Source organism: Crocodylus siamensis, chromosome 2, assembly GCF_052110815.1.
Source record: "Crocodylus siamensis isolate JL-2025a chromosome 2, ASM5211081v1, whole genome shotgun sequence".
NCBI classification, from domain to species: Eukaryota; Metazoa; Chordata; order Crocodylia; family Crocodylidae; genus Crocodylus; species Crocodylus siamensis.
The window spans coordinates 182,663,762-182,765,377 of NC_143396.1; the positions used below are offsets into that span (position 1 = coordinate 182,663,762).

Sequence of the window (101,616 nt, forward strand, 5' to 3'; positions counted from 1 at the left end):
AGCTGGCGATCACATGTAGACCCATGTGATCGCTGCATTGCTGTAGTATGCCATATAGTGATGTAATACATCACTACATTGTTATAGGGCAGGATGGACAAAATACGGCCTGTGGGCAGTGGGTCCCTCAGTTTTGCCTGGCCCAGCACTATCCAGCTGCAGTGTGTCCTGCCACCTGCTGAGCATGCAGGGGGCTGGGGTGGCTCTGCAGCTGGACTGCCTTTCTAGGCAGACCAGGTAGGGGCAGCTTCTTCCATTTGCCACAGCTGCTGGCCTCACCCCCGTGGTACCAGTAGGGACCTGGACCACAGCCCCAACCTGGCACATCCCACATGTGTTCTGGAATTGCCTGCTCATGCTAAATAGCAGCAGCAGCAGCTGGGAAGAAACTTTTGCTCAGTGTGGTGGGAAAAGTGGCTCCTCCCCCTTGCCACTGCCTGGCACTTCCTGCTACAGCTGTCTGGGCCGTGGAGCCCACACTGGGCTGCAACTCCTCTGCACTGCCATCGCTGTCCCATGGGCCAGTCTGGATGCGGCAGTGATGGCAGCAGAGACAAGGGGTAGCCCAGACACAGGCGCCAGGCACCTGTAGCAGGAAAGACTGGACAGCGGTGAGAGTGAGGGGTCACTTTTCCCCCACTCTGAGCAACAGTTCTTGCCTGGCTGGTGCTGCTGCTACTCTTTAGCATTAGCAGGCAAGTCCAGAGCAGGTGTGAGGCATGCTGGGTTGGGGCTGTGGTGCAGGTCTCCACTGGTACTGCAGGGCTGAGGCCAGCGGTGGTGGCAGATAGAAGAAGCTGCCACCTGGTCTGCCTAGAAAGACAGTCCCGCCACAGAACTGCCCCAGCCCTGCTGTGTGCCCAGGGGGTGGCAGGATGCATCACAGGCGGGTGGCACAGAGCAGGCCCAGGACTGGCTGGGTCAGGACTGTGGCTCAGTCTGCTCCTGCTGAAGTCAGTCTGGAGTGGGTACGGGGTAGGGAAAGGTCTGTGTGCTGTTGGCAGTGACAGGGAGGTGCCACAGGCTGTATGGGCTCTAGGCTTTTGCAGGGTGTGGGCAGGTACTGACAGACTGAGGGGGGCCTGTGTGGGGGGCTCCCATGCACACCCCACCATACTTACAAACCCTCCCCCACAAACCCCACAACCCCACCCTCCCCTACACCCAATCATACACCCCACAAACATCACACTCACCCACACCCCTCCCTACATGCATTGCCCCACATACACATCTGCATGCCTCCGGGCAGGGGGTGAAGCCCTGCTCACTCTTGTGGACACACACCCCAACACATGTTCAGCCACCCACCCCCTCCACACAACCCACAAACCCCATATCCACTCCCCCACAAACACCCCCTCCAAACTGCCTATTCCCAGCCACCAAGATCCACATACACCCCCACACCCTCCCCCATTCTCTTCCACACCCCACATACACACACATTTACCCACAGCCCACCACAAACCCCATACCCATCCACCCACACCCCCACAATGTACAAGAGTAAGACTTCATTTTGAACTATTATGCAATCACCTCTATATACATGATACAAATACACACAAATCAGGATTAAATATTTTTTTAAATACAATTAAAATATATTATTGTGGATGTTTGATTTTTAGTGTATAATTTGGGGTTTTTTTCCAGTTTCAAGAAGGCAACCCCCCTTCCCAAATGGAGTACCTCCAGGGTGAGGAAAGGGACTTCTGGTGGCAAAGGTCAGGGGTTAGAGGGTGGGACTTCCAGTCCCAAGATGGTGACCAGGGTATGGGGAACCTGTCATGGGGCAGGGCTACCCTTGCAGCCCTCGACAGCTCAGCCAAATTCATTAAGAGGCCCTCCAGCTGAAATAATCACCCACCCCTGATGCAGGGTGACATGTAGACACGCCATTAGAAACTGCTATCAAAGAGAAAAGGTTGCAATGGGTCAGCCATATCAGGAGAATTGAAGGATACCCTATCCCCTAAGTATTTGGTACAGTGAGATTTGAGATGGCTTTAGAAAGCAGGATCACCCTCTATGGCAGTACTACAGTGTGTGCAAAAAATATATGAAGTCATTCAATATCAACATAAAGAGCTGGGGGAAGCACATAGAATCCTGTCCAATTTGGAGGAAACATCTGGCACAGGGTGCAGCTCAACATGAAGCAGGTTTGATTCAGAGGATGGAAGCAAAGCGGAAAAAAAGAAAGCAGCATGCTGTAAATTTGGGCCCCAACTTAGACAACATAAGGATCTGTGAAACTTACAACAAGCTGTGTCACTCTCGAATTAGTGTTGGCAGCCACAAATGGATTCATCAAGCATCTGATTAGACCTCTTAAGTGTACACCATGGCCTAGAGGATCAATGGTTGACTACTACTATATCTCTGTGTGTATCTAACCATATGGTTACTGATTTCTTATGCTAGTTCTTGTTCTTTATAATAAATCTTTGTTATCTTTTTACAAACAAGGATACTTGTTTCCAGACTATCTGACTATATAGGCTAGCCCATTCCAAGGAAAGGGAGATCCATCTTTTCTGAGCATACAACTGTCAGTGGTCAAGTAGCTGGCAGCAGAGAGGGGAATGGGACAGAAGGACACCCCACTATGGGGAATCACTCCAGGAGTATGTCTGAAGAGGGTAACCAGGCTGCATCTGGGGCCAGGGTGTGTTACACAGGGAAAGTTTTGCTCAGCTTCCTTGGAGCTGTTCTGCCTTTTAGGGAATGCCAGAACACAGAGCTTATATCATATCCCTTTTCACCTTAGCCAGACAGAGTGAGGGACGCATAATGGTTAACATGGAACTGTTATGTTGACAATGTTTCCTAAAAAAATTTTCTTTGCTGGGGAAAATCAGGTAAATTGTTTTTATGGCCTCTTTGCCCCTCCAGAGCAACACAAAAGTGTGATTCAAAGATCTTGTTCCCTTTGATCAGGAGAAAATACAATATTTATCCCTTTGATTAGGAGAAAATACAATATTTAGGATCAGATTCTTCTCTCACTTAAAACAGCATCAGCCCAGAGAAATTCCACTGAAATGAACTGCTCTACTGCTGATGTAAATGAGAGGAAACTTGGGGACCCTTTAGGTATAAGCGCAACAACATTTTACAGTTTTGTGGAGTATAAGTATTAACTCTTTACACAGGTCAGAGGGCACACCAGCTTGCCTGGCCAGCAGCACAAAAGGGAGGTTATCATAGTGAGGTTATCATCTTAAAGTCCACACTAGGGCCGTGCAAAATTTCACTGGGTGTTTCATGTCGAAGCCATTTGGACACGTTTCAAGCTTGAAACAGTGAAATCAAAATGAAACAAAAGGCTTCGAAACAGCTTTGAAATGAAATGAGGGCACTTGAAATGTTTTGAAAAAGTTTCAAAATGTTTTGAGTTTCAAAGCCAGGCTTACTTGGCTTTAGCGCTGGTCCCAGGAGGCAGTGGTAGCCTCCTGTCATCCAGCGCACAGATCCAGGGGCTCGCACCCCCGGGAGGGCTGCAGGGCTGTGCCAGACTCCTCCCATGGGCGTGAGCCACCGTATCTGTGTGCCAGATGAGAGGAGGTTGCTGCTGCCGCCTGGGGCCAGCAGCAGCAGCAGCAATCTTTCCCGGCACTGGGCGTGGGCTGTGCCCAGCGCCAGTTCCAGGCAGCAGTGGCAGCCGCCTCTCATCCGGCAGGCAGACAAAGTTTTAGACATTTTCATGATTCCCCATTATAGCCTATGGGCGAAAAGTCAAAACGCATCAAAACAGCTTCAATGAAACAAAATGGAACGGTGCTTTGAAACAAAATGAAACAGAGAAACAAAACACTGTCCCTTCAAAATGGTGAAATGGACATCAAAATGAAATGATGGTGTTTCGTACAGCCCTAGTCCACACCTGTCATCTTTTGGGACATCTTTGCAAGAAGAAGAGGATCCTTCAGTCTACGTTGATATGTTGCTGAAAACAGTAACAGCCAGTCTTGGAAACCAGTCTTCCAAGTAACATCAACAGTCAACACAGTTTAAGTACTTCATAGCAGAAATCAGCTTTTGCCTATTCATGGTCTTCAAATATGTGGATTTCACGAAAACCTTTACTTGTGCAAAGTCAAAATGTTTGGCTTGATTGGAACTGAATGCTTATTGTTCCCTGGAAAAAAAATGGTAGTAGGTCAACAAACCTTGCAGAATCAGTTGTGCAGGTTTCAATTTTGCTACTGTACTGTACTGTATTTTCTTCACTTCCAGAATCCTATTGTTTGGCTATAAGTGTTTTTCCAGCTGGCAAGGTCAATGCACACTACTTATTCAGATGGGTTGCACTAACCTATCCTTGATGGTATCTGAAGCTCCAGGCTGAAGAGTCAGGGGCAAAAGATACTTGCCAGTGGTAGTGCCACATGGATTTCAATGACTGAGCTCTGCTCAGGTGGTGGAATTTAGAACTGATTTGGCTAATTTGCCCTGAGACATTAAATTAAAGAAAAAAAAGTGTGGGCACATGGGAACATGGGTGCGTAGTGTGATTCTGTATCAGGAATGAGAATGTTATAACTATAAAGGTGTGTTCTGGATTGTCAAGAGAACCACAGTGGTCACAGGACAGGTTGGTAGAGGTATAGATATATGTATATATACCCACATAGAAATAAATATTTTTTGGGAAAAAAAAAAAATCAGTATTTTTGGCACCAAGGGAGGGTGTCAGAGTTTGCTGCAGCCTCTCCAAGCACTGGCCTGGTATTGCATTACCTCTAGGTGAAGTGCTCATTTCCTCCTTGGAGAGCAATTGCAGTTTTTTGGGGGTTTTTTTAAGGGTTACACACACACAAAAGAGAAAAGGTTCCCATCAGTATGTTTGCTCAATGTGGGCTATGTGTTTTACAGTCATGTGTAGTGTTGATTGCATTTAACCAGCTTCATAGTTGGTTTCTCTTACTGAGCACATACTGCTTTTGACAGCAGTTTAATGATAGATAATGTATTTAATGAAGTTTCCTTGTATGCAAATGTAAGATGAGGAGTAAATACAGTATAACATATTGTCTATGGCAAAAGCAAGCTTTTTGTCAAAATTAATCCCATATTTCTGAACTGTTCTTACTATTGCCTGACTCACTGCTTTAAATTTCACAGTTTCTAAACAAATGCAGTCTATCAGAAAATACTTTAGATCCAACTCCCCCTCCCCTAGTCACACTGAAGTGTTTATGAAAGAATAACAGGAGATTGTTATAATGCTGAGCATAGAGGCCTTCTGTTGTCTCATCTGCAATGAGACTAAGCCCAGGACAGTCTGTCAACAGTTCTTTCAGGTCATTTACATGACATTCTAAAAGCCTTGGTAAGTGCATTTTGTCCAATTGATCCGAACAAGGTGCAACACCAATGTTTTTTTCAAAGAGCTTTTGAAATAGCTTCTCAGAGTCAGGTAGTCTAAGACATCAGTGGAACATTAGCAGTGCAAAAAAGCCTCTGTAAGTCATTCAGCTGCTGTTCTACGATGCATTTGCTCTGTTTTTACAGAAGATTGCTCACTAGCTAGCTTTTGATTTGATCTGCCCTTTCTATTACAACTGCAACTGTTTGGACCTGCCCTTTTATACAAGCGCACTCAAGATGTCTGTAACAGCTTGCTTGTCACTTGAAATCCACCAAAGTATTCATCCTGTACATAACAGAAGTGTTAAACGTATAGCTGGAAGCCTGGATCCATTCTGTAGGGATCCCAGAGGGAATTCAAGGGTAAGGTGGGCAGCAGTAAAACCTGCCACCAAATTCCCAGCTAGGGAGCCTCATTAAGGGCCTCTGTCAGCAGTGGAAGGGAGCAAAGTGATGTCTGTGTTAAGTTCTACATCTGCATTTGCCCTGCTGCTGTTGCCAAGTCCAGATCCAGCCTGCGAGGAACCCCGCAGTCTGACTTCAGCCAGAGGCACAGTTGAGTTTGACTCCCTGGTATAAAACATCAAGCTGCGAAACAAACCTGTGGATACATTTTACTCTTTCTGCTTAACAGTTGTATTTCCTAATTTGTTTGCACTTGCAATAGCCACTTTGTGCCTCATTTTCACCTCACTGGCATTTATGTGCATCCTTGTTTAGCTACAAATCTCATGGCTATCCATTTATGTTGTCAACAACAAAACAATAACTTTATTGAGCGAGAGACTAGGTGATTTGATCTCACATCAGCACGTGACATGTCCTGTGTGGTGCCTTCAGTTCGGGCTGTATCTCCCCACTCCCTGGGCCAGACTCTGACTCACTTGCCAGGACTCAATGGAACTTTCATTGAAAGGAGGAGTTCAGTGGTGTACTTGCCCCAGGCCCGGAGATGGTAATACTTGCTGGCTTATTGTGGTTAATCCTGGGGCTTCACTTTCCCTACAACCAGTCCACTTGCCAACCATGAGGGCCATCGTGCCACTGCCAACTCCTGGCTCTGGCCTCTTATATCCTCCCTCTGGGTCTCAGCCTAATTGGCCTCTACTTGAAGTGCAGGCTTGTGGTTGCAGCCTGCCCCTCACTCCTAATCCTTGGCTATGCCTGCTCTGGGCCCTAGGAGTAGTGACCAACCCCAAGCAGCTTCCCATAGAGTTATGGATTGGGAAGCCTTGTTTGGTTCCTTGCTACTGCTCTTGCTTGTCTCTAGCGGGGCAGTGTCAAGTGTGGGGGGGTGGGGTTTTTAAATTTCCCATAGCGGTGGTCACAGCTGATGTCATCAGCTGGCCACTGCCCAGCTTGACAGCCACTTAAAAAACCCAGCACAGCACCAGCTCGGGAAGCTACCTCCCAGGTAAGTTTCCTGTGGCTCTGGGGGCATCGGGATCTGTCCCCAATGCTTCTGGCCCCTGAGAGCGGCCCCAGCTGCCACATCCTGCATTTTATATAAAATAAAGCAGCCACCTAGGAACTTGTAGTTTTTCAACCATTTGCAAGATTTTACTGAGTTTTTTTTTTTTTAATGGGTTCTGTGGTGGCCATGACAAAATTGTGGCCTAGAGGATGGCCTGTGAATTTATATCACAGTGGGCACATCTACACAAGATGTTTACTGTGCAGTAAACATCTCAGTGTCTACACGTGCCTGTACTAGGGCATACAAAACTAATAAACTCTATAGCCAGGTAAGACTTGTAAACACAAGCTCTTCCATGTGTAGCAGCACATGTGTAGATGCTGTGCCAGCTGGCTGGGACACTGGGTGCATTAGTGCAAGGCTAGCAGGCAGGCAGCCCCTGCACTGAAGCACCCTCATGCTTCAGCCAGCGCCTGCACAGCACATGGAGCCTGGTCAGAGCAGCCTTGGGTTGGCAGGCTGATTCCTGGGTCCCCTGCTAGCCTGAGCTGCTCTGACCAGGCTCCGGGTATTGCACATGAATAAACTCCAGAGCAATGAGCCCCAGAGTTTATTCATGTGTATTAATTGCATGTGTAGATGCATCCAGTTAAAGGAAAGCAATGCAAAATAGGCAACATAGGTTGAGGATAATGTCTAAGAGTTAATTCCTGGAGTCTGATCACAGCTCTTCAACTGGCTCTATCCAAGTTGTGGGCAAACCACTTAAGCTTTAATTTTCAGAAGTGACTACTGACTGTGGGATACTTCAGTTTGCGGGTGTTCAACTTCAATCATGCTAAAAGGGCTTGGTTTTCAGGAATATCCATTCTCTGAAAAAGAAGGCTCATTTCAAATGTTTTGAGTTGGACACCCCAAATCACTAGTAGCCTTGAGGCATGTAGGACATAATCTTTCTGTGCGTCTCTGTTTCCCAGTCTGAAATGGAAAGAATTCCTTTTTGTTGTGAAGATTAATTAGCTTGTGTGTGCTTTGCAAGCATAAAATGCTACATAGTAGCCACATTATTAAGAAACAATGCAGTTTTGGCTTTATGGGAATCATTCATAGTTTATTAGTGGTAATCCCTCATTGGGTAGCAAAAATATTTAACCCTTAAGAGTGCACAAACTTCTGACTGAGCACTGTTGTTCTAGAAAAGGCTAATTAAATCACTAGGTTGCCACAGAGCTCCCAATTTAGCCTGAAGGTTTAGTAATTAATCTCCAGGGTTAGTTACCACATAATTACTGAATTAGATAGATATTTTGGATAAATTCCATTACATTAGGGATTTAAAGACAGAAATAATTGATGAAACTATAGTTACATTATTACTAATACTGTAGCTAAAGAATGAAGCTAATGAGGAAATTAAATTGAAAGAGCTGAAAAAAACTGCAAAATCTGGGTGCACAAGCAGATTTAATGGGGGAGAAGAAAGATAATTCAGTTTGCTATGGACAAATGTGGTTGAATACATTGCATTTGCTTACCTGTTTTTTTCCTCTTGTGCCACTAAACTGACCCCTTTCCAGTTGCCAACACGTTTGTGGACCTGATACTTTTCTCTCACTAGCTTTAGCCCCCAGGGAAATTCTATTCACATTAATTGAATTACTTTTAATTCTCATTGGCATAAATAATCTTAGTGAGGTCATATGTTTGTCTAACCCTCTGCAAATTTCTAAATACTGTAGAGAAAGGACAATCCAGAGGCATTCCTGAATGATTTTCTATTTTAACTGTTTATTTGGTTTGGTGGCTGAGGGCTTGTTAGAATTTTCCCCCAAGATTCCTACTTTATCTCTATGCAGGTAAAAGTATTTTTCAGCATAAATTATTGTGTGTCAGACCTTGTTCCTAGTGTAGTTAAATGTAAATTTTATCACCTAGGTAGTAGAGAAGATAGGATCAACTTGCTTATTTCCACTTTCTCAGTGATATATCTAAGTATGGTTATTATCCAGGTGATTTGTTGTATAATTGCCTCTTCCATGGAAAGAATAAATTTGAAAGTTATGCATCGATGTCCTATAAATACAACAGCCTTTCATTTAAATTACCTTTAGATAGTCTGAAGCAAACAGATCTGTCTACAGCTTGAGTAAGAACTAAGGACTTGAAAAAGCAGAAACAGTAGAGTACTTATTTAGTCTTCTGCAGAGGATATGTTTACTAAATTTAAATTACTTTATAGCTTGTGGGGTTTAATGCTTCCCTGTGTTGAGAGCACATGACGTCTGAGCTATTGTACTGGCAGCTGCCTAACCTCTTGTAACTTGGCAGCGAATTATAGAAGCCTGTGTGGAGATGCATAGCTCTTCTGTTGAATCATCTTGCCAGCAGGTGCTTGCAGTCTGCAGAGAGGCGAGGACATATTTTTGCTGAATCACCCTGTGCCTAGATCAGATGTATCCAGTTTGGTTACATTAGAGGATTTGAAGCACCCTAGCCTGATGCAAACAGGACTAGAGGGAAGCATTTCTGCTGGGAAATACTATAAACAACTAAGCTTAGAGAGAAGACTCTGGCTTTATGTTTTATTATTTGAGTTACAAATAAAGCCAGGCTACAAGAAAGGGTAACACTGAATTTTACAGAAAATGTAGGTATACTTTGTTCTGAGAAGGACAGTAATACTTCCAACTTTTCACCAATCAATGACATTAGGAAACATTTGGAACAGTTTTGCTAGGTCATGAACAAGACCTAGGACTTACCTTACCAGTACCTTTTAAGATTTTACTTGAATTCCAGTGTGTGCTTGGATCATCATGAGGTCAAGTGTCACAGTAATGAAGCAATTTAAATAATCTACTGTATTTCCCCGAATCCAAGATGACGTAGAATTTAAAGACAAACTCCCAGTAATTACATACTTGACATGGAAAATGTATACATTTGTTATGGCTTTCCATGTAGAGAATCTCATTATTGCAAGGTTATCTTAAATTAATCCCTGCCACTACTGCAGAAGAGAAAGCAACAGCAGGGAGGCAGGCAGTGGGGAGTCAAATGGCTTGACCCCCTCCTCTTGCCACCCATGCCTGCATTCCCTGGTGCTGCCTCCCCCACACCCTTGCTTCCCCTGGCGCCTGATCCCCATGGCTACACCTCCTCCCCATTGCTGTTTACCCTCAGCCCCGACTCCAGATCTGGCCCCTGGCTCCAGCCTAAGAGCACATGGTAGCTCCAGCCCTGTGGTTGCAGTAGCAGCAGCTGGGGCTGGGGGATCAAGACCACCATGTGCTCCATGCCCTGGACCAGAGGTGGACCCGGAGCTGCAGCTGAGGGTAAGCAGCAGCAGGGAGGTAGCAGTTGTGGCTCCAACTCCAATCCTGAGCCCAAATCAAGGCCAGAGTTACAATTGCAACAGCTACCTGCCCTCTTACTGCCTCCCCTCACTTTGTATTCAAATCCAAGATGAGGGGCTCCTCCCTGTTGAAGGGAAAAAACCTTATCTTGGATATGGTAGTTCTGCTTCTAGCCACATTTATATCCATATCACAGCTATCTCATAGGTAGGAATCAACACAATATCAATTGTAGCGTGTTTTTTTTAAGGTATGCCTTATATTACCACACACACATAGCAAAATGCTCATGGCCCAGTGCAGCACGCCAAAGCATTCCAATGCTTAATTAAAACAAATTACACTGACTGAAACCACCCCATCAAACTACCAAGTAGCTCAAGGTTTGAACACAAGAAAAGCATAGACAGAGAAAAAGATAATAAGAAACCAGTAGTGGTCTTCTGAAAATTAAAAGAGCTTTGAGCCTAATGTTTTAAGTATGATTAAGAATTGAGGCAGCTGAGGCTGAGTGAAAGGAACACCTTGACAAAGGCTCAATTATCTGGTAATTCCAGATGCAACAGTGAGCCCTCAAAAACATGAGTTTAACCATGTATCAGTACAAGGTTCACGGAAGAAGTCTTCCATGTAACCAGGGCTTCATTTGACCTACTTAAACTCAGCCTAAAGAACGCAGGCTCAGGTTCATCAAACCATGGGCAAATTTACTGCTACATTCTGAACAAGCAACAAGTCAAGAAAGTACCCCAATATTTGATCCTTCTGGTGCCAAGGGTCTTGGGATGTTGGCAGTGGTAAAAGGTGCAGCCTGAGCACCCTGCTTAAGTGAAATATGGCTATCATGCCTGGCACCCAGTTCTCCATGGAAAGAATGTTATCAGAAATCAAATTATGTTATTTTAAACTACTCCACAGCTTAATGAAGTCCCTTAGAGTAGTGGAAAAGAGCTGCCTAAGGAGCGTCTTTTCATGCAACAACTTTTATCTGGTAATAAGATTTCCATCTTCAAGAGCTACAGATGCAAACTTTGACAAAGCCAGTTGGCAATATAAACCAAGCACTTTCCCTATGACTGAAACCAAACTGGCACAATCCACGTAGAGTAGGGGATTAATTAACTAATGCACAGAGAGACTATTCAAAGATTTGTAGATTGTGAGGCTGGAAGGGACCTCAGAAGATCATCAGGTCCAGCCCCTGGCACCAAGCAGGAAAGACAACTGGGGTCAGGTGACCCCAGCAAGGTGATTGTCCAGTCTCCTCTTGAAGATTTCCAGGGTAGGTGATTGCATCACCTCTGGAGGGACCTTATTCCACAGTTTGGACACCCTAGCTCTGAAGATGTTTTTCCTAATGTTGAGCCAGAAATGGTCTTTCAGGAATTTGTGACCATTACTCCTGGTTTTCCGCAAGGGTGCCCTGGTGAACAGTTGTTCACTGAGCCCTTGATGTGCACCCCTGATGTGGCAGTAAGTTGCTACCAAGTCCCCTCTCAGCTTTCTCTTTTTCAGGCTGAAGTCTCAGATCCCTCAGCCTTTCCTTGTATGGCTTGCCTTGCAAGTCTCTGATCATATGGGTGGCCCTTCTCTGGACTATCTCAAGTTTACCACATCCTTGTTAAAGTGTGGCATCCAGAATTGGATTCAGAACTCCAGCTGTGGTTTCACCAATGCCGAGTAGAGTGGAAGAATCATTTCCTTGGTTTTCCTGGGGATGTATCGATTGATGTATGCCAGAGTATTAATTGCCCTGTCGGCAACAAGCATCACACTGCCAGCTTACGTTCATACTGTGGTCTATTATTACCCCCAGGTGCTGTTCATTCATACTGTTGGTCAGATTAGTATTGCCAAGCCTGTAGGTGCATAGGAGATTGTTTGTCCCCAGGTGAAGCACTTTGTATTTCTTGATGTTGAACTTTATCTGGTTCTGATCCACCCAACTTGCCAGCCTATGTCTGCCTGTATCTGCAGCCTATCCTCAGACGTGACCACGCTCGCCTATAACTTGGTGTCGCCTGTGAACTTGGTCAGCGAGCTCTTCACCCCCACACCCAAATCATTGATGGAGATGTTGAATAGCACTGGACCAAGCACTGACCCGAGGAACTCACTGGCTACTTCTTGCCAATACTATATGGATCCATTCATTAGGTTTTTCTGGGTCATACCCTGCAGCCAGCTTTGTACTCGCCTATCTTGCAATTAAGCCCACAGTCCTCCAATTTTGTCACAAGAATATCGTAGGACACCAAATCAAAAGCTTTTTGGAAGTCAACATATACAATGTCAACCTCCTCTCTCTTATCCAGGTGGTGAGTTACCTGATCATAAAAGGAGATGAGGTCGGTAAGACAAGACCTGCCTATGATGAAGCTATGCTGGCTATCGTTCAGAATCCTACCTTCTGCAAGCTTATCGCACACAGACTCTTTAATGATTTTTTCCAGGATTTACCCTGGGATAGAAGTTAGGCTATTTGGTCTATAGTATCCGGGTCCTCCCTTCTCGAAGATGGGCACAACATTGGCCCTCTTCCAGTCCTCAGGGATGTCTCTGGAGTGCCACAAGTTTTGGAAGAGTTTTGCCAGGGGTTCCACGATGACTTTGGCCAGCTCCTTCAGCACTCTCAGATGAAATTCATCCAGTCCTGCTGACTTAATATTTCTAATTTTTTTTTACTTAATCACACACCAGTTCTGCAGCAATAGCAGGAAGGTGGTCATTCTTACCCTGCTCTTTCGGTCTGATTTTCCCTTTGGCCCAGTGAAAGACTGAAGCAAAGTAGTCATTCAGGAGTTCAGTTTTCTCCCAAGTGCTGGTAACCAGCTATACTGAGTTGGTGAGCAGTGGCCACACACTCTCATTTGTTTTCCTCCTGTTCCCTATGTAACTAAAGAAGGACTTCTTGTTGTCCTTGATTCCCATTGCTAATTTTAGTTGTTTCCAACTTGGCCTTTTTAATCTGTTCCCTACAAGTGTGGGCCATTGTTGTATAGTCCTTTTTAAGGCATGTCCCAAGCTTCCATTGTCTGTATACCTCTTTCTTGTTTCTCAAGAGGACCATGATTTCTCTATTTAGCCAAGAGGGCTTCCCAGCCCTTTTGCTACCTTTCCTCCGTGTAGGAATGGACTTCCTTTGTGCTTCAAGGATCGTGTCCTTAAGGAATAACCACTCTTCATGTACTCCTTTCACCTCCGGTCCCTGGTCTTGCAGTATTTTTCTTATTAGTGGCCTGAGTTTGTTGAAATTCACATTTTTGAAGTCTAAAACTTCAATCCTGCTATCTAACTTGTCTGCCTTGTGACAGACAGTGAAGGTGATGATTTCATGGTCAATATCACCGAGGCTGTCCTCTATGTTTAAGTCAGTCACCACGTCATCTCCTTTGGCCAGGACCAAGTCAAGACAAGCACTACCTCTGGTTGTTGGCCCATGCACCTCCTGAGTCAGAAAAAGCTCTTTGACTCAGGTCAGGAAGGAACGCGACCGATTGGAGTTGACTGAGTGTTCCTCCCAAGAGATGTCTGGGTAACTGAAGTCGCTCACAACTTCAATTATTCTCTCCCTTCTGTAGAGGTTTCATTGTTAAAAGACTTTATGTGTTGAGTTACATGGAATGTAGGACAGATCCAAGGGGGAAGGCCATATTTCAAATTCTTTTGTGTTCTTTTATGATACAGTTGTCCACTCCTATTGACTTTGTCTTTTAGGTGTCCCTTGTACTTTTGTAGGTTTCTGCAAGACTTGCCAAAAATGTCTTTTAGTTACTGCAAGTATAAATTATGCATGGTCCACCATATTAAAATCTGCTGTGAGGTTTATTGTGATCAAGATATTCAGCTAGGTTAATTTGATGACAGTGTTAATAATCGGAGCTCTCTCACAAAGGAGTGATGCCTCTAGGCTTCTTTTGGTCACCACATCCTGGAAAAGGGACTTTTTAAAAATAGGTTTCCACTGGCATCAGTAAAAGCCCAGCAAGAACATTTCTTATAATGGTATCCTAGATGAATCTAGACAGGTGTCTTGTTTGGCTTGAGATACTGAAAACTTACGTTGACAGGAGCATTGGGTTACCTTTTGTTTATTCCTTTGTATGTAGATAAGTATGACAGTTCAACACATTGAGTGGAACACTAGCAAACATATCTGGCTGAGAAAGCTATTATCCTTATCACAACGTGTACTGTTAGAAACTGCCTTCTAATAATGTAACCTTTTCAAATTATTTATTAAAAAACATTTATTTTTTCTGTTTTCCATTAATAAAAATGGCAGTCTAAGTGGCTTTAGGTCCTACAGGGTCTGCAGTGATTTAGTAAAACAATGTTAAATGGCCTTTTCTTTTGTTAAGTGTGCTTCAAATATTAGGCACCCAGATAGATGGTTAGGAGTTTTCCTGTTTGGACATTATTTATCAATGTTTTATTTGAGACTTCAATTCAGCATCTTCCCTTTAATTAAAATCACATACCTGGCTATCACAGTGCAGATCATCTATCTAGGAAAGTCAAGTTTATTAAGTGACCAGCTACATTGGCGTTCCTATTTTGAGGCCATCAACTTGAAATCTATTTCCTCTGAAAACCAGGCCCACTTAAGGACTCTCAAGTTAAGTACCAAAAAACCATGGTGTCTGGGATCACTGCTAAATATGATTACTGAACGATACAGACCTATGTGCATTCTAAAGATTTCAGGACTAAAATGATATTAAGCACAATCATTAAAGACTCCATCTGCTCAGAACTGGCAACGTTCATCAGTATTCAAGTGAAAAAAAAAACACATTAACCACAAGAAAATCCCCTCTCTTTCCTACCAAGCTATACATGCATCACCTAAAAACTGAAGATAAAGAGCAGTGATAGCATAGAATGGGAGGCAAAACTTTTCCTTTAAAAAAACCCAAGTGCATCTCAAGTATAAAATTTTAACTTTTGTGATATCTGGAAGAGTATTCTCTTCAAATAGAAGATAAAACTCAACTATTGATCCTTCCAGTGTATTTTTTATACTGTTACATCAAAAACCAAGAAGTTACTATGGAGTTGGCCTAAGTCTGCTCTTTGACAGAAGACATTTGTGCATTCTTTTATTCTGGTTGCCAAGTCACTCTCCCCTTAACAAGTGCAACAGAATTCACTTAAATGACACCTTGATGGATCGCCAGGGAACAGATTCTGTGCTGTGCATTTCAATGACTACAAAGATCAATGACACACCTCATTTGGCAGTCTGTTTAAATGCCACATTTGTAATCCTACTTGCAGCATTGATGTCTGCTAACAAATCGCTCTTTTGCCTGCTCATTGGGTCATGTTGCTTTCTTGCAATATGGTGGTGGCCAAAAGAATCATTATAACAATTGTTTCTAAATAATTTGATAGTTTGCTTCCTAGTTAAATGACATGGAGACGGCTAGCAGCATAACCCAGCAACATATTCCCATGGGCGTTTGGTAATCAAGACGATTGTTTTATTGACACATCTTGTCCTTTGGGAAAAAGGGTCCAATTCCACAGTTCTAACTTGGGCAAAAGTCCCATTTACTTAATATTGTTAAAGATTTTCCTGTTTGTTATGGCTCATGCATCAAGATGAACACATTTAACGGATGTTACTTTGCACAAGTAGCTGCCAGCTAACTCAATTTGCTTCTTTAAGTATTATTTTTAAATTAAAAAATACAGAATTGTCAATTTATTTACGCTTTAGGGAGTCAGGCACATTCCTTGCTCTTAAGTGTTAGCTACTTAGGAGAAACAGGGGAGAGAATTATTGTGGAAGAACAGTTCAAGTGTGGGAGTTACCAGGTGCAGTGAATAGAGTATTCCTAAAAGAAGTGGGTCTGGAGAGGTTTAGAGTGCAAGGAACTAAGCAAAGGAGTGAAACTGTAAGAGTGACAACGGAGACTAAGGGGAGGTAGACTATGCACAGAGAGGAGGGGATGGGGATGAGAATGGGAGAGTACAAGAAAATGAGCAGAGGCACATGGGGCTAAGATTACCCAGAGCAACGAATGTGATGCGGTCAAATGGCTTCCTGACCCCACTAGCTTTGGATCAGACCCTCAGGAAATTCAGGGTTGGAAGAACCAGCAGCATTTGGAAAAACGTTAAGCTTACAGAGAAGAAAAGGCAGTGCTGTCCCCTTCCTTGGAGGTATTTAAGAGGAGATTGGACAAACACCTGGCTGGGGTCATCTTTTTAAAGGTAAGAATGTTAGTCTTCATACTTAATAAGATACAGATTACAATAAGCCATTAGAAGAGGAGTGGCTATTAAAGAGGGACAGAAACATGGTCTACTGGTTAAAGCACAAGACCAGTTTTTGAGTAAATCCAAGTTTAATTTTTCATTCTGCTGACCTTCTCTGTGATTTTTAACACAGAGACAGAGGGAGAGGGAGAGAGAAAAGTGTTTTCCTGTGTGTAAAATGGGTTAACAGGTACCATGCACTGTAAGCAAAACAGTAGCACAGGACTCTCATGGCAGATTTTTTTTTTTTTTATGTAGCCACATTGCAAACAAATTTGTTTCTTAACCCTTTGCTGGCCTGTGACTTTTAAGCCCGACCTGAGCAAGAGCAAGTGCATAGCCAAATTGCTTCCAAGAGTGGATCAAGCAACAAATATCCCAACTCAGTCACACAATTCTACTCTTACCGCCCCTTTGAACTAGCTAGTTAGTTCATCCCTTTTTTGTAGAGGACCCTTCTTCCCTTTTCCAGTGCCAGGGACAAGGATTACTTCTCTTGTCTTGTTCACAGTTGGTGAGTAGTCCCTGCATTTAACTCTGTGATTGAAATCACAACCTAAGCAGGGGAAGAAGTAAGTGGAATGGGGCTTCTTCCTGTGCACAGGTGAGTAAGGGCTGTGACAGTTTAACCCCATGAAAGTGACTGTTGGCATATACAACAGATTTTTCTGTGTGTATATTTGGAGTTTCTAGTAAGGACAACAGAAGCATCAGGGTTGAACTATTTACAGCTCTTCCTGCTTAAATAACATTAAAATCATTTGAGAAATATTTATGGGGGGACACAGTGATCAGCTTTCCTTTAGTAAACTGTACTCCTGGATATTAGGTGGATAAGGACTGGCATACATGACAAATTACCAGCGGCCCAAATTGTCTATAATGACAAAGAAACCTTATATGGATTAGCTAAACATGCAGCATTTTTGCAAAAAGAACCAGCAAACATTCACTCTAACAACTGACATACAAACATCTATACAGGTTATTTTTTATAACAATAATTTTTATTGACTCCCTAAACCAGCTGATATATTAATCCATTTCAACTAGGATTTTTTTTTAGCTTGCACACGGTAGAAAGTGTAAACACAATCTGAGCACTGATTATGCTCATTCCTGTTCCACCGGTGACCCAACACTCGCCTTTATCTAAAAAGAGACTGTCCAGGTTTTCTTCTCATTGTGCACTTCCATTCTGAACCATTTGTAGATACTCTTCATATAGTTTTTCTTGTGCTTCATAAAGTTTTTTCAGTTTTTTCATTTGTCCTTTGCTGAGCTCTTTGCCTTCAGTGTCGTGTGTAGGAAATCCCTGCAATATTAAGAACAGAAAGATCTTAGAAAATTCCATCCAGAGACCTTGTTTGCCTATAGACAATCTGATGAATTTGTGATGGGACTCTGTTCTCTCTTTTCATCAGAATCATGTGCTCTGGATGGGAGAAAGGATTAAAAGTAAAACTGATACAAAAATATCTAAGTGACTCAATTTATCATTGTATTTGCTGGCTTGTATGCAAGTGTTTCAGGTCACTGTTCAGGACAGATCAACTTACTACCTCTCAGATTTTAAGAGAAAAGCAATAAACTGTACTGTGAAACTGCTGTTAAAATTTTCAGCTCAGATTTTTTTTCTCTCCATGACCTGCATCCAAAGGACTTACTTCTGCATGACACAGCAGTTGCCCACAGTGTGACCTAGGGGAAGGAGGTAGGACAGAAACTCCTTGCACATGCAATAATACTACTTTTTTCAGAAAACACCTAACTTCACCCTGCAGGTTAGGGAGAATTTGTTGGCAAGGTTCCAACAGAGCTGGGGCTGCCAGAGAAAAGTGGCACAGTGGGCAGAGCCAATGGGAAAGCACAGGGATATAGAACAAACCAGTGGATATGTGGAAACTTGAGTATTAGAGGCCCTGTTTATCAGAGTGCAATCCTTGCCTCTCAACAGGACATTCTAAGAGGTTTCTGCAACAGACCCCCGAAATCCACAGGGAAGTCTTATCCAGTTCAGGTAAGTTCATGGCATGTTAAAATAAACCCAAGCAGTCACAAAACAGGCCGCCTTGTTCAAGAAATATGTAATCTCCCACCAGATTCAGGCCATGGGCAGGTGTTCATCTCTAAAGCTAAACAGCTCTGTGATATTAATCGTGCTAGAAAAATAGCTAGGGAGTCAGAGCATACATATGTCCTAGCCCCCTGCCTGGGGAACTATACAGGCAAGGTCTCCAGTCAGGGGGTACTAGAGGGGCACTCTTTGGTTCACCCACACCCTTAAGGGACCCCACTTACCAGGAAAAGAGTCAGGCTGTCAGTGGGCAGTTAGCAGCTGCAGTAAAAGCAGCAGCTGTCACACAGACAGTCCTTTGCCCTGGAGGAGTGGGGAGGCATTCTTCTGTGGTGAGAACCCATCTGGAGCCTTGGAGGATTACCACTGCAGGAGAATGGCCCCCCACTCCATGTATTCTTCCAGATCACCCTGGAGAGGTGCTCAGGGTGGGAGGCAAATATACCCAGGGCTGGAACATTCTGAAAGCCTTGGCAGGTTCCCAGACTGAGGAGCCCCCCTCCCCCCCAGTCATATGCCCCATAGGTGAACAGGCAGGGAGGTGAGGGTGAGGCAGGAACCATCCCAGAGCCCAGGTTCTTGCTGCTGAGGAATGCCCCCCTACCCTGGGCACTTTTATGGGTCACCTGGGGCCACAGGATGGAAGACAGAGGTAGCATACCTGTGGAAATTACTCCCTGCCCATACCCAAATCAGTTCCAGGTCTTGCCCGGAGCAGGAGACAAGTGTCTGGGGCTGTTGGCAGTTTGGGAGAATGCCCTCCCACCCCTTTGCACAGACTTGGGGTGCTCCAGATCTGTTCAGTGGCTTTGAGGTACTATCACTCATGACAGAGACCCCACAAGTCTCCCTGATAACTCACCCTATCCAAGGACGAGCTATCAGGGAGCCAATGTTCTCCTTCGCTCCCTCTCCCTTTAAGGGAGTGAGAGCAGAGGACTGTAGGATACCGAGTGTCCTCAATACCTGAGAGAGGCATACAACAGTTCAAGTTAATGGAGTAGGGGAGAGCTCTTCTTGATCAAAGAAGGAAGATTTCTCTTGCAGAAGAGACATTTCTCTTGCACATCATACTCCTCAAACAGCTGTATGCTTTCTTTTTTATCCAAAAGAAAAGCTTTTCTTCTGGCACAAATATAATGCCTGTCCATTGCCACTGTCTTAGGGCTCTACTGACATTTAATAAGAAGAGAATCAGTTACCTACAGGCCAAATGAAAAATAAGAATTTCATTCCTGTCTAAGGGAAAAAAAATCCATGTCTTACATTTTCATCAAATTTGGAATATTTGTCCTGCTCCAATTTAAACATCTCATTTGGTGGAATCTTCATCTTTGCCAGTTTTGCAGCCTGCAATATAAAACATGCATTGCAAATTTAAAAAGTATTTACCATCCCAATGAAATAAATGGTCATTTGTCCTTTCCTGAAAACTATCCATGCACTGCAACAAAGAACATCTAAATTGCAAATCAGACTGCACTATAACCAAACGTGTTTATGTGAAAAGAAGAGGGCAAGGAAGGGCAACTCTGAACAAATCTTGACTGTATCTGTCTGGCAGGATACAAATGAACTTAATACTGTTTTAAAACAATTTATCAGTTAGGATTCAATTAAGACAAAAAGAGAAGAAGTGTGCATTGCAACCACCCGGAATAAATAGCTTACATGCTGTAGAAGCTGAATGTAGCTTCTTGTTGTACTGTATTTTAGATACAAACAAAAACACAGGCGAGTTACTAATCTACTCAGTGTAGAAAGACCCATTTAACCATACAGAGCATCCTTGATCCAAACAGGCCAAGAGCAGGATCCAGACCTAAGTAAATAAACCACATTAAAGACACAACTAGACTTTTGCTTAATTGAAAAGAATGTGTTCTTAACATCATTAAAAGTAATCTATGTCGAATGCAACGATGCCAGATGATTTTCTCTTCAGAGCACACTGCGTGAGCTTATTTTTCTACATTTTACTACTAAAGCTATTTGCATGAAAACAGGATCTGTGCTCCTTATGGGTCCACCTGCTCTTCCTGCTTGGTCTTTACCTGAAGTCTTGAACCTTTGTGCTATTGCAGTTAGATGCTGTGGAGATGAATATGTCTTCATAGAACATTAGACTTCATGTCAAGCATAAACAGCAGGAACAGATGGACTCTTAGAAGTGCAAATATCCTGTTTTCATGCATATCTGTATGGCAGTAAAGGGGGAAGAAAATACTAAACGATACAGACAAAATCTCTTCTAACTTTTCATGGAAGCCATAAGAGCACTGATCATTTAAACAATCTAAATTGCAAGGGGGAAATAATTGTAAGCAGAAAGTTACACACACACAAGAACAGTGGATGACCAATGGAAGCTGAGCTAAAAATCTGGCCTTAAATGTATGCTTATGAGCATTAAATACTGCTATTTACACTTTTCTTCAAAAAGCAAATGTTCATTTAAGTATAAATTTAAACAGTTATTTGGATAATTTACCTCTTGTTCCTGTTTTTTCCTAGCTGCTTCTTCTTTCTTTCTTTTTCTCTCCTCTTCAATCTATGTGAAGTTAATTGAAAAGCAGTATTACTGAATCAAAATGAAACCACTGTATTAGGTTCTCCCTTAATCATGTGAGCCAACTATCTTTGTTTTATATATCTGATTATACATATACCCAGTAGAACCACCTACAGTTAAAACACTAAAAACTAGGTGAAGTTGCCTACTCCTTTTTCATTTTAAAATCCCATTTTAAATTTGTTTAAAACATTGCCTAATGTCAATAGTTCACACTGATAATTTCTGCAGTGGATGTCTATCTTAGTCTGAAATTTTAGAAACACGGTTCAGCCATTCCAGAGAAAGAAACCGTGGAAAATTAGTCACCCATGTTAAGCAATTCTTACAACTTTCACTGAGTAACTCTAGTGCTTCCAATACTTTAGCTTGAAATAAGACAAGAGAGTTAATCTTTGTTCAGAAAAGTGCCTTTTTTTGTTCCCAAGATCAAGTTTTAAACCTCTTCAAAATCTCAGTCCATGCATGTACAGCAGAGACTCGTTAGTTTGGCAGCTAAACTCCGTCAGAGATCAGCAGTGGAAATGCAATCTGAGCAAGGTGTACCAACCATCAAGGAGTACAATGATACGGGACTGAACTACAAGTCCCAGGAAGAATGTTGGCAGCATATCCTTATTAAAATATTTGGAATTTTGGCTGAATCTTTTCAATCGTTGATTTAATTTCCTGGGGGAAAAAAGCCATAAAAATATTCCAAGGGAAAAAAAACCATAGCATTTTCCAACCAGTTCCATTCAGCATAATTCCAACATCATGGAATTTTGCTGTTTTTACAAACCTCAAAAGGTTTCACATAAAAATTGTTATTAGGAGAACATTATCAAGGTTGGAAAATCATGCATTCAAAAGTCAGGTTTCTGTGCATCTTTCATTTTGCTCTCTTGGAGATCTGCATTACAACACAATCTTATTACACAATCACATGCTGGTTCTTTTCTTTCCTCATCCAGTGCTACAATAATGAAGATTTAACAATTTCATTTTGTTATCAAAAGATACTGAGCCAACACAGTGTAGTTTTATATGAATATGTAACTCTGATTTGCACTGTAAAGTATCAAACTAAATTACTAATAGAAATTGTCATAGACACAGACACCACACTCAGCAGATCACAATTTTATAAAGGCTCTTGAAACATACAAATATATCATTAAAATTTCCCTAGTATTTTTCAGGCAATTATCTTAAATTTATTTTCTCAGCTGCTATTTCAGGTTTGTTACGCGTTTGTGTGTCCTTTTAACCCCATTTTATTTATATTCAAATGTTGTTCGTCACAAAATCAGCAAGCCTATATATAGTGGGTGCATCTACATGAGGTGTTTAATGTTGCATTAGCATAGTTTACTGCTAAATAAGTATGTGTGTCTGAACATGCACATACGTACTTTGCAGTAAACCTCCCTAATCCTGAGTAAATTTGCTACCTGCAAATGCAAGTAGCAAATGTATTCAACGTTAGTAATGGCACCATAGTGCTTATGCAGACACCTGTCCAGGAACAAACTCTGGTCCCAGTCAGCTGTCCACCAAGGGGCAGGAGATAGCTCCCTGCCAGTGTAGGCTCTGCCACAGAAGTGTAAGCAGGAACTATGCCCCGCTGCCCCAGCAGCAGGGAGCTCCATGCCCCCTGCTCTGAGACTGAGATCAGGGAATGGGGGCTGGGTGATCCTTATCTCTCAGCCCCCACTTTGCCATTGTGACTGGGGAGCAGGGGACTGGGAGACCCTGACAGTTCCCAGCCAGCCCCAGGCTGTGTGGGGAAGCACATGCAGCCTAGAGATGGCTGGGGACTATCCTGTTTTGGACAGGCCCCAGCCAGCTCCAGGCTGCACATGCACAGCGCAGGGCTAGCCAGAAACTGTCTTGGTCAGGGGCAGGTTGTAGCCCCATGCCCTGATCGGGTGATTGAGGTACCGGGCCTGCATGGAGCTGTAGGGGTGACGTAGGTCCCAGCCTCCTGCCCCAATCTGCCAGTGGGGCAGCTAGCAGCGACCTGTCCCTCCCTGAGCCAGAACCAGGAGCTCCCTGATGCAAGGGCAGGGGGACACTGTTCTCACCTCAGCAACAGGCAGCCCCCTGGGGCCAGGAGACTACTCCCTGCCAGCCCCTGGACTAGCACCCAAGGGGAGCCTGGAGCTCCCCCTGGTGGCAGTAGGGGCCCACTGCAGGGGTGCAGGGAACTGGGTACAAATCTGATCCCTAATCTCTGCAAGTGCAGACTCTGCCCAAAAACCTTTACTTTGGCTTATTTTACAGTAAATCTAGGCCAGATTAAATGCATGTGTAGATGGGCCCAGTATCACTTTAGTACACATTTTATTGATGTGTGTAAATATTTAAATCCACTTAAATAATTTCAAACCTTTTTCTTTTCTTCTCTTTCTTTTAGTAAAGTGTCTCTGTCTACCAGTTTGACCACAGTTGGGAGTCCTGGAGGAAAAGAAAGAAAACAAATGCTGATCCCAATATTCACATTTTCTTGATTTATCAAGGATTTTTTTAAAACATGACCTATGTTGGCTTACTCAAAATTACTGTGTTTAGTGTCTGTCAAGTTATGATTCCCTATTACTCTTCGGCATGTTTGAATTTTTCAATATCTTAAAAAAAGAATTCACTACATTTCTATGATATGCAGTACATGTGGTTAGCTACCTTCATGATCTTCAAATCGAACTCCAAGCTCAGGAAGGATGTTATCTCGAAGAGCATCGCTCAACTGCAGGACTCCAGGAACTACCATACAAAGAAAACTAAATTGTTGATGCATATTTCAAAAGAAAATGTACTTCTCTTCAACAGTTATTTAATTACAGGCAAAAAAGTAATACTCTTTCATATAATTAGATCAATAAAAGATTTTTTTGTATGGTCAATTTATGTGAGGTTACTCATTGCACCCTCTCATTGCAGTGTAACCTTCTGAGCCTCTATCCTATATAACATCAAGACAAAAGAGCAAGCATGTGTTTTTCAGGAGACAGACTTGAAATGTATGCACTCATCCCAATATTCCACAACTACTCTTGGAAACCAACAGAACACTTCAGCTCTGTGATACAGTCTGCTTCCAGAACCAGCAGTCCTATACTAGCTGGATATCATGTGGCATTACAATGCGTGATTTTTCTCCTAACTAGAATTCAGTCTAAATATCAACAGAAAGGTCATGTGCAAGTCTAACCTTCTCTACCTCATGAATGTCTCCTGAAATTGCAAAAGCATGTTACGAACTATTACTTCACCATTCCATTTAAGGATGAACTGTAACCTTGGTGTGACCGTAACAGCTGTAATTAAGACCACAGAAATTATCACACTGAATCAAACCACAGTCGTTTTTTATAAACAGTTTGGAAAACAAACAACAAGTATTATCAACCCTTCCTCCCAAAATCACCAGATGTCAAATAAAAGTGAATGGCAAGACAGCAAGCCTCTTTCACAAAAGATGAATACAACTACAAGGTAGGTGAAACTGGCCATATTTGGTCTTAATGTTTGATGCCCATTATTAGGTGCGATTTCTCAGGCCTCCAAGGATCTATGCTCCACTGTGGAAGGTGCAGTCCACACATCCTGAAGAGTCTGCAATCAGCAGTAAATGACAATGTACAAGTACAGCAAACAAGTCTAACAGTGGGGAAGGAAAGATGAGTTACCAGGCATAAGTGCTGGAAAGACTTATTGTGCAGAAAACAGCAGCATACCACCTACGTAGCCATTACCTGCTTAGAAAATAATTTAGTATACTTTAAAGCTTTTTAATAAGCTTAATTGCTGAGCTTGGGATAACATTTTCATTCAGCTATTTTAAATCTCTAGCCCTGTCTAATCAATCAAGCATACATTAAGGCTCGTCTGAAGTCTGCTTCCAACTGCCTTAGTCATGTGCTCTAAACTCTGCTGAAGAATCTAAAACGAAGAAGGAAGATAAATTTAAAGGTAGGCGGCCTTAATGTTTAATATTGATTTGCTAATTCAGATAGGCATTTAACAAATCTGTATTGGCATTTTGTATCTAACACAACATTTTGGATAGTAAATTGAGGAACATTTTTGTTGGCAGCCTTGTCTAAGTTTTGTTTTAGCTCACAAAGCAGGTAAATGGAATTAGTGAAATGAGGAATGACAAAAACCAAGGGAACCCTACATATCTTTACTTTCAGTATTTTAACTTGTTAATTATTAGAATTCTGTAGAGATGAAGCAATTTTGTTCAGTATCACTTTCTGTGGTCAAGTCTTTCAGGCTCTTTGCTAAATAAATAAAACTATTACTGTCTTTCATTGAAATGTTTACTAATAACTCTGTTTCCTTTACAGAACTGCCATTTTTTTAGCTTCTACTACAACTGCATGCTCTATTATTAAATGCACCATTTCTTGACCCAGTTGACACTAACCTAGTCCATTGTGAAAGTAACAGTTTGAGGCAACTACAGTGACTGCATCCACCCCATTCTCCATTGCAGGTGTATTTATGAGGATAACACAATATTTTTTGTTTTTATTATCTATCTCCTTCCAGCCCTCTTCAAGTCAGGCAGTTGCAAAATCTACTTTCCCGCTCTGCTCCTTTGATCTTAAATAAAATGGCCACAGGAGATGCTCGTGTACACAGCTATAAGTACAGGACGTGGTTTGTCATTCCAGCCCTTGTTTTTTTCCTGGTCTCATCATTTTCAATTCAACTGCAAAAGCAGATCTCATGCAACACAGAGCTACCAAAAGATAGCTCCTGTACCAGTTGTAGGGAGGGCTCGCATGGCATGGACGCTAAGAAGCACAGTTGACAGCCCTGAGGTCACAAGCTGGAGGCCACAGCAGCAGCACTCATGGCATGGCCCTGTCAGATGCCAACAAATTTACAAATTCTGCACTGCACACACCCACTTGTCTCAGAGTGCTAGCCCAGGGCTGCAGGCTGGCAACACTCCTGCCGCTTGAACAGCAAGCGGGGAAAACCCTGGGACTGCAGGCAGGGTTGGGGTTTATACCCCCCCCTAATCAGAGCCTTGCTGGAGCCTACAGCCTGGGGAACTCCCTTCTTGTCAGCACAGAGGCAGGGAAGGATCTTGGAATCACTACCGATTCCAAGATGAACATGGGCTGCGAATGTGGGGACGCGGTCGGGAAGGCTAACCGCACCTTGCCATGCATCCATAGATGCATCACGAGCAGGTCCAAGGAGGTGATCCTCCCCCTCTATGTGACACTGGTCAGGCCTCAGCTGGAGTACTGCGTCCAGCTCTGGGTGCTGCACTTCAAGAGGGATGTGGACAGCATCGAGAGGGTCCAGAGGAGGGCCACTTGCATGATCAGGGGGCAGCATGGCAGGCCTATAAGGAGAGGCTACGGGACCTGAACCTGTTCAGCCTCTACAAGAGAAAGCTGAGAAGAGATCTGGTGGCTGCCTATAAACTTGCCAAGGGGGACCAGCATGCAACGGGAGAGTCCCTGTTCCCCACATGCACTACCAGGGGTAACAAGGAACAACGGCCATAAGTTGCCTGAGGGTAGGTTCAGGCTAGATATCAGGAGGCACTACTTCACTGTCAGGGCAGCTAGGTGCTGGCACCAACTTCAAAGTGGTGCTTGCCCCTACCCTGTGGGTCTTCAGAAGGAGGCTAGACAGCCACCTTTCCTGCCCATGGCAGGGGGTTAGACTAGATAATCTGCTTAGGTCCCTTCTGACTCTACCAACTATGAAACTATGGAGCCAGCTCAGCTCAGCTCTGCAAGGGCAGGGAGGGCTGCTCTAGCACCCTCTGGCTTCCAGCCTGAGCCACTGCAGGCATGAGCCTGAATTCCCTCAGTCCAGATGGATTGTCTGTATGGTTAGGAACCAGTTCAACCTAGCCAGGTTAGACTAACCTGCAAAGACAGAATCAATTTAGGCTTTTGAATGTCTGTCCCTAGCCCAGGGAGCTGAACACCTCCAATGCCAAACTCCCCAGAGGCTGGCAAGTTTAAAGGGGCATGTAGGAAACCTGATAGTGGGGAGCAGCTCCATGATCTTGAGATCCCCACACCAGCATATTTGAAAGGCTTGAGGTCAGCCAACTTCACATATACCATTTAAAGGTCCATGATGCAGGGAGCTGTGGAGCATGGTGATTTACTATTTAAAGGTCTACTGGCTGCATGCATGTCTTTTAAACAGGCCAGCAGATGGGGAGCCCAGAATTATGGAGCTCCCTGATACTGAGCTCGCCGCATGCCAACAAGCTGAAAGGGTAGGCATGCAGCCCCAGCTTCATTCTCTGGTTCTGGGTTTTCTGATTTTTCTCTTAACTAGAATTCAGTCACAATATCAACAGAAAGGTCATGTGTGACTGGATTTATCCCAGATCCAAAAAACTATATGTCCTGCCATACCAGATCTTGAAAAACTATCTTTCCTACAATGTTTTTTTCCCCTTATCTACCTCTTCTTAGCTCTTTCTAAGTTAGGCATTTGCAAAATCAGAGAGAGATTTCAGAAGAATTATGTAGCTGATTTGCAACTGGCAAAGAGACTATGGCTTTTCTTGTAAAAGTACACTGTATCCTGAATTACCAAAATTGAGACCCTCACTACTTACACACACTTATCTGAAAACAAATACCACTCAAGAGACTTTAGAGAAAAATAATGTTTAGTCAAACAAATGTAAGCAATGAGAAAGGATGAGGAACAGCAGAAGCAGTTAAAACAACACTAGGAATTATAGCTTACTCTGGATATATTTATGGGGCTGGTAATCACAGTTTAGTATCACTGTCTGATTCATAGTTTCATTTAGAAGAAAATGGTTACTAAATGTGGTAAGATTGATTTGCATCGTCTGACAGTATGAGCTTTTAATAAGTAGGCCTTTCCTCTAGATAAGTTTCTCTTGCACTCTTGTTTCAGTAAATGTAATATAAACATATATTTAAAAGTATTTTTAAATGTGCTGTATAAGGAACAGTGCAACTTGTTCACATTTCTCAAGTATTAAGCATCCAGTGTGTAGTTTAGTCTCTAAAGCACTCACCTGGGCTACCATAAATTACTGTTCCGGGGGGGTGTTCAGCTGTGCTAACCTTGATAAACACAGATGGTCCAAATGCTAAAAATCAGTCTGTGCCTTCGCACAGTGTCAGCAACCTCTGTGTGGGCAGATGTCATCTCAGGGTGTCATCTCATGACCTTATATGGCCTAGCAAGTATTCTACCGTCAGTTCCCTCCTATATCTTTTTTTCAAAATACAGACTCCTTTTGCCCGTCCCCTTTCCACTTAGTTTAGGAGTCCCAGAGCCTTTCCTGTGCAGGTCCAAGTAGGCTGCTTCACTTGTCTCAGAAGTTCTGTTGCCCTCCTTCTCGGAGCTGTGTTGACTCAGGCTAGCTACAACCACAGGACCTTTCTGCAGCTCAAGTACATTTATTTCCTGGGCTAGGCCACAATCCACAGGCATTAGTCCTTAAGGTGTTCACATGTCCTCAGTATGGGTGAAAAGGCAAAAAATAGGTGCAGCTCTCTCTCCCAGAGCTTGTTCTTGATGACTGGGAGGAGAGGAACCACCCCAAGGCTCCTGATCCACAAGCTTTAAACACAAAATAACTCCTTCTCAAGCAAGAAAAATTCCCAGGGGACAGTGACTATCACAACATGACCTACTACTCTTCCCTAGATCATCATCATCTCTGAGATTTTAAGAACCACACCATGGAACAGAGATTAATTGGCTCCTAATCCCTACTATCCTTAAAGAGAACAGACATCCTGTTCCACCATTTCTCATCTGTTTTTCCCTAAAAATTGATCTTGAGTCAACCTGTACTTGCTTGTCTGTGAAAGCATCCTATTTGGTACAGGGGTGTTTGCTTTAGTCTGCAGTGAATTAAGCTTTTCTTAATTCTCAGTGGGTGGACACAATGGGCCCAATCCCTCTCCCAGGCACATGTAGTGAAGCCAATTAAGATAAACTAAGAATACTAAAAGGTGTTGACTAGCTTACGTGAAAAAGTTGTGAACATAATGCAAGCACTGTTTCTGATGCATCCATTATTGTGTAATAAAAGCAGTGGCTGCTTCAGTTATAAATATTTACTTATCTGAAACTATGAATAATTAAAAAAACTTAAGCAAGGAAAAATTCTTCAGGGCACCAGAGAATGAGAGATTTATACAGGAGATATTCATAATTTATCAGAAGCAATCATCAAATGAGGCCTTGTGAAGAGTGCAGAAAAGCTCCACATGCTTTCATAGGGGTAAACTATGCTATTTCTCCATTTGTGGTGTCACCTGTATGAGAGGCTGTGACTGGGTTTTTTGTTCATGGACCCCAGCTAAAGCAATCCTAACATGCTATTCCCAAGGAAGAGCCTACAGAAAGGACTAAATAGAAAAATGATGTTTGGTGCTGTCTCATCAGCATTGCCCAGCTGCACACTGTTCAGGAATCAAGCAGTAGCTACACAATATTTCTTTATAAGCTTTTTCCTTATCCAGTCTCAGGGGAAGATCTGGGGCAAGGGGGGGAGAAGTGGTACAGTTGCACCCCACTTTGATTTCTGCTCCACCCAAATTTTAAAACCAGCTACCCAGGAGACACTGCAGCATTTCTATTCAGGCAGGGCTGAGGGATCAATTGACTTCATGGCTCATCATAATCTCCCTGATTCTTGCTAATCTCTTTTTATTCCATAGGTGTTAACAATCCTCTCCTTTTAAATATTCTTGATGTTCCATTAATCAAGTTATCTTTCTGCCTATCCATTGTCAAGATACTAAAGGAGGCTAGATTTTTTTTTTTTTTAACAAATCTGAGTAACTATTTAACTACAATGACTACAAGACTAATACAATAACAATTTTGGACTATTTTTACCTAGTTTGTTGAATATAAGATAGCAAATTAGTACATGTTCCAATAACATTGTATTTGTTTGTACTTTGATCTTAAACTGAATAAATACAGCCTTGGGTCCCTAGTATATTGGCAAGTCTTCTTACTTTTAACTGGAGAAAAAGACATGTTGCATTATATATGATGATGCACCACACCACCTGCACATCCCTTTTCAAAACCCCTGATTTACCCGTGCCCACTCTTTACATCTCCTATAAACTTCAATTGTGTTGGCCACAGGAACGGTTAAATAAAGGTATTTAGCAGGGGTGATGGTTTTTAAGGCACTCTAAACATTATGGCATTATAAAAGAGGAAGTACAGTAAGAATCACTGTGGCTTGTCCTAATGTCTCTTCAGTCTGATATTTTAAGAAAAGAGAGTAACTTTTCCCACTCTGTTCAGGATACAGTGTTAGGTGGTGCCCACCTACCTGCTCACAACTTGCTGCAAAAGATTCCTTGATAACAGTGAAAGAATGAACAGATTTCAGAAATAAATAACTGTACAATAAGACAATATACTGCTGGCACGTACCCAAGAAAGAAAAATTCCACTCGAATAAGTAATAAGCTACAAATGAAAATTCTCTAGCGTTGAAAACCCTGAGACAGAGCAACACGTCTGCTGCAAATATGTATTATCACTGAGACAGACATTGCAGGACTTTTGAATTTTCTCAAGTACTGAAATAAAGAATGTGAATTTACTTTATACAATGCAAAGGATTAAAAAACCCATTAATGCTTTCTGGAAACTATGAAAAGCATTTCAATTAGTTATTTTTGCCCACTCTACACCTATTGAGCACCATCAGCATTCTCCTTTCCCCATTTACCCTGTTCACAGGAAATAGTCACAGGTTAAATATATAGAGAATGACTAACTGGCTCAGAGATTCAGATGTCTTCTAGCCTTTGTGAAATAAAGGCTTTTATTCACATGTTTCAATGTTAGCTATTCTGGTTAAAGAAAGAAGAGTTTATTCAAGGATGTTTGAATATGCACTGTGTAATAGCTCCCTCAGCTTCTTTTGAAAGGTTCCCAGACTGTAAATGACAAGGCAATGGCATGCCTTGTGAACTGTTTTACTGGTAAAATCGAATTTTGGACTGGAGCATATGCAACTTTTTTACCTATATAAACTTACACACAATAGAATTGACAGAAAGCTATTTGCAAGATCAGCCAGGCATACGTAACTTGCTGGTAACGCAACCATTCAGATATAACAAAGTGTGTCCTTGTGCTTATGAGATAGTTATCCTAACTGCTAATGAGTTGCACAATGGTAGAAAAGCACTTTGTTAGATTCTTTGCCAGCAATTATCAACCCCACTCAATCCAATCCATTTAATAAAAATCAATTTCTTATTTTGCCTTCAAGCCCAATCTCAGTTCTAAGATTAGTTGCCAGAAAATTAGTATCAACTGCACACTAAAGATGCATAAAAATCCACAGGGAACAGTAGGCGGAATAATAAGAAATCCATTAGTAGCTAATCAACCAGTGCAATCAAAGACAGATTAATAGAACAGCATTTGTAACATAACAGTTCTGCTGCCAACATGCAGAGCAGCATCAAAGCTTTTAAGAAAAAGAGACCAAAACAACCTGCAGCAGACTCCCATATGAATGCTCTAAAGAGATCATAAAATACTGTCTGGGGATTTACAATACTATGTTACCAGATGAAAGAACATCTTGGCCTATTTGAATACAAACTATCTAGAGCAAGCATTCTCAACCAGGGGAACGCATACCCATGGGGTACTCGGAAAGGTCATGGGGGTACACGTGGCTCTTATGAGGGGGGGGGCGCACTGGGCACAGCTGGCCCCACACAGAACACTGCAGCACCTCCTCATCCCCACCCCCACCCCCACCCCAGCTTGCTCTCCTGATTGACTGTCAGGGCACATGCGTAAACACACATGTAGACATGCCCAGTAACTATTTACTACCTCCTCACTCCCCTTCTACCACCTTCTCCTTCACAGAAGGAAACATGTCTGCTTTCAAGTTTGAAAAGTACACAGCATACTTTAGGTACTACATGAAACGAGATTTCTGCCCATGACACAGACATGATTTTTTGGATACTTTAACAAGTTAAGTAAACATACATTGTCTTGAAGAAGAGAGTGTCATAATTAAAAGGAACAAATCACACACAAAAACATCCAAGCTCTGGTTTAATTCTGAATACATACACAGAAATATAATCTGCTACCTTTATTCTTTAAGCAAGAGATGCTATGTAATCTGCATATTTAGAAACCCTTCCTTTAATTTCTGCCCACCTCTTTAAATCACAGCTGTAATTGTTTGAAAAACTAACCCTCACCTTTCTTCTCTCTGGCAATTTGTCTCACGCCTTCTCTGAACTCGGACAAAACTTGTAGGTACGGCATGACTGTAGACTCAAGCTGTGGAACAAATATTTTGATGATTAGGTTGTGATAATTTATATTCTTTTTTTTTCCCTTTGTTTGATATCTGTGCACTTTGGGGCTAAATTCAGCCCTGTTTTTCTAGGGAGTTACATGGAGTATAGTATAACTGACCTCTCACAGCGGGTCCTCTGCTAGTGTATACTGTCAGTTTCATTGACTTCAATAGAGCTATTGGCATTCACATCAACTGAGGAATTGTCCCTTCATGTTCAGTAGTCTGTTTTATTCAAGTAAAACAGCTTGCAAGAGAAAGCACACATGAGTATCACTAAGCACCTGCCCTGAAGTCATGTTCACATCAGAATACAGAACCATTCCACAAACAGCAGGTTACTAGGATTTTATTTGCTTCCTGCAGCTTAAGAAAAAGGAGTAATTTACATTACTAGGCTCTGCTTTGGCAACAAAATAAGAGTCAGTGAACTCAGGTAAAAGAAAATGTCCTTGTAAAAACCCCATGACAGATCTCAAGACTTCTGCCTCAAAGGTGACAGAGGCACATGAACTGTTGCTGTTCACACAAGAGCACTGCACCCCAATGCTGCTTGGGATATCCTAAGAGCAGAAGCTCAGCATTTAAGATCAACTATTCCAAATATTTCTTTAAACAGAGGGAAAGGGAGACAAAAAGGTTGAATACGTACTGCTTTTTAAAAATGTATCCCTTTGTGGAGATGGTCCCCTTTTCAGATCTATCTACCCCCTCATTACCACTCATGGACAAGGTGCCAAAGAACCACCGTAGTCTATGTAAATGCACCCAAACTGCCTGAAATTAGGCTTTGGACAGGTATAAAAAAAAGCAGCTTGGACATTCAGCTGGACAATTTTGCTAAGAACAAGAAAAGCCTGGAAGGTAGGTGCCCATACATTCATGAAAACAAGAAATTTTAAGGAGAGAACACTGGGAAAATAAATATCATGAATTGTTTTCTAACATGTATCTTTAAAAAAAATTAAGATCAAACAACTGATAATTTAATAGGTGAAAATCCAAGCCTCTTTCTTTAAAAATACAAACCACAATTTTGCTAACAGGCATGGGGTTGCTAACAGTGACTTCTGATGCTTAAAATGGCAAGAGTTTTCACAAAAACAGGAGATATAATATATTAAATGAACTCTACAGTTTTATATCCTACTCCAAGTTCAGAATGTTTTGATGCCTATTAACCTTGGCAGTGTTTTTAGAATAATGAAAAATTTTGCTTGTTGCCTAGGCTAATGCTAGTCCTTTTGCTAGGCACATTTTTTTTCCTAAGTACTGCCAGTTCTCTCAGAAACATTTTTTTATTTCATCTATGAAAGATAATGAACAAGGCTGTAGCCTTTCTGTTGGAATTGAAGACAACAGTTTTTGTTAATTTGGAACTCCATTAAAAATCCAATATACATGATTTTTTTATATGAGATACACAGTAAACTCTTCACTACAAGTGTGAAAAAAGAGAAAAATGACTTGAAGTCAATAACATGATTCTACATGTATTGTGCTTACATCTGAATGATCTCACATGATGATGTTTGGAGTGGTAAAACAAAGGATGTTGTACTGAACACACATGCATTCATACATACACAGAAGCTACGGTATTTTCAAGTTGCATTTTCTCTCTGAGAAGAAATCATTATTACTCCCTTGTGGAAGAGGTGAGCCTATCAGCAGCTCCAGCAAATGTGTCCCAACTAGCGTCAAGAAAAATCACTCTTTGACAACCAAATAAAATTTGACCCATAACTCTTCATTATGTGTACTATAGGGAGACCAGAAAACAAGGAAATCAGGATCAAAAAACTGTCTCTCAGCTACCTTTTGGGTTACCCCTCAATAAGCTCTTTTGTTGCTTTTATTTTTAAAATTATTTATATAGTAATAAGTATCTGCAAGGAGCCTTTCACTTTAGCAAGTATGGTTTAGAGCAGTAGTGGCCCAACCTTTTGGCCCAAATGATCAGATGAGTGGGGTGGAGCCAGTCCATGAGCCAGAATGAGCCCTGCATGCCAGTACCAGACTCTAGGCCCGACGCTGCCCCCTCTCACTGTCACACTCCAGGATTCATCCCTGGGGGCCTGGCACCTCTTCCTCCTGCTCACTGTGCTGGGATTAGCCACTTGGGGCCTAGTATTGCCCTCTCCTATCCAACATGCTGGGATTGGTTCCCAGGACCCCAGCACTACCTCCTTCCCACCAGGATTGGTCCCCAGGGGCCTGACACCACCCATTCCCACTTCAGCACACTGGGATTGGGTCCCAGATGCCTGGTGCCACCTCCAGCAGCCCCACCACACTAGGAATGGGTCCTGGGTCCCAGAGCCACCTCTGCCTGACCCTGTGCACTGGAATCAGGAGGCTGGGCCAGTGCACAGGACCTGGGGCTCCCCACAGGTGGGGTGTGGTACCACTGCTCTTCTGCCATCAAATTTCATAACCTATATCATACGCTGGATGATATGAGGCCATGGGCCACATTTGGCCCATAGGCCAGGGTTTGATCACCACTGGTCTGGAGTCAAAATGGTTCCTTCTTTCTTGCCTGACTTCATTACTTAGAAAATAAAATCATCTGTTTTTTTCCCACCTTATCGCAGCCCCCATCTATCCATCATTAAACTAGAGATAAAGATTCTGATCCCACAATAAAATTCTGCTCTCTGGCCCCTGAGTAAGTGTAAAATCTCTCAATTAATGTTAATGGAATTATTTCAGATAGATACTGTTAAAAACGGATGAATGGAATTTATCTGCATGTAGCTGTTTTTTAATGTAGTCTGCCAAACTGTACAGCAGAACAGAGTAAGCTTTCATAGTGCACTTTGTTCTTCACTTACATTTACATTTTGGCCGTTTCTTCCAACAGGGAAACCGACAATTTCATCACTTTCTATGGCACCAAAAATCTATTCACAGAAAAGGAAATTAAAAGGATTTACACATTAAAGAAAAGGTACCTTTGTGGCAGAAATAAAATATATTAAGATCTGAAAAACCCATCTGATTTATCTACATCTCTTCAGAAGCTCACAAGGAGATTTCTTTTAGTCACAAAGCATCCCAAACAACTGACAGTCAAGCTGTCTTAGTGCAGGGGTGGGCAAAATGCAGCCCACGGGCCGGATGTGGCCTGCCAGGCCATTCTATCTGGCCTGTGAGGTCCCTAAAAAATTTAGAAAATTAATAAAATTAATATCTATTAATAGAAATTTATCTGCCCTCGGCTACCTCTCATGAGGCCCTCGATGCCTTCCCAAAACTCAGTAAGCGGCCCTCTACCCAAAATAATTGCCCGTCCCTGTCTTAGTGATCCCATGACTTCAGTTCACAGCTTTTTTTACTGTCTGATTTTTCTGTCTTTATTACCATTTACCAAATATAATCAAACTGAAAACACAGTTGAGAGAACTCCAGGTTGTTCCAACTGTACCCATGGATTAGCATTTTATTTTTAAATCCAAACTGCTCCCATCACTATAGTCACACATTTATACATATATATCTATATTTGGGAAAATGTCACTATAGCATTTGGGTTCTGTAGTGGCACCTTTATTTTAATTTTATGTAAAGGTATCACATACCTTTAGCATTTGAGTGAGATAAGAACTGACGCTTTCCAGCAAAAGTCTATTTGGAATCTGTCTGGCAGACTTCTTTGCAGCAATGTAGGAGTTGCTCTGACTGATTAAAGAGCGCATTTCTTCCAAGACAGTGCGGGTGTCAATGTTGTCACACAGTGCTTCATGAACTGCTGCCTTCTTGTCATAAAAGCTAAAACCAGAGAAGAATAGACTAAGTTTACCATTTATATTAAACATACCTGTGCCCCATCAATCCTTGGTGAATGTTTCTTAGAAGCCCAAAGTGGAATTCAAAATGGTATCTCCTTTCCTTGGTCAGTTTGTATTTGAAAAAAGGTTGATTTAAGAAAGGGTATGTTAGATTTCATTGTACAAGGTATTTTGTTCAAATATTTAAAACAAGCCAAACATTATATTGCTTCAGTATGGCTCCCAAGGCCAGAGGCAGACTGAGTTATCCAACAGGTGGCAGCTGTGCAAACAAATTAGCTTTATCTTACATTATAGCAACTCTAAGTGTTTTAAAAGCCATACAACTTGTTTTCCCAGTCTCTGGTGCAGCTGTGCCCCCATGCTGTACCAGCTCTACACTCTACTGAACGCATTCCTCATGAGGAGCACTGAAAAACTTACTTAGAAGCAACATGCTCTAAAGCTGTTCCGAGTAGACATCATAACAATTTCCATCTAAGCAGTCATGGCTGAGAACCCCAATTTGTAATACATAATCTGTGTCTTCCCTAGATCATTTTGCAAAAGAGATTTATTTTTGAGAGAATTTCTTTTACTTTCATTCCAAAGGGCATCATCTGCTCCATGGAGGAAAGGGAAAGAGAACGGAGAAAGATAAAGGACAGAAAGAATCAAAAAAGGGAAGAAGCAAATATTATCTTTCCAACTGCTTTTATCCTCTCTTTTCTAATTCATGATTCAGTATTTTAAGAGTTTTCTTATATGAACTTCAATTTCTCTCACTGCTCCATATTAAGTTGAAATTCATGCAGTGCAGTAATAAATTGGTGCAACTGAACTTGGAAATCCAACACTTCACACTTCTGTCTCCAAGTCTAAACTAGCCTGACAGTTTAATCACCAGGGATCCTGGTTTTCTCTCTTTAAAAACTGCATATTCTCTGATAAAAACTGCAAATTCTAATTACAAATGCAAAATCTGTGATTAAAATGAAATATCACTATATATCTACATATTGTATCAAGTGACCACAATGTTTTATTGATATATTTATATTTTTAAAGTGATTTGGAAGCCTACCAATGCCTCAATCACTATAACAAAATAACTTCTAAGCACCTATAACTTTTGGTATTTGATTTTGGGTATTTTATCATGGAACATCTGAGCTCCCCCTGCCCCTTAGCACACCAGGATGCAGGTCCAAGTCCCTCACTCCCAAGCCACAGCCCCCCACCCCTGCTGGTGCCATTAACCCCCCCACCCACAGCCCCCCCCCACCCCAGCCCTGCCAGAGGGGGCCTCCAGCTGCCAAGGCTATGGAGCCAGAGACCTGGGGCTGCAGCCCACTGCAGCAGCACCTGAGCTCCGGCTGCTGCCTACAGAAGGTGGTGGCTACTGTGGCAGAGCAGAGCATGGAGCCCGACTCCCCCTCCCCAATGGGTGGCATGACTACAGCCAAGCCCTGGGGGGAGGGGTGGGGGCAGACAGGCAGGTGCAGTCTGTTCACTGTGGGCTCAGGCTCCCTGCCCTCCCCCTGTGGCCCAGTGGGCAGGACCCAGTGCAGCAGGGCAGAGTGGGGCTTGACAGTGAAGCTCGGTGCCGCTGTTGGAAGCTCTGTGCTGCCAGCAACATGCCCCCTACCCACCCAGCAGCAGACACCAACTGTGTGTGACCACATCCGCTGTTGCCAGGCAGGCTGGGGGTGCTTTGCCAGGGCAGGGGGGGATGCTCACAGCAGTGGCATCAAGCTTCTCCTCCCTGCTGTGCTGATACGCCGGGTCCTGCCTGCTGGGCTGCACAGGCAGGACAGCACGGCGCACAGCCCAAGCCCGCAGGGGGCAACCCGCACTCACCCCATGCATGAATCGGGGGGGGGGGCATGTGCCCCCCCATTCCCCACCAGGAGTGTGTGCAGTGGCAGGGAGGCAGCGCCCTCCTGCCCGACAAGATGAGTCATCCACGGCTTCATCCCACCCACACACAGGCCCTGCAGTCATATGTTCCAGCCCCAGGTCTCAAGCTCAATGCATTGCCCCTGCTGGGCAGTAGCCCCAGCACCAGCCCTGCCCAACTCCCTCCCTGCCTCCCTCACTATGGGGCCTCAATCCCTGCTCTGCCCCCATGCCAGATTTGCCTACAGGAGCTGCTCTCCAGGCTGTCTGGCAGCCATGTACATGTGTGAGCGTGCACATGCACATGGTGCCCCATGCCTTACTACCCTCCTCACGCTGACCCCAGCCCCCCTGCAGGCTAGAACTCTGCCAGCTTGCAGAGAGCTCATTGAAAAAGTGAAAAATTTATGTGTTTCTCCATTTAAAATGAAAAATCCATACTTTTCTCAGTTAAAAGGGAAAATCCACAGGGTTTTTTGTTTTCCCATGGGAACCTGAAAACCTGGATCCTTGTTAATCACTAGCATTCCAACAAGTAGGTTTTCCTGGCATTTTAATTCTTTCTTTGTGCCATGCATTATACTTCTTTATTAGACTTTGGTAACTTCCAAGGAAATGCTCTGATGAATGTTTCTTTGTTAAAAAAATTAAATAGTGTATAAAGCAGTTTGTGTTGTATCCACTGATGGAGGATTTCATTACAATGTGGAAAAGGAACAGCTAACGGTAAAATGACCAGTGTCAATATCACTATTCCATAGCCCTAAGCTGAAAAGATTGTGAGTCAGAAGCATCACAGGTCTTATCTTTTGTTCAATCATTCTGGACAAGAATCTTTACTTCAATGTCTTGATTTCCTCACAGCACTTTGAAAATGTTAATGTATTATGCAAGTGCCAAGGATTATTATTACTACAATTCAAACCTATGACATAATTGTGATCAGTTAATTGTATCATGTTTCAAGTAGGGAAGAAACTCACAGACACATAACCTAGCACAGATTCAAATCACAGAAATTCCCCTTTCAATACTTAAACATAATGGTGTGCAGTAATCGGGCACATTAGTGTCATTAGCATCATGCCACCCATACATCTTAAAGCTGTTGCAGGGATAAGGTCATTAGCTTGTAAGATACTTCCATCTTTAAAGGAAGCTGCTACAGCAATGTAAAGTATTACCATATTTACTTGCATACAAGACATCTTTCCCCGAAAAAATCATCCCTCCAAAATTGAGACATGCATGTTAAGCAGGGAACACGATTTCCTGCACCAGATTAAAAGCATGTAATGACTGTCATATAGTAGCTTACTACAATGGCTTCTATGAGCTGTGCTTCTTTCCCAACCCAGGAGGGAGAGGCAGAGTGTACCTTTCAAGAGTGATGCTGAGGAGCGGGCTCTCTCTCTCCTGTCCAGTACCAGCATTCAGCCATGTTTAGCGCAAGGTGTGGCAGTTAAAATTCTGGTAAAATCTTTTTTTTTTCTTCTTCATTTTTCCTTCCCATAACAAGGTGTATATGTTTTTTGGAAGCATGTGGTATGCAACTAGATATGGTATCATGGGGTCAAGAAAAGGAAATGGCCGTTGAAGAAAAGGGGGCCATAAGTGCTTATACAAAATGACAAAATAAACCTACCTTACTCACCTTTTATTCAGCTCTATTTCCTGGCTTTCCCATTTCTGAAACTGGCCTGTAACTTCATTAGGGGACCGAAGAATATCCTTCACATTTAAAAAGAACTCCTAGAAAGGAAGGACAGAGCTTGAAATCAACTTGAATTCTATACACTCAGTATTGATTTCTATAAAGTATATTTTTATTTAACTTTTTAAAAATACTGATTTCTTGGACACTGCTAAAGCCAGGGCCTGACTTTTTAACAAAAAACACAAAATGTGTATAGCTTCCATTACACAATACATCACATTATGGATGTTAATATATTCTATGCCCACACTGCAAGTCTACATAACATACAAAAATCTAATTAAAAGCCACTGCATTAAAAAAAATAAAAAAAGAATTATGAGTTTTAAATGGGAATTCCTGTGAGAAGTTTTAAGCATGTTGCCAACTGTGGACAAAACGGGCTAATGATAGTCTACACTTGTTATATATCTTCTCGTTGCCTACTTTATTCCAGGCTGTGGAAACCTAAGATATGTGTTTGGGAAATAAACAAACATACTTTGTTGTTGTTGATGTGTTTCTGAGACTTACTAATACATTATTACTTTCCCCTTATTATATTCCCATGAATTTTCTTGAAACAACCGTTCATTTCTAATGCCTAGAGAGTATGCAATCTATATTGTTTGGGGTTTTTTTCTGTTGCCTCAAACCATTTGTCCTTAACTACAATTCACCAAATAAAATTAAATTGTATATTGCGTGTTACAAAAAAGAGTATGTATCAAATTAGATATTATGGAAAGGAGAGGCTAAGTAGCAGCAATCTGAGAAACTTGATTCAGGTAGATGCAATGCTTTTTTTTTTTTTTAAATACAGACTGTTCTGCAATTCACATTAACCTTATTAGGCACCTCTCTGATTTCAGAAACATGCCTCACTTAAGATGGCATTCCAAGAAGGACAGAACTGTGACATGTGTGACAGGAATAAGGAGCAGAAAGTTAGGTACCTAACTCCCTCTACTTCAGATTCACATCCTCTGACGGAATTAGGTACCTAAGACAGGTCCATCTTTCACTGTAGAACACAGCAAGGAAGTGATGGTGGTGTGCTGCCTCATGCAAATCAGACCAATGACTAGTGCACTGACGTGGAAGGAGATTCAGGTTCAGGCAGAGGAAGGATTCAAACTCATAATCCCTATTTCGCAGGAAAGGGGCCAGTCCCCTGGGCTATAGTATTCTAAGATGGGTTAGCCTCATTTTCTTCTGTTGAAGCTATTCAGTCTAAGAAATTTTTGACTACTCATTGGGCCAGAGTTTGTGAGACCTGCAACTACATCTTGGTAGTTAATTAACTCATCTGGGATACAACCTACTATTGTGTATAAGGGAGTAGTAATTCCTCCTATTTGGCTACGTTTTGTGCACGGCTGGATCTGGAAGACATGTTCTGAAATTGCCTACTGAGACAGACCCTACAAGTGAGATAGGCAGAGGAATGCTTAGTCTGTGAATCCTCCTGAGGTCTAGCTGCCAAACTGCTAAGCTGTATCAGGACACAGATGACGCTGTACGTGTCCAGCAGTTCAAAAATGATGAGTCTCCCGACTTTAATAATGTCTAGGGTCAAGCAGCAGCCAAGTGGAGATTCCAAGGCTCTCAATTTTGAATGTAGGGGCCTAAAAGAAGCCATGTGCATCTTAGTAGACTTAACCTGTGGCTCCTTTTAGGAGTGAGTTCCACTAAATGGTGTGTACAATAGCACAAAGTTGGGATGGCAGGGGAAAAGAAATCTTACTTACATTCATGAATTTCTCATACTGAATAGCTGATTCCATGGTGTTGTTTGAATAATCCAGTGTATCCTTCCAAGAGTGCATCAGAAAAGCCAATCGTAATTGCCTTGCTATAATAAGTTTTAGAAGGCATGAGGAAAAATTGTCATAATAATCCAAAGTACTTCCATGGCCCCCAATACTATAATATCCAGATGCCCACAGTCTTTAACATGCTTATCTTAAAACCCCATGAGATAGGGAAGCACTATTATCCCCATATTCCAGATGGGGAACTGAGACACAGCTAGTGGGAACAAGGCACCTTGAGAATTTTTAAAAGGCTACTAGGTGCATAGCTACAGCTTTATGTAGCTAAACACCTTTAAATCTTCTCACCTCCTATGTGACTTACCCAAGATGACACCAAAATTCTGTACCAAGGCATAAACATGAGTTCAGTCCTCCAGTCCTAGGTTAATATTCTAACCAGTGAACCACCCTCCCTTTATTCCCTTCTAAATTAGTTTCACTTATATTCCAATGTACTATTGGAATACAGTATGCTACCAGAGCTAACCTATTGTATTATGAACTAAAAACATTAAGCACAAGTTCAGTTAAAACAGAACCAAAATAGGCTAAACTCCATTTTTTTCAGGGAATCTACAAGAATTCAGATTTATGTTTTTTATGAGCCTTTTTTCCTAAACCGATTTCTTTCTTTCCCAATTTTTCTACCAAAATAAAAAGTGCACTTCTGCAGTCTTTCCAAAAAGTAATTTCCATGATAAACATCTACCTGTATGTTTCTTTAGTGCATCTTTGATGGTAATGAAGTTCTTTAAAGATTTGGACATTTTACAGCCAGCAATTGTTAAGTGACCAGTATGCAAAAAATAGCGGACCCAGTGATCATTTTCAAAATATGCCTGCAACAGAGTCAACAAACAGGAAGGTCATTTGTTATGCATGCATACATAGTTGGTTGCCAAATGAGCAAAAAGGATAACAAACAAAAGCACTATGCTGATACCATGCCTCCGTTACTTTTTTTTTTTTTTTACTCTAACTAGGACATTTCTGTCAAGGGAATTTTTCCAATGGAAAATTTTAAAAATGGTTTTCTGAAGTCAATGTCCTTAATCAGAAGCTGCAAAATACTGCATAAATCTTAGAACAATATAATACCATTTATAGACTATGTGTTCACTCTTACAACAGGTTCTGTATAGACAAAGGCTTCCATGTGCTGGGAGTCCCACTGAAGGAGGGAAAGTCTCATTAATGCAGAACTGACTGCAGGATAGGGCACACTGATGTACCACCAGCATATTTACTCCAAAGTCATTCTGAACATGGAAAAATAAAGCAGAGCTTAAATCACAAGAGTGACAATGTGCTACTGCTTGAGTTATTAAAAAAAAAATCAGGGAAGGGCAAATCAGAGATGAAAATTCTTCTTAAATGAATGTGAAATTAATTAGATTAGTTTCACCTTTTATTTTTGAAAAAAGCTTTTTTATTATTAAAAGTAAAGGCTCAGCATTAGAGCTCATAATTCTGCCTTACATTTTTCAACCCACTGCAGTTTTATATATAGAATATTTTTTGTGACTGGAGAAGAAATGGGAAACAGTATTTACTCAAATCCAAGACTATTCTGATTTTAAAATGACCCCCAATAAGATTCTAGACATAAAATGTATAGGTTTGTTATAATTTTCTTTGTCTAGAATCTAACTATTGGAGGGTTGTCATGAAATTTCCCTCCTTCCCCTGTACTGCTGCAGCAGGGCAAACAGTGGCAGGGAGGCAAACAGTGGGGGGAACCGTAGTAGGGCAGGTGGTGGTGGGGATCAAATGGCTTGCCCCCTGCTGCTTGTCTCCACCCATACCTACATGCCCTGGTACCTGTTCTCCCCCACACAGTCCCTGCCCCACCCCCATTCCCCGCTACCTGCAGCCCTTGCTGGTTGCTCTGACACCTCTGTGCCTGTACACCCTGGCATTTATACTGCCCCCCCACAGTGTCAACCCCACACCTGCCTCACCACCATCTCTGCCTCTCCCTGTGGCCTGTTCTCCCCTCCCTCTAGATGCCTCTGCCCACCCTCCCCTGCACTAGATGCCTCTGCCCTCAAATGCCTCACCTGCTTACCTTCCAGCCCTGGCCCTGCCCCAGCATGGGACATGGAACAGATGGTTGCTCTGGCCTCAGCCTGACCACTCAGCAGTGGTGGCGGTAGCTGTGGCCCCTACCCCAACTCCAGGGCTTCACAGAGCTGCTGCTGCCACAACAGCTGCTGCAGGGCTGGACTGTTGCCAAAACAACCATCTGCTCTATGTCCCAGGATGGAGCGGGCCTGGATCTTTTTTCCCCCTCAATGTAAAATGGCAGGAAAAAACTGTCCTAGATATGAGTGAGTATGGTAAATTACTGTATTTTCTCATGCCTTCCTCACCCCTCTCCCCCAAAATCAACCCCACAAATGTGGTACACATTTTAAATGGGGCACTTGTTTTCTTTGCTGGAAAAGAAGTAGGCCTGGACAGACTGTGCATGCCATGAAGCTGCCAAAATGCGTGGAGGGGCAGAATCTTGTGTTAACCCTCTCAGTTATAGCTCTTCACTGAATGCTATAGCGTGTGCGTGGAGCAACAAGTAAGCTGTTGGTAGGATCTTGATGAGGCTTGTGATGTGGAAAGAACACTTTATTTACAGGATCTTATATAAAGATCTACTTACAGCAAAGAATTAAGAATCTCACTACTGCCCTTGCTAAGGTCTGGGGCCTAACTTTGTGTGACAGAGTAAATCCTCCTGGGAACACAGAGGGCATTTATACATGTACCTTTTAGTTCTTGGACATGCCGGAGATCCACCACTTCAGAGTGGACTTGATTAATCGAGTCTGCTCTGCATGGGAGCTGATGTGCACCGTGCTGCACTGTGTGCAGTTGTGTAAGTGGCAAAATGTACATCACCACAGAGAAAACGGCAATGGTGCACTTTTGAATTAAAGCATCTCCAAGATGCTTTCATTGAAAAGCACACCACTGCCATTTTCTCCAAGCTGACGTGCATTTCGCTACTTACACAACCGCAAGCATTGTTATGCCAGGATCTTTTCAAAGCGCCTTGCACTGCAGCGTTTACACATGTAAAAGAGTTCAGAGTGTTCAGGTAGGGTGGCATTGTGGGAAATAATCTGCTACACCAAGAAGTTCCTGCTCTCTCACACCCAGACTGTCTTCTAGGATGTCATGCTTCCTAGACACTCTACATTCCCATTAGGACTTACTTTACGTCACACAGTTGGACGTGATTCTGGAAAACTCTTTTTATCTACATTCTGCCTTCCAATAACAAGGTGTGTTTTTTATTTGGGGGCGTGTTGTACGCAAGAAAAGATGGAACCTTTTGTTCAGTTTGTTCACTTTGACATAAATTTGTGTAGCATCAATTTCACTATTGTGTAGATAATCAACTGCTAACAGAAACTACATATTAAAATTAAGGTTTTTGAGAGGGTATATGCCATCTTAAAATCAATCGCAAGGATCTGTGAAATTACAGTTAAATTTACATTTGTATAGCAATAAGGTAATAGAAATTAAAGACCAAGAATGAGAACTTCATCTACCTCAGACTGCGCCAATTCATTGTCGTGGTGGGGAAACCGAAGATCAAACCCCCCTCCGTGAATGTCCATTGACTCTCCCAGAATAGACCCAGCCATTGCAGAGCATTCTATGTGCCAACCTGGGCGACCCTGTTTAGAGAGAAACAAGTTATTTCCTTGTATGTTAATTTTCTCTGTTGCCCCCCCACCCAAGATACTCTTATGGAAAAACTACTTCTCACCCTGACATAGTACGTAATATTCCCTCACTGGTTTCTTCTCTAATATATAATCAGTACCTTAAAGTGACATACAGAATGTATAAGAGAGAACAGATTCTTAGTTTTCATCCACATTGATATTAATACATCTATGAGAAAAGAATAGTTTTGAACTTCAAAATCGTATACCATATATATGATATGCAGAACCTTTGCTGTATATTCTATATGATGTATAGTCTATATGATGTATATTCTATATGGTGTTTTCAAAATAATAAACTTCTCACAAATAATTAAAAGTTAAGGTGGGGACCGTTGGAAATTTTTGTGCAAACTACCCTTCTATTTAACAGAAACTTCTTCCCATGCATTCCAATCTGTGTACAGCTTGGAACGCAAGATGCTGAACCTAAAAATTTCACAAAGATAAATTACTGTGGAAGAGGGAGCAAGATGGAGAGAGGCACACTGATAAATAGTGACAAAGGCAAAATTACTGCATATTTTTTTGATTGAAAAGTCGCTAGTAATTGAATTACTACACTATATAGATAGTAAACAAACAGGGCCAAGACCTTTCTAATACACATGTCACTTAATGCAAGTTAAGTCTGAATTACTGGCAACAAATCAGTGAACATGATGGTTCAAATGATTAGCTCCTGCTTACAAGTATTGTATAGAACATATCGGGGTCCTAACCTTTCCCCAAGGAGAGTCCCATGAGGGCTCTCCTGGCTTGGAAGATTTCCACAAAGCAAAATCATTTGGAGAACGTTTCTCACTCAAACGATCAGCAGAGATGCTCAAGTCACCTGTCAAGAAAAGAAAAACTGGTTAACTATTTATATTTTATTTAAACATTAACTTTATATACTCCTGGCTCTGCTATAATTTGCAGCTGAATGTATCTAAAACATACACTCAAAATTTACACACAACAGTAGTAAATGACTAATAGATGCATCAATGGTTATCAGCTGTAATACTTCTCTGAAGCCTGGAAGTGTGCAATTGAACTACCATTCCCTCAACTTGCACAAGCAGAATATTACATTTAAAGGGGAAACAAGCCTAAAACAAACCCTGTGTTAAAAGAACATTTAGGTTGGCAAAACCAACAACTCAGAAGTTAGGAAATGCAGGAATAAGGCTGCCTATGCAACTGTTAATTCAGTCATTCATGCATCTTTATTATGATACAGATAGGTTTTTCACCACATCAGTCTTTAGCATAACTGTCTAATGAAAAGATATTGTACCCATTTCACTTGGCAAAAGCAATATTTATAATGTGAAGGACAGTTCTCAATATGTAAGAGAGCAAGTTCACTCCCAAGAATACCAGATAACCCAGTGGTTCGGGGACCCCCCCCCCCATTTAAGATGTGGAAAATACAGTTTAAGACCACTGTTCAGTCAGTTTGGCCTAGTTGAGAGCCCCAACCACTGGTCAGTGAGCTACCTGGGCATGTCTCTCTCCAATTTTGACCAGAAATACCACTTTGGACCTACGAAACCTTTCTGGCAAAAAGTTACAACTGATACATTGCGGTGAAAAGTTCCGATACTGGTGAATTGCAGTTTTCTGACAAAAATCCATTTATCAGAAAGTGTTTGACCAGCTCTCCTGAATCCTGGAAAACAATCTGAGCAGTAAGAGAAGTGCAAACTGCATTCTGGTGGTGAGTCCCATCCATGTACATCTCCAAGGGCAATCGGTAGGACTTAAAATGCATATATACATGCATTGTAAGTCTTACCCATATACAATGTATACATAGTAAAATCTGTTATCTGGCATCCCTGGGGTAAGAGGACTGCCAGTTACGTAAAAATTCCAGTTATTTGAAACCCCCCAGCAGGGGTTTTCAGATAACACAGAGCAGAGAGGGGTGAGAGGTCCACAAGCTAAGTGGGGGAGGGGGAGTATGGTAGTGGCTACCCGTGGAGCAGTGGCAGCGCAGGGTGGTGGCGGCTGCCATGGTGTGCAAGCTTTCCCTTGTGCCCCACTTTGCATCCGGCCAGCCAGAAATTCTAGTTAATGGAATTTCTGGTTAGTTAAATGCTGGATAGCAGAGATTTTATTGTATACATGCATTGCAAGTCTTACCCACATACAATGCATATATACAATATATGCGTTGTAAGTCTTACAGATATATATTTACCTTCACCCTCCTGAAGAGCTTTTTGATCCCCTACAGCTTCAGGCACCAACTTAGCATAGGAGTGTTTTCCAGAGGCATCAAACTTCACTGTATCAAAGTAGACAGATCCATTTGACACGTAGCTAGAAGGTAAAAAGAATATTTTAAGTGAAGCTTCATTAGCATAAAAGTAGGTTCCCGCAAGATATGTCACTTATAGCTCAAAGAGGGTTGTCATCTAAGAAGTTAGGTACTGCTTACCATGAGCAAAGGTGATTTCAGGGGACTTAATTGTACAGATTTAGGGCAAAGGCATTCGGCAAAAACAAGAAAAAGCCACAGCAGATGTGCCATGAAAAGCGCAATTAAAATGTATTTATTACACATATTTTCAAAAGATACAAAATCAACCTAGTAGGCATTAATTCTTTACACCTCTTGATTTTTTGCAGTAACCTAACCATTAAAAAGTATATTTATTTTATAATTAATAATGTCTTTGTCTGTTTGGCTAACATTGATATGGCTTTTATGGGGCAGAATAAATCAGCCTTGGAGTTTTATTTCTCTGCCTGAAAACCTCCAAGAAGGTCTAGGACTCTTGTGTTTACTTTCATTTTTCCTCTGCAGCCTTTACGATTTGGGCATAAGGCACAAAAGATTTAGAGCCAAGCATATTAAACACCCGATGGCAAATTTTGGCTACAGCATTTGTTCCAGAACATCCAAGGATGTTCAGTGTACTGCTTAGGACTCTTCTGTGATGTAAATACTATCATATGGTAAATTTGAGAGCTAGTTTATGCTACCAACAGAAAAATTACCCAATCCAATCTTTTCAAACGAGAATGCCTAAAGTTAGGTGCCTACGCTGATATTTAGGGCAATTATACAGAAGCAGTTAAATTCTCAAACACATTAAGCAACAGGAGTAATTGAGAAAAAACAAACCCGATGATCTGAAAATCGTGTCACTTCTATTTTTATATCTAAATCTAGTTTTAAACAGCTTACTTTATACATCAATATTTATGCATCAATATCTGGAAATCTTCACCTAAGACCAAATGTGAGATCCTAACCCCATTGAAATTAATAGGAATTTTGCCACTGCCTGCAGGTGGGCTAGGATTTCACCCTATAATTTCATGATCTAAAGCAGTGATGTCAAATTAATAAAAAATGAAGTAGCTTAGGGCTGGTGTGTGGGCCAGGTCAAGCCCGCGGACCAGCCTTCTGGGCCAGATCCAACATGTGTGTCAGAACCAGCCCTGCATGTTGCATACAGTGAATGGAGCTGGTCCAGCACATGCCACATGTGACATATGGATCAAATACTAACCCCCTGGGCAGTACTGCAGGCCAACTGATAGAGCTACATAGGCTAGATACAGACTGTGGGCTGTACCTCTGACACCCCTAATCTAAAGCCCCCATTTTTAAAAGAATATGGAAACCAGGCTGACCCAAAAACTGCACTGGGCTCAAAGACATTGCTTGAATACCGTCTCTTACTGTTCCTTCCAAAAACAGAGCATTTCACAGTGTTATACTAAAAATGTTATTCAGTTACAGAGCTTTGCATGTTACAAAAGCATGACAAAAGATAATTAAAGTAAATAAAGATAAAGTAAATTAAAAGTTACACAGAAAAAAACCTGCACTTACCCATAACCATTTTCCATAATCCTCTTAACAAATTCCACAATTTCTGGTACATATTCACTAACCCGAGTTAAGACATCAGGAGGCAACACCTAAAAACAGCAATATCTATAGGTGTATGCATGCCAGGAACACCATATCTCTCACCATCAATTAAGTTGCACTACTTTTGTTGAGGTAACTATTTATTTTAGAGGTGAAGAAACTGAGACAGACAAAGATTAAATGACTGACTCAAAGATACAGTACAAGTGCCAGTCAAAAATAGAACCTAGTAATACTAACTCCCAGTTCCCTGCTATGGACCTTGACAGTACTATTGGGCCTTCCTCCTACTCAGAGGTCTGGCTGCTACAATACTCAATTCATGACCTCTCTACATGTAGGGGCAATATTTCCCTCCAGAATTCTGATCTGCTTTGCAGACAGAAGAATAGCTTTTGATTATGTAGACCTCTGGATAGGAGATAGTACTCAACTATAACAGCTGGAGAAAAGCTTGTTTATTGTTATCATAGAGTCAGTTTAAACTTCTTAGTTATCCTGGGATGGTGAACAGGCAAACAAATGGTCATAGTAATGTACCCAGAGGTCTTAGCTATAAATCTCAGTGTCCTGGCTCAGCTGGTAAAATTGGGTGGCAAAGGCAGATATTGGCAATGGTAGGTAAAGGAAGATGGACCTACAAAGTATCCATTCCAATATGTCTGGCCACTTCATCTCCAGTGGTGGGAGGGGGGTGGAGATATGCAATTTGAAGCGCCTGATTTCCAGACAACTGGCATTGCTGTTAATTTAAGCACTTGCACATGGACTACCTTGAGGGAAAGAGGAGAGCAAGGTCTTGAGATGCTGATTTTAATATTGACTTACTCATTACAAATTTAAAAAAAAAAATCAAGAAGGATAAGGCCTAAAGGCCTTCTGTAACCACTGAAGTGATGTGGAATTTATTTTAGTGCCATCTAAGACAACACTGCATATTCCTCACCCATAGAAAGTTTTTAAATATTTATCTTTGCTTTTGCTGATACAGCTTGTCTACTTACATTGAGGGCTTCCATGTCTTTATGATACTCTGCTTCCCAGAATTTGGGGAGCTTGGAGAATATAGAATTGTCAGTCACCTGACTCCCAAACTTGATATCCAGCCAGTCAGACAACAAATCTTTTGCTTCTTCCACCAATGTCTATAAAATGAAAGTGATATACATGAAACAGTTCAGCACTTAACAATATGTCAATTCTATAAGAAGGCCTAAGTTCATAAGCAAGAGAAAAACAGCTCTCTTTGACTATGAAAAGAGAGAAAATAATCCTTGGTTCTATCATATGTTGTTCCCATACTGCTTTTCATGTATTAGGAGTAAATAGGACAGAGGTAGTAATTGATATCTAGAGAATTATAACTGCCATCTGGTTAAACAGTGGTATTTCTTTAGAAATAAGGGAGTTTGCATTTTGCTGATAACCAAGACAAATATCGTATAATAAAATAGAGATAATTCTGTAGAAAAGAAAAAGAAAAAAGATGCTGCAAATGCCACAAACAGAAAACAACTAAAGTTTTCCCACTTGCACACCTTAATTATACTGTTAATGCTGACGGCACAGCTAGCATGAGGCACATCCTGGAAATCAGCCTTAAATAAATATTTACTTCGGTGTCCTAAACATATGTAGGTATCACATACCTTAGTATCTGGATGTACTCTGCAAAACAGACAAAAATGGACACATTTTTTCCAAAACAGGAAACATACCCTCTGTGTCTCCTGTAGTTGATACACCAAATAGTTTTAAACTGAGGAGATACTAACTGGAAGACTAAGTACCAAAAGAAATTAATTACAGTAGCTCTTGTTGTTATTGGGGATAGTTTAAAGCCAAACAACAGGCATATTTTTTATAAATGTTAATAGGCTTTGAATCAGACCTTATATAGGACAGACATTTTTAATAATTTGTCCATAGATATGATGGTTTTTGAGGCATTAAATACTTGAGCAGCATAGCAACACAACTGTCAAAGATATGTACCTGGGCATAATACACAAATATATGCAAAAGCCTGTGATTGCATGAGATAAAATTCTAAATGGGAAAGCTGGAAATAGTTGAACTCAGACAGCTAGTCAACAGACAAGAACAAGCAGGTGCTGCAGGGGTTTGAGGCATATTTGAACAGCACTCTGAAGCTATCTGCCTAAGTTTAGGCATACAAATTTACTATGAATAATGTTAAATATTGGGAGAATGAGGTCTCTCTCTAATACCATTTGTATTAAAAGGCACATCTACAAAAGGTGATTCAGAAAATAAGTTACAAGGCAAATGTGATTTTAAAAGCCATTCATACAAACCTTGGCATGTTTGCTGATCTCTTCTCCAAGGACTCTCTCACTCACAGCTTTTTCTAGAGGCTCCACAGCAGACTTCACTGTATTCTGAATTCTTTCCAGCATTTGCCTTTTATCTGGGTCAGTTGTCTCATTTAATTTGACTGACAAAGACTAGAAGAAATAATTATGAAATAATTCAGTGTAAAAAAGTTCTATAAAGGAAGTTAACTTCCTTTGTGATCTCCTTACATACACTGCACTTAAAATACACTACTTACGTATTCTACAGGCAAAATATTTTCTAGGAACAGAATTCTATATTTACCACACATAGCAGTTTACTCTACAGATAGTCACTTCTAAATCAAATCATAGGCAGAAAAAAGGCTGAGGCACCTGACTATTAGTCTAAGAGTCCAAAAGGACAAAGAAATATATAACTATGTCCTTTCACATACAGTAAGTCTGAATTAACATACATATCACCACATTTATTCCTCTTTATAAAACTTTACAAAACTATAATTAGAGGCAACCCCAACTTAATGCAGTTTTGCTTAGCACTATTTTGCTATAGTGCTTATTTAAAAGTCATACCTCATTCCACTGAGCGTTCAGCCAGTTTCGTTATAGCGCTCAATGGAATCAGCAAGTTTCAGTGGGTGGGCAGGAGGGTGGGGAGAAGTGGGGGTGGTGGCAAGCAGCAATGAGTGGCAGCGAGTGGGCAGGCATGAACACGGGGCCCGTGCCAATTACCTGGGCTCAGGGCTGGCTTGTGGTGCCAGAATGGGCAGTGGGTAGGTGGGGAGAAGCAGTGACAGTGGCAGCAGTGAGAAGTGGTAATTGGCAGCAAGTGGGAAGGGCAGAACAAATTATATTTATTTACATTAATTTCTATGGGAAACTGGGTTTCACTTAGCACAGTTCTGCTTAAACCTTGTTTTTTCTGGAACCAATTAAGAGTGCTAAACAGGGGTTTCCAGTACTGCTGTTTACCACTTTCCACTGAGTTTGCTGCTTTCTGCATTTTATAGATGGTATATAATATAGGATAATATGGATCACGTTGCTTTTTAAAGATGACGTTTAAAATGACAGTAGCTATGCAAGAGTCAGGAAGAGTATGCAAGTCTTCTGACTCTGGCACTGCATTTGATTAATTAGATTCAGAATTACTACTCTTTTATTTATGAACTACATAAAAAAAAGTCAAAGAATCTTCCCCTCAACCCACTGTAACCTTTAAAACCCAAGGACTGTAGCTCTTCCAGGTGCTCTCACTCATAATGTAATGTAACTTGCATATTAGTGCACAGCAACATGAACATTTTCATAAATATCTTTTACATATGGTCTTCCCTGAAGTTTATGCATTTGTTTGTCAAAAGCTCAAATGGTCTTTTAGAAAATATATTCAATTTTTTTCCTCAAAATACACACACACACATACATATACATATGTATGCAGATTAGCCATAAAAATACAAAATAAAATGTACAATTTCACACACAAATCTATGGTGAATTTTTTGCTTTTATTTAAAAATTGGTAGAAAATCCTACTAATGGAAAGCTTGCATCACTTTCAGCAGTGCAGTATCAGCAGTTTTTCTAACTCTGGTCCTGATTCAATAAAGTACTTAAAGCAAACGTGTAATTATAAGCATATAAGTAGTTCCACTGAAGTCAAAACAACTACTCAGCTATACACATACATTGCTAAAGAGAAGCCTAAGTTACTAGGAGAGGAAAAAGTGTAAGCTCACGTCTGAGGCAGTTTTAACATCTTCAAGCAGCTGAGCTACAGATGGCTTTTTCTCTATATATTGTTCAAAAAGATAGTTTTGTCTGGCTCTCTTGATGATCTAGAAGGAAAAAACATGAAAAATGTATTTCTAGAATTTATAAATATACGAACAGAATGTGCAGACACAGACCAAAATATAAATACAAATGCTTTTTGTACCATGTCCTTTAGCAAAACCCCTCTGAATTCAGACTAAAAGAGCTACATATTTTATTAACAAAACTAAAACACATCATTCACACCCAGGAAATAACTGATAATACAGAAAGACAGCAAAACAATTTACCTTTGTAAATTGATTAGTCTATGTTTTGCCAAAGGCAGGCTTAGATTAGTGACCAAAATGAATGTCACTGTGAAAGAGACTGTGATCAGGTTGCAGTGTAATTCATATCCCATCTCACCTAACAAATAAGGTACAATCCATGCACATGACTTACTTTATCATCAATATCTGTAATATTCATACAGTAGAAGACATCGTATTTAAAATAATCCCTCAGCACTCTTCTCAGGATATCAAATGAAATATATGACCTGAAAAAACCCCAAGAGACAGAACTTTTACTTAGTGGATACCTCAAACATGCATGGATGTAAAAACTATGCCTATCCCAAAGTCAGTAAATCCAGTTAGAGCTGCTATGGTAACTTTACCTCATTCCAGATTAGAAAAAGGTTTTATCTTGCATGATCACACTATAAATGGTACCGTTCTTTTTCCATTCTATAATACTCAAATGACTCTCTAGTGACACATCCATTTTGCACATCTGATGAAGTGAGCTCAGGTTCATGAAAGCTCATGATACACATACCTGATTTAGTTAATCTATAAAGTACAAATCTACCATGCTTTCTGTCTATACATTGATTGACATTCTGCTAGATATCTTCAGCTCTCATTTAATAAATTGATTAAAGTAAAAACTGTTAGTATTTTGCCAAAGTAAGAAACTCTGTGGTACCTAGCATGTCCCATGTGAGAGGCATCATACACTGTTGGGCCACAGCAATACCACGTAACCTTTTTGCCATCTTGGGGCTGAAAGATATCCTTAATTGAAAAGAAACTTACGATGAGCAAAGAATTGCAGACATATCACTTCAGCAAAGCAACATCAGAATAGAGGCACACCAAGTGAATTTGCGATACAAAAAAAGACAAATTACACCCTCAGTTTTACTGGAGGAAAAGAACATTGCTACCGTCACAATCTACAAGCAAGATGCTCATTGCTCACTCTCCTTCACTTAGAGAATAATCTGCCTGTGATTATTTCAACTAAGACATACATTAATTGCAATCTATAAAATATGATACACATCGAAAGAACTGGATGGTCAGATCTTTATTCAGCCCTCAGGAAACATTGCCCAAGTATCTGAAGGGAAGTTAGGTTCTTGTTTACATGGATTACTTTTTTTTAGCGTATCCTCAAGTGTGAATTTAAACCAGCATAGCTGAACCTTCCATTTCAGCAATTTATTCTTGTATAACACAGGTTTTAGTCCTCCCTCCCTCATTACCCTCTTATTAGCTTATCTTGCTTTGCAAATTGTTTAAAGTGAACCAAGAAAAAATCCATGCAGATCAGAAGAGCATACACACTGAGACTATATTAGCCTAATAAGTAAGAATTTCTCAAGTGGACAACACTAAAGACAGAAATTCTGCTTTGATTCTGTTCTAGGTGCACTGTTCATAGAAAATATTTTCAAATATAGTAAAATGACTAAACCACCAGAATATATATTTTTAACAGCGGTAGCATGTTGTAACCTATGTTATAGCAAGCACTGTAATATGTAGCTATTACATATTGCAAACATATTAAAGTGAAATAGGATCTTTTGGACCTATATATATGATTTTGTTGAATATCACTATCTAGCTTGTTTGACACAAAAGCTTATTTGTAGCCAAGGAAGCCCCTAAAAAAAAAGTCATCTGACGCCTCTACAGAAACCCCTGCATTCTTTCAATCAGTCACCTTATTGCGAGTAAGGCTGTTGTAGAGGCAGAGCTTTGATTGCTTTGTTCCTTCAGGGGCATACCAAGGAGGCTGCACACGCCTGCCTTTATCTAGAAAAGAAAAGAATAGAAAATAAAGAAAACCTCAATACAACCTTTACAGAACATCACTGACAAACACAGGGATTTGTAGTAAAGGACTTTCCCCACATTATTTTAAAAGAAAAAAAAACATGAACAGCTTAATTCAAAATATCCTACAATAATTATATTAATTAGATTTTCCTACAGCACAGGTAAAAAGGGATAACTGATTCCACACAAGTTCATGTTCTACTCTTTTTCCCTGCCATCATTTTAAGTCCCCCTTTCAAAATGTAATCTGAAAGCCACAGATTTTTTTTTTTAAAAGAGAAATCACAACACAGTATTCTTTCCAGGTTTACAAAGGTCCAGAAGTTCAGTTAACTACCACAGAGGTACTGTATATAAGCTCTTAGTCTTTATAAAGTTCTGTAATTCCACGTTAATAAGACCATGTATCTTATGACCTGTGATATTTAGAAAACAAATTGTATGAAGTCTCCAAGCCAATCTTGACAAAGCACATGTATTTAGTGAGTGAGACAGACCTAGAGAAAGAGGAGTGTAGAGTTTTGAAAGAGCTTTGGCCTTTCATGACACAGTACTGCTATGTACACAGAGCACCCTCATTTACTACAAAAGTCTCCAATGGAAGCCCTGCTCAGTACCTAGCTAGCTTGACTAGCATTAAAATACAGTTAGCGTGCTTTTGGATGACAGGGCAGTTAGAGCTAGCCCTCTACAAAACACTGCCAGGCAACATTCAAGACTCCTTCAAAAAGAAATATTCTGTCTCTACCTGGCTAGTAGCTGGACATACCTTTTATACCAGCTGAGCATAATCCTTAGAGGAAGCAGTGTGCCTGCCATATTGATAGGTGGGTATAACCATTTGCGATCCTTTATGCTATACAGAAATCCTACCCTTGCTGCTGGATTGGAGGAATTAAAAGTGTCCCCCTTATTCTTAGTTTAACTGCAGAAAGCAGCATTCTCTCTCTCTTTTCTACTATACTTCTAAATGTTATATCAACTTTCCTATTATACTCTCATGTACTTAAAACAAAACAGTACTGAAGAATCATCCCACCAAGGAGTTGCAGTGTGCTGTTCTCCTCTCTACCATCCTGCCCAACACACGTGACTGAACACCAAGGATAATCCACATACATTCGTTACACATTCACCAATTGTCAAAACTAGAATAAAAACATAGAATATCCATAAATACAAGTTTTTTTCCATCCCACTAAGTTCACTGCAGCCTTTATGAATCTGTGTGGTATGTGATTTATTTGCAACTAAAAAATTACAATAGCTTGTAATTTCTACTGTCAATATGGCTTTCATGCTGTGTGTCAGGATGCTCAATGCTCACTCTGTTTCCTTTTGTAAAACCTGCCTGTGTTTAGTTAACTCAGAACTACAATAATAAATTGTAAACATTCACAATAAGGGAAAATTCATATATCTTCCATTCACATTTTGAACAGTTGCCAACCTGGAGGGGAGAAGTTTACTGTAATACTCTGCCTCACGCATCAATGAAATACTTGATCTAAACCTTGAGAGGTACATCACTAACTCTAAGCTTTTTACTGTATAAGAAACATAATTTAATATGCATCTCATGTGCAAAACCAATCTGTCCCAAGGTATCTCCATCTATTAAAATACAAATAAATTTGCTCTTAGACTTAAAAAGTTTACATTGGCCAAGATTATCATAGATGAAATTCATGTCAGGGGAAAATAACATATCCAAATAAGCCATGGAAGAAAAGAGATGCTATACGCCAAACTTGCCATTATAGGCATGACCTAGGAGCAATGATACAACTAGCATTTTGACTACAGTGGCAATGTTCAAACATTAAACTCCAATTTAAAAAAAATACACTCACACTAATCTACATGCTTCTCCCCATCATTCTGGTCTGCTCTTGGTTATGCCAAAACTAGCTTGTTCTCACCTACCTCCTCAACACTGTTAAATACCAAGAGCAGGTCCTCACATGCAGAGACATGAGCTTGTAGAAGCACCAGCACAAATTTGTGCTGTTGCTTGATGCCCCATTGCACATTTCTGCACATGTGCTTCAGTCTAGAAACTAGGAAACTGTCCTGGGTACTGGAAGGGGAGGCTGAGGCCAGCACAGCAGTCTTACTTGGTGGCTTGCTGAAGCAGCAGGGGCAGTACAGAGGCCTGGCTGATAGCCAGATCATTGCTCTGGATGGTTTGGCCTCCATTTGTGTCAGTGCATGCTTGTTTTGCATGCATTGTGCCACTTTGTGTTCTGGCACTATTTATTTTTTTGCTATGGATTTTCCAGTAGCAAATTTTGCCACCGCGCTGCAGGTCTGTAGTGCAGACACTTTTTCATGTTCCCTGCATGTGGTCCGTGGTGCCACAAGCCATGAGCCCTTGCACGTGGAGACCCAACCCAAGAGCACAGAGACAGTAGCATTCAATGATTCACTATGTTTACCTCCATCCATGCATACATGCCTAATAGAAGACTCAACAAGCTACTTCTGGTAGGACATTAATTTATTAACCAGAGATTTCTCAGATAGGAGGACAGACGATTGTCTTATCTCCATCACTGAAACTCAGCAGATTAACTGAAAAAGCGGTGCAGTTAGCAGTATCAAAGTCTGCTGCCACAGCCAACAAAGCAAAATGGATACCTTCACTATACCTACAAGTAGGAGGAAATCAGCTACCAACTAGAAAACTGCCTTCCCCAGACTAACTATCACTAAACTGTGGGGCATGCATGATGAAAGAATGAGAGGGTAGTGTTACAGTAACACCCATCAAAAATCTTGAGCAAAAGACAGCCAGTAGAGACTGGGTGTTAACTCACAGTGAAAAATGTTTTCTTTTTGTGTCTCAAGATGTCCACTGTTTTCCTTGGTAACACCTGCCTGTGATTATTTCAACTGAGAATTACAATAAGCAACTGTAAAAGTTCACAATACAAGAAAGTGTATATGTATCCTCCACTCCCTTTTTGAACAGTTACCTAACTAGAGGGGAGAGGTGTTCTTTACTAGCTTGCCTCAAATGGTATCAACAAAATATTGAATATTTGGGACAGTGAAAAGAGCTACATGCTATTAATAACTCTTATAATTATTACACAACTCCTTGAGCAGAGATCTTGAAAAGTGTGTAAGGTCAGCTGCCTCCTAGGTAAGCATCTATGAATGATACAGCTCTTAAAAATATGAGCACTAAGAGATTACAAAATGACCTTGACCAGCCTGTTAGAACTTCTTCTCTGTTAGCACGATCTGTTCAATTACTGAGACAAATCTACATTGTTTACAATGTTCACTCCTCCTGTTAATAATAGTCTTAAAGGGCAAATACTTGACTTGTTACCATAGACCAGTAAAAACACTTACTTTTATTTTCTTTCTATTAATAGTCTGATGAACCTGATATTTACAAGGACAAAACAAAAAGCTATAAGCATCTTATACCTAATGGTTCAATTCTCCATTATTAAATTACCAGTTACCAACTTCTGTAGTCTGAAATAAAGTAATAGAAAATTAGGATTGGAAGGGACCTCAGGAGGTCATCTAGTCCAAACCCCTTGCTCAAAGCAGGTCCATCCAAAACCAGATCATCCCAGCCAAGGCTCTGTCCACCCACATCTTAAACATCTCAAAGGATGAAGATTCCACCCCCTCTCTGGGTAACCTGTTCTAGTGCTTTAGTACCCTCCTAGTGAAAAAGTTTTTCCTAATAGCTAACCTAAACTTCCCTTGCTGCAACTTGAGACCATTGCTCCTTATTCTGTCATTTGCCACCACTAAGAACAGTCTAGCTCCATCCTCTTTGGAATCACCTTTCAGGTAGTTGAAGACTGCTATTAAATCCCCTCTCTATCTTCTCTTCTCCAGCCTAAATAAGCCTAGTTCCCTCAGCCTCTCCTCATCGGACATGTCTACATGAGATGCTACTGCACAGTGGTTGCTGCATGTTTATTTAGTACTTGCTTATACAAGTACTAAATAAATGCGCAGTAACCGGAGTTACTGCGCAGTAGGGCTGTGTGAAGCTTCGGTAGCTGATTCAATTCAGAGGAGTTTCAGCCTGATTCGGGGACCAAATCTCCAAATCCAAATCAAATGCAGAGACCAAGTAAAAGCTCCGAATCGATTTGAAGCATTCGAATCAATCTGAAAAAAGATTTGGAAAAGATTCAGCTGATTCAGAGATTCAGCCACAGACTAAACAGGCTGCCTCCAGCTGGTAAGTCTGTTGGGGAAGGGAAGGGGCATGGGGGTGGGAGGGACTGGGGCTGAGACAAGCTGCCCAGCCAGGGCAGGGGACACGTTACTCGGGGAGGAGGGCAGAAGGGCATGGGATGCCGGCGTGGCAGCGCTGTGAGCAGGGGCTCTTTCCTGCTGCTGCTTGCCCAGCAGGGATGTGGCTCACTCCAGGCAGAAGGGGGCAACTGGCAGCAGGGCACAGCCCCTGCTCCCAGGGCTGCTGCACCCACATCCCATACCCCGCCTGCACCAGCTGGCAAGTGGTGACAGGGCAGAGACCCTACTTCCAAGCACTGATGTGGGCACAGCAGTGCTGGGACTGGGGGCTATGCCCTGCCCTGGAGCGAGCTGTGCCTGCATCGCACTCCTCTTCCCATGCTAGCTGAGCAAGCGGCAGCAGGGCATAGCCCCCGCAGCTCCCTCCACTAGGGCAGAGGCAGGCACAGCCGAAGGAGCCATGGGAGAAGCCCCCATGGTTGCCCTGCCCGGCCCCAGCCTCCCAGCACATTAACAAAAAGAAAAAAAGTCCTGCACACTCACTGGCTCTGGCAGTGGCGATTGGGAGCCTCTGAGGGCTTGTGGCAGAGCCCTTCACGCAGTGTGGATCGCACCGCCCCGCTTGGCAACCACATGGCAGCTGCTCTATGCACTTTGGCCTTCATGATTTCATCTCCACATGCCCAAACAATACTCTTATACTCCTCCCTAGTCATTTGTCCAAGTTTTCATTTCTTGTAAGCTCCTTTTTTTGTGTGTTTTAGTTCACTGAAGAGCAACCTGCCAAGCCAAGTTGATATTCTGCTATCCTTGCTACTTTTCCTGTGGTTAATTCCTGTACCATCAATAAGTTTCTCTTTAAAGTACAACTAAACAAATAAACTATTAAGCAAGCAAATAAGCAAACAGGCTTAATATTTCAAATAGCTCTGCATCCATCAACTAAGCTACATAATACCTAGAATTATGTAGTCCACTATAGAACTTTACTACTGTATTTATCTTAATCCAAGACAAATAAGAATTTAAGATGACTCCCAATAATTAGATAATATAAATAAAAAATTATAAATGTTTAATTTTCCATGTATAAAGTCTAATTACTGGAGGGTTGTTTTAAATTTGTCCCCAACCACAGGTGAGGGAAGGCATCATGACCCCTGAACCTTGCTCCCCCACCACATGTCCCCTCATGCCTGCACCCTTGCTACTTATCCCCCATCCCCATGCCTCCTGGCTTGTCCCCCTCCCCCAATCCCCAACCCTTTCTGCCACCTGATCCCCCATTCGTGTTGCTGTCCTATCCCCTACCTGAGCCCCCACAGGTCCTGCTGCCCAGTCAGCAGGGTGCACTGCTGTCCCACCTCCTAACGCACTGCTGCTGCATCCCCTAACCTGCACTTCTGCCCCACCCTGACTCACCTTGTTTCTAAGCGGTTGCTGTGTGGATCAGGAGAAAAAGCAGCAGCAGTGCGGGTCAGGGGATAGGGTAGCAGCACGTGCTGTTGCCCCATCCCCCAGCACACTGCTTCTCCACCTCCTGACTCATGCTGCTGCCTGATCACCAGGGATCCGGGTTTTCCATTTCTCACGCAAAAACAGAGGAAACCACAGATTTCCTGTTTTTAAACAGAGAAAAATGTGGATTTTTCCTTTTAGCAAAGGAAGCTGAGGATTTTCCCCTTCTGCAAAGAGCTTTGCAGGCTGGCTGAGTTCCAACCTACATGGGCTGATTGCAAAATGGGCCAGAAACCTCCAACCCTGCCCGGAGGTGGAGAGAGAGGGGTAAGGGTAGGGCCTGAGGCTCTTAGTCCTAAGGCTTACTTCTGGCTCACTTTCCTGGTGGAGCCTGTAAGGCAGGTAAGTGGGGCTTGCAGGGGGCTTGGGGGTTGTGGGGGGGAAGCTGGTTGGGGGCTGAGGGGGCAGGGAGGTGTTGGTGAACCACGTGGAGTGCCCAGCTGGCAGCACATGGACTGCCAGCAGTGCCATTGGCCTGACCAGGCTCAGTGCCTCCATGTGCAGTTTCCCTTAAGAGCCCAGAGTGTTGCTCGCAGTCCATATGCATCTGGCCAGGCACTCCATGTCTTCCACTGTCAGGGGGGACCCATGTGCTCCAGATCTGTGTGTGGGGCAAGCTGTGGGCTTGAGCTCCCACCTTGCTTCCCTCCCACGGGGCCTCTGCAGCCCCACAGGTACAACTCGGTACGGCTAGGAACAGCAGGGCTGCGTGGGGATCTCCTTGCCCCCCTGCTGTCCTGGAGATGTGCCTCGCATGCCTGCTGCCACTTCCCTCAGTGTAGTCCCATGCGCAGGATGAGTGTCGCCGGGGCAGCATGGGGTGAGCAGCAACTAGGAGATCCCTGAGCAGCCCCACTGTTCCCAACCATGTCAGGTCGCAGGGGTGGGAAGCAGGGCAGCAGGGCACAATGGGTCTGCGGCTGCTTGCCACTGTTCCCTGTCATTCTGCTCCCCTCCCACAACCTAGTCCTGCAGGAAGCGGAGGAGCCCCACAAAAAAACTCATCGTTCCTTGTCCCACACTGCCCTGGCAGTGTGCCCCCTGCTCGTGCCAATGCTTTGAGGGGCACAGCCCCACTCTGCTGCCCTCAGTGCAGTCCTGCATGCAGGAGATGCATTGCTGCAGTAGCGGGGGGCCAAGAAGTGGTGAGGAAGCCCCGCTTTCCCCAGCTGCGCTGGGTCGTGCCTGCCAGGCTCTGGAAGCCCTGGAGGAGGGAAGCATGGCAGGAGCTTAAGCCCACAGCCTACATCTGCCCCGGTATAGATCTAGGGGACATGGGTCCTCCCTGATCCTTGGGACTGCACGTGGCAGTGGGAAGCTGGCCTTCCCCCTCACAAGCCACCTGCAGCCCCATCCTGCTTCTGACTGGGGCACTGTAGCCACACATTGTGGCCCCAAGCCCCACCCTGGACAGCAGCCTCAGTCTGTGCCTACCCCAGGTACAGATCTGGGGGGTGTCCTCCATCTCCCACTCAAGCTGCTGCTCCATCCCCTGCCAGAACCCTGACCACCCTACCTGTGCTGCTGCCCATCCCCTACCAATCCCAAACCCTCTGTCTCTCATCCTGGACCCTCTCCCTGCCCCTGATCTGCATACACCAAATTACTGCTGACTGCATGGCTCCAAGCAGCAATGGCAGTAGCAGCCCCAGTTGCATCCCCAGGCCAAGGTCAGGACTGGGGCAGAGGTGGATCACTGGTACTCAAATCCAAAATGAGTAGTCTTTCCCCATTGACTGATGGGAAAAAACCCTGTCTTGGATTAGACTAAATAAGGTAATAGCACATCTGAAAGTGTCTACCTGAAGTGGATGCAATTAGTCTGAAATGCTTTAACTCCTTTTTATAGGTAGCGTACTGATAGACAATTGCTGTCAATTCCAGGGCCTTTTCCTGCTGAGTGATGAAGGGTTCCAATCTGTTCCTCCTTTTGTTCTATATTGCTATAAGGCCACTATGAGATTTGCTAAGAAGCTATATGGTATGATGTCTTCACTGTGCTTATGGAATCCTATTTCTTTTTATCATACTTGAATTTGGCAAATGAGGCTATGTTTTCCAGACATGGACCTTGCTACAGTTATTCATGGCTTTTGTCGCTGAAGACAGATTACTGAAATGTACTCACCCTGGAACTACACCCTGAGAATATCTGGAAACTGTGCAGAATGAATACGGTATCTTTTTAAATGAAGCCTCATGTCAGAAGCTCATATCACAAGTACTACAGTACTAGACCTATTAAACTAAGGGCTGTGGATTGCCAGGTGGAGTTCAAAATGCTGGTTTTACCTTTTAAGCCCTAAGCATTTCTGATCTAGTTACACAGAAGACAACCTCTCTATTCACTATTATATTGTCATAGTTGTTCTCAGAAGAACCAACCATTTCCCCTGGTACAGACATAATGGGAAATGCTGGCAAAATGTTCTCTGTGAGGACCCACTGGTTTGGGGCTTGATTCCTTCCTTGTTCCATCAGCAACCAAATTTGTTAGATTTTTGGACTTTTGGAACAAATTTGCCCTTTCTTTGTTAGGAATTCAAGGCTGAAGAGGGTCAGTGTTCATTTTATGCTTGCTGGTGGGCTGATTAATGGAGGTGTGTATAGTCTGCCATATATATTTTGAATAGTGTTTTGATACTATAAGTTTTTAAATTGTGTAAAAGTACCCAGAGTATGACAGAGGCACTTATTAAAGTTTTTGGCAATCAATAAATAAAATACCTACTCATCTGTAACCTGTCCACCAATTCTATGTCATTACTCACTTGTTTGAAGTTTACAAGACTCAATATTGTCGTTGCTGCCATCATAGATTGCTTCTATGTGCCTGTACCACCGGACAACATGGAAATACTGGTCCACTGGTGGGCCTGAAATTTTTCGGAATACTTCCACATCTGCATGTGAAAAAGTGAACCCCTGGATATAACTACGAGTGCTGAGGTACTCGTGCAAAGCCTTCACCCTGGCTTCCTCTTCACTAATGCTCAGAATAAAACTGTAGTTGAAAGCTGTAAAGACAGAGGTACAGAATAAGAATTAAAATAAAAGAAAGGTATTGTATGACCAAATAGATTTTCCCCAAACTAATAATTTTAATTACTTTATTCCCCTTCTAGGTTTCCACTATAAATAGACAGCAAACTTGAGGAAAAAATATTTTAAAAAATAGTTGATCCGATGTAACAAACATTCATAAAAAACTGTTAGAAGCTACTATAAGGGCTATTTTCCCCCATGATAAATTTCTGGGGAGAAAAAAAAAAATCACTGCAAGGGAACTATGCTAAGGTACAGAACTTGCTCTTTTCCATGGGGGAGAAAGGACAATTTATTAGCAGTTGTAAAGAATCTTCCATCCTTACTGGGCCTAATCAGTATTATTCTCTCTTAGCAAAGAAATTCTGGCCCTGCAAAGACTTACATGACTTAGCATCATGCACCATGGCTATTAAGTATAATGGGATTACTCACAGCATATGAAGTTAAGTATGTGCATTAATCTTTGCAGGACTGGAGTCTGTGTGTATGATCCTTGTTTGATATCCACTTTCCCTCTGATTGCTGCAGAATGCTTATCTTACAGTGGTGAAGCTATAATCTCTATGGTCTCTATGGTTTACATATTCTATAGGGTGCCTATTTGCAATAGGTATTCTTATGAATAGTTGCACTAATGGACAGAAAAGATGCATACCCCTTCTTTGATTCTCTGACTTCACAGTTCTGTATATACAAAGCAGACATGAGCTTTACAAGTACCAAGTATCCATTTATTTCTAAAAAGCACGCCATCTTCCAAGGAAAAGAGTTTTATGACACTTGCAAGTGCTAAGACTAATTATAAGGTACCATGTATACAGCACTGCAGGTTATGGAAGTTATGGAATCTGTGCATATAACATTAGCATATAGCATTAACTTTTTCTATAAACAGTTCAGGGTTCCATCCTTTCCATGTTCATACAATATTTTGATCATTAACTAACACAATAAAGTAGTGTCAAGATTAGAATGTTCCTGCTTTCAAATCCCAGTGAACCATGTTTTTTTAAACTTCTGAGGCAATATATTAATCTTGTTCTATGTTGCTGGTTTCTAAACATTAAATCTATTGTCAGAGCATAACAGTTTCGGGAGCGGGGGAGGGAGGAAACAATAAATGCAAAAGCACACAGGTATTTTGCAGAAATAGAACTTTTTTTCCCCTAAATATGTGCAAGCATTACTGGTTGAGACTGATTTTTCAGAGTAGCCTATTTCCCAAAGGGAAATAAATCACTGTTTAAATGTAACGGAATAATTCTATTGCTTGACAGTCCCCACAGACTGCCTATGATTCCTTCCCTTGCTTTCATTTGAAACACAAAGGAAAAAAAGAATGATATATTAGTCAATTATGTCAATTAATAGGTGTAATACTGAAAGGACTTTTGCTTACAACCTGCCTCCTCCCAGAGAACATGGAAATACAAAATGACATACAAATACCAGTAGAGACCAATTTTAGTTTTATTTGACCCTTTAAAACATAATTGCGAGCAAATGATGGGAAATATTAAAGTTCAGCAAAATTAATCAAATCAGCATGAGAAAAGTCTAAAGTCATGCCAGTTCCTTTGTATACTTAAATACTGTATTTACCCAAAACTAAGACCACTTCAAATTTAAGATGACCTCCCAATAGTTAGATTCTATACATGGAAGATTGTTATAATTTTCCACATATAGAATAATTCTTGGAGGGCTGTCATAAATTCGTCCCCTGCACCAATGCAGCAGGGAAAGCAGCAGCAGTGGGGGAAGCAGAGTATTCCCTGCTCCCTCTCTTCCCCTTGGGTGCCTGATCCCCTGACCACTTGTCTTCCCTGGTGCCTGATACAACTGCCACTTGCCTCTCCCCGAGCCTGCCCCCTTGCCACTTGCCCCACTCCTAATGGTTTACCTTATGCAGCAGCTCTGACTCCAGCTTCAGCCCAGAGCACAAAGTAGTGGCTAGGCAGCAGTGGTGATGGCAGCTCCAGCCCTGCAGCAGCTTCTCTGCCACCACACAAATCCCCCCACTTTTGCTCCTCTTCTCCCCTTCCTATACCAAACAATTTTCCCCAGGTTGGAGTCAGAGTGGCCAAAGCCACAGCAGCCACTTTGCCCTGGGCCATACTCAAATCTAAGACAAGATGTCTTCCTCCACCCATGTTGAATGGGGCAGGGAACCCTCTTGGATTCAAATAAATATAGCAAGTCAAATGCTTAGATTAATGAGAAGTCTAAAAAAACCTCCCACCAATGTAAATCAATAAAGTTGTTATTCTTGGTAAATAAGGAATAGAAAGAAACAAATTAACATGTAGTTCACATGAGATTAATATTTGACCCATAAAATGAATTTCACTCTACAGATTTTAGGTTTGTACATATTTCAATCTTTATTTTTGTCACTGATAGAAATAGACACTCACAAATTTGGAATGTGTATTTTATTATTATGAGATTTAAGCTAGTAGATCTATTTTGTGATTCTGAATGGCCAGCTGGACTGCTCATGCATAGCATACCTTGAAAAGATTAAGGAAAAATATGCTTCTTATAAGAAGAACTCATTTTACAAGGTATTTGCTAAGGAAGGAAATGCTCTTCTGGACAAGCCTTACCACAGTCACAAACCTTTTATTAACATATCACTTTAATACTTAAATGAGATTTGGGAGGTCTGAGTAATGAAATTCTTCATCCACACACTGAAATCATTTTGAAAAGGAAGTTGTATAATTACACAGAAGTTGTCAGCCAACACAAAAGCACATGCATTCCTCTGAAGGAGCAGAAGCAAATGCTGCTTTTCAAGTTCAGCACTCATTACCCTGCACCAGTATATGTAACAGCTAACAGAGCTATGGAGGGCTATAGGGATATAAATTAAATCTTTGAAAAGATATGATTTGGCATTATCCCTGTTAGTAAGAGGGGTATATTGGTATATTTAAAGTATAACTTATAAGTGAAATTAGATGACTATGAGGACTAGTAACAGGAAATACTCTTTTACTGTGTGCTCGCTGTTCAAATTCAGCCCAAATTCAACACAAACTACAATTGTAATGAAACTGGCTATGTCTTAATTGCAGTCACTCCACTGTGACCACACTGCATACAGTACGTATAAATAGGGCTACAACTTCAGCGGACAGGGTTGCAATAAATAAAATTACATTTAAGCTTTCAGACTTCAAGTTATGGTAATGCAAAGCAAGGACAAAACGTGACAACATACACACAAGCAAACTGCGCTTACAGTTGGAAGAGAGCCCAACAGATCTCCACCAATCATATCGCTATGCGATCTCTGTTACTGATATGACCTGCTCACATGTTCTGAGTATTGATTTCTAGGGTTTGCAGTTTTGTTCCGGTTACATCTGTTGTCAAAGTGAGAAACGCCTTTCAACAGAACCCCCCACACGTACACAACTTGTGAAAGTGAGAGTCAGTGATAATTAATGGTAAATTGTTACCAATAACACCATGGACAATTTTTTACACAGAGCAGCCTCCTCAAGCAGTGACCCACTGACTTGGCTGCAAATGAGAACAAGAAAATAAGAAATGAGTTTGCAAATACAATGAGGCTTTCCTTGAGTATGGCTTCACAAGAGTTTTTGACAAGACTGAAGAAAGACCTAAATATCTATGTTTCAACATGCTGTTTAGCGAAAGCATGAAGCTGTACAAATAAGCTTAAACAACACCTGGAAAGTGTTCACAAGGAATACCTCAGGAAACCACGGTCATTTTTTCAGCGCTGAAAAGAGAATCTTTCATGGAAACAAGTGCAGTTTAAGAAGGCCTTGACTGTCTCTGAAGAAGCAACAAAACATCTTTAAAATAGACTGACATATGTATATGCTGTTCTATATGTTGTCATACAATATTCAAACTTTTAATAATGACACATTTATCGTTAGTTAATATGTTGCTTGATTGTTATTTTGCTTTGGTTGGCTTTTGGGGTTGTATGAAATTTCAAGTGTTAAAATAGGGTCATATTGGAAAATAGTTTGGGAAGCGCTTCCCTATACAGTGCAAATAAAGCTCTTTAGCTACTGAAGCAACCCACACTTTTTCATCTCTCCTTAAGGCTCACAATCTTGTTTCTCAGGATGCCTTTAACTGACAGGTCCCATCAAGGTGCTTCAGAAGCCTTGACATTGATGGCTCTGAATCAGGATCATCAATCCGTATTTAAAGCAGTATAATGTAGAATGGGACAGCAAGAGGTAATGAATTTGAAAGATCTACATAATTTTAACCAGCATGCAGATAAATGTTTGTTATAGTGTAAGAAATAGGTGGAAGACCAGGACTGGTGTAATGCAGTTAAGCCAATCAATCTGGGCTCGTGGGAGAGGTGATATCTTTTATTAGACCAATGAGATTTTTGAAAAAAAAAAAAAATTAATTGCAAGCTTTCAGGCACAAACTCCCTTTATCAGGCACTAGAAAAAAGATTGTAAAAGTTCTCCCAAGTAGAAATGAAAGTTCGTATTTCATAGGATTTCACAGGAAAATTCTTCTGGGCAGGCAGGTCTTAGCTGTTAAAGAGTCTCTCACCTCTATGTGAGGTTCAGTGATGATGCAAACTAGCTTGAACAAATTGAAGCAAAGCATACACCTATCCAATATGAATGTAAGTGGAGCAGACTATGTAAAGTTATCCTGGGCCGGTCTACACTATATAGAATTCATAGCAGGGATTGCACTGTAGACATACCCAGTCATTACACTTTGATGACTGTTTAGAAAGATCAAGGAATGTCAGAAGGGCAGTATACTGATGATGACACTGCCATGTCTCATAAACTTTCTTCCCCCTGCTTCAGAAATCACTTCAGATTTGAACTAAATAATAAACATTACCAAAAAATAAGAACAACCACTTTGTTCTACCTTGTATTCTATCACTGTAATGTCTCCCTTTGGTCTTCCCCCCATCCCCTGCTTTCTTCCCCCTCCCTTACCTGCTTTGCCTTTTTGTCTAATTTCTACCTATTTACATTCTCACTGGCATCCTGTGACATTTTTAGCTTCTCTCATTCCTTGGTGTCTCATACCAGCAGAGAAGAAGGGTGACTGCGCCCGAGAGCTTGCCAAGAACTTTCTTCCAACTCGGTCTAATAAAATATATCACATCTACCCAAAGAACCTTGCCAGAACAACAATAAAAAAACTTCAAATTTGATTCACATTTTTAAAAACCTAATTCTCTAGTAGAATAATGTTGGCACTGGAAAAACTCAAACAACCTGATCTAATTCAACATGACAGTGGATTCTGCTCAATAGGTGAACAATAGCAATGTCACAGGCATGCTGTGCAACACAGGATGTTAAGTCATCTGATTGGAATGATCCACTGACAGTAATTAAGTTGCCCAACGAAAGCTACTTCTTTCAGGTAAACAAACATTGGACAGTAGTTGTCAAGAGATGCAAAATATCTTTTTAAAAAGTCTCACAATTTTTCAATCTATTTCTATATACTAAATCTGACTTTTCCTCAGTGTTAGCAGCCTGATATTTCCTAGTTCCACTGCTGGCAGTTTCACTTTTAGTTAGCCCTGCTTCCCAGAGTCTTAGGAATTAACACAATCCCGGAACTGTGGTACAAAGGGTGGAGACTAGTTGTTCACAGAACAATGTTTCTATCTATTAATTTGGATAAAACTACTATGTAGAGTAGAGGACCTGGATTGCAGATTGTCATTCAGTCCCTCTGTCATCTGATCCCAGCAGTCTTTCCTGCCAAGTGCGGGGCGGGGGAAGCTGAACCAGAAGATCTGTAAGGTCCCTTCCAGCCCCTAACAACAATAAAATGCTGAACACAGCCAAGTGTGCCAAACCTGTGCCTTTGACCCAGTTCTGCACTAATTCTTAAAACTTGTGGAGCCCATCAGTAAAAACCTGCTCCTTGTAGACATGCTACCTTTGGTGAACAAGAAGGAAAGTAACTGATGTCATCTTTTCTAGCCTTCTGTAATACTGGCATAGTTTAAGGCACAACTGACAGCTGGGCACCCTAACACTCATGCGTTTGAAATCTAAACATTGCATTGACTCCATAGCCCTGGTCATCGACAAGCCTTTGTGTCTCAGTACTGGTTACTTATATAGTGCTGGAGAGCAGCAGAGCCAGTGACCCTCACAGAAGATAAACTGGGTCCTGCAGAAGAGGGAACAGAGCCCTGTCTAATGTACTGCGCAGAGCTAAACACCCAGTTGTCACACCCCACTTTCTCCGGGCACTTCCGAGGCGCAGACAGAGGCCCCCATGCAGACAGGACCTCCTGGGTCCCACACCCACACCACCACAACATGGACAGTTCTCAACAACCTGGCTCACACCAGGACGGCCTCCCCAAGGGCCAAGGAGCCATGTGCGGCACTACACAGTGCTCCACTGCTCCATGAAGGGTGCAGAGACACCCCCCGCAGCTGAGGATGCTGCGACACCTGCCACAGCACGAGACCAGGGGCTGGCGCATCGTGACGTCATCGGGCACCGCTCTGACATCACGGCATGACAACACAAGGGTGGGTGACATCACGGCAGGGGGCTATGACGGACTGGACTGGGCCCACGCCCCTCCCCCACCGACCCGAGCGGCCTTAAAGGGGCCGCACCCACCCGTGAGCCGGCACTCACTGTGCTCCCCGCCGGCACCAGCCATCCTCTCCACTCCTCCCGTCAGGGTTGCCTTCAGTCTGATGCAACAGCGCACCCGGAAGCGACGTTTCACCCCATCACGCTACTTCCGGTGCGTGCCGGGGAGCGTAACCAGGCAACGGGGGAGACCATCGGGACCACATCGCTAGGCGGCTACAAGCGAGGCGGGCGCGCATGTGCAACGCGGACTCCTCCCTCTGCCCGGCGCAGTGTGGGCGTAGGGGTGATGCTTCGCCGTACCCTGCCAGCCTCTCCGGGCATGTGTCGTTCACGGCTGGAGTGTTTGCCTAGTGTCTGGTATATGTTTTTGGGGTCCTTCCCCCATGGTGTGTGACTCCTTCCTTCTGGAGTAGTTAAGTGACGGGGCTTGCTCTGAGTGGGGTTGGTTTAGGTAATTGAGCTGTGGAGCTGCGCTAGACAGCCACTAGCAAATGGTAAGAGCAGAGAACCGAGGGCAGCAAACAGAGAGGGAGTTTGCTTAGGGAATTTGTCCCGGGGGGAGCCAAGGAGCAGGAGACTCTATGCATGTGTGTGTACGCTTAGGCAAGGGCCCTGGTGCAGGTGCTTGGTATGCAGGTTCATGTGGCATGTCCTTTCTCCCTTCCCCACCCCTCTTTTTTTCTCCTTACAGCAGAGATGTTCTCGAGGGAGCAAAGGAGACACAAATGGAACCTAGTACTGGAGAGGCCAAAGGGCAATGAGGAGAAATGGCAGCATGTAACTACTTGATGAAAGAGGGCCCCCAGAATTCAAGAGGAGTGGTTTGAAGTCAGCAACTGCTTTTCAGCACTCTGCAGTGGAACTGCTGAGGAAGAGGCAGAGGAAGCAGCAGCCTAGAGAGCAGGAAGTTCAAGGCCCTAAAGACAGGGCCTCTAGGACCAATGCACCAAGAAGGAAGAGAAGAGTGGTGTGGCTGGTGATTCCCTTCTGTGGGGAACAGAGGCACTACTTTGTCATCCAAATTTGGGGGCCCAGGAGGTGTGCTGCTTGCCTGGAGCTTGAACTGACAATGTCACAGAGTACCAAAGCAGGACCACTACCGTTTCCTGCTTGTCCATGTAGGCACTGACACTTCCAGGAATGACACCAAGTAGATTAGAGTGACTATGAAGCTCTTGGCAGGAGGATTAAGGGGTTCAGAGCACAAGTGGTATTCTCATTGATTCTTCCTATGGTGTGCAAGCAGAGACCATTGTATACTAGAAGGGCTGAGATGGTGGTGTTGACGTGAAGGCTCTGATGACAATGGGCAGATGTTCTTGGGAGGAGGACCGCTATCAAGAGATGGAATTCATCTGACAAGAATGGGAAAGAGCATCTTTGGGTATTGTTTGGCCAGTCTAGTTAGCAGGCTTTAAACTAGGTTCTATGGCAGATGGTGAATCAAAACCTTCCAGGAACAGAGCATGCAGTCCCAAAAGGAAAGGACCATGACAGCAAGAAGAGGAGAGCCCAAAGTAGGAGTAAAGCTTACAGGATGGTATAAGCCCAGTGTGGGAGATTTCTTTGTTAAGAGCTGTTGCCTGTTTTTGTGTTGTTTTAGTTGAAACCACAGGACTGAGTTGTGGCTACGCAGGTGGCATGGAAGCCACAGGGACACCCAAGAAGAGCTCTGCAGAGCCCTGTAGGGGTAAGGGACTGTAAAAGGACTAAGCGATACCAGAACTGCCTGGTCTGGATCTGGGAGCCAGGAGGCCAAGAGGTGCATAAATGGACTTGTCTGGGTCAGAGGCCTCAGAGGTACACCTGGATTGTAACAAGAGAAGGCAGCTGGCTCAGATCTGTGGAGCTGCAAGCCCTTACATGGTCTACATCGCCATGATGTTTCAAAGCCCTGGACCCTGGGGAGGTGCTGTACAAATCTGAGGGAGTTGTTGTGATTTGAGTGCCACATACCTATGAACAGCAGCAGCAAAACCATCAGCTTCAAAAGAGACAAGAATCTCAACCTTGTTTGAGCTGCTTAGGTTCTAGAAAACACATTTCATTTCAGAAACACTGTGTAAGCACTTCTAAGATGGAAGACTTTTCAGAACTTCTGTTTTACAACAGAACTTGTGTTTTTGAAAAATTTAATTTTATTCTGTAATCATATTGAAGCCAGCACTTCTCACAAATGGAAAATTTCAAGCTTTGTTCTGCGTTAGGTAGGATTTCCAGAACTTAAGGTGTGATAGCTTGACTCTGAAGTTTTAATTTTACACTTGCTTTTCTGCTTCCTTCTTCCCACCCCAATCCATGCTTCAAATGGATTGGCAGAAGGTCCAAAGTCCCTGCCTACAAATAGATTTAACCATCAAATGCAGCTGCCCTTGTGCAAGTCCTTAACAAAGACATACTAGTACAGTGTTACCCCTTATTAACATTTCTATACCAGTGGAAAGCCATATGTTATATCACAAATTAAACCCTTAATGATGATAGGCCTTAAAAAGGTCTTGGTTAAGACTATGATCTTAATTAGGGTAATTAATAAACCAGTAACTCTCAGTCAGGGTGCCATGGTATCCTGGAGCACCTTGAGATCCTCTCACAGGTGCCATGCAATGTCACGGCTCTTGAGATGCAAACATGATTTACAGAGTAAAGCCAGAGATTTCAAATTGGAATTCATACCACTAAACAGATCAGAACCTGCTGTAATCTTTCTGAGCTCTTTGCAATGGAAGAATTGCTCTATTATTTTTCTGCAGTCTAAGAATGAGTGAAAATTAAGAGTTGGCATTTTGAGATGTACCTGGAGTCTGTGAAGGGGGATCTCGAGTCTAAAATGGTTGACAGCCACTGTAGTAAACATACCTTTGCACATGCAGTGCGTTCTTTTCTCAACTACCACTGAAACTGCTAATCCTGTTTGCTTCCAGGACTGGAGAAAAATAAATCTTGACACACCACCTTTACTCCCAGGCCCATGTATTCTAGTATCACTAATGAAGGGTGCTCAGAAGTAGAGTACTTGCTCATAAAAAAAGAACATATGCTAGGAAATAGAAAAAATAATTTAATAGAAAAACAATTTATTAGAAAAGTGATACAAAAAAAAAAATCAAAACAGACTTTAAGTAGAAATTCTCTTGCATAATTCTAAGATTTACACTGGATAGGAAAAGTAAGTAAATAAGCAGCATATTTACACACATTTTTTACCCTCTATTGCCAAGCTGATACAATTCAAATAGCTAGCAGTTTAATATAGCAAAATGCAAAGTTATACATCTAGATACAAAGAATGCAAACCATGCTAAATGAGAGGACTGAATGCTAGAAGTCAGGGACTGAACAGATTTTGGGTACCACTTTGGACAAAATCCTCAAAGAAATCTATTCTTATTGCAGTACTCTCATAAATTAAACACACTATTTCATATACAAAGTTACTTGGGATTCAGAATATTACTTAGTCCTTATGAAGTGCTGATAGAACATCATCAAATTATGCTTCAAGAACTCAAGTTATAAACACATCTGATTTCCTATAAATGATATACTATTATCCAGCCATTTCTCAATTCCCAAAACAACAGCATTATGGCTAAGGACGGAAGTTACACATAAACGGGTTTAAGTGATAAGGAACTGGTTTAAACCTATAGCAGAACAGAAGTTCAGTGTATATAAATCACTTTCAAAATGGCCAAAAGTGGTTTAAGATAAACTGGTTGGATGTATATCAGACTTAGATGATTTAGGTCAAAACAATTTATGGAACTTCTGTCCCAGATCCCCTCCTGATTCAAGTTAATGCACAGTCCCCCAGCACCCCAGGATGCTTTGTAGCATGGTTTGGAGAATCCCCTGGCTCCTGGCAGCAACCAGCTGGCTGGGTGGTATGCCTTAGTGCCTGCCCCTGGCTACTGGTTTAGGCCACTGCAGAGGTCTGGTCCACTTGCTTATCAGTTCAATCCATGCAGTTTAGATAAACCATATCTTAGTTTACCCACATTTTTTGTTGACATTTTATGCTTTCCTAACCAACAATAAAAAAAATTGTCAACATGCATTAAAGTAAGTTTGAATATAGAAACATCTATACAGGTGCAATTTGTTACAACAATAAATAGATTAATCTTTGGCATCTAATATGGTTATAATATCTCTACTTTTTAAAGTATTTACAATATTTTCATAGCAACTCTTTAGTTGCATACTCCATAGGCGATCAAGTAACTTAGTAATAGTACTCTCAATTCCCAAACTGTTCTGACAATAAATTAGCATCTGATAATGCTGCTCTTTTACATCCTTGGGGAATTCATGAATTATATTATCAATTTCAGTGTCCTTTAGACAGCATCTGATGAGCTCTTTCCAGTTACGTGCTGGCACTTGCTTTATAAAACAATAATAAATATCACTCCATTCTGAAAGAAAAAGATACATCGGGTTATATTTTATAATAAAGATAATTCTATAAACTAGTTTAAAAAAAAAAAAAAATGAACTAAGTTCAGATGAATCCAGTCCAACTGCTATTTAAAAATACTTGTAAAAAAAAGAAATCAAATAATTAATTTATCCTTTATGAGAAGGATCCATTCTGTTATTTAACATTCACTGGTATTCTAGTAAATCAACTAAGAGTAAACCTAATTAATCCAAACATACTACTAAGCTATTGTCATGGACATTCATTTTTACTACTGCAAATTTCTGGGAAATTTCAACAGTAGAGTGTTTGCAACAGGGAGTGTTTGAATCTTCTAACCCGTAAATCACCTTCCTTTCCTCTGCTCCCCATGCCTTTCCCAGACCCATGTCTCCCTAATCTGGGAAAGGCTGAGAGCAGCAGCGGCTGGATTCCTCCCAAGGAATTACGAAGAAGCTTGTTTTAACTTTGCATTGCAGCCCTTCTGTAGAAGATTAAATGCACCACTTCACTGAGAAACTTTAGAAAACATCTCAACCGATATATTTTCTTATACTTGTTTTGAATATAACTCAGATTTTTAGAGTACAGTTTTCTTGTTTGAGCAGAACTAATTTGCTCAGAGTGGAATCTTCTTATTCTTTTGATATGACAATTCAGCATTGAACAGAGTAGAGAGCATGATTTTAAAAACAAGCCGTGTCCATATATTTCCAGACTTTTTACAACCCTGACCTGGACTGGTTAACAAGCAGTTAGGAATGTTATAGGAAAAAAAATGCATCAAAAAAGGTGCAGATTAACTTGAAACGTCTTTTAACCGAACTTTCAAGGAACTGGCACAAATTGATTTCCTAGTCAAAAATGATCTTTTAAGAAGGCCATAAGTAACTATAAGTATAATTTAAATTGGTCTCTTAAGAGGGAACATTGCTTACTTTGTGAGTTTTTCACTGAAGTTTTAAGGTCTTACTTGCTTTTAATACATCTATAACCACTCTTATCAATGAATTGTACCTACCAATCTATTATGTTAATCAACAAAAAGCAAGGCAGATGTTCCTAACATCAGAAATGAAATGTAGTTTAATTATATTATAAAAATTATATGGAAAAAGATGTTGCTACAGATAAAGGCCTTTATGTCCCCACATACAGATTCAACTGCTGGTACGCAACAACTTGAATACTAGCAAACGCCACCAGGAGTGACCGGGGCTGGGGGGAGAGGTCAGGCAGGGACAGAGTCCTGCATCTGGCCCCCTTCCCTCTCCCCCCTGCCTCAGGCCAGGGCCAGGGCCACAGCTGCTCCACACCTCTCCACCATCACTTCGGGCCAGGACCGGCACCGCTCCCCACCCCGCTCCACCGCTTTGGGCCTGGGTCAGAGCCAGTGGTGGTTGCGGCAGAGCGCAGCCACCAGTCACCCACCCTCCCCTGTTAAGATTCTAAGGAATACAATTTTTTAATGCACCATTGTTCTGGGGTGTAATCACAATACACAGGAGAAAACTATTCTAAAAACGTTAAACAAATTCACATCTATTAATTCTTTACTTAATTGTTCCTTTATGTATATGAAACTGAAAAAAAAAAAAAAAAAAAAAAAAGATTTTGCTCAGTACTCTATTACTACCACTTCTAAATCCATAACATGCTGAGTTACCTTCAACAACCTACCTGTTGTTGAAATATGAAATAGATCTTTAACTTTTATCTGAGGTCTGGCTTTCCATTCCTGAACCTGCAAGATAAGCATCTGTATTTACTCCAACAGATCAGAATATAAAAGTTTGCTCATATACAGCAGACATACTTGAACCCCTTGATAATTTGTTGCAACAATATCTAAAATAGTAGGTTTGAGAGTCCATACTTTTCACAATAGAGATTAATTTGAAAAAACGTGAATAAACTTAAAACTGTTCATCTAGAATTAGCTCTGCTGCAAGCTAGGGAGTGCAGCATTTTGTCATAGCATTAACATGAAAACTAGCTTTCCTGTACATACTGAGCAGTGACAAATTAAACAATGTTTTCCAGAAGAAGTGATGAACATTTCTAATACCTCCTGAACCCACTCATTTTCCTTGCTTCCTTTTACATCTAGGATACTGTGGCAGGAGGGAAGCCTCTTTATCCTTCTGCATGATAGAGGGTATCTAAAACAGTTTTACCTTTCATGATATTATAAAAGTTGCACAGATTTTGTAACAAGCTGAGAATTTCCCACTTACCTTCTGCATATTAGACTCCTGAGGATAAAAAGCATTATGGTTATATAGAAGCTTCACTGGTGCTTCAGTCCCCTGAGGAGCTTCTTCAGATGTATGGTTAGTAACATTAAGAAGTAGTTTATGGCTCTCACAACTTGCAACACCATTATCCTCAGGCAGTTTGGTTTTTAATCCAGAAATGGGACTGTTGGCTGCTTGATCTTGTGGACTCTGAGCAGAAGTTTCAGTCTCCAAAGGCAGTGCACTAGTTAGACCATTTTCCATATCTGGTAAAATGAGAACTTCAGTGCTGCCTTCAGACTCCTGTAAGGAATGAAATAATTTTTAAGTACAGAGTGTATGTAGTATTATAGGCAAACTTTCAAAAGTAGGGATACACCTGTTAGAGATTTTTGGGGCCGATACCAGTAGCCAATTTTTAAAGAGGCATATTGGCCAGTACCAATCTGATTTCCAATACACAGCCTAGCAGCATGGAGAGCTGTGTGCAGCTAGTAAATCTGTTCTGGTGGAAGGGGTGTGGGAAGGGGGCAGATCAAGGCTCCCACAGTGAGGGAGGGAGTGGGGCTGGGGCAGAAGCTGCCCACCCAGGGCAGGGCAGGGCGAGGCATGGGACGGAGATGCAGCTCATCCAGGGCTGGGGGAGGCGTGCAGAGAGGAGGGGGTTTGGCAGCTGGCCATTTAATCAGCCACATCAGGCCTATTTCCAATGCAGTCAAATTTCTTTATGTCAGCACCTATGTATTGGTACACCTTTATTCAAAAGTATTTCAGTGGACGCACTATTGAACACTAATTGCCCCCCGCAAATAAGACACCTCTCTGTAAAGATTTAGAAGTGATGATGCTAACAAGCGAATAAGGACAAATACCTCCCCCCTCCAAACTTTTCATATAGAAGCAGGGAAATTATGGGTCATCTTCTGTGTTTGTCAGGCACAACGAACTCAACATCTGTTGTAGGCAGATTTTCAGAGAAAGTGCTGAAAATCAGCATGAATCTCAGCTTTGCACATATGTCAGCTGTTCTTCAAGTGAGCTGAGGGACATTCTGTGGAATATTATGGACACTTTTGGGTTTCTGTTTACCCAGGACATTCATATCCTCTGGCTGGAAAGGGGTCAAATTCTTGCTCTGGGACAGGAGAACAAGGGTACTGTTATTATTTAGTTGTTAGGGTTGGCAATAAACTAAAGACTACATGCATGGATTTACCAGTCTGAGAGGTAATGACTAGCTATCCAGGTAGAAGCCTCTGAATGAGAATGAATGAGCTAAAATTTTTTGGGGAAAAAAAAAAAATGTTCTTCAACTTCTTTATAGAAAAAATAGAAAAACCCCAAATAATGGAGACAGAATCCAAGATGTTGTTCCTGAGCCTTAGAAGGCTCACAGTAATTCCAAAGGAGTCAGAGAGACCAGATGAATTGTAGGAGAACATCACATGTTTGACAGTTGTCTCTACTTACATGTAGCATTTTAAACTTGGCTTTTTCATGCTAACCTAAAATACTCCCTCTGTTGCTGTACTCTGCCTAAAATGCTAGCTCATTTTGGAAAGGTTGCTTGCATTGCTGAAATTATTTTGGTCATATAAAAAACTCTGTCCCTATAACAATAAGTCCTCACGGGGCATTTAAGCTCATTGGGACTGACTTAAAGGGCCTGAAGCCCAGTCTTGGGGTTGAAAAAGCCACAGGATTCACCCTTAAAAAGAATTTTTGCCTGGAGCTAGCTTAGACAGGGTTTTCAAAAGGTCTTGAGCAACTTTGTAAGTCTGCATCAATCCCTTATTAGGATGCAACTTTAAAAGAAAGTGTACTTTTCAGGCTCCAAAGCACCAACATCAACTATTTCCCTGTTGATCATTTTAGCAGATATATATCTGCTCTGATATTGTGAAGAAAGTTTTAGTGGAAAAAAAATCTCACCAGCTCCCCCACTACCACATGATCAAACTGGTCTCAATTACTTTTTGAAGCCTCTACAAAATATAGAACACTTTAAAATGTTGTGAATTGCATGCTGCTCCCTTACTAACGTACTTCAATGACTTAAATAAAGCATAATTCCTGATTTTTTAAACAGACCTTGCAGAAGAGAGTGTGTGGAACAGCAGTTAAACAAATGCCTTTGGAGACTCTACTATTATTAGATGTCTTCTACTATTATTAAATGTCTTCTTCAAAATATTACCATGAATGTCCCACCTCTGCATTATATCAGGAGTTAAAATTTTAGGTAAACATAACACACACACACCTATCATTTTTTCATGGAAAAACTATAGATTTTACCAAAATTTCATCCAAGTGACTACTCTCCTTGAAAAGGCTGTCTTTGATTAACATATGCAACATCTTGGTACTTCGTTATCAGTGGCAGTTAACAAACATTTAGGTAAAGTGGAAAAGGACAAGGATTAGTAGAAGAATTGTAGTGGCAAGGAACCGATTAATGCAGAGACAACAGGTCATGTAAAAGTGTCACGTTGGAGGGATTTTACTAGTGGAGTTCATCAAGGAACACTATTGGGATTAATCTTTTATTATTTTAATTTAGTGTTAATTATACAAAAAATAGTTTTCTTAAGATGCTAGGAGGCACTGCCAATACAGATGAGGATAAGGTTATCACCCTCCTGATGGCTGACACTAGCCTGGACATAATGGGGATCACGGAAACGTGGTGGGACTCTACGCATGACTGAGTGGTGAATGTCAAGGGCTATAGGTTGTACAGGAGGGACGGGATAGGAAGGAGAGGTGGGGACATGGCACTATATCAAGGAGGAATACACATCCTCGTTAATTAGCAAGGTGTCAGAGGAGGGGCACTCTGAGATGCTTTGGGTCAGAGTACAAGGCAGTCAAGGGGTGAGAGATTTAATGGTGGGGGTCTACTACAGAGCTCCCAACCAGGGAGAAGAGCTTGACCAGGAATTCTTAGATCAGCTCAGAGAGGTAGTGAAGGCTAAGGATGTGGTAGTCATGGGGGACCTGAACTTCCCAGACATCTCCATGCTGACAAGAGGGGAGTTCCCCAACCTGTAGGTATGGTGCCGGTTGTTCCTCCCCAGGTGCATCACCTTGCACTTGTCTGTGTTGAAACCTATCCTATTCTCATCCGCCCACCCTTGTAACCTGTCCAGGTCTGATTGTAGCCTGTTGCTTCCTTCCAGTGTGCCCACGTCCCCCCACATCTTAGTGTCATCAGCAAATTTGAACAGGGTGCTTTTTACCCCCTCATCCAAATTGCTGATGAAGATGTTGAACAGTGCGGGCCCGAGGACCGAGCCCTGCGGAGCCCCACTGCCCACGTCCTTCCAGGTTGAGAAGGACCCATCCACTACCACCCTCTGGGTGCGGCCCTCCAGCCAGTTGGCGACCCATTTCACTGTGTGGGTGTCTACACCACAGCCCCCCAGTTTCTTAGTGAGAACGGAGTGAGAGACAGTGTCAAAAGCTTTCTGGAAGTCCAGGAAGACTATATCCACTGCTACCCCTGCACCTAAAGATCTGGTGATCTGATCATAAAAGGCCACCAGGTTGGTCTGACAGGACCTGCCACTGATGAACCTGTGTTGGTTGCCCCTAAGCATGTAGTGCCCTGCTGGCCCCTCCTGGATGTGTGCCAGAATAATTTTCTCAAACAGCTTGCCTAGGATTGAGGTAAGACTGACTGGCCTACAGTTTCCTGGGTCCTCCTTCCTCCCTTTTTTGAAGATGGGAACCACGCTGGCCCTCTTCCAGTCCTCCGGTACCTCACCAGAGCACCATGAGTGCTCGTACAGCCGTGCCAGGGGTCTTGCAATGACCTCAGCCAATTCCTTTAGAACTCTAGGGTAGAGATCATCCGGGCCGGCTGACTTGAATACGTCCAGCCCCTCCAGAAGCTTCCTAAACTAAATCCTTGCTAACCCTTGGCCCAAGTATGCCTCCCCCGGGGTCCGGGGGGGGGGGGGCCAGCAGGGAGGTGGCTGTTCTGGTCCTTACTTAGGAAGACAGAGGCAAAGAAATCGTTAAACATGTTAGCCTTGCCGTCTGGTATGACGACCAAATTTCCAACACGTCCTGCAAGGGCCCCACATTACCCGGGACCTTCTTTTTACCCCCTACATATTTAAAAAAGGACTTCTTATTGTCCTTAATCTGGGAAGCTAGTCCCAGTTCCATCTCTGCCTTGGCCTTCCTAACTACCCCCCTATATCCCCAAGCAACTGCAGAATAGTCCTCCCTGGTGATGACCCCTTCTTTCCATTGGGTGTAAGCCTCCTTTTTAGCAAGAAGACATTCCCGGATGCTTTTGGTGAGCCATGGAGGCTTGTGTGCTCTCCTGCTCCCTTTGATCCTCATTGGGATTACTTTCCTTTGGGCTTGGAGGATCGTCTCCTTAAGGAGCGACCACTCTCATCTGGAATTGTGTACAATTCTAGTCAAGAAAAGGAATTCAAACTGAACAATGTAAAGAGCAAATTTAAGAATGATCAGGGGAACAAATAGCCTGCAATATATGGGGAGTATGTTCTTGTCTAGCTGAACAGGACAGCAGAAAGTGATTGCTGTCTATTAGAAATATATAGGGCAACTAAACAGCAAGGAGAGAAGAGATATTTAAGCAAAGCAACAATGCTGGCAGAAGAACAAATGGCTATGACACTGGTTATTAATAAATTTAGGCTGCACAAGAGAAGAAAGTCGTCCCAGCCACCAAAGCAGTGAGTTTGTATGGCAGTCTTCCAACTGGAATAACAGAGGCAAAAAGCTTAACTGTTTATAAAATGGAACTTGATCAGTTTATGGAAGAGATGTCCTATAACAACACAGCTACCTGCAATAGCAGGAGAATTCAGTGGATTCAATGACCCAAAAAAAACGTATTAGGCTATTAAGGGAATAGTTTCCATCATTTTACTAGTTTTACTGACCATAACAGATAAAAGTACCTGGTCTTATAAAAAGAAATAAGCTAAGCAATGGTTAACATCTGGGTGTTAGGGGATGATACTTTGACATACTGAGAAAGGATAGGCACTAATGTATGAAGGAAGCTATTTAGAACATCACAAGGGGAATAGAACTAGATGCAATAGTAGGCAGATGTGTAATAGTAGGCAATAGTAATTTTTTCTGCTAGGAAAAAAAATAGGTTAACTGGCAAGGAGCCATATTAGGGAACTAGAATATTCTTCTAGGGGAACTGCTGAAAGTCCCATCCCATTGGATATTTAAAAATGAAATACTAAAGGACTTGAGAGGGCAATCCAACATTGGCAGGAAATTAATTAATGGGTTTGCGGGGGTTTTTTTTTTATGAAAGCCTAAAATGAAAAGACTTTTCCCAACATACAACAATAATCAAAACTGTGCATCACAATTTTTAGTTGTTTAACTGAAACTAATTTCTATGATATTAACATTCAGGGTAAAAAAAACCCGAAAAACAAATCAACAAGTTTATTCAAAGGAAAAACTTACCACTTCTCTTTCTTCATCGTTTTCTTCTGTAAGATAGGAAAAAGATATACATAAGGCATTTTTAAGAGGAAATTATATTATTTATATACAGCTGTACTGTTCTCTGTTTACTTTGAGTTATCATTATTGTTTTTACACAGATTCACAAATCTGATCCACAAGTTTAAAGGCAGGTGATTTCTGAAGGAGACTGGAAGTCCAGGGGACTTGAAGGAGAAAAGTCTTCAGTTTAGAAACTAACTGTACACACTAAATGCGTATTAACCAGAAATTCTCTGAGGTCTAGTTCAGATACATTCCACTGTATTTTAGGCAACATTAATTTTCCTATAAATGATAATAACCTGTTCAGATCATACAAATCCTTAATATTTGTAGTTCTTAATTCCTTTTCAGACTACCTTTGGGGCAGCAAAGTCAGTGGGACAAATTTTGATCAAAGCTTATAGCTATTTGAAACGATAGCCGTATACAGACATTGCATTTCTATTGGGAGAAATGCTCTCTCCCAGAAGAAACCACAAGCCTATTCGGCATGCTTCCACTGGAAGAAATTCTCTCTGGTGAATGATCTTCCAGTGTCTATTTGGAAGCTCTCCCTTGTGAAAGATTCTCTCACAAGAATGAGAGAGTTCTCTCCCCTCCCAATCTGGTCTGGGAAGGGAAGTGAGCAGCAGCCACTGCTCCCTGCCTCTTCCCCAAACCAGTTGGACCACAGGTGGGGGAGAGAGTCTCCTTGAGCCCAGTTTGCAGACCAGCTGATTTCAAATGTCTGCCCCTGCTGCCCAGCTTGGTGGGCTGGATCCAGCCCATGGGCCATAATTTGCCCACTCCTGGTCTAGACCATTGGTCCCTGGTCTGGAGAGTGGGCTAGGGGCTCTGCCCCACTGCTCCAGTCCCTCTGGGACTGCTGCTGTACCTCTCTCAGACTGGGATCTCCCCAGTTTGGGGAAGAAGTGGAAGGCAAGCGAGAGGGAGCAGCTGCAGGCTAAAAGCCTGTACTGTTTCCCCTCCTAGAAACATTTTTAGCAGCAGAAATTTCCACTGCTAGAAATTAAATGCCTGTTTGAGGCCAATATAACAGAAAGCAAAATTTGGTACAATGTAAGATATGTTCCTGTTCTGACTGAGCTATACTACCATACTTATATTTTCTGTAGCTGGTGTCCTTTATCTGCAATAATGCAAACAAATATGCACAATTCCACCTTACTTTTGAAAATGGGTTCATCTTTCAGGATATGAAATACTGTTTTTCAGGATGTAGAAGCTCAAGTAACACTGATGCTTAACTAGCTGAAGTGAACCAAGTGCAGTACTCCAGACAAAATTCCACTACATTAAAGCACCTCTAACATAACAAATTAGATTTGTTACCACCTACCATGCTCTACCTTTGAGCCTCAGCACTTAGACCACTCTCACCTACAGAAATAGCTGAAGTTTAAATAGCAAAACTCCTTTGAGGCAATTTCATGGAGGCTGAAGCCCCTATTAAAGTAAGGTAGGTAAGCACCTGGCTAACTTTAAACATAACAGATAACTTGTGGAACCATGGCTCAACTGAACCAGAAATCCAGGACTAGTATAGTTTGTGCAAGGCATTATGGACAGGTCCAGCTCTTTCTGGTCTAGCTTTGAAATCTTGAGTTTCCATCAAGATCATCTATCAAAAGGAATTTCAGTTACCTGTATTTGTCTTATTAGGCTTCTTTTTACAAATGAGGATGAAGATGATGCCTACAGCCACAAGTAGGCAGATGCAGGGCAAAACAGTAACCACAACAACTATAGTGGTGGACCCTATGAAAGAAGGAGACAAAGGAATAAATGCTAGGCAGGCCATAAACAAAATATATTGAAGAAGTATAAGACTGTTGAGGGTGCAGATAAAAACGCAGCAAGACCAAAAAACAAGAAGTTCAACACTTTGTCATAGTGCTGCATTTAAACCTCTGACACAAGACCAGGATTTCAATATTAATGGAACATCTAGTTGTGGGTTTGTGCCATGTGTCATAATCCTACCCAAAAGCACTACTGATTTTTGTTCACAAACAGAACAAGAAACCAACATGACCCACAGGTAGATCTTGGGGGGGGGGGAAGTCTAGTGGTGGGGTTGCACCCCATTTCTCCACAGAGAGCCCCGGGTCAGCTGCTGGGCACATGCACAGTGAGTTTGCTGCTGCTGCCACCACCAAGTCCTCCTTTTCAGCATGATGGATCCACTACTGAGACCATCTGTATTTTTTTAAACCCTCCCCTGTTTGATTACTATTATAGAAATAATGGGGGGGACGGGAATCAATTTTCTAGTTTGTTCGCTTTGTCTAGTTAACAAACTGACAGTTCTCTTTTCACCAGTTCCTCCACATATCCGCATTTTTCTAGTTTGGGCAAGAAACCATGTAACAGGGGAGAACCACACATAAAGAAGAAAGGAAGACATGGATTGTAAATCACTAAAATTTGGTAAGAAGCCTCATAAGCTGATACAGTATCTGATACTACTTAGACACCTTCTAAAAACTGATTAGATATTAAAATGGCCGTGTCGTTTTACACTGAAACTAGCAGAAGCTATACAACTGAAGCTGAAAGTGTATAAAAATATCCAAAAACATTTTACTGGTTAAAAAGAAAGAGATGTGCTATGTACCTTTTCAGATCCATGGCATGATGCAGCCAACATTTAAGTTAATATTAAGACAGAAGGTAGTCTCTAAAAGTGCCACCTTGCCCTAAATGGTTCAGGGAGGCATGAGTTTTTGTAGGCAACAACCCTCTTGGTCAGACACAGTGAACAGACAATTTATCCACAATTCATCCATTCACAGCATCTGACTAAGCAGGCTGTTGCCTACAACAGCTCATGCCTCTCATCACTAGTCTCTAAATGACACTTTGCCCTACTTTCTCCCTGACTTCATACTAATGCGATTAACCACCCCTATGTTTAAAGTCAATAGTTATTAGAATTGATGGATACTATTTTATTATTAGCAGGTATATATTATTTTTATTATATAAAATGCATATATATTTTAAACAATACCGGTATTACAACTTGGAAGGGCTTACCAACTATGCAGCACTTTCCACCAAAATAATTCTAACTTGCAGAACCTCCCTCTGTGCAGCTCATTGGATAACTGATTTTTAATATACCCTGCACTACATGGGTGGAGCTTTGTCCCCATCTAGTGGTTCCCAGAATGAAGAGCTGTAGTAATTCACATGCGCTTAACAGTAGGATTTAAAATCCTTGTCTAAAAATTGGTTCTGTGACTTTCAGTAACTTAGAAGCAAACAGCCTCTTTTAGCATGGTTTATACTATACCTTCAGAAAGTGAACCACACACTGTGTCCATTGTAGCATTGCACTTTTGCACAATTTCCTTTCCTTCTGGGCACCTGTAATTAAAAAAAAAACCAAGCAGTTTACAAGAATATTTTACAAACTTAAATCAGCATGTACATATTTCAGACAGAAAATCTGTCCTCACCACCCACCAAAGAGTACTTGAAACAGATCAAGGGAAAAAAGGGTACTACAAGATTATATAAAAAGGACAGCAGGATCACATGGTCAGCAAAATAGTACTTTTCACTGAAATAAATGAGTCAACATTAATCAAATAAATGCAGAGTTAGTTTCTTTAAGCTTCTGGCTTTATGGTGCAGAACTCTGTGTAGTACTACTGACATGAACAGTCTTGACTGGAGGAACATGAAAACCTATTCAAAATATGACAGTATTAGGAGTGATAACGTAGCTGTGACGATCCAGGAAACACGAGAGAAACAAAAGGCTGCTTATAGATGTAAAAACAAACAAAAACAATGCTTCACTTTAAACTCTGCACACTCCTGTGCTGAGCCCAGCACATGCCCAGAAAAGGCACTGCATTAGTTTGACCTGGCTTGCCCAACATCGGTATAGATTGGGTGCTTCATTAGGGCTTTTTTTGGCACTTATCTAATAGCTGATTGAATCCGCTACTGAAAGTGCCAAAAAGCCCCACTGAAGTGCCTGATCTATAGATGCTGCAGAGCTGGTTTGAACTAGTGCACTACCTCTCCCAGTAAAGCATAGTTTTGGTGGGGGCGGGGGCAGTTTTCATATCTGTCAGCAACCATAGATATTTTTTGCAGGGGTATCTTTTATTGGACCAACTGCTTGGTCAGGAAAGACTGTAGACAAGCTTTTGGGCACCCAGCATTCTTTTTCAGGTCTAAGAAAGAACCAACCGCTTGAGTTGATTGTCGCATACCATCCCACACTGGAATTGGCAAGGATTACCAAGGAATATAGTACAGACTGTACTCGAAAGGTTCAGATCTTCAGAGGAATATTCCCAACCACCAGCCTCCTTCCCCAGCTTTCAAACAACTCCTAATGTCAGCCAGCTTATTGTCAAAAACAAACTTCCCAATGACCAACATATACCTAGCGGGACACAACCCTGTCTTAACAAGAAATGCAAAAACTTGTCTACTCGTTCCAACTGCTAACACAATAAACACCCCCCACAGTACCACCAGAACCCATGGATCCCACGCATGTCTATGCTAGAATATACTATATTTCACCCAGTGCACCAAAAATGCTGTCTTGGAAAATACTTAGGTGAAGCTAGACAGAAAGCCCAGTTTAAATACACAAGCTGCAAAGGGATTAATCACATGTTTAAACATGCATGCAAGTATTTGAGGGATCTGGATCCTAGCTTTTATTGATCAAATAGGAAAGAGTTGTTTAAATCAGTTACTGTACGTACTTTGTCTTGCATTTGTAGCACATTTCACAGTGTTGAGTAGGACAGAAATACCCTGGCTTGCACTGACATTCGGTATCACTTGTCAAAGTGCAGGTCCTTACAGTTTCTTCGTCTGAAAAATTAAGATATTTAAATTAAAAATGTAACAAAGCTGAAGTTGGGGTTCTTTCTAATGTCAATCACATCCAGGCGATATAAAAACACCCCACCAGTGTTCTTTACTCTACAAAAATAAAGAAGCGACTAGGGCAAGTTATTTTGCAAGCAGTGACAGAAAACAGCTTGCCTAGAGATATTGTGGAATCTCCTTTGGAGGTTTTCAAGACCAGGCTGGATAGACATCTGTCTGGGATGGCATAGGAAGAGCAAAACCTGCATTTGAGCAGGGGTCTCGACAAGATGACCCTCAAGATCCTTCCAACCCCAATTCTAAAAACATCAAGGCTTTCACTTAAAAATAATCTGAATTTAGAACTGTACCTTCTTTACACTGTTTGCACTGCAGACATTCTTCTAGGTCATTTTCATGAGCAGTGTATTCCTTTCCTTTTGTGCAAGAGGAACAAAAACTCTCTCCATGTTGAACTCCGCAGTGCTTCAAAACGTGAGTGCCTGTAAAAAGGAGAAGCAAAGGCGATGCTATAATTTTAAAATCCAGTTACCTGTCCCCTGATACTACTTGGAAACAAGTATACAGCAGCCTGAATTGCTCCAGCATCATTTCATTCAGTCACACCTTTCAAAGGAGGTGAGCAACATAATTTATGTATATGCAGTAAAACTTCACATTGGTGGCCATATTGCTTTAGAAAGTAAGCAATAAATAACAGTCTATTTGTACTGCAGGGGGTTCTCTTGCTTTATAAATAGAGCTAGTTAGAATAGAAGAAAATGTTTTCAAGAACATCACCAATATTTTCATTCTTGTTGGCAACAGTATATTTACCCCTGATCTGCTCTATCTGCAAAAGAGCTTAAAATTTTTTGTAGAAAATTGTTTCAATCCTACAAGTTCTACTTAGATACCTGTTCACCTCCTTATTTGCCAACCCATAGTTCAGCACAACTAAAAGTTTCTGTTCGGGAAAGGTGAGACACAGATGAGCAGAGAGATTTGAGGCAGAAGCTCTTAATAATTAATGCCATGTGCCTCTCCAAAACCAGTGCCATTAACTCTTCACTTCAAGGTGAATTCATCCCTGTTCAGACAGTATGCACACTGCTCGGACATTATTCCAGTCATACAATGCATAACACCTGGGCAGACTGCTGCGCTTGTGAACATTACTCAACCAGACTGCTATGCCTATGGGTTATCTTTAATAGGATCAGTGGCCAAGTCCTCAAAATGTGACCCAGGATACAATAAAATAATTTACAGGCTTTGTGCAGGCCTTGTGCACATGAGTGACTTCCGTGTTTGAGTACTCACAAGATTTAGAAAATGAACTTTAAAAATCTAGAGGATAAGCCTCTGAAGGTGATAACCAGTCAGAGATAGCGATAATCTTGGCACAAAATTAAGTAAAAAATGCTGCTAAGGAAGAGAGGGGAAGGTAGAGGGGGAATAATAATTTCACACACACTCCAAGATGACAATGGATTTGCAAAATAAACATGGATATAAAATTTCCTTATTTATTTTTTTTATTCAGGCAACTCCAGAAACAAACTCCAGCACAGAAGAATACATAAGATTTGCATGAGGTTGAAGCTGTTACATCTTTACAAAGGAAACAACATACAACAATTCTTATAAGTTATCACAGATAGAAAATTTAATAGAGCCTTGATATTTCTGTGCTTGTACTCAGTAAGCCATCATAAAGTACAGCTGGAGGAATAAAATGAGCATTCAAAATTTTGGGAGTATTCTGGTTCCAAGAGCACAGTCTGTTCAACTTCGAACAGTTCCTGCAGTACTGACATATCTTCACCTCTGTATCGTGCACACACGTTTCTTGACAAACTGCCGAGGCACACCCTATTGTGTGAAAGGCTGGCAGCCATTCTGCAGCAAGTTGCACAAGAGCCACTGAGTAAGAGGAAGCACAAAATGGCTCTTGACCTTCTGCAAAATATACACGGTTTTTTCTCTCTCTCTCTCTTTTTAATTTGTATGTGCAAACACTAGACTGGCACAGAAATTTTTGCTGGAAAATGATTTTCTAGCTAAGCTGAGTAATGATCTATGAACTTACCAGCAGGACAGTATTTACAGCAGCGATCTTGATGGAAGTATTCTCCTTTACCACAGATGTTGGACTCTCTTGAACTCACCAATGACTCAACCTACAGCAAGGGCACAAGCATATTTTTAATAAACAAGTTACTCAAGACACTGTACAAATCTTAGTGCAATACCTATGGCAGTTATGGTGTTTGTGAACATATTTCAAGGATGCACCATTAGAGGACCAAACTGTCTCCTGCTAAGCTTCCACCTTGCACAGGTGCTACAGTGTTCAGGAAGGATTCAATCCTTGATGGAATAAAACAATCAAGGGAGACCAATGTCATAGAACAGATTAAAAAAAGAAAATAGTAGTTTACCAAAATACCCTGGGCTGCAACAGTCTTAAGATCAGTTTAGTTTTCAAGTTAGGTTTATAAAAGGACTTTGCTTTTTACAATTTTTTCTAACTTCAGAAGTTGGGACTTTCAAGTTCTGCCTCTCTCAGTTTTGCTGAAGGATTCTTAGCATTTAGAGCACGTTTATTACATGCTGCAGTACCTCAAATGGAAGAAAACAGGATTCTGAGCCTTTAGTAAAGGCTTTTTTTTTTTTTTTTTTTTTTTTTATTTACTATAGTTAAATATGTTTTTGAACATTTTCATTTTGTGCTTTTTTCAGTCTAACCCAAACTACTTATTTCTCTTAATAGTTAAGCTTTCCCTGTCAGTTTGCAGAATGACACTCATTGCCCAAGTTTTATGTTTACCCATCTTCTAGCTTGGCAAGGGATTGAAATTCCAATGTTAAAAAACAAACTGAGAATATATATCCATTTCATATATGTTAAAAATAGAGAGAATACACAGGCTATAAATATATTATGTTTTTTATACATATACACACACATTACACACACACACACTCTCCATTTTTTAAAGAAATGAACCCTAAAAGCTTGCAGCCCAATGCTGTACATTATAAAGAAATAAAGAGAGACAAATGCCCATTTCCCTCCACTACAGATAACCTACAAACAACTTCTGCCTGGCTTTCTGCACTACACTTACTAGAGAACATGGCTGTCTAGCAAAAGAGAATTAAAAGTTGAATAAATAAGAGCAGGCATTCTGCCTTTCTTCTGTAATCTTAAGTACCAGAGAAAGTGAATGTTTTTTCTCATAACCACACAAATATTAAAAACCCCTTCAACAATCTGTATGAGGAAACACTGCTCATTTTACTGGCAGATAAACTGAAGCACAGAGCTTTTAGGCAATTTCCTTCTGACTCGGGATTTTGATCTTCAAGGAGGATGGCCTAGTGATGATGATTAGGGCTCTAAAACTAAAACTAGTGTGACCTGGGTCAATCTAACCTGAAACATGTTGGGTTTACTCCACGGGTAGGCAACCCTCAGCACATGCCAGTGCATGGCATACGAAGGCATTTTACTTGGCATGTGCACTTCAGGATGGATGGCGAGGGAGCTGAGGGGCCTTGTTGTGATCCTTGTTGTGGCAGCACAGCCCCAACCCCTTCCCCGCCATCCGCCTCAAGGCTCGTGTGTGCCTGGTCGTGGTAACGAGCTGCACGGGGGCTCTGTAGACCCCAGTGCAGCTGCCTGCAGCCTCCCCACTGGTTGCTGTGAGCAGCCTGGGCCCCGTGGTAGGCACACGCATCTTTGGACAGATTGTGGGGAAGGGGCTGGGGCTATACTGCCACAAGAAAGATCAGGCCCTTCGCAGCTCCCCAACCATGCCCATGGCATGCCAACATCTTCCATGATGAAATTGCAGGTATTTTTGGCACTCTGCCCAAAAACACTGCCAACCTCAGGTTTTGTCTCTTGATGTTTCTGTTCCTTAAGTATTAGTTTACTTTTCTTATTACACAGCACCATGGAGTCTTAGTGATAGACAAGGGCCCCATCATGTTCCATGACATAAGAAAAAACAAATGCAACTCTTTCCCCCCGCTCAAAAACAGAAGACAACAGATGGATAGCATGATGTTTTTGCAGGCATCACAGCAAAGGAGAACTTTCAGGAGAAGTCTGAAGGAGGCTCATATGGTAGGTCTGTTACTGTGAACATGAAAGGCAGAGCAAAGTATCACGAAAGTGGTTTACTTGAATATTTAGCAAGTGGACAACAGAGCCTGGCACCATGCACTGCTCAGAAATGGAAGTCAGCATCTCTGTAGCTAACAAGGCCCTGAAAGCAAACACGAATAGTTTACAGTTTTGGAAAGAAGAGAGGGAGCCAATGGTGAGAAGCAAAAAACCAAAAAAAAAAACCAAACACGCAGTTATACACTCTACCTTGCTTCTACCTGACTTCAGCTTAACATGGCTAACACAAAGAAGTCAGAGTCAAAGATAAAGCTTGGATTATGAATGAGAGTGGTAAACAGGATGTGGGATTGTCTACAGAGATGGAAAAGGAAGGTAATGGGATGGCCTTGTGGTGGAATGGGCCATGATTATGGGCTGGTTCAGATATGCACAGCTTGAGTAAAGAATTTAGGGAACCAGGCCCAGATTCTGTTTTAGATGAAACACGATGGAATTGGGGCAGAAAGGAAAATACGTGAGAGTTATCAGCACACGGGACTCACTGGGACAAATGAGGGGGTTACAGGAAGAAGCAGATGAGAAACATCTCTGGTTGAGACAGGAAAGGGAGGAGGACAGAACTGAAGAAGGTTCCTGCGGTATTTTGTTAATTTTCTCCTGGAAGAGACTACTGAGATGTACAGAAAAGCAGAGGCAAGAGGAGATGCCAGGTTTGAGAAAAGAGTCCAAGGTGGTCAAAAGGTGGCTGAGATGGTGGGCAGATTCAATTCAGCTGGGTGGCAGAACTGTGCAGCTACAATGGCAGGCTTTAAAGGACGAGAGGATGAATTGGTCGTGAAGGAAATCAATCTAGTCATAAGATTTCCATGCGTCACATTATTACACAAAGCACGGAAATCAGGTATTGGAAGTGAGCCAAAGGAGCCTGTGACGGGAAAGATGGCAGGAGAGTTAAGAGCCAAGAACACTGAAACACAGACGTAATCAACAGCCACAACAGAAGAGGAAAGGAGGGCAGGGAAGAATGGAGCAGAAATTGCAGAGAGGCTGAGTGATTTGGGATGGGAAGTTACTAACAGGTGAAGGTCAGAGGAGACGAAATAGTAAGGAAACGCAGATAACAGCATTCCTCTATCTCGTTGTGACTTTTGATGGCAAATCCATTATCAACTATGAGAGCTACTCAGCAGAACAGCAATAGGGCCTGTCAAAAGGCAACGGACCAGAGGCGAGAGAAGACCCTTAGAAACAGAATAGGCAAAACATTTAATCCCCCCTCCAGATGACACACAGGGCAACTTCCGATTGCAACTGCACAGCAGCAGCAGCAGCAGCAACTGGTGGGTTCTGCATCCACAAGTCAGCAGCCAGGACAGCTGCCCAGGTCATCCTGTCCTCTTCCTCTGCCTAGCTACAGTTGCACATTTATCCATAACATTTAAAAAAACCCTACTCTTCCATGAGGAAATCTGTATATATATTGCATATATACTCTTATATACCAAAGTGAATCATAATCATACATTGCGATGGCAACACATGTAATTACGAGGGAGGTCAATCCACTTAAATCATGGGGACTGAAATCACAAGTGGAAAACCTCACTTAAAAGAAAAAAGTACAAAAGGAGTTGACATAATGCCTAAATTCCCTAAATTCTTTACTCATTGGTTGATATAATTATTAAAATATGTAGACTTAGAGCCAAATGGAGCCTTTTTATTAGATTTGGCATTTTGGTTACTTAGGCAGGTCCGCTATAATTAAATTCACTTAAGCAATTATACAGCTTAATATTAATTTTTATATTTTAGTATGTTAGAAAACTGTGAAGCCGCTGATTAAGGGTCCCCCAGAAAATTGAGCCCTTAATACAGTAACTGCACCATATTTATAATGCATGGCCAGAGACAGCCATAGCAGGGTGTGGGGCCCCCAAGGCAAATAAGCCTGTGCAGGGCCCCGACTCAGTGGCAGCAACAGGGGGGTGCCGTGGCAAGCTGCTGGATGTAAAGCCAGCCCGGCTCCGCAACACCCCCCAAAGCACAGGGCTCAGTGCAGTTGCCCCGATTTGTCCCCCCTGCCAGAGAAGACCCTGATGGCCACAAAAGCTGTATGTTTCCCCCAATTTCCTCTTCATACAGAGAAAAGCAGTTAACTGTGTTAGTCTTAAGTTAGACACAGGGCAGGAACTTGGTCGGAACTGCATAAACATTCATAGCCATGCATCTGGCAAAGCAAGCTGCTGCCTATGGCTGTGTACATACGTTCAGCTGATCCAGGACAACTCTCCCAGGTATTTTTTTCCTGAGAGAATAAACCGATCTGTACAGAAGTTCAGACAGAGCAGCAAAGAGCCTGCAGCGTGGGGGCTGGGCAGCCAGGAGTCCCTAGAGCAGGGGTTGTCAACTGGGGGTATGTGGGCCCCCGGGAGTACTTGGAAAGGGGCTGGGGGTACACATGGGTGGGCAGGGATGGAGTGCCCCCAACCACCACTTCCCAGGAGCAGGGCTTGGGGGACACACATGCAGACAAGGGCAGCGGCTCCCCTCTGTGGGAGGGCCGCACAAGTGCAGCCCAGCCAGCGGGACACAGGGGGGCGCAGATGGGAACTCGCATGCAGCAGGGATGTTAGGGGCAGGCTCTGTGCCATGTACAGTCCTCCAGACTTCCCCTCCCCTGTGCTGCGTTTCAGCCCAGCTGCACCTGGGCAAGGAGCATGTTTGTACACTTCCAGCACTCAAGTGCTGAAATGAGATTCAGGCAGGGTGAAGCCAGGAGCAGAACACTCCCCCGAGGTGCTTCAGCACTTGGTTTTTTCAAACCAAAGTACTTGCGGGGGTGGGGAATGGGGGGCTGTGTTCTGCTTACACATGCTCTCCCTCCCACCCTGGGACCGGATGCACAGAGAGCACACTGAGATTGCAGAGGCTCCGTTTGCTGCCTGTACAGGAGCTGTATCTCCTGAGAAATATTCTCTGGAGAGCCACTTCACTTGGGTTGTTCCGGGGTGGATTTGATTTAAGTCAATGCTAGTTAAATCTCCGCTAAGAAATCCTGTCAATTTAATCCTTGTTCCACTCATCATCTTCAAAACAGCTTCCTCCTGAGAAGGAGCACTTCTCATGGTTTCATTCCAGCAACCAGGCCTTGCCTTTCTTTGTTGCACTGTTTGCATTTGACTCTGTACACAAACTTGCAGAGAGACAATAGGGCCGATGGGTACGCAATCAGGTCTGTTATCTCTCATCTCAATATACTGCTGTTAACAAAGATGTTATCTCTGGAGACAAATCTATGGTTTGAGCACTCAAATTAAGCATCCCAGAGATGCTTAAAGGGAACTTCTAGACCAAGCATCCAGTCCAACTGGGTAGAGTGTTTTTTTTTTTTAGTTTTTAAAGAATTTATAGAGAAGCCTCTGGGAACCCCCCCCTCTCCCCCCCCCCCCAAGATTGGGCCCCTAACAGTCTGTTAGACTGTTGTAACCTATTTACAAGACTTTTCTAAAAAGGTTACATGAATATACTGTTGCAAATCATAATTAAAAGTGCAGTATAACCTCAAATCCGGGGTGCTCGGGACTGAGCACCTGCTGACAATTTGGAAATGCTGGATTTTTGAAATCGGTGCAGTGGCTGGTTGCAAAGTGGGGGAGGGCAGGGGTAGTGGCAGCTGGTCCCAGAGCAGTGGCTGTACGCAGAGCCGTGGCACGGGGTGGTGAATGGCAGTGGTAGCCGCCACATGCAAGCTTCCTCCACCGCATCTGAGAAGGCAGGGAGAAATGGGAGCCAGTCCTGAAGTGGCAGACGGAAGTGCCGGATTTCTGAAGTTATGTTGTAACATTCCCTACTTCATTATGAGATTGTTGACCTTTAACACACCTTAAATTCTCTTTATATAGGTTTATTTTTTTAAAGCATCTTTTAAATTAAAAAAAAAAAAATCAAATAATACAATTAAATTTAAAAAAATCTGATTTAAATTTTTTTAAAAAATCCAATTTTTAAATTTTGTTAAAAGTTGATTTTCATCCACCTTGGGTTGTTCCCAAGTTTCTTCTCCCGGAGTAAAATTATGAACTTCTGTACCCTTGTGGTTTCTTCCGAAAGAGCAGGAAATGTCCCTGGAAAAAATGAATGACTGTCCAAACCATTAGGTATCCAGGTTGTAGCCATATTGATCTAGAGGAAAAGGCAATCAGGACTCGCAGTAGAGATATCTTTTATTAGACCAACCAGCTTTTTGCAAAAATTCTTTAACTGCAAGCTTTCAGGAACAAACACACTTCATCAGGCATTGGAGAAAAGAGTGTAAAAGTTCTCCTAGGCAGAAATGAAAGTTCATATTTTATAGGATTTCACAGAGGAGTCAATAGATGGAAAACTCCTCTGAGCAGTCAGTTCATAGCTGGTATGAAGGCTCTCACCTCCTGTGAGGGTCTGTGATGATTTTTGCAAACATCTTGTTGGTCTAATAAAAGATATCATCTCTACTATGAGTTCAATGTCCAAGGCATTGAAACTTTATACCAAGGATGTCAAAGTCATCAGACCCTGGGGGTCAGATAAGTGGCACTAAGCTAGCTGATCCTCAGGCCAGACAGGACCTGTGCTGGATTGAGCACACAGGGCCCATAGACAAGGGACTGGCTGGCCCTGGGGTGCAGCCAGCAGAATCTACCCGAAGGCTGGCCCCATGCTCTCCATGCAGCATACGAGGCCAGCCTGGCATGTACTACATGCACTGCATGGATCCGGTCTGTAGCCTACAGGGAACACTGCGGGCTAGATGATAAAGGACTAGATCCAGCCCACCATTTAGATCTTTGATATCCCGGCCTATGCCTTTCAGGAGTTCCTCTTTAAGGTACCACCTTGTCCTGCCATCTTCCACTACAGAAAAAACATTTACTCTGTTAAGTTTTTGATAGAAGCTCATAGAGTCTGCATATTTAAAACTATTAAGACTTACGATAAAGCCTAGGCTTCAAAAACTTTTGTATTAAATTCAGATTTCCTTTGAAACAGGAAAAAGAAATAAACTGAAAATGCAAGAGGAAGAAAGAAAAACTGAGGTTACAAAAATAGATCCTATTTTAATGGAAGAGTCCAATTTGAAAAATCATCACCACAATTATTGGTGTACTAATTAATGCATTAAACTCTGCTCCAGCCCAGCCAAGCCTAGCCTGCCAGTGAGGAAATAGGGGTGTATCCAGGGTCACCCTGGCTCACAGGAGGGAATCCAGGCATCCAGGGGGCCCAGCTCCACAGGTGAGAGGGAACCCAGGTGTCCAGGGGGCCCAGCCAGAAGACAATTATTGGAGAACATTATCAGCTTGAACGGCCAAACAAAGTCGACAGCTGATAATGTAAAATTTCCCTTTTATGATCTGATAGGCAACCAATATATCGGTCCAGCATCTTGTGGCAGGTGTGCCCCTTCAGGGTCTGTCCACTGGTGACCCCGCCCACCTGTTATAGGCCAACTGCCCACCTTCTCGCCTGCCACTCCTTGTTGTTAATTGCTTAAATTAGAAAGTGTTAATTAAATGAGAGGCTGCCCATTTTACTGCCCCAATGCAAGGGGGTGCTATCTGCAGCTCCTTTCCTCCCCTACACCACAACCCAAGCCTTGCAGATGCTACTCACATAGTTTGGGCCTTACTCTATTCTGCCCCCCTTGTCCTCCCTGGGCTCTCCATAGCCCTGCTTTGCTGGGCACCTCACTGGGCATTCATTAATGCTGCCCCCCCTCTCCAGGGCTGGGGTTTCCACACAGCCATGGCTCCCCCATGGGGCTTCCTCCAAACCCCTGATAGCCTCACCCAAACCTCCAGTTCTAACCAGCAAACACAAAACACAAGCCCCTGGTCTATAACATAAAATCTAAGCTGTCCGACAAAACATCATTCAATCCCTACCAGGGAATTCTCCACCCCATAACACCAGTCAGGCTTCTCCCCTCTTTGCCCCAGCAAAGCACCTTCTCCCTTGGCTGCTAACACAGAACGGCCAGCCTGGCCCCAGACCTGCGGTTTAAATGTGAGCCAGGCCCTGCCCCTGACTGCTGGCAGGTGTGGGTCACCAGCTAACTTTGGTTGTCCTGGCACCCGGCAGCTGGGGCTTCTCACTCACTGCTAGGGCTCTTTCCTAGCAGTTTCCCCTTTCTAAAATGAGCAGGGTACCCAAGTGCTCTGCGACACACTTCTATAAAATATCATCTTGGAGGTGAGAAAGGAGGTAACTTTGTTTCTCCCTATCAGATGAAAAGCGAAAGCAACATTCACTAATCTTAAAATGCTGAAGACTGTAGCGATCAGAAACAACCAATTCAATTCAACACTTGTAAGTTACCTTGGTTCAATAAATCAGGTAGTTTTAAATATCAAAGAAGTTTTGATAAGAGGACAGTCAGTTGTATATCCAGACTATTTAAGATGATCATATTTAATTAAGAAAATAACTAATGCTTTTTTCATGCATTGTAATTGAATTCCAATTTCCATCTCAGCCACCTTTTTTTTTTTTTTTTTTTTTTTTAACCACCTTGGGATCTTTTCTAGTGTGACAAGTCAAGTACAAAGATAATAATCAACTACATTAAATAAACCCTTCACATTTTCTAACATAATACAAATGTAAAGATTAAGAAACTTGATAAACGTATGTGAAACTATGTAATAATTCACCACAATTAAACGCATTACTTAAGGTTAGCAAAAAACAAACCAAACCCAATTTTAATGCAAGACCTATATTTACTTGCCAGTCAAAATATCACAATTGTTATCTCTGACCAAGAGAATCATCATTCTTTTGGAAAAGAATTTAAAAAAAAAATTAAAAATGCAAAACAGAATTCAATCCGGATGTCCTGCTCAGTGATGAACTCTCAACTAAAATCAGTTGTTAAACGTACACGTGCAGGGTTAGAAAACAGAATCAGACCCTTGGAATGAAAATTCAGGGCCAAAAAGAACAGTTATTATGTGACCAACTGTGTTTTAATGTTATCTTGTGCGTCTGTTTCCAACACCTCATCTAACCTCTCACTCCATGCAAAGACCTTCCTCTGTTACATGTATATTATAAAAGGGCAAAGCCATGTGAATTGCCAACTCCTGGCAGAAGCGACAGTATAACCTCGGAAGTCCAAAGCAGCAGAGGAATGTTAAATACAGAGTCAGTGACCCTACTTCAGAAAAAAATAAAATCAAAGCAAATTCATTCCTACTCTGTTCCAAGAGAGGGAAACTTAATAAAAGTTGTCCTTCCAGTCCGACAGCTTTGCTTTTCTGACGTAAACTCTGAAACCATGCCTCCTAGGTTACTTTAGTCACAGGCACAGAAAAAGTCATGGATGCCCTAAGCCTGGAGGCCCAGGAACATACTGGAAATAAGGTGAGGCCTGCGACCAAAGGCAGCAAGAGCAGCCTGGTACACGGTCGAGCACGCAGGTCCAGGATAGCTGTGAAGGGCCCAGCTCCTTGGGAAAGGGTGCAGGGGGCTGGAGGAAGGGATGGATCCATGCTGGAGAAGGAAGCAGTGGGGGCTTAACAGGTGTGGCTGCCAAGAGGCTGGCATTAGAGGCAGGGGGAAAAGCCATGCCCTGGCAAATCAGGAGAAGCTGGGAACCCTGAAGTTGCCTGTGGGTGGAAAATCCCAGGCAGGGGTGAGTCAGGGCTGCAGGGACCTGCCCTGTGGTACTCCAAGGAGGGGCAGCTAGTTGGGGAGGGGGAGGGAGCGGGGGTAGATTTCCAGGGGCAAAAGGATGGATTTGGGGACTCCCAAGTGTGGAAAGTGGATTCGGGGGGTGGGGAGGGAGCTATATTTCCATGGAGGGGTGAATTTCCAGGGGTGAAAAGTGGATGGGGGGCGGGATTTCCAGGGGTGGAAGATGGATTCCGGGGGGGCGGGCTATATTTCAATGGAAGGGTGAATTTCCAGGGGTGAAAAGTGGATTTCCAGGGGTGAAGGGTGGATTTCCAGCCTCTGTCTATCACGCCATGCAAGAAGGGGCTTTGCTGGTCTTTAAATGGAAAGAGTCCCCCCTCCCCCCGCAGCCCGGGAAAAGGGGGAGACAGCCTGGACCGAGACAGCGCCGCAGGCCTCTGCTGTCTCGGGACCGCATGGACCCAGCACCGCTCCCCCCGCCCCAAGCGGTGAAGCACGGAGACCCGGAAGGCACAAAACTTTTCTAGAGTTTGGCGGAGCCGCAACAAAGTGGCGGGGGGGGGGATGCGGCCGGGGGCGCCGCACTCCCTGCTGCCCTCCAGCGCCGCGACCCGCGGGGAAACACCCCCCTGTCAAGCAGAGGGAAGGGCAAGCTGCCACGCACTCACCTCTCGCAGGACCAGCAGCAGCCGCAGCACGCGCACAGCAGCAGGCATGGCAGCGCCGAGCACTCACTGCCCGGCCCCGGCTCTGCCCGGCTGCGAAGTGTGGCAGCCCGCCCCTTTCCCGCCCGCGGCCCGCCACGTGACCCTGCGTGTGCCGGCATCTCCGCCTCGCGCCATGGCCGCTCAGCGATCGTCACGCACCTTAAAAGGTGCCGGCGTTTTTGAGGCAGCCCGTGCAACACCCGAGTCCGCCTCCGAGGCTTTCAACTGGCTTTGGGGCTTGCTGGCGGCACCTTCACGTGACTGATCGCCTGAGAGTCACCCAGAAGTCGTGGCAGAGGTGACAGCTTTTGTGAGATCGCAAGAATTTTTGTTTCGCAAATCGCTGGTTGGTCTAATAAAAGGTAGCACCTCTGCCTCGAGTTCTGATCCCCTGTGCCCCTAGACCAACAGGGCTCCAACCTGGACACCTGTCTGAAAAGGAAAGACCTAAAAAAAATACACGTCTAGATATAGATAGATATAGCTAGGTATATATCTAGATACGTAGACTGGGGCAGACAAAATGCACCCTTTGGGCCCCTAAAAAAATTAGAAAATTAATATTAATCTGCTCCAGCTCCCTGTCTTGCAGCTCTGATGGCTTGCCAAAACTCAGTAAGTGGCCCTCTGCCCAAAATAATTGCCTGCCTCTGATATAGATACATATAGATCTCTCTCTCTATATATATGTATATAGGCAGTTATATATATACACCAGCTCAGAACACATACAAAACCTTAGACCCACCCCAAAAACCCACATCCATGCACTCGTTACAATAATTGCACCTGCACTCCCGCACACCTGTCCACAACCCTTCCCTTGATACAATTACACTCAGGGCTCAGATAACCAGAGAGCCCAGGGGGGCTCAGCCCCACATATGAGATGGGAGCCCCCCTGTAAGATATAAAAATCATAACCTGGGTGGGACTCTGATTTCATTAGGGCATTGTGATCGACAGTCCATTTTTTATGCAGACCCCACCAGGAGTCAAAGTGTAATTCAAAGCCTGATTACACTGTCTCTTGGTGCTAGCACTGGTTACCAGCTTTAAACCCTCAGTTTATTCACTGTTGCTGTCACTGCTGCTGTCTGAAAATAAAAAAAATACTATGACTTTGACCCAGTTCTCACTCACTCACTAGCAAGTTATAGTGAGCAATATAAAGTAAAGAAGAAGACTTATTTAATATATATTTGCATA

At 42.3% G+C, this 101,616-nt stretch overlaps 2 protein-coding genes across 4 annotated transcripts; both read right to left on the reverse strand.

The window, feature by feature from the left end:
- Positions 1-9,420: 9,420 nt before the first annotated feature.
- CARS1 (cysteinyl-tRNA synthetase 1) lies at positions 9,421-71,030 on the reverse strand. Of its 3 annotated transcripts, XM_090032523.1 has the most exons (23): positions 70,885-70,994; positions 63,951-64,196; positions 55,310-55,401; positions 54,284-54,372; positions 53,756-53,852; positions 53,275-53,373; positions 51,530-51,679; positions 50,216-50,356; positions 49,170-49,258; positions 47,523-47,644; positions 46,054-46,166; positions 45,149-45,277; positions 42,304-42,433; positions 41,529-41,632; positions 39,736-39,833; positions 35,994-36,183; positions 35,247-35,315; positions 32,309-32,390; positions 23,733-23,813; positions 23,440-23,507; positions 20,988-21,047; positions 19,763-19,846; positions 9,421-17,734 (listed from the first exon to the last, which is right to left on the reverse strand). In XM_090032523.1, exons 1-23 carry the CDS (start codon positions 70,907-70,909, stop codon positions 17,600-17,602), a joined length of 2,493 nt encoding a protein of 830 aa, XP_089888649.1. In that variant the 5' UTR covers positions 70,910-70,994; the 3' UTR covers positions 9,421-17,599. The 3 variants fall into 3 exon arrangements, with proteins under 3 accessions (XP_089888649.1, XP_089888651.1, XP_089888650.1); XM_090032525.1 differs by lacking the exon at positions 63,951-64,196 and having other exon boundaries at positions 70,885-71,030; XM_090032524.1 differs by lacking the exon at positions 63,951-64,196 and having other exon boundaries at positions 70,867-70,942.
- Positions 71,031-71,605: 575 nt separating this feature from the next.
- LOC149871440 (uncharacterized) lies at positions 71,606-100,600 on the reverse strand. Its single transcript, XM_090032526.1, has 10 exons — positions 100,369-100,600; positions 89,972-90,062; positions 88,251-88,382; positions 87,771-87,882; positions 86,330-86,403; positions 84,676-84,789; positions 82,987-83,012; positions 77,509-77,811; positions 76,952-77,015; positions 71,606-75,266 (listed from the first exon to the last, which is right to left on the reverse strand). The coding sequence occupies exons 1-10, from the start codon at positions 100,414-100,416 to the stop codon at positions 74,968-74,970; spliced, it is 1,263 nt and encodes a 420-aa protein (XP_089888652.1). The 5' UTR covers positions 100,417-100,600; the 3' UTR covers positions 71,606-74,967.
- Positions 100,601-101,616: the final 1,016 nt, after the last annotated feature.

What these genes read in the sequence shown, in the direction of transcription:
- CARS1 (XM_090032523.1), bottom strand. Translation starts at nt 70,909, where the DNA reads ATGGCTGGTGCCGGCGGGGAGCACA. An exon ending in TGGTGCCGGCGGGGAGCACA is followed by an intron (nt 64,197 to 70,884) that starts GTGAGTGCCGGC and finishes CTGTCTTTACAG; the next exon opens with CTTTCAACTACAGTTTTATT. An exon ending in ACAGCCTTACTCGCAATAAG is followed by an intron (nt 54,373 to 55,309) that starts GTGACTGATTGA and finishes TTTTCAATTAAG; the next exon opens with GATATCTTTCAGCCCCAAGA.
- LOC149871440 (XM_090032526.1), bottom strand. Translation starts at nt 100,416, where the DNA reads ATGCCTGCTGCTGTGCGCGTGCTGCGGCTGCTGCTGGTCCTGCGAGAG. An exon ending in GTGCAAACAGTGTAAAGAAG is followed by an intron (nt 87,883 to 88,250) that starts GTACAGTTCTAA and finishes TTAATTTTTCAG; the next exon opens with ACGAAGAAACTGTAAGGACC. An exon ending in ACGATGAAGAAAGAGAAGTG is followed by an intron (nt 77,812 to 82,986) that starts GTAAGTTTTTCC and finishes CATTCCTTACAG; the next exon opens with GAGTCTGAAGGCAGCACTGA.